This window comes from Watersipora subatra, chromosome 1, assembly GCF_963576615.1.
Source record: "Watersipora subatra chromosome 1, tzWatSuba1.1, whole genome shotgun sequence".
Taxonomy (NCBI): Eukaryota; Metazoa; Bryozoa; class Gymnolaemata; order Cheilostomatida; family Watersiporidae; genus Watersipora; species Watersipora subatra.
The window spans coordinates 3,358,951-3,503,129 of NC_088708.1; the positions used below are offsets into that span (position 1 = coordinate 3,358,951).

The 144,179-nt window shown below is 37.7% G+C and overlaps 6 protein-coding genes across 10 annotated transcripts; 2 read left to right on the forward strand and 4 right to left on the reverse strand.

Annotated features, from left to right (window-relative positions):
• Positions 1 to 893: 893 nt before the first annotated feature.
• LOC137408053 (prefoldin subunit 4-like) lies at positions 894 to 6,520 on the reverse strand. 2 transcript variants are annotated; one of them, XM_068094452.1, is made up of 5 exons: positions 6,374 to 6,520; positions 3,550 to 3,646; positions 2,857 to 2,961; positions 2,074 to 2,151; positions 894 to 1,225 (listed from the first exon to the last, which is right to left on the reverse strand). In XM_068094452.1, exons 2-5 carry the CDS (start codon positions 3,577 to 3,579, stop codon positions 1,025 to 1,027), a joined length of 414 nt encoding a protein of 137 aa, XP_067950553.1. In that variant the 5' UTR covers positions 3,580 to 3,646; positions 6,374 to 6,520; the 3' UTR covers positions 894 to 1,024. The 2 variants fall into 2 exon arrangements, with proteins under 2 accessions (XP_067950553.1, XP_067950546.1); XM_068094445.1 differs by having other exon boundaries at positions 6,366 to 6,511.
• Positions 6,521 to 6,625: 105 nt separating this feature from the next.
• LOC137385279 (INO80 complex subunit D-like) lies at positions 6,626 to 27,471 on the forward strand. The gene is made up of 9 exons (XM_068071719.1): positions 6,626 to 6,744; positions 16,312 to 16,544; positions 17,595 to 18,194; positions 18,919 to 19,128; positions 22,100 to 22,224; positions 23,669 to 23,817; positions 23,946 to 24,081; positions 24,840 to 25,073; positions 26,256 to 27,471. Exons 2-9 carry the CDS (start codon positions 16,330 to 16,332, stop codon positions 27,110 to 27,112), a joined length of 2,526 nt encoding a protein of 841 aa, XP_067927820.1. The 5' UTR covers positions 6,626 to 6,744; positions 16,312 to 16,329; the 3' UTR covers positions 27,113 to 27,471.
• Positions 27,472 to 27,664: 193 nt separating this feature from the next.
• Positions 27,665 to 45,374, forward strand: LOC137385653 (uncharacterized). Of its 4 annotated transcripts, none has more exons than XM_068072162.1 (5): positions 27,665 to 27,767; positions 38,057 to 38,348; positions 38,738 to 40,328; positions 42,487 to 42,519; positions 44,384 to 45,374. In XM_068072162.1, the coding sequence occupies exons 2-5, from the start codon at positions 38,091 to 38,093 to the stop codon at positions 44,428 to 44,430; spliced, it is 1,929 nt and encodes a 642-aa protein (XP_067928263.1). In that variant the 5' UTR covers positions 27,665 to 27,767; positions 38,057 to 38,090; the 3' UTR covers positions 44,431 to 45,374. The 4 variants fall into 4 exon arrangements, with proteins under 4 accessions (XP_067928263.1, XP_067928266.1, XP_067928264.1 ...); XM_068072165.1 differs by having other exon boundaries at positions 38,741 to 40,328; XM_068072163.1 differs by having other exon boundaries at positions 27,666 to 27,757.
• LOC137385652 (MAM and LDL-receptor class A domain-containing protein 1-like) lies at positions 45,043 to 88,753 on the reverse strand. The gene is made up of 42 exons (XM_068072161.1): positions 88,566 to 88,753; positions 88,402 to 88,455; positions 85,398 to 85,522; positions 85,143 to 85,213; positions 84,655 to 84,800; positions 83,865 to 84,143; positions 83,334 to 83,518; positions 83,052 to 83,238; positions 81,981 to 82,100; positions 80,126 to 80,290; positions 79,862 to 80,019; positions 79,382 to 79,574; positions 78,875 to 78,994; positions 77,645 to 77,761; positions 75,599 to 75,725; positions 74,891 to 75,026; positions 74,485 to 74,675; positions 73,384 to 73,772; positions 69,762 to 69,953; positions 68,130 to 69,205; positions 67,182 to 67,446; positions 64,430 to 64,786; positions 63,766 to 63,876; positions 63,202 to 63,369; positions 59,053 to 59,168; positions 58,683 to 58,875; positions 56,533 to 56,646; positions 56,309 to 56,425; positions 54,658 to 54,771; positions 53,054 to 53,173; positions 52,905 to 52,946; positions 52,023 to 52,136; positions 51,795 to 51,905; positions 51,227 to 51,334; positions 50,645 to 50,769; positions 50,318 to 50,417; positions 49,929 to 50,033; positions 48,616 to 48,900; positions 48,257 to 48,467; positions 47,718 to 47,962; positions 47,178 to 47,326; positions 45,043 to 45,488 (listed from the first exon to the last, which is right to left on the reverse strand). The coding sequence occupies exons 4-42, from the start codon at positions 85,199 to 85,201 to the stop codon at positions 45,312 to 45,314; spliced, it is 7,287 nt and encodes a 2,428-aa protein (XP_067928262.1). The 5' UTR covers positions 85,202 to 85,213; positions 85,398 to 85,522; positions 88,402 to 88,455; positions 88,566 to 88,753; the 3' UTR covers positions 45,043 to 45,311.
• Positions 88,754 to 89,907: 1,154 nt separating this feature from the next.
• LOC137385889 (coiled-coil domain-containing protein 40-like) lies at positions 89,908 to 112,955 on the reverse strand. The gene is made up of 19 exons (XM_068072486.1): positions 112,830 to 112,955; positions 112,588 to 112,732; positions 112,436 to 112,466; positions 111,877 to 111,946; positions 111,180 to 111,263; positions 110,504 to 110,723; positions 110,039 to 110,196; positions 109,771 to 109,911; positions 107,338 to 107,441; positions 104,704 to 104,947; positions 101,748 to 101,930; positions 101,225 to 101,470; positions 94,125 to 94,338; positions 93,074 to 93,178; positions 92,126 to 92,282; positions 91,308 to 91,499; positions 90,973 to 91,093; positions 90,638 to 90,796; positions 89,908 to 90,159 (listed from the first exon to the last, which is right to left on the reverse strand). The coding sequence occupies exons 2-19, from the start codon at positions 112,700 to 112,702 to the stop codon at positions 89,908 to 89,910; spliced, it is 2,796 nt and encodes a 931-aa protein (XP_067928587.1). The 5' UTR covers positions 112,703 to 112,732; positions 112,830 to 112,955.
• A 2,687-nt stretch (positions 112,956 to 115,642) lies between these two features.
• Positions 115,643 to 143,648, reverse strand: LOC137385891 (DNA polymerase delta subunit 2-like). Its single transcript, XM_068072488.1, has 8 exons — positions 143,468 to 143,648; positions 136,178 to 136,423; positions 135,499 to 135,616; positions 134,176 to 134,359; positions 133,142 to 133,374; positions 128,238 to 128,365; positions 127,663 to 127,767; positions 115,643 to 115,877 (listed from the first exon to the last, which is right to left on the reverse strand). Exons 1-8 carry the CDS (start codon positions 143,646 to 143,648, stop codon positions 115,756 to 115,758), a joined length of 1,317 nt encoding a protein of 438 aa, XP_067928589.1. The 3' UTR covers positions 115,643 to 115,755.
• Between the last annotated feature and the right edge of the window lie 531 nt (positions 143,649 to 144,179).

Here is a 144,179-nt window from a genome sequence, read left to right on the forward strand (position 1 = left end):
TCATTTTTACTTTACATCTGTGTACTTTGAACCAGACTCAAGTCACTGATACAGAATCACAGAATTAAGGTAAAACCAATGTCTTTTTCTTGCTATCACATGATTATCTCGTGCTCAAAGAGCTGTTACTTTATTAGTTTGTTTTACCTCAAAATTTTATTTAAACGTCGCCTCTGTGAGAGCTCTAGCTTTGAGAGAAATAAAACTGCTGCTATACAGCATCACACCACCTATTAGCTGAAAGGAAACATCGTTGAAGTTTATCCTGCTAATGACAAAGAGAACGGTGATAAAAATTCGATATGATAACTCTTCAGATGCAAGGTATAACCTTAGAAGCCAAAATCATTAATTTAATCAAAGTACCAGTCATTATAATACGGTGCATTACACCACGCTGAGTTGTTAACAAGACGATTCCATGAATGTGATATGAAACATAGACAAACAGATATAAGTCAATGCTGTTATTAAGTCAACTGCCTGCTGCCACACCAATCTATAAACAACTGCCTGCTGCCACACTGATCTATAAAGAACTGCCTGCTGCCACACTGATCTATAAAGAACTGCCTGCTGTCACACCAATCTATAAATAACTGCCTGCTGTCACACCAATCTATAAACAACTGCCTGCTGCCACACCAATCTATGAACAACTGCCTGCTGCCACACTGATCTATAAAGAACTGCCTACGGCCACACCAATCTATAAATAACTGCTTGCTGCCACACCAATCTATAAACAACTGCCTGCTGCCATACCCATCTATGAACAACTGCCTGCTGCCACACCAATCTATCAACAACTGCCTGCTGCCACACCAATCTATGAACAACTGCCAAATCATTCTCAGACTCGCTATTAGTAAACAGAGCTGAAGGAGTTGATGAAATCTTATACATGTATTTTAAAGAAACAACACGCTAGCATACACTCGGTATAAACAGTCGTAGACAGAGCAGAGCACCTGTACCAAGCATCAAATTACTACAAGTTCTAGAATGCTCCAGCAGATTAGTCTTAGACTGGCTTCTCTTCATTTTCCAAGTTTATATTATTACCAAATTTCGCATAGAGCTGCACTTTGAGGTCAGAGAGAATGTTCTTAATTTCCTCAGCACGGGTGTTTAAAGCATCAATTTCTGCATCAATTTCTTTTTGTGCTTTCTCTAGATGCTCAGTGGCTGCTTCCGCTGACTTCGAGAAAAAAGCTTCACCAATCTGTCAAAACAATAAACCTGACAGTGTGTCAGCGATGCTCAGAAACTATAATGACTAAAAACTAAAACTCATGTTATTGAAACTTTCAAAAGCATCAGGGCGATTCAAACCAGACCAGCTATAGTAAACCTTCACAAACTAGTTTTGGGAATTTTGACGCAATAACACTCAAACTCGTATACATACTACATAAAGACCCGTATGTAAGCCCCGTCCACATGTAAGACCCGTCCACATGTAAGACCCGCCCACATATAAGACCCGCCCACATATAAGACCCGTCCACATGTAAGCCCCGTCCACATGTAAGCCCCATCCACATGTAAGCCCCGTCCACATGTAAGCCCCGTCCACATGTAAGCCCCGTCCACATGTAAGCCCCGTCCACATGTAAGCCCCGTTCACATGTAAGCCCCGTCCACATGTAAGACCCGTCCACATGTAAGACCCGTCCACATGTAAGCCCCGTCCACATGTAAGCCCCGTCCACATGTAAGACCCGCCCACATGTAAGCCCCGTCCACATGTAAGACCCGTCCACATGTAAGACCCGTCCACATGTAAGACCCGCCCACATGTAAGCCCCGTCCACATGTAAGACCCGTCCACATGTAAGACCCGTCCACATGTAAGACCCGCCCACATGTAAGCCCCGTCCACATGTAAGACCCGTCCACATGTAAGACCCGCCCACATGTAAGCCCCGTCTACATGTAAGCCCCGTCCACATGTAAGACCCGTCCACATGTAAAATACCATATATTAGAAATTAGATTTAAAAGTTCAACAACATCTAAACAAAATCATTTGTTCCAAAAATTCTTCATAAACATAATTTAAACAGCTACCTGATATGGCACCATCTCATCATCCCCTTCTAGCATCATAATCTCATCTACAGCATCTCTGTAGTTTTCTTGTTCCTTCTGTAATAATCATCGAACAGAAGTTACCAAAACAAAACTACAAAAACCACAATGTGACACAATATGACACTATGTACACAGGAGTAACGATGTCCGTAGACAAGAGACTGAAAAGAGAAATAGGAGGTAGAGAAAGAGAGATGATTATGTTGTATCAATACTCTGTATAAGTCAGGGTTATCTCCTCACAGCTGTGCTCCCCAAAGAGTAGACTGACTGTCCATTAATAAACACATTAAACAATGGTTTTGATTGAAATAGAGGATTTCCAACGCAATACAAAAAACTTAGCGAATTCAAACCATTCTTTTATAGTTTCGGAGATAGAGCATGGCGGCAGTAGGTCAACCTTGTTTTTGGAAATTACGCAAGGTCTTTCACCCCACAGAGCTTAAATTTTAGGCAGATAATCTTTTTAGAGAGTGAAGAAGATGGTTCAGACTATTTGAGGATCATCTGTTAGTTTTTTTTGGTATAATTTTGGCTGCCTCAAATGAAGTTGTATAGAAATAAAAGGCCCTGTTTGACATGTAAGAGATGAAGGTGATAGGCAAGTGTATCCACAGCTTCAATTCCTTTCAACTCCCTATAAAAATTGGCTGACAAAAGTTAGAAAATTGATCCAAGCCATTCTCCCCATACTCGCGACACCGCAGATGCTTATCCAATAAACTTTGTGTTGAAATGATAATTGAACACACATACTTTTCTCATTTCTATCTCATCATTAATGTCTCCAAGTTTTAGATTGTTTCTTGCAAAACAATTGATTTGCTGCTGATCTTCAAATGTGATGTGTATCTCGTTGTCCTACAACAAAACACCAGGCATAACTGAAACGATCCGCATTAACTTTCTCACGAATTTTAATGCTGGTGGTAAGATTTGTTATATCCTTAAAACTGAAGATTTGGTAAAACTTTTACTAAAATCGTTTATATGAACTCCCAAGTTCAGCAACATCACGAATATATTAATAAGGCACTTTATGTTTACACTAGAGTTTCAATGGCAGTGCAATTTCCTTTGAGATCCCAAAGATGAATGTAAGCTAGGCAATCTTTGATAGTAAGCATTTACTGGTTGCTGGCAACAATTTAAACAGATATTAGAATGCAAATGGGAAGATTTAGAGGTAAATCAACCAACATTCTGAGGTCCGCAATATTTTAATTAGTGACTACGAAAATGCACCGATATAGATATCACAGAAGCATGTATAAAAGCATTAAGCGCACTTCTGACAAATTTATGACTTTATCACCGAAACAATACAAATAGTACGAAATAATACCTGTCAGTCACAAGCACAAACTATGCTTACTATGACAGATGATAACAAGGATGTACCTAGTCTTCATTAAATGATAGACTTCTCAGAAATACAAAGTTACCCACCTTGACTGATTGTCCAACAACACTAGCCATTATGTCCAGCTATTACTCCACTGCCTCCGAGGTTTCAATACCAAAAGTTATTTATGTTAAGAGGAAACTAAAACAAAATAAAATGCTGAGATATAGTGAGCCACAAGACTGAATACATTGGCTCTCCAATTATACCGTGTACCAAAACTTTGCACCAAATCTTTTACTAATTTACTGTTCAATGTTTGCCAATTTAATATTTCTTTACATGTTATTTTGAGAGGTTTTAGGCAAAGAAGGACAATATACTATTTTGGAGATTCAATAATACTATATCAGACTGATATTCTTTATTGTACAAGTAAGAATGCTATATTTGGCTAAAATTCTCTATCACCTTGCTAAGAATACCGTACCGAACTTGTTTTTACCATCTCACCAAGAGACTTGCACATGAAAATTTAAATCTAACCAGACTACTATGACTGACACTCCCACAATGATAAGTAAAATCTAAAACAATGATCTCGTGACCATCCATTCTGTTGCAGGCCTCAGAGAGCTGGAATCTAAATAGTAGGATTGTTATGTCACAAAATTAGAAAATCAACTCTACACAAAAACGAATTTCCAAAATAAACTCAGAAATTATAGCTTGCATTCCTGATATCTAATGAATGTAGTAGAACAGGGCAAACGAAATTTATAAATTTCAACAACAAACAATGCTTTATTGTTTTCTTTTCATTTGAGCTAAAACCAAATCGCATTTGCCTTATTGCTATACCCCTTGATAAATGAATGATGCATTGAACATACTGATTGACCACACTCATAGCTGCCTTTGCAATAGCTTATTGAACATATGAAATGAAAATTTAAAAATATGATTGTTTTCATAATTGTAAATTATGTAACAATAATCAAGTATACATTTTCTGGGTATGTAATGTTTAACCATGAGCAATCGCAATTAATAAGGTTTTGCTGACTTAAAATGCTATGTTACCAATAAAACATGTCTTGGGTGATCACGGCAGGCACAACAGACCATAGTGTTGGCAGAATGTAGTTAACAGAATTGGAGATAACAACAAAGGAATGATACTTAAATCAGCACCAAAAGTTTATAACTTACTGAGATTTAGCAAGCATTACATGAGAGATTACTTATTCTAACAATAAAATCTTATTGTGTGAGCAAATGGTAAGAAGTGCTAACTTGGTCACCTATGAGATTGCCCGACATTCGATATCATTTAGTAACATTAGGCATCCAATTCCTCTATGATTGTATCAGGAGATTTATTTATTAAATTGTGACTCGAATCGTAATCCTTACCTGAAGTTATGCAATTTTAACTCAATCTATTTTAGTTTCAAATCAACCCCAAATTTAGTCGCACCCACTGTGTCTAGGATCGATTAGTTGTTATTACATGTTACAGAGTTAAATGAAAATTAATTTGCAAATTTAAATCAACTAGTAGGTTACACCTACTGACCGGTAAGGCTGGCTTGACTGATTACGATTCGGGAAAACTGTGCGGTTTGTTTGTATCTGAATGGCCAAAACCTTCGAAACAGGCTTTTATCTTCAGCATACCAAGTTTCAAACTTATCTGATAGAAACCTTCTTAAGTTTTTACCGAACTTAACAAAACCCTTAATGCTTAAATGTTCGAAAACTATTCTTCAAAATGGTAGCCTTACTGATAGGATAAACAATGAGCTTACTTATCATGGAACATATGTCAGCACCCAGTTCAAATGAAAACGGCAAAGGGATAGTACATAAAAGAACACAGAAAAATGATCACAGACCGGTTATGACATCAAAAATTAATAAGTAAAGAGAAAAAAGGAATACAAAAGCGAGACAGACGGTAGCGACTAACGGTGATGTGAGAGAGAGGTTTGCTAGCAACACGCTTGGTACGCTACACTTTTGTGACACTACGTGGCATGAACTTTAAAGTCAACTTAAATAAATTTAGCTTATTATGTGCACGCTTAAAAACAGGTTTTAACCTTACATCAAACTTAATTCAAATTTTGTTTTTTTTTTTTAATTTTCTTCTTTGGCTTGGCTCTTCTTGCTTTACTGACAAGAAAAATTGAGCAATTTCTCGTATGTTAAGACACTCATATCTCAAGGTATTATGTATATAAAATTGCGGATACTTGCTGTAGTTCTACGCAAAAATTGATGATAAGGAAACAGTGGTAATATTAAGATGTGTATATCATGCAGTATGCTACATCAACCAGTCATTTATTAGAAAAAATCTAAGCTCTATGTAACTATTTTATACTAACTCGGTGAGCTCTTCTGCCAACTTTCAAAATCGTTCAAATGAATATTGCATGCATAGCCCACAGAGATGGTTGTTATCGGACAATGCGAGTTACCTCATTAAATTTTACTAGTGCTGTTCTGAAACCTCACAGCTATAATTCCACGATAGTAGTCTATTAGTTTCCTTTTACCAGCAACCGTCTATTAAAACTGCTATGACCATAGTAAAAGTTGGCTGGCATTAAGTAGTGCTTATGCAATATATTGTTTACTGTTGTTTCTAGTATATGCACACTTGTTACATTAAAAGAAAAAAAACAACAAAATTGTGAGTCATAACAAAAAATAGCCTGACTAAAACAAACAGAGCATGAATCTACAAAGTAATACAAACAGTAATAATATATAACAGTCCTTACTCCAAGATCGCAATGTATTCTATATGTTTATTCATTCATTCACGACCCATTCAAACAATCACTAATGCAAAATACGAAAACAGAAAAAAATTCTCCATGGATAAAATTAGACGGTTAATGACACGTACAACAGTACCTGCGAAAGTTTTTTTAATGTGCTACTAGCTAATCTACGCTCAATTTAGATAGCTTGCCAAGCAAACAAACTCGTTCTAGTTTCCGAATGAAGAATAAATGAACGCATTTCATAACTTCGTTCGCTGCAATAGCTTTCGCTAAAATGTACCATATAGGCCGCGAATGTGATAATTGAGAAGAAGACATCGTCCTTGAATATAAATACGAGGCTATGCACTATGCGCAAAACCGGATATCCCTCTATTTACATCGGCGCCATCTTACATTCGATAAAATTTCCAAATAAATGCATGTGACTATGTAAATGCTTGGCTAATGCTAAACTTCTGATTTTATGTGCAATTATCTAACTGGAATATGACGAAAGAGGTAGATATTTAACATTATCTATTATGTTGCAAATGTTTCTCTGCGTTTATCTATCTAAAAATACACTCTGAAACGCTAACATCGCTAAATAAAATTTTAAGAGACAGTCAATTATCAACGATTTCATAAGATATAGTATTATTAATATGACAAGTTTGCCATGATGCCAACACAAAATATAATTGTTGGAAGTTTTAATGTCGATTTCGTAAATATCTGCGTAAAGCAAGAACAGTATGTATTTGGCCAATGTCTACATGTAGCGGTTATAAAAAGTTTTTTGCATGGCGAGTTTCTCAAAAATCTTCTTAGATTTAACTAAGGCAAATCTTTTTTGTGTGTATAACCTCTCATTAAAATCAAATGCGTAGGCAAGTAATGTAATTAATTCCAGATTTCTCCTGTCTACAAAGGACTTCATCTTTGTCAAAATCACTACTGTAACAAATGATTATGACATTATATGCCTCACTGAAACTCACATTGACTCAAACATAGATAATGGACGCATAATAGAAATACTGGGTTACGATTTTTTCAGATGTGATAGAAATACTCATGGTTTGGGTACACTGATAACCAATCAACCAATACCTCTGTGCAGCAACAATGTGCATAGAAATATGTGATTTGGATATTGTCGTGATAATTCTGCCTTAGAACACTGTTTAATGTTTGAATTACAGCCAGCATGTATCACTACATGATGTAGGTGATTTAAGTTATGCTCTCTCACAAATCTACCAGAAATTTCCTAATCACAGTATTGTGATTGTCGGTTACTTGAACCATTCTCACATAAATTGAGAAGAAAACTCCGTACTAATGCATTTTACCCACAACTATAAAAGAGTTTCTAAGCTTTTCTTTGAAAAAGGTCTTGTGCAATGGAAATATTTTCAATGTAGTGATGGACAATGATACAGAGATTATCGACTCTCTGACATATTTCTCAGTTTTAGTGATCACTGCATAGTTACAACTGATTCAAAACCAAGTGTCTCTCTCGGTCTATCAACTTCTAACAAAAAAACTATAAACATTTTCATCCACAGAGAAGTAGATCAAGTCGTATTTCGTAATCATTTTTGATACGAAATATGACTTACGACATTTTTGATGAATGGTGAAAAATGAATAATGTACAACAAATGTGAGATATATTATCGAATAACTTTCAGAAAGCTCTTGACCTAACAGCATCAACGGAGAAAATGAAGCTTAGATGCAAAGGTCAACCAATCTGATTTGGTAGATGCACAGATTAGCTGCATGCTAGGCAGAAAAACTACACAAAGTACAAATCAATGGGTAATATTTACTTATCACACGAGTTGAAAGAGCAGAAACGTACAAAAAAAATTATGTAAGATTGAAAAAGAAGTATATTGTAAACAAACTCTACAAACATTTTGAGAAGGCAATGGTAAACCCTTCCTTAAGCTCCTCTGAAAAAACAGCATCAACATCCTGTATCTAGGTTAAAGCTTATTGATGGCAACTTAATCAGTTAGTCTGCATTGTGACAAATTGTTAAATTAAACTTTATATGGTCAGTTTTGTAACAATGAAAATATAAACAATGTACCATTCCTTTTATTAAAAGTAGCACCATCAAAATCAAGCCAGTTGGTATCATTAAACTCATACATGACATCAAACGGAATAAATCTGGACCAGATCAAATAAGAAAGCATGAGTTCCTAGTAGACTCCGATCAGATAGCTAAATGCTTATACATCTGCCTGTTTCAATACTCACCGGAATCTAATCTAACCAATGGAGATCTGCATACAATATAGTTGCTCCTATTCAAAAAAAGAAATCAGAAAAAATAAATATAACTATAAACCTAGACCATGTTCTAGACCCTGTTCTGCACCCTCTTAATCAACCTTTGTTTACTATCCTTTACAATAGACAACATGGCTTTAAAAGCCATCTTAGTTATAAAACCCAGCTGTACTCCACCTACCGTAACAAAAGGAATAAAAAAGGCTTGTTCATTCACTGGGTCATTCTTGAAATGAAGAAGGCCTTCAACAAAGTTTCACATGAGCTACTTATCCAAAAAATCAGACATCGATGGTACAGAACATACAATTAGATACAGCGTTTTTTAACACATGCAACCCAAAAAGTTGTTATCAGAGGGACATTGTCTAATAGTACCCCAGTGACTTTTGGAGTTCCACAAAGCTCGGTACTAGTCCCACCATTATTTCTTATTTACATAATTGACCTTGATGCTGTGTCATGTAAAGTCAGCTTATATGCATCTGATTGTATTTCTATATTCGGAAGTCAACAATAGCAGAAAATCAAAATGCTTTTAAAACTTTATCGATCAGCTCCATGACCGGTCAGTTGAGTGGAAAATACCTTTCCGTGTTGATCAGTGCCAAGTTATGGTTTTCTGCTAGGATCAAACAAATCAGCCAGCGCTAACATTTGGCGTGTCTACATTACGTGTAGTGATAGAGGCCAAATATCATTGCAACCAAATCTGTAATTTGACAATCTCATAGACTAAAAGGTTGGCATTGCATTCACAGCTCTGGGCTGCATCAAATACTTCCTACATGCAGCATCTAAAAAGTACAAACTCTTAGCATACACCAGCCTATGTAGACTTTTCTGGAGCATGGCAATACTCTATGGGTTCCTCCAGACAAAACCACTTCTGGCTTGTATGATTCAAGACGAAACTAAGCAGTATGCTTCATCAGAAACATTAAAGGCTTTTACGGATTGACAGAAGCGCAAGCTCAACTTAAGTTTAGTGACTAAATGGTAGACGTGAATCACACCAAACATCCTTACCGATAAGAATACTCTCAGATAAAGATAGATATGATACCCTCTCCTCAGTTTATGATGAACGTGTTAATGACAAAAGCAATGCAACCATGACCGCATGTTCAGCTACAAAGGGGGAATCAAAATATGCATCCAGCCATATATATATATATATATATATACACTCATGCTACAGACAGTACTGTTTCGGCTATTGAAGCCTCATCAGTGCAGCTCTGAGCTTAGGCAAGGGACACAAATCCCATTACCAATGAGAGTTGACTTCCTGCCACGAAACAACTAAGTTGCCTCGCAGACTTGCCTCGTATATATATATATATATATATATATACATACACATACTATAACAGCTTTCTCCCAACTAGTGTAAGAGATATAATGATTGAGCCCGCAAACAAATGAAAATCAGCTCAGCAACATGCTGTATCACTGTTTTACACTGGCTTCAAATTACAAACCATATGAGGTACTTTTTCCTTTAAACCATCAATGTTTTTATTTGATTGTTTTATGATCCACGAGTAAAAAAATTATGATACTTAGCTCTGCTCATGTGTATTATTTATTTGGTATGACTATATATCATAACGATTTTTAAAACTGATTCTAGTCACGGCTTTGTGACAAAATGAGTACACTTACAAGTTTGTTTATGGATTTAATTAAATCATTTTTAATTCAATCTCTGTATATATATTTGTCAAAGTTTGTGTGTATGTCCAGCTATAGCTTTAAAAAATCTTGGAATTAAAAATTCCACAATATGATGGATTTGAATTCACGGAGATTGCCACCACAAGTTAAAATTCCGCACGCTCTACCACTGATCTATACAAGGTGCATTGATTAAATGCACTATCATATACTGTATAGTGTATGCACACGCTAAATGATGTAGTATTTAAAACAATGAATTCTATTAACTCCATGAAACACGATGTTTTTTTTGTGTTTTCTTGAACTTCTATTTTCAGTTTGTCGTAAGGTTCAATTACTATATCCGCGATCAAGGTCAATTCTTTTCGCAAGGACCATTGTATTATCCTCGTAGGAAGAGCCTCGACATTCTCTATCCGTTCGGTCAGACAAAGTCAATACAATGTCTCATTTTTACATTTGTACCAGTATCGAGAGGTACCAGTATCGTCTTATTCAAAGTTTTGATGGATAGCTTCTGGTGGACCAGTAACCTTTTTCATACACACTTCTATGCAAGAATTTTCATTATTAATTCAGCATATTCAGAATTTTTATCTTGTTTTCTCAGTTCGTATTAATTGTTTCATTACCGAATCATCTTTTATTGTAATCGTAGCAAAACAGACTCAATTTAGCCATTACTTGCTAATTATTTCACATTTACATTTAAACCTTTTTATAGTTGTTTTATTTTGTTTAAATTTATTTGACCTGCACAAAACATTTTTTTCATGATGTGAAGTTTGAAAGTTACAGCTGTTTGACAAAGTTTGAAAATCTTTACACATGTTTTTATTTTCTCTCTCAATTTATTTCAACTACACAAAACACTTTTCTCATGATATGTAGTTTGAAAGTTAGAATGGCAAATGTTGTGATATGTAAAATACAAATCAATTTTCTGTTCAAAGACTTTTTTACTACCTGGGCAATGCCGGGTAGCGCAGCTAGTAAAATATATAAATCATTTTTGTAATTTTTACTCTCAAATTTTTTCTAGTCTGACAACAAACCGATGAAACCTAATTTATAAATTGGTCAACATAGCACTACTTTTGTAAAACGCTCCATCAGACAAAACTACTTGCTCTTGTTGATCATATCAAGTCAAACATTATATTGAAATTCTCAAAAGTCAATTCAGTAACAAGTATCAGTGCTGTGCAATTCTTAGAAGATCAACTCTGTATTAGGTCATGACTTTGAAATGCGTGGTATGCATTAAAAAATGAGAACTGTTTTAGACACCGAAGGATATGATATGCATAAAATTGATTTACGACAGTGACACATGATTTAGCTTGCCTTGAAGCTGCTCACAAGTAAATGAATATAAAGATAAGCAGTAAAATTGTAGCTAAAGAGCCAATTATACAGGATGAAATGTGTTTTGGTAGCCCACATGAAAGCATACCCTGTTGGATGCATGCTAGTAGTTTTGACGTGATTGTAACAAATAGGATTGTTGCAGTAACCGCCTAGCAAAACATGTTACCAAGTTTCATATTACTAGAGCACATCCACCAAAGCCAACTATTCTACTGCAACCATTCTACTTGCTACAAGTACCTCGAACTAATAAAGCGCGTCTAACACGGTATGCGTTCATGTAAATTACCAAAACACATTTCATTCTGTATAATTAGAGCCTTTTTCAAACTGGTAAATTGTGTATTGCCAGCTTACTCAGTTCATCTAATTTTAATTACTCATGAGCAGTTTCAATATCTATATAAAATCCCCTTATGATTGAAAAGTTTTAGTTGTGAATTCATACCACTGATTTTTAGGCATATGTTTTGTTACATAAATTAGCTGCTTTACAATGTATTTGAAATGACATGTCTGGCCAAAATAATTTTGATGACGATATAAAATACACCAACTTAAGAAATGTTGGACCAAATTATACCAGATAATTTCAAAACAAATGTTCAGCCTGAAGTAAAATTATTTTCTAAAAGAGTGCAGATGACTTTTATTGATAGTTCTCTAAGTTAATATTAAAACAAAATTATAATAAATCTATAGCTGCTTCATAATTCGCGCAAAGAAAAGTGGTTTAGTATTTTTCCTGTTTGTCACTTACAGAATACCCATCTGCATCTAAATTTAGTATTTTTGTTATTGTCGGTGCAGCTAGTACTACTAGACTGTTACTAGGCAACACTTGATCCACCAATAAAAACTTTCAGTTGTACTATCGGTTATATAGTCTTATATTTTCTTATTTGCACAAGGCACTGTCATATATTTAATATATTATAACAGTAAGAATATTTAGTCTGTCTGCTTTCAGAAGTACCACAACAAACAGATAAAGACAGATAATAATAAAAATTATTGTCAAATTTACCAAAATTATCCGAGGTAAATGCTTAACTGACGTCTTATCCTAGTCATAATGACTAACATGAATCTTTCACGGTATTAATGCTTATTTTTGTCAGATTTCATTTTAGTATACTTTGTTCCAAAATTCAAATGGTTACAGAAAAAAGATATTGTGACTTTTTGTATTAATAGCTGCTGAAGTTCAGTTGGTGAAAAATATCAACTCGTGTAAATCTGTTCATTAGACGTGAAATTAGCAGATAACAATTTCTACATAGTTTTTTCAGGTATGTTGGAGTATTAAAGATTATAAAATGATATAGCTGGCTACCTTTCACTTTCGAAAAGGTTATTCTCCATTTTGTGTAGTTTTATTATTGTAAGCAAGCTTTAGCTCACAAATTGCGCGCAATTCTGTCACGATATAAGAAAGCATGAAGAAATTACAGTAATCTTTTTTAGAATGCGCTTAAAAAGCTGATTATAAAATATTTGTGTAACAAGTTTTCATTTATTTGACAAGTGCATTAACTGCCTTCCTGCGAATCAATTAGTCCCCTGACTAAACTCTTAAAGGCCAGACTTTCTTTATTTTTGCTCTTACTTTACTCGTTACTTTTCTCCATTTTTTGCTCACTGCTGTTCTAAAAAACCGTAGCAATTTTTTTGCCTTCTCTGAATGTACAATTGGTCTACATCGTGATGGATTTAATTTACACCATAAGTTAAATTTGCGATAGGATATTGGATTTTGTTGACAAAACATCCTATCACAAAGGTTATAGTGAACTTTTTCAACCTTCAAGCAGTGCAAATCTGATGCGAGCGAGTGCTCAGTACTCAACTTTTTAAAATTTTAGTAATGTGATTTTGTACAACGGATTCTATGGTCCCTGATGCTAACTTTAGTGCTTTGCGTATCGCTAAGGAAGGTCACTGTAAAATATTTGGCAGCCCATTTGGTTTTGCTAGAAACAAATTATCCTTATATTAATTTTAAAATAAAATAAAACGTTGAACATTATTCTTAAATCATTTCATATTTGTTGGTTTCGGCGTCCATGGTCATTATGTTCTGAGGCCTTTTCACATTATTTTACCATATTATCAAGCTTACAAAAAATATAATTTACATATTCCAATTTCTTAATATATCTAATTTTGTATAAACAGATCCTTTTGTACTTATTTTGAAGGTAATGTGATAAATTGGTTCTTGTTTTCATGTACTACAGCTGATTAACAAATTCATACACAAACTTTATGCTATAAAAAATCTATTTAAGCACTGTGTGACTAGAAGTAACCAGTGTATTAGAAATCTTCCTTCACAAATTTAACATCACCGTGTTTGATTTACTGATTATGCCATTTGTCTGGAATGCTTTATATGGATACGTTTCGCATAAGGGCTTATATGTAGTTTAAGGAATGACTGTATTTAAATTTCTTTTAAACTTCTTTAACAGTTATGTTTTAATCTTTTGTAGTATGTTTTACCTTATGATGGTATTGTGGTTTAACTAAAGTTTGACACTATATTTTATTTGAAGTTCTCAACAATGAAAATGGTTCGATCAGTTCAACTTAGCATAAAACCTTCATTTGAGTGGCATGGCGCTCTATTTTTCAACCTATCCCTTGAAGATTGGCGCTTTATTTAAGGTGGAGCTAAAATAAAGAGTGTCGTTCAAATAAAGAGTGGCGTTGTATTTTTTTAAATGCCTCATCACAATATTGAGAAAACAAATTTAACCCTTTCATGGACGAATCGAATGTCGCCTATATTTTGCACTCTCCTTCAGGCGGCGCGACATTAAACCTTTGAGTGGAGGAAATCTGTTAACTCACCTTCAAATTGTTGTATATCTGTAAATAAATATGCAGAAGCTGATACATATCTCTACCAGATGATATCTATTGCTCGCAATTAACCTAAGAGAATCTTACAGCCTGCGTTGCAAATTGTTGGTCCTTTTAAGTTTTTTATTTCATTTTAAATATGAGGACATATTTTTATTTTATAACTACATTGGACAAGGTTGCATAAAAGCTCATTGCACTCATTAATATGTTTGCTACAGTTTGCACTAAACTGGCTTTTTACGTGCAATAGATAAAGGGTTACAAGCATTGATCTATTGTAAGCCGAGTTCGTATTAAAGCGATAATGCTATCAAATAATATGCTATGAATCTGCAAATTTCTAGGTTATGTAATAATAGTTATCTATCAACTGCTACAAACATATATTCAAGAACAAGTGACATAAACAAACTATATTTATAATACATTCAGAAACAAAAATTAACATTTCAAAACCAAAGTTACTATTTTTAAAACAAAAAATATGAACATCGTTTGCTCAGCCAGTTGTGTTTTGAATGTTGTTTTCGTTTGGAACCATTCCATATTCTTCTGGCTGTTTCATACCCTCCACAGTGTCTTCTGACCTCAACTCTTCTTTTGCACAGCTGAGCTAGTCGATATTAGCGTTCAAACAAATTTTTAGCAGAGCAAAACTTTTATCTGATGCACTTCAGTATACGCATTTGGCGCAAATAAAGAGAAATATAAATAATAAAAATGTAATAAAAATAGCCTCAAAATGTGTAGTACCACAGATTCCATTGTAAATGTGAAAACTGTTGTCACATACGTAGAAGTATCAGGACAGCGTTAAAGAATAACTATTATCCTTATACAATTACTCATTATTTCTATGGTGCTGCTTTCAAAGTTTTAACGAGACAACTGTAAAGATTTAGAGTTGAAAAACGGACTTCGGTACAAACAGAAACAACGAACCAATTAATTGTTATTGAGGTAATCGAGTCATTATTAGTATGGCTTGTGGACACTTTCTACCAGTCACTTGCTATTACGGGTTCGTAAAGTTCAAGAATGTCAAATAGTGGCGGGCAAATAGAAAAGCATTCAAATAGAAGTGACTTTCAATTAAAGGGTGGCATTCAAATACAGGTTTTACGATAATCATTTTAGTGCTATACAATACTGGTTTTACAAGAATAAGTTTGGGATTCGCCAGTCAGGCCAATAAAAGTTTGTATCCTTCTATAGAGACCCATACATTCTTGGACCTTGGTTATTATTGAGTCGGAGTGATCTTGTAGCATAAATCAAATCGCAAATACATTTTTGGTTACTATTGAGTCAGAGTGATCTTGTAGCATATATCAAATCCCAAAAGTTAGAAAAAACAACAATTGAATATGATATTAAATAAGAAAACCCTAATCAACACGAAGGGTCTTTCCAAATCCAATCATTCATCTCCTTTAAAACCTTTTTATACAAAAAGTAGTGTTGTCTGTCATAAACATTCAGATATAATGTAAACTCAGCTAGCTACATTTGTGTGGATATGGTGTTAGGAGAGTTGACAGCCCACCATTGTCAAAACCCTTTCATGTCAGCTGAAGGATTGAATTTCATTAGATGGTTATCGAGGAGTGTTTATTGAATTGTTATTCATGTCTGATGGATACTTGCAAGCGTTTATTGTGAAATGGTGGGAGGTGGGAGCTAAAAGGAATAGAAATTTTTGATGAACTCACAAAGTTTCTTCATACATTTTTTACATCTATCCTTAGCCTGTAATTCCTTATAGAGTTGAGATGCTGCATATACTATGCTGACTTCACTGGTCTGATTCGCATGTTATTGCATTAACTGTTGAATTGTGTGTTGTAGATCCAGCTCTGACCTACAATGTATGAAGGACGAAATGTACATTTCACTACAAATAACAAGCCTCTATGTTCATTCAGTGGTAAATTGTGCAATTTGCGACGTTTGCATGGCTTTGCATTCTGTGTGCGACACATACTTGAGGATTCATCCGCACCATTTAAACAGTGTGTATTCGTAGTAAAGGCGAGTGGACAGAGATGCACAAGTGCAATACCATCTTCCAAAGACAGAGAGTGAGTATACTTACCATCTCACGCCTCACCCTTAATAACTTCACCTAGTCGCCATCAGACTGCCCAAACCTGCTTATGTATCATTTTTTTCTGTCAAATTTCAATTGATTGAATTATTACATCTCTGAGAGAAATTGTTTCTCATAAATCACGTGTTTGTCCATGTTCTAGTAAAGAAAGTCTGTTAACACCATGTTGTTGTTGAGAATATTTTTTTATGTAGAATCATCCAATTTCTGACTAGAACAACTACCATCTTCAACCGTAGCTTGATGACATGTAAAAGAATTATGCCTCGTTGCTTTTGCTTCAAAAGACTTGAAATCTGGTGATTCAACATAAACTGCTCTATCTAACAACATGTTGTTATCAGATTATTTTACCTGAATATTGCCCGATAGGACCATTTAAAGTTATTGTTAGCCATCTTAAACCTTTACAAAAGTCTAATTGGAACGACTATCCCGTCAAGGTAAAAAAGCAACCAACATGATTAGACGGTAAAACTTGTGCTGACTGAACCGAAACGGAATAGAGTAAACTTCTGCATACTTCTTTGTGGCGTCCTTTTTTTATGTAGAAAATATTTCACAGATTTATTGTAAAGCTACACGTGATGAAACGAAAAACTTGTAGCTTTCAATTCTTATGGAGATTCACAGCTGTTGGTGCAGGAACATGCTGTAACTTTCAATGTTATTCAATTGAAACGCATTAGTCTCACCGGTTATAACTTTGTTAAAACATGGTAAGGTATAAAAATTATTCTAAATTAAACTTTATTCCAAATGCTGCTGTGTGCTGCTGCCATGAGTGTGCTGAGCAGTGGGAGGGATTAACCAATTGGAAATCCTCAATTAGGTCTGGTTGTAAATTTTCATTAAAATTTGTTTTGTAACAGTTTCATTGTTATCCTTACAGTTATTATTGATATCATTGATATCTTAGCGTTACTCAATATCCAGTATTTACAGGTACTGCAATGCACACATGCAGGTGATGGGCATCATCATTGATATCTTAGTGTTACTCAGTATCCATTATTTACAGGTACTGCAATGCACACATGCAGGTGATGGGCATCATTCCGAAAAAAGAACGCAAGAAAAAGCCCGAGTCATCGCTACTGCCTGATAGCCATGGGTTCCTACAACTAGACTCTCTGAAGCCCCCAAATGGCTACCATTCTGATGAGCAGTCTAACAATCATAGGTTCAGTGCTTCAAAAATGTTTCCAGAACTCGCTGAAAAACTATCTCTTGACAATCAAAAGAATTGTGATTTGACTTCAGACGAGACTGCCAGTAACTCGATAGGCAAGACAGCATCGAAGAGTTCTGGTGTCATCAACAGTCTCTCCGCTAAGCGTGTCAGGCGGCCGACTAGGAAGTACGCATCGATGCAAAAGAGGAAACAGCTCGGTCTGCTCACAGAGGAGGAGGGCAAGTCATCGCTGACAGTTCATGGATATAAGGCGTATGATGAGTATGCCCGGGATAAGATGGCTAACTCTATTTTACTAACTCCAGTCATAGATAGCAGTGATGACGATTCACCGAGTTTATCTTTATCATCCCTCCTCCCGTGTAGCCTTGGGGCTCCCTGCTCACCTCTCTCTCACACATCGGATCTCAGTGATACATTGTCAGAGTGAGTAGCTCAGTCTATTTGTCAAAAAATAAGCTTATGACAGCCAAGATCATTGAATATTGTTTTTCAGGTTTTTACCAGTTAGATTGTTGCATCAGACAGTTTCTAAATGTGGAGTTGTCTGTGCTATTGAAGGACATGTTTGTCACATTTGTGCGTGTGGTCTCTGGATGCTACAATAGTATCACCTCATAATTCTATCAAATAGTGTCTGATGTTGACTAATTAATGCTCTTTCTTAATCTGTAAATTTATTGCCAGATTCTTTATGTTTTCACTTATTTTTAAAGTAATGGATTATTTCCATTTAAAATGCCTTAAAATATTGTATTCCTTTGGGTTATGTCTACCTTTTATTTAATTATTTTTGGCTCATAAAACGTTAGTAAATCTCTATTTCATTTAGCTATCATTGTCTGTAACAGTATTGCTGCCACTTTATTTGTAAAGGAACAATACAACTAATATAGGTGTTGTTGGGTATGAATATTTACTGGGTCTGTAACATATTGGACATTCATTTCTCCACTCTTCTAGCCTATCTCTACAATATATTTCTAGATTTTATGCTACTAAAAGTTTCGTTATACAATTTTCTCATGGTGTTGGCTTACCTAATCTTAAAGTAAACCCGTTATCTTGTGAATTGCACTTTCTTGACTTCTTCCTGTTTGTAGCACTGTTAGCTATCCTACCTCGTCTCACATCAGAATATTCTTTGCAGCTCTGACTCCAACAGCGACAGCTTGCTAAAACTCAAGCGAGCCTGTATTCAACTGAGTCGTGCGAAGCATCTCAATCAGGAAGTTGCTGACCATACCAAACATTTTACCAACTATTTCCTAGACACGATTAGGGGAGACCTTGATTGCGCTAGTCTTGTGGTGCAGCACATAAGAGCACGAAAGACGCCTAGCAGAGTCGTGACTAATCAGTAAGTTAAACTGTTTCCTTTTTAATTTATTGACGTCACTTAATCATCAACTTACAGCTTCAATGTGACACATTTCCTCCTATGACCAGTTCACATTTATCGACACAATCAGTTTTATATCCATACTAAATGAATGTCTGACGTTGCCCGGGTAATGAAAGAGTCTTTGCACAGAAAACTTTTTATTTAACATATGCATCATTTACCATTCTACTTCTAAACTTCATATCATGATAAAGATGTTTTTGTGCAGTTCAAATAAATTAAGAGAAAAAATAAACAATGAGTATACGGAAGTTTGTGTACAGCTCCTTGTATTCAAAGTTTTGATGGACGATACTGGCACCTCTCGATACTGATACAAACAAAAAAATGAGATATTGAACTTTTTTGTCTGATACTTTCTCTGACCGAACGGAGAGAGAATGTAGAGGCAATTTCTACACCAGATAATACAATTGTCTACATGAAAAGCATTTAGATTTTACAGATTTACCAAACCGGAAATATGAGTGTAACGGCACATTTGAAATTAAAATGGCTCATTTGAATTTACAAATAAAAAATAGGTAATGGTATAAAAATTTGATTTTAAAAACAATTAAAAAAAACAAATGGAAAAGGTAATAATAATTAATAATAAAAAGGGCACATTTGCGGTAAGAGCGAAAGAAATGATAGAGCGAAGAAAATGATAAGGCTTAGCCTTAGGGTTATGCACACTTGTTAGTAGACTTGTTAGTAGACTTGTTAGTAGTCTTGTTAGTAGACTTGTTAGTAGACTTGTTAGTAGACTTGCGATATGAATGTTGCGAGTTAAGATCCACTCCCAAGGCGATTTTTCATTGCTAAAACTTTATTGCTATAACTGGACAGACCAACGACTGACAAACATTTAAGATATATATAGATTATTCTATTTAGATCATTAGTAACATGACTTGCAAGGTAGTTTCTGATCATGCAACGATAGTTGGGCACAGAGAACAGAAATTTGTCAACTAGGCAGTATGCATGGACGGTTAGAGACTATTGCTGCACTTTTAGGCATTTCTGTGTGATTTATCTCGACATGTGTTATCTGTCTCGAACTAGCTTCTGGGTTTAGCAACCAGTGTCCTGTATTTTACATACTTATAGTGATCATTTATCTCCTGTTTTAATTGGTGTTGAAATTGTTCCTTTAGCAAGAAATATTTGTTTCCATTTTTACCAGTTTAAATTGTTGCAATGTGGAAGTGTTTAGTGAATGGAAGTGTTTAGTAACAACAGGGATGACTGGGTTTTCTGTTTAAACATAAAACATTGAAACCTTATCGTTGTTAGATTCGTGTATAGTTTGCAATAGATAGAGTTAGACCCCAACTCACAATTTAGTGTAAATTTATGTTTCATAGAGTTATGTTATAGCTCATCCGCTAGTGTGTTTATGTTTCATAGAGTTATGTTATAGCTCATCCTCTAGTGTGTTTATGTTTCATAGAGTTATGTTATAGCTCATAATCTAGTGTATTTATGTTTCAGAGTTATGTTATAGCTCATAATCTAGTGTATTTATGTTTAAGGAGTTATGTTATAGCTCATCCGCTAGTGTGTTTATGTTTCATAGAGTTATGTTATAGCTCATAATCTAGTGTATTTATGTTTAAGGAGTTATGTTATAGCTCATCCGCTAGTGTGTTTATGTTTCATAGAGTTATGTTATAGCTCATCCGCTAGTGTGTTTATGTTTCATAGAGTTATGTTATAGCTCATAAGCTAGTGTATTTATGTTTCAGAGTTATGTTATAGCTCATAATCTAGTGTATTTACTGTAAAACCTCTATTTGAATGTTGTCATCATTTGAATGCCACCTGTATTTGGTTGCTTATATGACATTCTTTAACATTTACATTTTACATATCCGTTGTTTTCAGATTTGTCCGTGATGTGGTTTACAATCTGATCTGAAGACTTTAAAGTGTTTTCGTGATGTGGTTTACAATCTGATCTGAAGACTTTAAAGTGTTTTGATGAACGATGAGAATACTCTTCAGGAACATTGTATGACGTAATAACGGCCATTGTTATGGCGTATCGAAGTGCATTTTTTAACTTCAAAGTTTTACAGTTTAAAAAAAAAACTTTGATAGCGACACTATTGAAATAATTAATAACTGTATCCGGCTAATGTTTTATATTCATAGTAGTTCTGTGTTCAACTCGGTCTCATACTTCGGCGTATATAAAACCAGTTTAGCAATAATGCAGAGGTCGATGGCATAAATGTCGTTTCACCCGAAGGAGCGTACAAAATACAGGCGACTTTGGCATCACTTCGCCCGTAAAAGGATTAAATTTATCTTCCCAAAATTCTGAGCTAGTCGGAAAATACGACGCCACCCTTTATTCAAACATCACATCTAGTAAAACGCTACCGTAGCGGAAGGGTTGAAAAATACAGCGCCATGGCATTCAAATAAAGGTTTTTACGGTATGTTTCGTAGAGTTTTGTTGTAGCTCGTAATATACTTATATTTTATGGAATTATGCTATAGCTCACTCTCTACTGTATTTGTTTCATAGTGTTACGTCATTGCTCATAATCTAGTGTATTTGTTTTACAGATAATCTGGTTCACAATTGAGATTTATCAGCACTCATTTTTGTTTAATTTATTTAGTGAGACATCTACATTTATTCGAGCTATAAAATATGCATTATTTTGCTGTTAACATGAAATTTTATACCTTAACTAACCGCTACATAGACTCATTTGCAAGGGTTTGCAACAAACGGTGGTGATAATATGATAATTTTCTGATAATTGAACAATTTTTAGGATGTTCTGAAAGTTCTCTGGAGTGAGAATGTTAGCGATGTTAGCATCCGATCTTATTAAATTCTTTCACAATATTAGTAAGCATTAGATGGATGACCTGAAAAGCTGTATTTCCGTGTCGTCTGTATAACTTTGATTGTTTATTTCAGTACGGAAAGTCGATCATTTGTCAAAGGCTCGGTTACAGATAGTGTGAGCCATTGCACTCACATTGATGAAGTCGATAAACCATGCCATCGTCGGCCTATTCCAATGACTAATCTTTGTAGTAGACGTATCCTTTTACAAGCCAGTGTTAACACTCAGTTATACTGGTCGTATTGTTGGTAACTGCAGGTGGATTAGTTAGCGATACCCCAATTGGCAGATGGTGCTATAGTTAAATTTAATGAGTGACTGGTGGAATGTTTCGTATGTATGTAATGATCTGCCTCATGAACTAATTGAAGCGGCTACATATGATATACTATACTTATATTATATAGGCCCAAGGCCAGCACTATTCAAGGAGTTAGTTTTCTGCTTCATTAGTATTGTTAAAGGCAGCAACGTCAAGAGTTTATCTTGCTAGAGTTCATCATGGTCTAAGGGCGTGTTTATACCTTAACTAGTTCGTTCGTGGTACAATGAGGGCAATAATTTCTCGGTCACATGCCAAAATTCCACATTGGCGAGAAAATAGAGCGATTTATGATTTCTCCGAGCTACAATAGATAGCGAAGGAACTTACAGAACAAAAGTTTATATGAGATCGTGAAAGAACTAGGAATGGTAGTGTGATAGTACCACAAGTGAGACTGGAAAATAATAAACATGAAATTGAAAAAACAGTTTCGCAAAAATATAATTATTTCTTGTTCTTTCAAGCCGGAGTATAAATGTTCATAAAATTAAATCCGAATTTAATCTTTTCCACATGCATCCGTTGACGTATAAACATGCCCTTGAGGTGCTGCTTCATGAGTTTTTTAATCAATTGAAGACAATCATGACATGAGGAACCCGCTTAAAGCGGATTACTACTAACTGAATGTACTGCTAATGCAACATTCTACATATATTCAATTTCAGAACTTAGTTTATATTGCTTCAGCTAGATAAATTAAAAAGTTATAAAAATCCAAATGGTCTGGTTTTAGTACAGAGAAAAACAGAGAAAACTGCACCATGTTGTTTTTATCTGTATTCAGAGCATATATGTATAACATATCAGAATGTCTTATTTTTTGCAATAATTAGAGAAGTGATTTTATTGCATCTCTAAAAGGCGAATAGTTGTGTTGAGAAATATTTGAGTGGTTGTGATTAAAGCTGTAAGCATATAATTAAGTATTCTTTTTTTGTGTGTTGAGTCGCTGTTTATTCACATTTTATGGTTTTGTATGGGCCAGCAATAATGCGATGTTTGTTCACATTGTTAAAGTGGTGCATCGCATGACAAGCTTCATCTTGAAAATGATCTAAAACAGCCCAGACACCATTGAAACTAGCTTCTACAGGTTTACATTTTATGGTCATGTTTGTGTCAGCTTGGGTTGCGGCAACAGCTGCAGGTACCTTGTGCCTGACTCTAAACATTTGGAAGCTCCAAAACTGCGCTATAACTCCGGTATCTCCTCCCTTTGTTTACCTCAATCTCTACATTGTAATGCTTTTGCTTTGTTCTTTTTTAACGAATTGATTTCATGAACTTTGCAAGTTCCTTAACCATTTAATAGACTTGCTCAACTCTTCTCAACAAAAGTTGTTTCTAAGCTGCACCTACTCCAGTTGTGGTAAGCTGACAGATGAGTCAAAGACCTGTGGTCTTCCAGCCCTTGATACGGGGCAAGGGGCTCCTCTCTGCCAGTCACACTTACCTAAAATTGTAAGTAGAAGTCTGGGTGAGAAAACAAAAAAATAATTAAACTTTCATATTTTGTTTAATAGTAATTTACTTGAGCACTCGCTAATTATCGCGGTTGTCGTCATTCACTGTAATTGTTCATTATGTAGCCTGACCCATTTGTTCTCGAACAAGAGATGAATCTCAAAAAGAAGAAAAAGAAATCAAAACCATTTGCATCTCGGCGAAGCAAAAAGCGAAAAAAGATGTCAAAGCTACAGAAGCCAATGTCAGCGACTGATGCCGGTGAGACATACTTGCTTAGTTCTTACCTTGACACTCTTATTTAGAGAGGGTTGAATCAGTGTGCTCAGTAACACCCTCTGACACTCTTATTTAGAGAGGGTTGAATCAGTGTGCTCAGTAACACCCTCTGACACTCTTATTTAGAGAGGGTTGAATCAGTGTGCTCAGTAACACCCTCTGACACTCTTATTTAGAGAGGGTTGAATCAGTGTGCTCAGTAACACCCTCTGACACTCTTATTTAGAGAGGGTTGAATCAGTGTGCTCAGTAACACCCTCTGACACTCTTATTTAGAGAGGGTTGAATCAGTGTGCTCAGTAACACCCTCTGACACTCTTATTTAGAGAGGGTTGAATCAGTGTGCTCAGTAACACCCTCTGACACTCTTATTTAGAGAGGGTTGAATCAGTGTGCTCAGTAACACCCTCTGACACTCTTATTTAGAGAGGGTTGAATCAGTGTGCTCAGTAACACCCTCTGACACTCTTATTTAGAGAGGGTTGAATCAGTGTGCTCAGTAACACCCTCTGACAGTATTTGATCTTGGAGGCGCATTTATAAAATAGTAATCTCACTTATGACAGTCAAACTGTAACATCGGGCTGTAGTGGGCAAGAAACTCTCGTTGGAAGCTTTCGGTGTAGATACAATGTCTAAGCTCAGTTAAAGCTTATTCGTGGCATCACCCAGTTCTGTCGGGTTGGTCCAACGCTAGTTGTAACACTTGTCTAACTGTTGTGAGTTATTCTATCCTCCAGGAAGTGCAGCATTGTCTTCAAGTTCTGAAGTAAGTACAAGCAATCCGGCAGATGCACCCAAATCCAGTTCATCTCCGATGAGAGTTGAAGATGATGATTTAGATAGCGATACTGACAACATCCTTTCACCGCTTGACAAATCGCTCCTGCCTCTCGGAAATGATGAAAGCAAGATTTTGGATGACAATGAAATTGACGAAGTGCTGAATGAAGAAGACTTGAACCTGTTTCCTGGTAAGCCAGTCTTTGTCTAGACCTAACATTTCAGTAAGGCTTAGTAGGTGAAAAAAGTTTAAATGTTTTAGCCCTGGTTTTGCTGTTGGCTAATCCCATCTTTTGTTTCTGGCTATCATGGGTGTGCGACATAAGGAATGGGTGCTAGTTACTCTTCTGAAACATCTAAGACTCGCTAATTGTTGGTTTGATGTATGAGTAGTTTGCTAGTCGTTGCCCTTGAATATCTTCGCTTCCCTTGAATATCTGACTATGTCTTGCTAGTAGGTATGTTGCAATATGGAAGGCTTGTTAGTTGTACGTTATGGATGTCTTGCTATTTGATGTTAAATTGTCTAAGGCTTCTTAGTTATGTTATTATTAAGGTTTATGAAAAGGTAAGATATTCGATTAAATGACTTGACCAGCAACCAGAACAACAAAAATGACATGGCAAGAGAGACTTGCTGTTGCGGGCAGTTTGAAGCTATAACTACTCCATGTTATAGGGATCGCTTTGCGCTACTTGACTGTAATGCTTCATTTCATTGCTAAAATGGTGGTAATTGCTGATATTTGGTATTTTACTAAAGTAATAATACGTGAAAAAGTGCACAATATTGCTCATTACAGGGCGATTGGTAACTGGCCAACTTGGGTGTCATCTGTTGGTTGTATGCATTCTACAACTATCTGGGAAATAATCCATAGCTCATTTCGTTTAAAGTTTCAGCTCATGCATTACAAACCTAGTGACACACTACTACATGGCTAACAACAACAAAGTTTCAGCTCATGCATTACAAACCTAGTGACACCCTACTATGTGGCTAACAACAGCAAAGTTTCAGCTCATGCATTACAAACTTAGTGACACACTACTATGTGGATAACAACAGCAAAGTTTCAGCTCGTGCATTACAAACTTAGTGACACACTACTATGTGGCTAACAACAGCAAAGTTTCAGCTCAGGCATTACAAACTTAGTGACACACTACTATGTGGCTAACAACAGCAAAGTTTCAGCTCATGCATTACAAACCTAGTGACCCACTACTATGTGGTTAACAATAGCAAAGCTCTGCTTTGTAATTTTGGGAAACTTTGTCTTTCAGTTCTAGAGTGCAAGAGAATGTTTATTGTATGTAGTTGCAACATGACTATGCAGTTGTCATCTGGAAACCTATTGTTATGTTTTCAGAGTCGGTCAAGAATGAGGTAGGGATGGGATTAACTGATGCTGAAGCTGATCTCATATTTAGTCAAAACAGTGATGAGTTATTGAACAATTTGAAAGGAGAGCTGCCTGATGACATTACAGACGCTATTTTGCATGTTGAGTATGAAGCTGAGATGGAAAAGCAAAAACAGCAGCAGTTATCTCACACGCAAACCATTCCTCAGGCAGCAGCACAGCATCAGCAGCATCCACCACCCCCTCATCGCCTCATGCAGCAACCTGTTAACGCATATGACGTGGGTGGCAGCATGGATGGCTATACAGACGATTATGGCTCTGTCCATCAGTCATATGGCCAAGGGCCTCCCCCTGACTATCCCGGTGCTACAAAATTTATGCCTAATCATCTCAATGTTCACGCTAATCTCAATTACATGCATGAGCAGGGTAACAGGTATACTCATCATCAGATACATCCGAAGGTACCCACGTCTCTTAACAATGCACCGATGCTACATAGACAGTCCAGTTATCACTTACCTCCCTCTAGCCCTTTGTCACTTTCAGCTTCGTCCACTCAACTTAACTCTAACTCAATGTCTATAAATAGAATGGGTCGCCTTCCTCCTGTATCAACAATAACCATGCAGCAATGGCCTGGCTCTGAGTCAACGCCATACCAAAATGGTTTTCATAGCCCCACGGAGCAGCACCATATGTATCAACACAACGGACTGCCCTCTCCTCCGCACTATCAGCCCCCAAGGGAACATAGACTTATGTATTCTACACAGTTGTATAACAACGGTGCCTATAGCCTTAATAGATCACTGAGGCCTCCTCATCCACAATGTGTAAACATGCCAATGCAGCAATGAGCTAACTTATAAACATGCTCCATCGACCGATTCTTTCCTTGTGCCAAACATTTTCCTCTTTTTTTACTAATTTTGCTAGATCTTTTCAAACTAAAGATGTTTTCTTTTGTATTGCTATTTTTTTAATCAAATGGTAAACTGTTGCAATGTAATACATTATTCAAGTGACAATAAAGTTATTGTTAACAAAATTTTTTTAATAGAAACAACTATTCTGTTGTCATACAAAAAGGAAATGTCAGATAGAAATTTGTTGATAATTTATACATAGCTGCTTCTGGGCAACTGCATTAAATTTACTTCGAATTTATTTTTTGTACAGCAATTGGGTTCACACACGGTAAAATATAAAATACAAACAATTATGGCAATACTCGCAGGTGTATTCTTAGAATCTGTTCATTTTAAAGATTTTATTACAACGGGTTGTTGTCTCTTGCTAACTGCGACAGCTCGCGCTATTGGTCAGTTCAAACACTAAACTTAGCGGAACGTGTAACATTCGACAACTATTCGGATATTACATTCTTGCACGCATGCTATCCGGAAGCGACGAAACCGGAACGTGAGCGGCAGGTTGATTAACGCAGCGTAGCAAATAGATTAGAGTTTACGTAAATATGCATTTAAAAACGGTTCTGCAATGTAAGTAATGGTAGGTTCTAAAATAATTGTGCAACAAAATTCATTTTTTACTGAAGGCAAAATGTGTAATAGTTGGCTCATTATTAACAGCCGTGCATTTGGTCGTGTTTCAAACGCAACCTGCATCGTTTCCATTGCCCTCACAATTTCTTCTTTGTTTCCATTTAGAGTAGCACGCTGCAAATCGTTGTTTTTTAATACTGCAGTGATAATGAATTAGTTGTGTGGGTTAATGGCAGTATAGTTGTTTCTAAAGTGCGTCCACGTCAGCACATCTATTGCAGCAGGTATGATGTTAATGGACCTGAAAATTAATAGATTACTTTGGGTTTGCAATTCACATCGGTTTGGTGATTTTAACCAAATTTACACTTGTAAACAAACTAAATGTTTATGTTGTCATATTGTACTAATCATAACTCTGGGTGTTTGCTAGTCTTTATTCCAGATCTTTAGTAGAAACAACTAATACGCAAGGAGAATATTTCTACGCCTGTTTTTGTCGTACACAAAATCTTACAAAGAATTTGTGCTGAGTAAAATTAGTTAAATAATTTCAACAATTATCAATGAATTACTCTTAAAGCGAAGCTGCAAAACGCACCACTATTGTTTTAGTAAAATTGTAGTTTGTAACGTTTTACTGTTTATTTTGAACGTAATGGTTTCTATGCTCGGCTTGCTATTTAGCAATTGAAACAATAGACTGCGAATACCAATGTTTATTATCTTTCTAACTTTGAAATTTTTATTAAAGCTGTAACCAGTCGGATCTTAGTTATGTGTGACGTGTTCTGAACGAAAAAAGTTTCATCTAGCCGTTTCAAGTTTATAGCAAACTATTTTTGTTATTGTCAAAATTCTAGGCATGACTAGAATTATCATGCAAAGTTATACCTGCATGCATCTGTATAACTTTTTTTGCAAATAAAATACTACAGTTAACATAGAGATCAAGAATGTTTCCGATTTGTCTGTCGTGTAGCTACATTTCTTTGCTTTGTCTATTAAATACAGCAAATATTTGTTAGTAACTAAAATTTCATAATTACCGCTTTGGTTACAAATTTCCATACAAAGTTGTTGTTTTTTTAGTTGTATTCACACATAATGTGCACACCTCTATAGATATAATAGATTTGCATGATGCTTTATTTGTAACAACCACACTCATGTTGAAACCTAGCCAGTGTCTTTGGTCATTTATGCTGTTCATTTAAGGCTCAATTTCTTTTGAGACTTCTGATATATTACTATTTAAAGAGAGCAATATGCACTAAACTTTTTAATGCATCACAGATATTTGGAAATTGTCATTTATATGTATATTATGATAACAAAATGTAGAGAATTTTTTCTAGTGTACACACTGCTGCACTGAGCTGGGCATTGGATTCGTTAGCCTCCATCAAAAAGTGAAATATAATTGCATGTTTAATAATACAGTCTGTCCTTAGCCAAGATGACCGGATCACACCTGTAATAACAATTTGGTGGTCCTTGATGCTCTGGGTTGGTTAGCATTGCTGGGCTATTTCATTGGCTGATGGCGGCGGGTAGTGGCTCGATTGGTGTTACTCTGTAGCTGAGCTTTCTTGGTCAGTCTTTTTAGAACCTTACAGTGTGTCACAACTTATTACTCTGTATTAGCACTTTTTATGTTACAAGTTATATCAGCAAGCTGGAATGGCAAACCAAAGACTTCACGGTAGTTTGGAGAATAAATAAATGTCATTAAACAACAATCTACACGTACATCTGTTTATTACCACTATCAGTGAATCTACTCACAACATTCTTGCTTGCTTGGGTTGCTGGCAGATCCGAAAACTGCCATACAAAAGATGACACACACATCACATTATGGTTTCAATAAATTTAATATTCGTCATTGAGTTGAGTAAGAGAAAAACGAAAGAGTATTGCTATGTATTTTAATGAATATATGCTGATAGTCATTTACCATAAAAATGGTGCAGTAAACAATAGGTACTGCCAGAAGAAATAGTTTGGTTAAAAGTCCTTTACATGCTATTGCTAAAGCATTTCATTATATCAGTATGATGTGCAGGGTTTGGCTATAGGTGTTCAGATAGGAGCTACTTTGTCCAGTTTATCATATTTAGACTAGTAAATTCTTTTGCTGACTGGTGGATTCTAGTCACATGGTTTTGATAAGATAAGAAGAAGATTTGTGGCTGATTACTTAAACAAATTGGTTTGCTAACCAAATATAATGACCTACACCAAACTATCTGGTTAGCAACCTATCTATCTGATTACCAAAGTCGATCTATCAAAGACACCAGCAAATTGTATAAATTTTATAATAGGTAATACGCCTCAAAAACAAGATTTAGTATGGCAGTGTTTCACTCCTCCAGGAGAGAAAAAATTCCAAAGCCAAATGCATCATGTGTAGTTTTTTTATAAAAGGTCATCTGGCACAGCTAAACAGATATTTTGAATTATGAACAAGTGTTGAGATGGAAGCCATCCGAGCGGACTAGTAACCTTCTCTAATCAAACTGAAACCAGCCCGTCACCAGCCAGTCAGTAGCACCATCCACCAGTGTAGTTAATCACTATGTTTCCATGATGCGCAGTGCTTCGATGCAGCCCCCTCCGAAGTCGAGGGGATTGTACATTTACATGCTGCGCAGTGGTTTTCAGCAAATTAGCCAGAAAAGAGAAATTGTATAAATCGAATCGCTGGATGGATACATGGAAACGATCATGGATACCGAATGTCAGAAACGGTATTTTTATGCTTTTCTCATCATTATACTTTAATTTACAATACACATTCACAATGTTTTACAAACCTTAACACAATTTTTAAAAATAATATATTTTTAATAAATATTTATTTAAGTAATAGATTATTTAAATGTTACTTTAGAACTTGCCACCTATTTTTCGAAAAGTGTTGGTATCGATAACAAAGTCCAGGAAAGTAATCACTTCATCATCCTCGTAGGAGCAGACCATAATTAAATTTAAGTGAAAAAATATCGGAATAATAGCAAAAACAAGATAAGCAGGATAACTTTTGTACTAGTTTATGGCGCTCGAAGAATCTGTCTCCACGGCATGAGAGCTATGCGCAGCGATTGCGCAATTGCTGTTTCCTTGCTGCGAATTTGCACTGGCTTCGCACTGATCAGCGCGTAGTGATTTCAGTGCGAAGATGCCGTTTCCATGATTCGGAAAGAGCGCAACTCCGAAGTACTGCGCATCATGGAAACATAGTGAATGTAGTTCCAACAACTAATCATGGTATCGAACTAACAAAAAAATGACTCACAACCAACACTGCACTGAAAGGGTTTTTAACAGACTATGGTACCACAACAGAACTTATAGGACTTATCTGATAAGGCAATGAAAAATATTGTGGTGATGTTGACAAAGACATAGGACAATGTTAGTGATTTGAGTCTTAAAGGTTGACTTGCAACAAAATTTACATTACAGTTATTTTATATCAAAATATTCACCACGTTTTACTCTGCTAAGTTGTAGGTGCAAAATATGTGACAATGTGATTACAAGCTCAAAAATGAACAGTTAATCGCAGCCATCACGAAAGCGCCGTAGTTTGAATCCCTTTCCAAAATGGTTCAAATGGGACGTAGTTGAACATGATGGCTTCTGTTTACACTTTCATGCAACCTCAATCGTCAAAATATTTTCACAAATGTACTTCACCCATTCAATAAAACCATGTATATTGTCCTTACGCATCTATTTCATCATCATCGAAATGCTGTCACTTGTAGCACTGATATTTCAACACCTACCATAAAATGTGTTTAATTTTTTAACCTTAGCACGGAGAAGTGCATATTATCCTCTGATAAAATGAATGGCCTGTTGGTCACTGGTAATAGTCGAAAAACGCTGTAGAAATTGTCCACACCATATGGCAAAAAGTATGGGCCACATGATCAGATTACGACTAGATGATTAGACCAAGCTGAAACGAAACTGTTATGTAGCGAGCATCTATATTTAATATGGGCTTTCCGGTAGAACCCGAAGTGTTTGTCATAAACTAGTGCTACGAGATGTTTTATATTGTGCCTTTTATTGGCTTTCTATTTCACGTGACAACATCACATGTCAAAACAATAACCACTTTGAGTTGAGTACGTCAACGCGACTCCAACCTACAGCATTTTCGTGATGGCTGCAATTAACTGTTCGTTTTTTAGCTTTCAAGAGCTTGTAATCACATTTCCACATATCTTGCACCTATATCGCAGCAGTGTAAAACATGGTGAATCTTTTGATACCAAATACCGTAAAACCTCTAATTAAATGCCACCTCTATTTGAACGTCACCTCCGATTGACCGCCACCCTGAGAGAAGAGTTGAAAAATAGACCACCACTCTCCAATGGAGCGCCACCTCCATTTGACTGCCACTTGGACATTATTTGATATTTACGAGCCTATAATATCAACTGATCAGTATAAAAGTGTCCACAAAATCGTATTAATAATGAATTGTTTATATCAATACCAGTTAATTCTTTTGTTGGCCAATTCCAAAGCTTTTCGTTTTTTTCGTTAAAACTTTGAAAGCAACACCGTACCAATAATCAATAATGGTTTCTGGCTAGTAGTAGCTCTCTGTTTAACGCGGTCTTTCTACTTCAAAGTAGGATACGTTTATCCAAAAAAATAAACAGTTTAAATTTACGATGGTGGATGAACTTTCACAGCAACGCTATAGAAATAATTACTGTCTCGGGCTAATAGTGGTTCCTTGTACTAATAGTGGTCCTGATACTTCGAAGTAACCTTATAAAAAGTTTTTAAAAAAAACCGTTTAAATTTACGATGGAAGATGGAACTTTGAAAGCAACGCCATAGAAATAACTACTAACTGTCTCGGGCTAATAGTAGTTTTTTGTTTAACCTGGCCCTAATACTTCGAAGGACTTGCATATAAAAACCTGTTCGCAAGTTTTGGACCAAAGATTACGTTTATTGTGAGTAAAACTTCTAGCAACATTAGTGCTAAATGCAGCGCGTGAACATTTTGCTCTCCCAAAAATTGTTTGGATGCTAATATCGATTAGTTCAGCAGTGCAGAAAAGAGTGGAGACCAGAAGATATTGTGGAAGGTATTGGACAACTAAAAGATGTTCGTTTCATCGAAAGCAACAGTCAGAACGCAGCTATCCGAGCAAACAATGAAAATATTTCTGTTTTAAAAACGTTAATTTTTATTTCTGCATGTAGTATAAGTATGGTTCGTTTATGTCACTTGTTCATAAATATATATTTGTATCATTTGATAGATTATTGTTGTATACCTTATAAATATGCAGATTTATAGCATGTTATTTAATGGCATCCTTGCCGCTATTTAACACGATTTACAAAGGATTGATGCTCATAACTCCACTTCTGTTGCACATAACATGCTAGTTTTGGCTGCAAACTGTAGCAAACATATCAGTGAGTGCAATGAGCTTTTATTCAACAATGTTAAACATATATATAAAATAAAAATATGTTTTCAAATTTAGAATAAACTAAATTCTGAAAATGCCAACAAATTGCAAAGAAGGACACAGGCTATAATATCGTTGCTAGTAAATTGCAAGCAATATGTATCATCTGGTATAGATATTTCTCCGTTTTTGATGCACGTTTATTAAGAGGTCTTTGACAAGTTGGAGGTAAGTTAGCAGATTTATTGCATTCAAAATGTTTAATATCAGTCTATCGGAAGAGTGGGCAAAATATGGGGGATATTCGCCTCGCCGATAATAGGGCTACATATATCTTGCGAAAATTATGACGAGCTAGTTGAAAAATAGACCGCCGGCCTCTATTTGAACGCCGCCTCCAATTGACCTCCACTATAGAAGAAAGGTTAAAAAATAGAGCGTCATGGTGTTCAATTAGAGGTTTTACGGTAACTGTAATATGAATTTTGTTGCAAGTCAACCTTTAAAAGAAGTTGTGGAAATAATGTTAACAAATTACAATATCAAACGCACTAAATCAAATGCAGAAAGCAATTCGTACAACCATCAATGCTGTATAATGTTAAAATTTTTTTAAAGAACTTCGTGTGAATTGTCACCAAATCAGGTGAATATGTTTTATTTGACACTGTATTCCTATCTGTGAGTTGATGAGTTGGAGCAGCTATTGAAATCTGAAAATTTTCTCTCAAGACTGGCCTATAACATCGAGTACCAAACCATAAGTAATCAAATCAAATCACATGTTTTTGTACCACAATGTTAAAGCATCTTCGTTGTGCTAGTGAAAATCATTAAGTGTTCCCAGTCCTACTTAAGATATTTCTTACAGCTGTGAACTCTAGTGGGTGTTAAAATGGAAATAATTTTTTTGTTCAATTTGTGTCAAAATAAAAAACAGGCTTGGCACACAAGATGCTGCAAAGATAGTTGGACTTAACTATCTTTATGAACTAACCAACATGGATACATGCAATGCTTGGCGTTAATCAAGCTTTCAATATACAAAAACTAATAGAAGTATTTCATACTCTAGATGTTTTAAAAAATAATTATTAACAGCAGCTTATTTGCTGTATAAAGTGAAAAATAACTGATAATTTTTTATCCTTGTTTGTGAGTCTTTTACACAGCACAAAATAGGTATTATGTGGTATTATGAAAGGTCAATTTAGTAATGCGAAAGCATTGAGAAAATTTTCAACTAATCAAGTAAATTAATATACAAAATATGTGAGATATAAATGATGCTTATGTATAGATGGTTTGCCTATTGTTCATTCGTTACGCCATTTCTCAACAAATCTGCTATTGCATATTTGATGCAAAAGCAGATTTGCATCATGCATCATTCGATCATATTCTTCATCATGCCTTATTGGATCATTTGCAATTAAATTAGTTTGGTGGTATCAGGATGTTGGGTCATATCAAATTGTTGTGGTCCAGATTTAGCATCAATGTTTTTTGTGGTTGTTTGAATGATGGTGTGCAAATTTTATTTTCTAACAATGTTAAGCAGGATTTCATTACACAGCTAATATAAGTCATTCATAAGGAGTTATTACATGCAGTATACTTTTGGTATCACATCATCTATATTGTATGCCATCTATTTTTTTTGCCAATACAGTATTTATTTCTTAGTTTTAGCATATTTTTAAACAACAGATCACCTGGTCTAATTAGTTTTATCAACTGTTATCGCAATAGGGTTTGAAACCAATTAATTGCAAATTGTTTCAATCATCATCTTGAGAAAAACAAAGTAAGTCTTCAATATTCTAAGAAGCATCAAGGTTTTTTAAATTAACCTCAACTATTTAATCTCAACATAGTAAACTTCAACTTTCAATGCGACAAGAGTCTTGCCGCAAGACTACAATATCTCAAGCAATTGATTGATATGCCAATATAGGGTCTCTGAGGCATAAAATATATACCGTAGGCGCTCCTATAACGTAAATAATCTATTTTAGGAAAGTTTGCATTATAAAACAGTAAAATACATGTAAATTGCCTAATCTGTTCCAAAATCTTTCCAAACTCACCCCTTTGACCATGCAAAGAGGGAAAACTTGATTTAACTCTCAATTTGTGGGCTGTATTTTAATTGCAGTATTATTGGTTTACATCAACAACTTTTCTCCTTTTCATGATTAATCTCAATGGGTTTATAGACCATGATTGTGGTAGTTTTACAAGTTGATGGGGAGCGTACTTCTTCGATGTTCTTTTGCAACGATTTGCTTATTTTTGTGAACAGCAAAGTTTATTGTGCAAAGTTAAACTAATAACAAATATTTTGTATGTCTACAATAAGGCAAAACAACAAAATCTTTATTCTATAAAAAGAGGTTCTACCTGTTTGTCGTCTATCTGTATCCAGGGGTTAAGGTTATGGTAAAAGATAACTTTCGGCGATACTCCAACTCGCGACATTCAGACTCGTATCACCTTCACCAATCGATCACCTTTAAGTATTTATGAACAATTGTGCAGCTATCCTATTATCTGTTTTTTCGACACATTTGACGATCTATTGCGGTGAGCTAGAATTTCCTGAAAGTTATATATCATAGATACAATGGTATACGCACGTCGTTTTTTCTTCCGCAAGTGCGGCGAGATAAGCTAACATTGAAATCGATTTTGAAAACTTGACACTTTACGTTATATAGGGATTTTTTACGTAGTATTAAGCAAAAACTTCACATAAATTTTTTATGTTATCTGGAATTTGTGTTATAGAATGTATACATCATAGGAGCGTCTAATGTGCTGGTTTACATGAGATGTAAGCTGCCACAGTGATACGGTTCTAAAACGCATACAGTGTGGTTCTCCTACAAGCCCATTTTAAACTGAATGCACAAATTATGATTACCTTCTATCAAAATGTCAGCTAGTACAATAATGCAAAGTCAGTGTTGTTATGTATTTGTAACATTGCAAAAAATAGGTTTAAAGCTACTAAACCAAATTTCAACGAGCACTTTAGTTTATTTTGCTAATATTCTCTTAGATGTTTGCGAATGACTATTCTATATTTAGCACAAGTGGAGTGCAACATCAGTAATGAAACACTTGCGCACATTTGTCAAACTGGTGCTTTGACACCAGTTTGACAAATGTGCACAAGTGTTAATAAATAAACTTATTTATGTTTGGTGTTTTTTTGGTGCTTTAAACCAATAAAGCACCAAAAAACACCAAACTGTTTTTTGGTGCTTTATTGGTTTTCGTTTTGATTCCTATATGATGATAAATTCAAACTTTCTCAACTAATTTTGGCCCATTTTGCCATTATTGGGACAATAACACCACTTTTGCTTCAAGCGTGCAATTTAAAAGTTTATGCTTGTTTAAGATATGATTGAAGTATGAGCTTAGAGATATTGGTACTGCTGGATTTATATCGTCTTTTCGTATGAGTTCTACCAGGTAAAACCATTTTTGCTTTCTAAGAAACATGTGTTTGCAATTTAATTTTCATTACAACTATTATAATTTGCCTTACCAAAATTATTTAATGTGTATGGTTAAATGATGCAGTTATAATCGATGTTGTTGTTCTAAGCTTTAACAGCATAAAAAAAGCTTTTAGATAAGCTCGCACTAGTTATCCAAAGTAAAAAAGCAAAATTTCTTTTAGATAAAAAAGGCACACGCATTATACTGACAATATGAAAACAAGCTTTAACCAATGATTTGCAAAACGATAGTTTTATGTAATGCAAAATGGCTTGCGATGTGGTAATGCACTGCCCATGGCTAACCATTTGCGCTGAAGTATCCTGTATCAATAACCTCATCAAAATGTTTTATGATTGTTATAAGAATTTATGGATAGTAAAAATGGTGATAAAATATGGACTTTTGTAGCATAAAAAAACTTCCTTAGTTTTGTTAACGAGTTCCCTAACACATCTATGATATACAATGGTTTTTAAAGGTTTTATAATTCTTTCGCTTCTGAAAATGAATACATAAGATATAATGGAAAGGCTATTCACCAACAACACTCCGTGCTTGTTTTTTTGTTTATGTCCATTAGCAGCTGATGACAAAGTTTGTATTGTATTTCATATGCATGCTGATATTATTTTATACAGTATGCTAGAATTTACATTCAACCTAGGTAAAATACTGGTAGGCTTTTTTACCTGCTCTGTCTGCAGGTAATATAGACCATACCGAGTGCAGGATATTATTACCTAAAATCGGCTGTAAAATGCTTTCTGTCGCAGAGTTCTTCGCTTTGTTCTATCATTAGTTGTTTTTAGTTGTCATTTTAGTTAATAGTACTTGAAAATATATTGAAAAACGGTGTGCTGTTATCGACATGTATGCGTGTTTGCAATGTTATCTCTGGTAATTGTTTTCAAAAGTACATGTAAATTTGTTGATTTGCAATCCATGTTAATAATTGCTTTATTCTAGTTTGTAGCTAGCATCTCAAATAACAAATCATCTTGCCAGCTTTTCACACCTTTTTGCGCCAGTAGGTAGTGCAGTATTTGACAAAATAATAAGATTTGTTTAATGCTTGTATTTGCTCATATGATACCTAATGATCTGAATTGGCTTATCCAACAGTTACACCTAGTAGCACTGATTTCTTCTAGAACATCTTACCATGGCTTGAGGTAAAGAGATGTTCTTTTGAATGTAATACTATTGCTATACACAATTTGCATTTCTAGGATTTATTTTACACACGCAGTTTAGTGCTCTAGTGTATCGCATTGCGTTTAATGTGTGTTTGAAACCTTTCCTGTGTTCACTTTAGCCAACTTTAAGCTAGAACCAATATCCCAAGCTTAATGAGAATGGAAGATGATGATCATAATATCGGAGCATATGGCAATCAGGCAATGCTTTCTGATGAGGAGCCTGCTGTCTCTAATAATCGTGAAGATGTAGCGTGTCATGTTGGCGGCAAGGCGGCACCAGACACACGAGGTCAAATAAAGGGAAGGCCCGACACTCCTGGAGACCGTGTAAACAGAGTTCAATCACTGCAGCGCTTCCCTGGCTTCAAATTTGGTGATGCTGAAGGGATCCGTGGCTTCTTGAACGAGGTTGGCATTTAATTTCTTCCTTGCTCAATGAATTGATGATGACTCCTGAACTAATGGTTAAAAGGCTCGTAATTATTTGGGTAGTTGGCTAATTGGGCATATTTATTAGGAAGCCTTTGGCAGCTCTCATTCACATTCCTTTGTTCCCAAGCATCTTATATCTTCTTTTGGAGACGACTAGGTGCTCTCCCCATTATCTATCTGTATTGTGGAATTACTGAGCCTATTTGAGCTGGTAATCACAGCGTAATCTATTATCACTAATTCATTATCAGCTATAGTCAACCACAGCGCTGAGAATCTTTCACAACGCTGACTAGCTTGCTAGTAACAAGTGCCACATTTATTCACACTGCTTCATTGTCAACTGGATAGTTTGTTCTATCAAGCAGGGTAGCTTGAAGGCCCGTCGCAAAGTGGAGAAAATGAAACAGAGGAAAGCTGCCGGCTGGACAAAGTCAGATAACCTGGAGGGGTACAAGGAATTCGCTGAGGTTGGTGATGTATTAGACTTTCTCGGAGAAGGAGAGGAGAGCGAAAATCCTCTATCCGCTCAACAACAAAAGAAAAAGATGAAGAAGAAGGTGAAACACAAATGTAGCTCTAAGTTAGAATCTAGAAATGGTAGATCATCTGCAACATCAAGCACGGCTAGTGATAGTGACCATGAAAATATCGCCAATCCTAGTAGTGGCATAAACAGATCTAGTGCAACCCAAACCCCTAGCATGAATGGCTGTTTATCCTCGGCCTCTCGGCCCTCTCTAGCCAAAGATGGTCTAAATAGTCTAACGCTCTCCATAGATAGTTGCATCCAAAGTACTTCTTTGTCAGACATAGGTGCTATAGAAAATGGACTGAATTCTCAATCAGCTGAAGATGATGAATTTAAAGAGGTGCAGCGAAAGAAGAAGGGCGTTCATAAACAAATGGAAAAAGGAAAACCTTTAATGCCTGCCGCAGTATTTCGACAATCTAATAAAAATGACTGTCGTTCGCATTCCGCCGCTGCAGCCAATCAGACGAAAGCTTTTCCCTCCGTCGAGTCAGCGCCAAGCATGGATTCAAGCCTCAACTCCTTTCCAATGCTTTCGAGTGTGAGAGGCTCTGCTTATCTTGAACCAACACCTGGTGTACCTGTCGAGTCTGCTGCGGATGAGGATAGAGAGTCCATCGGGTCTCAATCAGCAAGCTGCAACAAGAAGACATGGGCAAAGATAGCCGCCAAACCAAGTTCCTTTAATAGTAATCTATCTTCTGTCACCAAGTCTCATGCGTTAAACACACCCTTATTAGAATCTGCTGCTGGTTCATCTTCTCAGCATAATAGAACCTCAAATGAACAACTTCCATGCTCCTCATGGAATGGTGGACCACCTGTGAAGACGCATTTACGTAATGGTTGTACAGAGATCGAATTCGGGACAGTTACAAGCAGTAACGATATTGGAGCCAATCGGCTTGTGCACGATATTCTTTCTCAAAGCCGTACTGAAGGACAAACTCGGTTTCCCTTGCGTAGCCATAAAAACGTTCCAAACAACACAAAAATCACTTCGACTGATAATCGTAAGAAATTGCGACACCAAAAAAAACCTGTTGTGTTTTTAGATAGGCATCCAGGTCAACCACTTAGCAACAACAGCATAGTATTTTGTTTTGGCAACAATGACCATCTTGATCAAGAAAACCATATGTTATCATTAAAGTCCCAAACCATCGAGCACTGCCTTCCCACAATTACTGCACAGGACACCGTCTCTGGCTGCACAGGCTATGCTAGTAGCCCTTCATGTAGCAACATCTCTGCACAGTCTGAATGTCTAGAGAATACTCTACTACCTCAAGCTGGAGATGTGCTTCCTCATATTCTCTCAGCCTCATTTGATGAAAGCTCTTATGACAAACACCGCTTCAGGTCCAGTCATAATATAAATGGCAGTTTCAACCTTTCCGATGCCGTTTCAATGCTCAAAAAAGGTAAGTCATCGGAGAGATTGCTGTGTCATTCTTGAAGTGTTTTTTCGCAGTAATAAACCCTTATAGTTTACAGTTGCCATGCTGTATTCTACGTCAGCTGCTCATGTTTGCCATATGCCCCATATGCCAGTGTTTAGCAAGCGGCATAAATGCTGGCTATATTCCGTGCCTCAGACTAGTTCTAATGCTCACTGAGGGAAATTAATTGTCACACTTTATGAATCATGCACACTTTTGCTAGCAGTGTCACGCCACACAGTGTCACATTAGGTAGATGAATGATTGACATGGCACCTGTGTTAAACTGATAGGAGTTCCGTATCTACTAGATGTATGATGCTTGTTGCGAGGCGCTAGCAGGCGCTAGCAGGCGCTAGCAGGCGCTAGCAGGCGCTAGCAGGCGCTAGCAGGCGCTAGCAGGCGCTAGCGGTTCATCGGACCAACGTAATCCTTGTTGTGTCAAACAGTTTCCCTGTATATTCGCCGATATAAAATGAATTGTGCTAAAGTGCTGAACCATCAATAAATAATTTATAATAATTAATTTTCTCAAAAGTTTTGTAGTCTATCAAAACTCAACTGATTGTAGAAACACTGAAACGCATTTCATTCATCAACACGCATATCTATGTCGCAAATGTACTTTGAAAAACTCCCCGATATGAAGTCTTTCTAGCTGGGTCCAATTAGCCTTCACTGTTTTATGCCTCATGAAGGCTAATGACACATTTTGTTAGCCTACAGACTGCTTAGTTTAAAAACTAGATTAGGGAAACAAGCAATGCTGGACTAGCTTGTTATTTCTTTAAAACTTCGAGGGGGAGGATCATTCGCAACAGGTCTTTGACTGCATGATCTCCCCACATAAGCTTCCTGTCTGTTGAAAAAGTAAACAAGCAAGCTATTTTAGATCATTGTTTTCATGTTAAACTAAATATACGGGTTATATATTCATCTGTCTACCCATTTGCCACACCAAACATCTATACAATGTAAATCTTCGTTGTAGTCGCGAAAAGTATGGTTCATTTGAAAAATAAATGACTCGTGATAACCTTGACCTTCATGAACTTTGCACCGAACTCGTCATTTTAGTTGAAGATTAGATTAGTACTTGGACTAAGAAGTCTTGATGAAACTCCGCTTTCCTAGCATATGTACACAGGAAAATGTCGCACTTTAAATGACGTTTGAATGGTCTCCTGTGAATTATGATTTACCGAGAGCTGTTTCCTTTATAGAACCCAATTGAAGCTTCGTGTCTACGATATGCAACACATGATTTGACTCAAAAAATCTTGCATGTGATGTGGAAAGACTTTAATGTAATCTTGCTGATTCCGTATCTTTTTTTTCACGAGTATGCAATTCCTGCTAATGACTATTGCAAGCAACATTACATGGCACAGTTCACTCCGTGTTGTAACTTCCCACTGGACTTCAGTCCCCCATAGAACTGGTGCCTGTTCTGTCGTGCAAATTGGCATGTTTTTCTCCCTTCCATGACAGGATTTGACACCACTAGGAGTTACATTGTATTTGCTAATTAAAAATGAATGTTGAACTTTCTAGATGTTTTAGCTCGTTAAAACGTGCTGTTAAAGGCTGAGTCTATATTAGCTCGCGTGTAATCATAACTTCTCAAATGTATCGACTGCAATGGAATTTGAACTGGGTTAAATTCACCAGATATAAGTCTGTGATCACTTGAGCAGATGATCTTGATATCATCTTATACTAATTGTTCAAGTATGGTCAATAATGTGGTGTTGAAATCTTTGCCCATTTCTATGTGTATATATATTTTCTACATATATACATAATGAAAATAGCATGTTCAAACTGGTATATATGTGAAGCTAGACATGTTGTCATATTTAATATTTGCAAAATAAGCATTACTAATTGCCAAAATTAACCTATGCTTGATTGCCAGTTGTAGCCATTATTTTTCTTGTGAATCTTTTGCATTTCAAGAGAATACGAAGGTGCATGCTGGTGGATTATCAATGGAAATGGATCATTTATTTATCTGTAACAAACGGAAGTTAACTAACCTCCCATTCTCCATTTTACCTTTTTTCCTTATCCACACTCTTGCCAATTTTATCATAGCTCTTTGAGAGAAAATACTAATATATGGTGGTTTTCATTGTAGAATGGAATTGTGTGTTGGAGATGCGCAAGAGATGTGAGTACTTGCTATTCTACTCAGCTCCTGAAATTTCATTCTGCTGCACTGTACATCATTCTGTTGCACTGTACATCATTCCGCTGCACTGTACATCATTCTGTTGCACTGTACATCATTCCGCTGCACTGTATATCATTCTGCTATACTGCACATCATTACGCTGAGCTATACATCATTCTGCTGCACTATACATTATTCTGCTATTAGTACATCATTCTGTTGGAATGTACATCATTGCGCTGCGCTGTACATCATTTTGGTTTACTATGCATCATTCTGTTGCGCCGTACATCATTCTGCTGAACTGTACATCATTCTGCTAAACTGTATATCATTCTGCTAAACTGTACATCATTCTGCTAAACTGTACATCATTCTGCTGAACTGTACATCATTCTGCTAAACTGTACATCATTCTGCTAAACTGTACATCATTCTGCTAAACTGTACATCATTCTGCTGAACTGTACATTATTCTACTGAACTGTGCATTATTCTGCTGAACTGTACATCATTCTGCTGAACTGTACATCATTCTGCTGAACTGTACATCTTTCTGCCTCACTGTACATCATTTTGTTACATTGCATAACATTCTGCTGCATTCATTGTATAATATATATTCTCTATTGCTCATCTGACAAGTATGTAAGTGTTGTATAATAAATATACTCTACTCTTCATCTGATGAGTATGCAAGTGTTATATAATAAATATACTCTCCTGTTCATCTGACGAGTATGCAAGTGTTATATAATAGATATACTCTACTGTTCATCTGACGAGTATGCAAGTGTTATATAATAGATATACTCTACTGTTCATCTGCCGAGTATGCAAGTGTTATATAATAAATATACTCTCCTGTTCATCTGACGAGTATGCAAGTGTTATATAATAGATATACTCTACTGTTCATCTGACGAGTATGCAAGTGTTATATAATAAATATACTCTCCTGTTCATCTGACGAGTATGCAAGTGTTATATAATAGATATACTCTACTGTTCATCTGACGAGTATGCAAGTGTTATATAATAGATATACTCTACTGTTCATCTGCCGAGTATGCAAGTGTTATATAATAAATATACTCTCCTGTTCATCTGACGAGTATGCAAGTGTTATATAATAGATATACTCTACTGTTCATCTGACGAGTATGCAAGTGTTATATAATAAATATACTCTCCTGTTCATCTGACGAGTATGCAAGTGTTATATAATAGATATACTCTACTGTTCATCTGACGAGTATGCAAGTGTTATATAATAAATATAATCTACTGTTCATCTGAAGAGTATGTAAGTGTTATATAATAAATATACTCTACTGTTCATCTGAAGAGTATGTAAGTGTTATATAATAAATATACTCTACTGTTCATCTGAAGAGTATGTAAGTGTTATATAATAAATATACTCTCCTGTTCATCTGACGAGTATGCAAGTGTTATATAATAGATATACTCTACTGTTCATCTGACGAGTATGCAAGTGTTATATAATAAATATAATCTACTGTTCATCTGAAGAGTATGTAAGTGTTATATAATAAATATACTCTACTGTTCATCTGAAGAGTATGTAAGTGTTATATAATAAATATACTCTACTGTTCATCTGAAGAGTATGTAAGTGTTATATAATAAATATACTCTCCTGTTCATCTGACGAGTATGCAAGTGGTATATAATAAATATAATCTACTGTTCATCTGACGAGTAAATAAGTGTTATATAATAAATATACTCTCCTGTTCATCTGACAAGTATGCAAGTGTTATACCTATAAGAAATATACTCCATTGTTCATCTGACGAGTATGTAAGTGTTATAAAAACTATACTCTCCTTTCTAGATGGTAATGGAGCTGTCAAATTCTCAGCAGAGTTGCTCTCTAACTAGAGTAAGATGATTATTAATATCAAGACCTCAATGCAAGATTTCTCTCTATCCATGCAGATATCACCTGATTATACATGCAGATATCTCCTCTATTGATAATTAAGGACCTTAGCTAGAATTTGTTTACATCTTTTTGAATTCTTTTGTGACAGACAATGTCATGGTATGTTCGACTTTTTTTCGTTTCGTTAGGTATACACTATTTTTGTAGAGTCTGCTTTGTAAGACGTTAATATTTTTCTGTCAATTTTTGGTGGTTCCTCCATTTCACATTGACTTAGTTCATAGTTGCGTCAGCAGTTATGCAAACTTTTGATAGCCCCTACCTTGAATAATTGGTAAAGCAGTTTTGTACATGATAGAACTGAGATAGCATACCTCGCCCATCAAGTATCACAGGTGATAAATTGATGATTGGTAGCTTGGTTGGCAGGTCAATTGAAGCTAGTCAAATTGTGCAATTCATTATTTATGCTTCTATCCTAAAGCCTTTACAAAAATAATGTATTGCGTAACACTATGTTTCCACGCTTGCATAGCCAAAAGTCAGCGACGGCTGCACTTCGCAAGTCTGAACAAGGCCTTGAGATAAGTGAATTGCTTTTGTACTAGATCATTCCATTAAATACTTTTATTTAGCGGTACAAATTTGTAACAGTATTTAATGACAAGCATTGGTCCTATCCAGGCACTAGTCCAAAAGGGCACAATTAGGTGTGCAATATTTGTTTGAAATAAAAATAAAAACAAATCAATTAGTTGGTGTAAATGGCGTAAAAATCTATGAGCAAGTATGGAATGTTTTAAAAATACATAAATAAGAAGGAGCTGGTTACATGTGTAAACAATAATAAATACTAAAGATTATCTTGCATTGTTGACTATGTCAAGTCTGAAATTCTAATTTCTTCAATCCAGTTCAAATAAAATATGACCTCTGTGAATACATTGGGCTTCTCTAGTGATAGACATTCATTTTCTCCAAAACTCACAATACCTCTGAGAAACCATGAGCCAGTTGAGACGTCTGCACACATTAGTGGTCCACCGCTATCTCCCTGAAAGTAGAGATTATTTTACTACGGCAATTAGTGTTTAAATTATATTCGCATTTGCTTGTCAAATCTTGCTACCATTTGTGCGTCAGATGAAATTGTTCATTATGCAGGACTCGACACGGATGTGATGCATGGAACCTATAATTGTTCATGCCTTCATTGTGAATGCTTACTGGATAAACCTTACAAATGATCCAATTGCTGTTAATCGGCATGAGTTTGACACTATTATATATGCTATCCTTTAACAGACAACTGGTAACTAAAATCGGCCCAACTAAATTCACAAATCATGTTTAGGTTTTTACATGATCTCATGAAAAATTGTTAAAAATATAGACATTGAAATACTTGTAGGATATTCTGACACCAAACTTTAAATAGTTTGACCTTGACCAGAACGTTTTTCAGTGAAAGATGAAGCTAGACAAAATTTTGAACCAGCAGAATAATGGAAAGGTGTTAATAGACCCTTTCGACACAGCCTTGGCATCTCCTCTTTTGATGAGCAAAATCATACAACTTTTGGTGCTGTTCCTCTTGCATGTCTTCATTGAGATCAAAGTGCAGAACCGCACTAACCGTTGAAACCAAGGTGCAACTACACACTCTAACAGTTGAGACCAAGATGCAACTACACACTATAACCGTTAATACCAAGGTGCAAAGACACACTTTAACCATTGGGATGAAACTATGCTCTAACCATAAAAACCAAAGTGCAAAGACACACTCTAACCGTTGAGACCAAGGTGCTAAGACACGATATAACTGTTGAGACCAAGGCGCAAAGACATGATATAACTGTTGAGACCAAGGTGTAAAGACATGATATAACTGTTGAGACCAAGGTGCTAAGACACGATATAACTGTTGAGACCAAGGCGCAAAGACATGATATAACTGTTGAGACCAAGGTGTAAAGACATGATATAACCGTTGAGACCAAGGTGCAAAGACATGATATAACTGTTGAGACCAAGGTGTAAAGACATGATATAACCGTTGAGACCAAGGTGCAAAGACATGATATAACTGTTGAGACCAAGGTGTAAAGACATGATATAACTGTTGAGACCAAGGTGCAAAGACATGATATAACCGTTGAGATCAAGGTGCAAAGACATGATATAACTGTTGAGACCAAGGTGTAAAGACATGCTATAACCGTTGAGACCAAGGTGCAAAGACATGATATAACCGTTGAGACCCAGGTGCAAAGACATGATATAACTGTTGAGACCAAGGTGCAAAGACATGATATAACTGTTGAGACCAAGGTGCAAAGACATGATATAACTGTTGAGACCAAGGTGTAAAGACATGATATAACTGTTGAGACCAAGGTGCAAAGACATGATATAACTGTTGAGACCAAGGTGTAAAGACATGATATAACCGTTGAGACCAAGGTGCAAAGACATGATATAACTGTTGAGACCAAGATGCAAAGACATGATGTAACTGTTGAGACCAAGGTGTAAAGGCATGCTATAACCGTTGAGACCAAGGTGTAAAGACATGATATAACTGTTGAGACCAAGGTGTAAAGACATGCTATAACTGTTCAGACCAAGGTGCAAAACCATGCTCTAACTGCTGAGACCAATGCAAAGATACCCTCTAAAAATTGAGACCAAGAGGCACTCTTAACCTAAGAATATTGTAACTAATGCTGATAAAACTCACGAAGCATGTTGATGGCTGACCATCTCCTCCGGCGCAAAGCATTGTGCTTGGGTAAAATATGGAGAATCCCCCAGAATTCCACTCAGCGACACATCGACTATCCTTTAAAAGTTCCACACGAGTATCCCTCAGGCTCTTCACCGCTGTATCTATTGTACACATTAGATTAACATAAGTACTCAGAGGCAGCGACGAAAGTAATGATCAAAATATAAATTATAAAGGTAACATTTTGACTTGGAGAGTGGTTTACTGCTGAATATTCACTTAACCTACATGTAACAGTCTCATGTGACAGTCTCATGTAGCAACCTCATGTAACAGTCTCATGTAGCAGTCTCATGTAGCAGCCTCATGTAGCAGCCTCATGTAGCAGTCACTTGTAACAGTCTCATGTAACTGTCATATGTAACAGTCTCATGTAACAGTCACATGTAACAGTCTCATGTAACAGTCTCTGTAAAGCCTGTAGCATAAGCTCTCATGAGTTACAATGCAGCTATTTCCAAATTTTTACAGAGTTTGCGCGGTATTCTATACCTTTTCCATCTACTGAGCCCCAACCAGCTGTGTAGCATAATCCTTCTATATGCTCTTCTGAGAATAAACATACGCTTGGGTATTCTACATGAGCAGCCAACTTGATGAGAGCGAGGTCATTCTTCAGTGTTGGCACGTTCGAGAAGCCTGAGTGAATGATCACCTTGCTGATGTTTCGACGACTTGAGGAAGTGCGTAGGAGAGAAGTTAGTTCCACACTGACCATATGCGGATTCTTGTCTCGTCTTTATGAAAATATGACGGGATAAGGTAAGACGATAAGGACCTTAACTGATATATTTTACATGTACACAATGTACATCAAAACATTAAACAATGTACATATATATCATTCGAGGCCAACATCAATTGACCAACTAAAGGCTACTTATGATGACCTTAGTTAGTGTATGAGGCTATAAGAGAACCTAACAAACATCTGTTTACAACTTGCTTTTTTTAACTCATAAAATTATTTAAAGTTTCCTATTGAAATCATGAAAAAATAGTACTAGAAATAAAATAACTAATGTTTATACCTCTCATTGGACCAACTACCATTTTGATAGCGCCTCACACAGAACAGGTGTGCCGCAGTAAGCAGCCATCCATCTCCTATGTGTACGCCTGCTCCCACATATTCTCCAGCAAAATAAATGGCCACCATCCATGGCCAGTCCGATTCTGTCTCGACGATGTTTCCTCCGACAATATATGATTTGACATGAAGCTTCGAGCTTTCACCGCAATCTACCAAAACATAAATATATGAGGTTGAATATGGTAGCTGGCTGTACCAGATGATGTTTAATCCGTTTTAGAGGTCAAGGAGAGTCCAAATGACTGTTGATATTTAGTTGACCGAAGACTCGGGCATGCAGTGATTATTAAAGCTTACCTTTAGCTTTACATTCTAAGGCCAAAGCATACTGGGAATCACACTGTGAAACATGTTTGAAGTTTGACAACTCCAAATTTCCAGCTGTTGAGTTCATCTTTAGCCAGGGACCTAACAAGCCATTAACTGGTACAATACGAGTAGTCAGTATCCCTTTGTAGCCCAGCTTTATGCACATGTTAGTACTCCAGTCCGCATTCCAACCATCATAGCAAAGAGTGTAGTTTTTGGTAGACTGTCCATCACTCCTTTGAATGTTTATCAGCATGTTGGCTGATTGAGAGACTAAAAGAAGCCCCAGCATGTTAGGCATTTTGTAACACTAGAAGTTCTCAAAAACTGCTGATGGTAAAAGATCAGCAATAGTTTAGTGCATGAGCAAGGCATGGGCTAAGTTGACACTCTTTTAAACGCATGAAATAAATCGGCTGAAAATATTTGACATATTTATCTTATTAAAAGCAATATACAAGAACTATATATAGAACTCTAATTCACTTAAAGAGACCTATAAAACCACACAACGCTTATAAGTATATAATGATACTCTGCCATATATTGGTACTAGCAGTGCTACCTGGCGTTGCCCGGGAAATAGAAAAAATCTTTGGACAGAAAATTGATTTGTATTTAATTTATAACAACATTTGCCATTCTAACTTTCAAATTACTGTACATATCATGAGAAAAGTGTTTTGTCTTATAAACAATGGGAAGTGGTGAGAGTTGCTCGCTATTAGCCTGCGTGCTATTAGCCAGTACGTTTAATAATGTGAGCGAACAGCTTCTCGTGACGTTATGCGATGACCTGCATCGTGTGCAAAGTCGTTAGGTATTTGCTCTAATATAATGACTTATATTGGCAAGCTAGCAATTCAGTTTCTGTAGTCTAGTGGGTAGGGTGTCAGACTGGTGAAAGGCAGAGTCCGAGATCAAACCTTCTTCATTACGGACTCTTTATTCCAAGATTTTGATATCTATAGCCGGAATGCGTACCAACATACGGACATATTTTGAGAAATATATATATAGATGCTATACCTAAAGGGTTAGGTACTACAGCTATATATACAGTAGGTAGACATGTAGGTATACTATACCTAAAGGTGCCAGGTACTCAGCTATATACAGGTTTGCTATACCCACAGGTGTCGGGTACTCAGCTATATACAGGTAAGCTATACCTAAAGGTGTCAGGTACTCAGCTATATACAGGTATGCTATACCTAAAGGTGTCAGGTACTCAGCTATATACAGGACCTGATTGTGTTGAGAATGAATGTGGGTCTTTTCAAGAAGAGAAATGTACTTACAACATTCACTTTCATCCCTTCCGTCTGCACAATGGATGACACCATCACAGACAGAAGAATAGTTGATACACTGATAATCTGTGCACGAATACTCTGGACAAGTGCCTACAAAGAAAAACAAATGATCAGCACAAGGTCTTACAAAAAGAGAAAAAAGAAAAAGGCAAAGTAGAGGAAATGGGGAAAGAGATGACAAAAAAATAAGAGAAAGCGGAGAGAAAAAGGAGTAATGATGAGTGAGAAGGCGAAAGAAAGAGGGAGAGGGTTGGAGGAAAAGCAAGATTAAAACTAGATATATTTATTTGGAGAGTATTTATAGAGATATATTTATCTGTATGAATGACACTGAGCTATTGCAAGGTTAGCCAACTTTCAAAGCAAGTACTAACCACAATTTATCTCGTCTGAGCCACTTGTACAGTCCAAGAAACCGTCACATTTCCAATGCTGAGGTATACATTGACTGTTGGAGACGGGCTCACACCTCACCTGTAATCAAATGTATGTACCTAACCATAGCAGCAACAAGTGAGGACTCAGTAATAAATAGTTTAGTAGCAGCCTATAAGAAAGTGTTTCATTAGGAACAAATCTAATAGATGTACACACACATACATGTATATGGTATGTAAATTTCTCACCTAAATAATGCTGAAATGAAAAAAAAAATTTGTTCAGATTCAAACAAAACTGTTAGAATAAAGATGTCAGCTAACCTCGTTTGAAGAGCATGCACAACCGCGCTCATCGGAGTTGTCTAGGCAATCATCCCTGCCATTGCACTTCAAACTGGCCTCCAAACACCGACCATTGTCACAGGAGAACTCTTCCGTACTGCAACCTGAATAGACAAGTGTGTGGGAGATAAAGAGTGTATAACAAATACAAGTACAATATACATGTACAGAGTGTTAGTTAAAGACTGTAACAAGTACAATATACATGTACAGAGTGTGAGATAAAGACTGTAACAAATACAATATACATGTACAGAGTGTGAGATAAAGAGTATAACAAATACAATGTACATGTACAGAGTGTGAGATAAAGACTGTAACAAGTACAATATACATGTACAGAGTGTGAGATAAAGACTGTAACAAATACAATATACATGTACAGAGTGTGAGTTAAAGACTGTAACAAGTACAATATACATGTACAGAGTGTGAGATAAAGAGTGTAACAAGTACAATATACATGTACAGAGTGTGAGATAAAGAGTGTAAAAAATACAAGTACAATACTAGTTTATGAAACACGACTCAGCAGCCATATTTAGTTGTTAGTCTCCTTACTACATGTGATTTCATCTGACCAATCATGACAGTCTACTGAGCCATCACAGACTTGCCGTGCATCTAAACACAACCCAGCGTCACAACGGAACTCAGTTGCACTGCAATCTACAAATAAAGATGTAAGTGCTGCAATAATAGTACCGATGAAGAGACCAATCTGCTCGTTTGGACATGAATACGAGTACCTAATATAACATGCCAGAGTAGCTGAAATTCTTCTGCCGGTGCCTTTAGTAACCAATTCAACAATTTCTAAACAGTTTGGAAGCATATACACCGCCAAATATTCCACTGGCTTGCGATATGGAATTTGCTACTGTTATGAAATCTTTCAAATTAAACATATCCTTAACAGATCTGAGAATTTAGTCACTGACTTAGGATCTGTAGACTAGTTCTGCATCTTAGTTCATGCTGGCAGGATTGTTAGACGACTCCCATTGCTTAGGATTAACATCATAGAGATAAAGTAATATAGAAATCTAGATCTCTAGCCAATCTAAAGATCTTATATGTAAGGAAGGTGGGCGGGTGTTTGGTAGGATGTTCAGAACGTCATACTTACTGCAGAGAACTTCATCAGACATGTCTGGGCAGTCATACACCCCATCACATTGAGAACTCTCATCCAAGCATAGATCTCCAGAGAGACACGCAAACTCTCCAGAGCAGCATTCTATAATGGCGGCACAATGACCATAGTTGCTTAGTTACTCAGAGGTACTTGAGAATTTGTATTTTGAATTTCATGTAGCTAGTGATGACTCAAGCTTGCTGGGCATTAAACACTCACCGCATTGCAGCGGTTCATCAGAGCCGTCTGCACAATCTATTTGTTGGTCACAATAACTTGACCTCGACAAGACTTGACTTAGGTCATGACATATAAAATTGTTTCCATGGCAATCTGTAAAAAACATTTTGACTCTTTACTACTTATTAATAACAGTCTTGGAACAAACCATGTTTAATGTTTGTACTGTGACCTTGAGCTTCAATGTTATTTTAGAGGAATGTAATAACAAGCTAGCGGAGAGATGATATTCATTACATAATAGTGCAAGCAAATTGGATTGATAAACCACCAAGTAAATGTTTGCAGATTATGTATTTTTAATGAAAAATAAAAAATGTGATCTATTCCATAATTAGTGTATAAATTAGTAACAACAAGAATAATTGCCAGCTAGTGGATGAGTAGTCTATAAAGAAGAGAGACGACTACGATGTCCGCGAGCAAATGCAAAGTACTTGTTCAAATGCCCAAATCAGACAAACTACATGTATACATTCTCAAAATGTGTAACAAAATGAGACAAGCTTTTCTAATGGAATGTAACCAAAAGAGATAGTTTTATCAGTTGTTAAGTATTCTTAAATAAAAAACACTTGCATAATAATTAACACCATGAAAATAGCACAAATATATTTTCTGAGCAAGTAGAGAGTTGAAAAATATAAAATATTGGGAATAAAATGAGCGGACTGAAAAAAATATAGACCAAAGTTGTGCTGCTTGAGGAGGGCCTAGCGCAGCAACTAAACAGGAGACTAGAGAAGCCTATCGCTCTGCAAGAACATGGCATTGATGAAACACGGCTCTTCATGGAAGCACAAATGGCAGAAGAAGTCTAATGAGCTAGGCTTGATGAGCTGATAGTAATATTCTATCTACCTTGTACACCCGGACCTCCTGAACCTCCTGCCACGACCGGCACTAAAACAAATGAGACTCGGATAAGGCTGGTGAAAATTCAAGAAAAAGTTCATGAATTGAGATTAAGAACTTGATCAATGTTTGGTTAGAAAAGTGAACTGACTCACCACAGCCTGGCAGCTCATCGCTGCCGTCGGGACAATCTGGATAATCATCACACCAAAAGTCATTAAGGATGCAGTGAGTCTTGTCTCCACAAGCGACAGTACCTACCAGGCAGTTTTCGGCTACAAAGCATAACATTCAGATTACTCAGTTCAGACCTTAACATGTAGAAGACAAGCGCGTGTTATAACAACAGGAATAAATGATGACATCAAATCTTCTTGAGGTATTTGAACAATGTTGTGTAAAGATGGCAGCATGTTAGTGTGTGAGTACATGGTCAGCATGTCAGTATGTGGGCACCTGGTCAGCATGTCAGTATGTGGGCACCTGGTCAGCATGTCAGTGTGTGGGCACCTGGTCATCATGTCAGTGTGTGGCTACCTGGTCAGCATGTCAGTGTGTGGGTACCTGGTCATCATGGCAGTGTGTAGGTAACTGGTCAGCATGTCAGTGGGTGGGTACCTGGTCAGCATGTCAGTGTGTGGGCACCTGGTCCGCATGTCAGTGTGTGGGCACCTGGTCATCATGTCAGTATGTGGATACCTGGTCAGCATGTCAGTGTGTGGGTACCTGGTCAGCATGTCAGTGTGTGGGTACCTGGTCAGCATGTCAGTGTGTGGCTACCTGGTCAGCATGTCAGTGTGTGGGTACCTGGTCATCATGGCAGTGTGTAGGTAACTGGTCAGCATGTCAGTGGGTGGGTACCTGGTCAGCATGTCAGTGTGTGGGCACCTGGTCCGCATGTCAGTGTGTGGGCACCTGGTCATCATGTCAGTATGTGGATACCTGGTCAGCATGTCAGTGTGTGGGTACCTGGTCAGCATGTCAGTTTGTGGGTACCTGTTCATCATGGCAGTGTGTGGGTACCTGGTCAGCATGTCAGTGTGTGGGTACCTGGTTAGCATGTCAGTGGGTGGGTACCTGGTCATCATGGTAGTGTGTGGGTACCTGGTCAGCATGTCAGTGTGTGGGTACCTAGTCAGCATGTCAGTGTGTGGGTACCCGGTCATCATGTCAGTGTGTGGGTACCTGGTCAGCATGTCAGTGTGTGGATACCTGGTCATCATGTCAGTGTGTGGGTACCTGGTCAGCATGTCAAGTATGGCGATCTCACAAGTTGATGCCTATTAATGTTTTAATGAATCATAATATCAGTGCTTCAATGCTTCAGTGTATCAGTATGTCAGTATATCAGTGTATGGGTGTATCAGTATGTCAGTATATCAGTGTATGAGTGCATCAGTATGTCAGTATATCAGTGTATGAGTGTATCAGTATGTCAGTATATCAGTGTATGAGTGTATCAGTATGTCAACATATCAGTGTATGAGTGTATCAGCTCAGTCATGGCAACATATCATTGTATGAGTGTACCAGCTCAGTCATGGCAACATACCAGTGTATGAGTGTATCAGTATGTCAACATATCAGTGTATGAGTGTATCAGCTCAGTCATGGCAACAGACCAATATTTTTGGACCCCTCTTATCCATATTGCTAAAGACAATTTGCAAGTCTATAAAAGTTGATTTCGCACAAAGTTTATAATTGGTTTTACAGAAAAGTGTAATATTGTTTTATGAAGGCGTTGGTTTTAACTCACCACATCCAGAAGGTTCATCGCTGCTATCATCACAATCTGGGTGTCCATTGCAAAAGGTGTCCTTGTGATAACAGAAACCTTGATCACAAGTAAACTGATATGTTGAGTTGCAATCTGTGAAGACAAAATGTTTGTTAAGAAAACATTAAATAGGAGAAACCAAGCAAAAAAGAAGTAAACAAAAAAGCAGGTAGTTAAAAATGTGCCAGGCACTTTTCATTTACATAAGAGAAGGCATGATGCTGAAGAGAAGGCATAAGAGAAGGCATGATGCTGAAGAGAAGGCATAAGAGAAGGTATGATGCTGAAGAGAAGGCATGAGAGAAGGCATGATGCTGAAGAGGAGGCATGAGAGAAGGCATGATGCTGAAGAGAAGGCATGAGAGAAGGTATGATGCTAAAGAGAAGGTCTAAGAGAAGGCATGATGCTGAAGAGAAGGCATAAGAGAAGGCATGATGCTGAAGAGAAGGCATAAGAAAAGGTATGATGCTGAAGAGAAGGCATAAGAGAAGGTATGATGCTGAAGAGAAGGCATAAGAGAAGGCATGATGCCGAAGAGAAGGCATAAGAGAAGGCATGATGCTGAAGAGAAGGCATGAGAGAAGGTATGATGCTGAAGAGAAGGCATAAGAGAAGGTATGATGCTGAAGAGAAGGCATAAAAGAAGGCATGATGCTGAAGAGAAGGCATAAGAGAAGGCATGATGCTGAAGAGAAGGCATAAGAGAAGGCATGATGCTGAAGAGAAGGCATAAGAGAAGGTATGATGCTGAAGAGAAGGCATAAGAGAAGGCATGATGCTGAAGAGAAGGCATAAGAGAAGGCATGATGCTGAAGAGAAGGCATAAGAGAAGGCATGATGCTGAAGAGAAGGTATAAGAGAAGGTATGATGCTGAAGAGAAGGCATAAGAGAAGGCATGATGCTGAAGAGAAGGCATAAGAGAAGGTATGATGCTGAAGAGAAGGCATAAGAGAAGGCATGATAAGATACTGTAATAAAAATGCAAGAAAAACGAAATACCGGTATATAAGCTCAGGTTTAACTGCAGTAACTACAAACACACTGCTCTCAGCACCATATACTTCCACACTACTCTCAGTACCCTATACTCACACACTGCTGGTAGTACCCTATACTCCTAGACTGCTGGTAGTACCCTATACTCCCACACTGCTGGTAGTACCCTATACTCCCACACTGCTGGTAGTACCCTATACTCCTAGACTGCTGGTAGTACCCTATACTCCCACACTGCTGGTTATACCCTATACTCCCACACTGCTGGTAGTACCCTATACTCCCACACTGCTGGCAGTACCCTACACTCGCACACTACTGGTAGTACCCTATACTCCCACACTGCTGGTAGTACCCTATACTCCCAGACTGCTGGTAGTACCCTATACTCGCATATTGCTGGTAATACCCTATACTCACACACATCAACTAACCGTTAGTTTGATCTACTAAATTAACCCTTGATAATTCCCTCAGTTCCACAAGTTAGATGCAAAACATAAGTTACACGAATTATAACATTCATTGGTTGTTAGTGAACGGCGAGGGTTAAAACTGTATTAATCAGTTTTCTATCAATTTTAGAGATACGTACAGATGAGGTGTGGTTGATGAAACTAGTGAGTACTTACTGCAGTCTAGCACCACATCTGGCTCTATGCACTTCTGCAGTGGGGTGCTTTTACAAATTTCCTCTTTTGGGTAACAATCTCCGTCAGTTTTGCACCTGATCCCATCACCAGGACAAACTGAAATTATCAAAATAATGCAATTTGATATTTTTGGTGTCGTTTAATATTCGGTTGATAGTATAAGGTAAAATAAAAGCAAGGAAACTGATATTAAAGATACTTACCGTCTCCGCAGTTTGTCTCATCGGAGTTGTCTATACACTGAAACCTGAAGTCACATTTAACGACGCTGTCAAAGCATTCTCTAGACTCAGCGCACTGGTAGTCTCCGGTGCAATCTACAAGGAAAGCAGTACACAATTCCCTATATAAAGTAATATCCAAAACTAAGGTTTAGGTTATGATACATTCTATACACTGTTTAGAGTGTATAGAATAAAGAGAAGTAATATACACACAAGAGTACAGGTCAGGATATTAAAATGCAGATGAAGCATAGTGGTGGAGAAAACCTGATTTAATAAAACAAACCTATATACATGTAAATATATATTTCTCAAAATTTGTCTGTCTGTGTGTATGTCCAGCTATATCTATTACTAGAAATTCCCCTGTCATACAGCCCACGACCAAAGTGATATTGAAAAAAATAAAGGGTACTGATGGTTGAGAAATGCAATATTAGCAGTCAAATGGCACTGCAGTGCAATAGGATAACTGCAATGGTAGCTGTAATGTACTGGGTGTGGGTGTTATTATATACAACAAACAGCAATAATGAAAAGAAAATATTATATGTTTATATCTCTCCCCCTGCAATAGGAGAAATGCAACATTGGCCAATATTAGAAGTAAAATGCACTGATATTATTAGAATAACCAATATTACTAATATAGTAATAATAGAAAACAAATGCACAATTTTCTTTACAATTCCAAACGTCATAGCTAACAATATCAAGAAGTTGTGATATTTATATAGAATTTTAGAAAATCTATTTAAAAAGTGTTTGGTCATGACAAACAGCAATAATGAAAAAAAAAGATTATATGTTTATATCTCTCCCCCTGCAATAGGAGAAATGCAATATTAGAAGTAAAATGCACTGATATTATTAGAATAACCAATATTATTAATATAGTAATATAGTAATACAGTAATAATAGAAAACCAATGCACAATTTTGACAAATTGGCAAAAAAGAAACGGTTTCTGCACTTCTACGTTAATTATAGAAACCTTCGGCAATTCGACAATGCTATAGACTGGTGAAATGTGCACATTATTTTTTCGTGAAATGCGCACGACTTAATGGTTTTATTCTCTGTCGCTCGGCGTTTAGTTTGCCGGTCTTCATTTTGATAAAAGTAAGGCTTGGCCAGTTTTAATAAATATTTTTGGCCGAATTAATCTGTCTATCTATGTATAATCCGATCAGATGGGTTAGTTTTAAGATATTTCGGTAACCTTTCAAAGACTTGGTAACATATTTGAATAGGTTTATATATGTTTTGTATCGTTATTATACTTTAACGACTCTACAAAAGATGGTTAAATTTGACAATGAGATTTCGATCCAAGGGTTTGCGACGTTGTTGATGAATAATTTTCGTAAGTTGTGTGCATATGCATTTATCATAAAAACTCTCAAACTTCGCTCCGCTCGTTTGATCGTGGAAAAATCTTGAAATTACAATTCCGCATTATGATGTATTTGAACCCACGGAGATTGCCACCACAAGTTAAAATTCCGCACGCTCTACCACTGATCTATACAAGATCAGTGGTAGAGCTATACAAGATCTATCAAGAGCTATACAATATCAAGATCTATACAAGATCTATACTGATCTATCCGTTCGGTCAGACTAAGACAGTACGATATCTTATTTTTGCATTTGTACCAGTATCGAGAGGTACCGATATCGTCGTATTCAACGTTTTGATGAATAGCTTCTGGTGAAACAGTAATTTTTTTATACACATATTTCTATGTATTCGTTGTTATTATTAATTCAACATATTCAGGATTTTTATTTTGTTTTCTCAGTTCGTATTAATTGTGTAATTACCAAATCATCTTTTATTGTAATCGTAGCGAAACAGACTTAATTTAGCTATTACTTGCTAATTATTTCACATTCATATCTATCTATCCCTATCACATCTATCTATTCCTTTTATGGTTGTTTTATTTTTTTTAATTCATTCAACTTGCACAAAACACTTTTCTCGTGATATGAAGTTTGAAAGTTAGAATGGCAAATAATGTTATATGTTAGATACAAATAAATTTCTGTACAAAGACTTTTTTATTACCGGTCGGGGCAACGCCGGGTAGCACAGCTAGTGATAAGATAAAAATGAACTTACTGCAAGCACCAGCCCGCAGAGTGATGTCATCTATTGACGAATGAGCATAACGGCCAGTGGAGGTAAATATGAACCGGAGCACAAGTTCATCAGCTGCACTAAGAGTCACCTTTACTTTGTGCCAGATGGGGCTGCTCTGAGGTCCGTCAATGTTAACCAGTGATCTAGTGCCAGAAGTGTCTGAACTGGTTAGCTATAACACGAACAGCAGAGAAACGTGTTAATAGCTCAAGTCTAGTAGTTTCACTCTAGAGGCATTTCATATGGCATGCAGACTGATGAGCAGACACTGACTCAACTAAGAAGTCTAGCGGTCGCTGTCGCTGCTCAGTGCTGTGTTAGGGCCTCAAAATTCAAAAGAGATACTTACATTAAGGATGCCAATGTTGGCTCCAGCCATGTAATAGTAAAATGATAGACAGTGATCGGAAGTGAGCTGGAGGGACGGAGAGGTCAAATGGGCTGTGCCAGGATTTTCTGTAGAGCCTACAAGATAAAAAATGTAGACATATTTTAACATAGAGATGTGATGCTTCTCTATTGATATTAGTTATTGTCAGTTTGCTGTCTATTTCTACTGTCTATCGCAACTATCTATTGCTATCTCTTTGGAATCATAATGACATGAATGAGCACATTGAGTTTACACTAAAACAGAACAGTATTTTGTAGTCTGTGAAGCAGTGTGATTTACTGAGGTAGATGATGAGACTTACTAAGGTAGATGGTGAGACTTACTGAGGTAGATGGTGAGACTTACTGAGGTAGAGGGTGAGACTTATTGAGGTAGATGGTGAGACTTACTAAGGGTAGATGGTGAGACTTACTGAGGTAGATGGTGAGACTTACTGAGGTAGATGGTGAGACTTACTAAGGTAGGTGGTGAGACTTACTGAGGTAGATGGTGAGACTTACTGAAGTAGATGGTGAGACTTACTAAGGTAGGTGGTGAGACTTACTGAGGTAGATGGTGAGACTTACTGAAGTAGATGGTGAGACTTACTGAGGTAGATGGTGAGACTTACTGAGATAGATTATGAGACTTACTGAGGTAGATGGTGAGACTAACTGAGGTAGATGGTGAGACTTACTGAGGTAGATGGTGAGACTTACTAAGGTAGGTGGTGAGACTTACTGAGGTAGATGGTGAGACTTACTGAGGTAGATGGTGAGACTTACTGAGATGGATTATGAGACTTACTGAGGTAGATGGTGAGACTTACTGAAGTAGATGGTGAGACTTACTGAGGTAGATGGTGAGACTTACTGAGATAGATTATGAGACTTACTGAGGTAGATGGTGAGACTAACTGAGGTAGATGGTGAGACTTACTGAGGTAGATGGTGAGACTTACTAAGGTAGATGGTGAGACTTACTGAGGTAGATGGTGAGACTTACTGAAGTAGATGGTGAGACTTACTAAGGTAGGTGGTGAGACTTACTGAGGTAGATGGTGAGACTTACTGAAGTAGATGGTGAGACTTACTGAGGTAGATGGTGAGACTTACTGAGATAGATTATGAGACTTACTGAGGTAGATGGTGAGACTAACTGAGGTAGATGGTGAGACTTACTGAGGTAGATGGTGAGACTTACTAAGGTAGGTGGTGAGACTTACTGAGGTAGATGGTGAGACTTACTGAGGTAGATGGTGAGACTTACTGAGATGGATTATGAGACTTACTGAGGTAGATGGTGAGACTTACTGAAGTAGATGGTGAGACTTACTGAGGTAGATGGTGAGACTTACTGAGATAGATTATGAGACTTACTGAGGTAGATGGTGAGACTAACTGAGGTAGATGGTGAGACTTACTGAGGTAGATGGTGAGACTTACTAAGGTAGATGGTGAGACTTACTGAGGTAGATGGTGAGACTTACTGAGGTAGATGGTGAGACTTACTAAGGTAGGTGGTGAGACTTACTGAGGTAGATGGTGAGACTTACTGAGGTAGATGGTGAGACTTACTAAGGTAGGTGGTGAGACTTACTGAGGTAGATGGTGAGACTTACTGAGGTAGATGGTGAGACTTACTGAGATAGATGGTGAGACTTACTGAGATAGATGGTGAGACTTACTAAGGTAGATGGTGAGACTTACTAAGGTAGATGGTGAGACTTGCTAAGGTAGATGGTGAGACTTACTGAAGTCGAAGGTGAGACTTGCTAAGGTAGATGGTGAGACTTACTGAGGTAGATGGTGAGACTTACTAAGGTAGATGGTGAGACTTACTGAGGTAGATTATGAGACTTACTAAGGTAGATGGTGATACTTACTGAAGTAGATGGTGAGACTTGCTAAGGTAGATGGTGAGACTTACTGAGGTAGATGGTGAGACTTACTGAGATGGATTATGAGACTTACTAAGGTAGATGGTGATACTGAAGTAGATGGTGAGACTTGCTAAGGTAGATGGTGAGACTTACTGAGGTAGATGGTGAGATTTGCTAAGGTAGATGGTGAGACTTACTGAGGTAGATGGTGAGACTTACTAAGGTAGATGGTGAGACTTGCTAAGGTAGATGGTGAGACTTATTGAGGTGGATGGTGAGACTTACTGAGATAGATGGTGAGACTTACTGAGGTAGATGGTGAGATTTACTGAGGTAGATGGTGAGACTAACTGAGGTAGATGGTGAGACTTACTAAGGTAGATGGTGAGACTTACTAAGGTAGATGGTGAGACTTGCTAAGGTAGATGGTGAGACTTACTGAGGTAGATGGTGAGACTTACTAAGGTAGATGGTGAGACTTACTGAGATAGATTATGAGACTTACTAAGGTAGATGGTGAGACTTACTGAGGTAGATAGTGAGACTTACTGAGGTAAATAGTGAGACTTATTGAGGTGGATGGTGAGACTTACTGAGATAGATGGTGAGACTTACTGAGGTAGATGGTGAGATTTACTGAGGTAGATGGTGAGACTAACTGAGGTAGATGGTGAGACTTACTAAGGTAGATGGTGAGACTTACTAAGGTAGATGGTGAGACTTGCTAAGGTAGATGGTGAGACTTACTGAGGTAGATGGTGAGACTTACTAAGGTAGATGGTGAGACTTACTGAGATAGATTATGAGACTTACTAAGGTAGATGGTGAGACTTACTGAGGTAAATAGTGAGACTTATTGAGGTGGATGGTGAGACTTACTGAGATAGATGGTGAGACTTACTGAGGTAGATGGTGAGACTTACTGAGGTAGATGGTGAGACTAACTGAGGTAGATGGTGAGACTTACTAAGGTAGATGGTGAGACTTGCTAAGGTAGATGGTGAGACTTACTGAGGTAGATGGTGAGACTTACTAAGGTAGATGGTGAGACTTACTGAGGTGGATGGTGAGACTTACTGAGATAGATAGTGAGACTTACTGAGGTAGATGGTGAGACTTACTAAGGTAGATGGTGAGACTTGCTAAGGTAGATGGTGAGACTTACTGAGGTAGATAGTGAGACTTACTGAGGTAGATGGTGAGACTAACTGAGGTAGATGGTGAGACTTACTAAGGTAGATGGTGAGACTTGCTAAGGTAGATGGTGAGACTTACTGAAGTAGAAGGTGAGACTTGCTAAGGTAGATGGTGAGACTTACTGAGGTAGATGGTGAGACTTACTGAGATAGATTATGAGACTTACTAAGGTAGATGGTGAGACTTACTGAAGTAGATGGTGAGACTTGCTAAGGTAGATGGTGAGACTTACTGAGGTTGATGGTGAGACTTACTGAGGTAGATAGTGAGACTTACTGAGGTGGATAGTGAGACTTACTGAGATAGATAGTGAGACTTACTGAGGTAGATGGTGAGACTTACTAAGGTAGATGGTGAGACTTGCTAAGGTAGATGGTGAGACTTACTGAGGTAGATGGCGAGACTTGATGAGGTAGATGGTGAGACTTACTGAGGTAGATGAAGAGACTTACTGAAGTAGCTGGTGAGACTTACTGAGGTAGATAGTGAGATTTACTGAGGTAGATGAAGAGACTTACTGAGGTAGATAGTGAGACTTACTGAGGTAGATGGTGAGACTAACTGAGGTAGATGGTGAGACTTACTAAGGTAGATGGTGAGACTTGCTAAGGTAGATGGTGAGACTTACTGAGGTAGATGGTGAGACTTACTGAGGTAGGTGGTGAGACTTACTGAGGTAGATGGTGAGACTTACTAAGGTAGATGGTGAGACTTACTAAGGTAGATGGTGAGACTTACTAAGGTAGATGGTGAGACTAACTGAGGTAGATGGTGAGACTTACTAAGGTAGATGGTGAGACTTACTGAGGCGGATGGCGAGACTTAATGAGGTAGATGGTGAGACTTACTGAGGTAGATGGCGAGACTTAATGAGGTAGATGGTGAGACTTACTGAGGTAGATGGTGAGACTTACTAAGGTAGATGGCGAGACTTAATGAGGTAGATGGTGAGACTTACTGAGGTAGATGGTGAGACTTACTGAGGTAGATGGTGAGACTTATTGAGGTAGATGGTGAGACTTACTGAGGTAGATGGTGAGACTTACTAAGGTAGATGTAAAAACCAAGCCAATTGTTTTGTGTGTGATCATTTGAGGGTCCAGTATTTGGCAAGGGAGTGGATCCAGCAGTTCGCAGCAATGATAGATCTTCTCTAGATACTTTCCACTGACAGAAATCGTCATCAAAATCACAGTCAATCTTGTCAGCAAGGTCTGTAATGATCAAAAAAGTAGCTGAAAAGAATGGAATGCTTCACGAACGCAAATATAAGTACAACCTGCAAAATACATCTACAATAACTGATATATTTACAAAATGCTAAATATTTCTAGCTGCATTCTCGACAAATAAGAAAAAAGTTTGATGGAAACTCAATATGCTAGATGACAGAAATCAATAAAGATGTTGAACAAGATTATATATCATGAGTACTTGGTCTAGAAGGATGGATGATTGAGTTGTAAGTACGGTGTGCATTGATGCCTCGACTTTTGCCGATCAGCTTTCAAAAAATTATTACTTTTTACCTATTTATAGGAACCTGTCCTTAAATAATAAGAGAATACAAAGATTTTATAGTTGCAGATAAAGTGATTCACAGCACATACCTCCACAGTTCCTCTCATCAAAAGAGCCTGAACAGTGCACTACTCCATCACACTGTTCACCTGCTGCAATGCACTTCTCTTCATACGGACACAGGAAACCTCCAGGACACGCTGTATGACAAATGTAGTAATGCATTATTGTAATGCACGCATTACAATAATTTAATAAATGCTTGAACTTAATAATTTTTAGAATATTATTTTAGACAAGCATTAATACAGGCTTTGAAAACTTGGATAAAATATTACTGTACAGTATCAAGAGTTGTCTGCTCTTTCTTTTGCAGCTCCAAAATAAAAAAGACAATCCTATATTTTATTGTTTCAGGTAGTGATAGAAAATTGTTTGTGATCTTTGTTTGTACACTTGTAATACTTTTAACAAAATAATACTGAAATTTTCTAAAAAAAGGTTAGGGTGTTACTTAAGTTAGTTAGGCAATTAAACGAGTGATTTTATGAATGCAATTCACAATGCATCAAGTAACGAGCTAATGAAAAACTAAAGAGCTACAGATAAAAGCCTACACTACATAGACTAAGTACCTTGATAATATTCTAACTAAATAGTTCTCAGCAATTAACATAGACTAAGTACCTTGATAATATTCTAACTAAATAGTTCTCAACAATTAACTGTCAAGTGAAACTTTCTGGTTCCTACCTGGTAAACTACATGAGCCTGGAATTAGTGCTATTTCATCCAAGGACAAGGTCGTACCATCATTACCACCATAAAGGGCTTTGAAGCTAACAGTAACCAATGGTTGATCGACTGGTGAGAGAGTTACGTGTCCTGTTGTCCAAAGTGTGGCACTGGAAGATCGACGCCAAAGTACCGATTCTCTTTTTATTACAGGCTCTATTAAAAGCACGCGCAGCTCTGAATTTCCACTTGAGATTCCCTCTAGCTGATACTTGAAGGTGAGGCACGAGAGCTGCGTGAGAGAGAAGGGAGCAGACGTCAAGTCTGTATAAGCTCCCCAGTCTCCTTCCGGCATAGGAACACTCAAGTACTTATCTGCAATGCGCAGAGGGATAGAGTAAGACCGAAGGAAGCTAGCAATGGTTTACAATTCCTGACAATTGTGACACCAGACAAGCACCGCTACAGGGGTGACAATTGTGACACCAGAAAAGTACCGCTACAGGGGTGACAATTGTGACACCAGAAAAGCACCGCTACAGGGGTGACAATTGTGACACCAGAAAAGCACCACTACAGGGGTGACAATTGTGACACCAGAAAAGCACCGCTACAGGGGCGGCTAGGAGAGCTACTAGGGTGCTAAAAAGGGAACCGGCAAGCTACATGTAGTATATAAACTAGAAAAATGTAGAGCTATGAGAAGAATATGATATAAACTACAAAAGTGGCTATCAAACCTTCTATTCTAGTTACATGATAGAATACAAGTACTAACAAAATCCCTGCATTAAGAAATGAACACCAAACTGATTGGGCTCACTACTCTCGCCTCACAGAATGGTTGTGACATTAAGAGCAACATTTATATTTAAGCACTATTCACCACAATAAATTATTATCTGTATTGTAACTATTATCTAAAACATTTCAAAAGCATTTTGTATTACTTGAATGCGACTTATGGTACTGTACATGCTCTCACATCAGGCACATCTGATCAGACTTATGGTACTGTGCATACTCTCACATCAGGCACACCTGATCAGACTTATGGTACTGTACATACTCTCACATCAGGCACACCTGATCAGACTTATGGTACTGTACATGCTCTCACATGAGATACACCTGATCAGACTTATGGTACTGTGCATACTCTCACATCAGGCACACCTGATCAGACTTATGGTACTGTACATACTCTCCCATGAGGTACACCTGATCAGACGTATGGCACTGTACATGCTCTCACATCAGGCATACCTGATCAGACTTATGGTACTGTGCATACTCTCACATGAGGTACACCTGATTAGACTTATGGTACTGTATATGCTCTCACATCAGGCATACCTGATCAGACTTATGGTACTGTACACACTCTCCCATGAGGTACACCTGATCAGACGTATGGCACTGTACATGCTCTCACATCAGGCATACCTGATCAGACTTATGGTACTGTACATACTCTCACATCAGGCACACCTGATCAGACTTATGATACTGTACATACTCTCCCATGAGGTACACCTGATCAGACTTATGATACTTTACATGCTCTCACATCAGGCATACCTGATCAGACTTATGGTACTGTACATACTCTCACATCAGGCACACCTGATCAGACTTATGATACTGTACATACTCTCCCATGAGGTACACCTGATCAGACTTATGATACTTTACATGCTCTCACATCAGGCACACCTGATCAGACTTACGGTACTGTACATGCTCCCACATGAGGTACACCTGATCAGACTTACGGTACTGTACATGCTCTCACATCAGGCATACCTGATCAGACTTATGGTACTGTACATACTCTCACATCAGGCACACCTGATCAGACTTATGATACTGTACATACTCTCCCATGAGGTACACCTGATCAGACTTATGATACTTTACATGCTCTCACATCAGGCACACCTGATCAGACTTACGGTACTGTACATGCTCTCACATGAGGTACACCTGATCAGACTTACAGTACTGTACATGCTCTCACATCAGGCATACCTGATCAGACTTATGATACTTTACATACTCTCACATCAGTGCGTATTACCCATCATAAGCTTGCATAAATTATAGCATTATCAAAACATATATAGATTATTATCTTGGAACTTTTCACATGCAATAACTTCAAACAGAAAAATTAACTAAACCCTTTTTATTGAGTGCTAACACAAGCATCCTTTTGGGAAACTGCCAATTTATCACCAACTAAGAGATTTTTAAATGCGTGAAACTTTGAAGGGTTACTAGAGTGAACATCAATTCATATTCATTACAACGGTTTCAGTTGCCATGGTAACAGGCGCATCTCTAATTTTTTGTTTACACATTTTTTTAGCGTTTTCAGGATTGTTTAGCACCTTTCGAGATGCTAAAGCTGATCGAGCACTAAAATGTGACAAAACTACTGACCTCATCAAGATTCAGCAAGATATGCAGCACTGACTAGTTGAAGTAACACAACAACTTGTGAGAACCGATCAGTGCACAGTCTAAATAGTGGCGAGTATGTTTGCTTTCATTTATAAAAACATGCAAATATGTATATTAATTTACACAATTGCCGTTAACTGCTACACAAAACTGCTAGTTCTACGGTTCTAAACTACGTTCTATAGGTTCGCACTCAACAGTTATGTGTGAACCCATTCGATTTCCCAATACTGAGCAAATCATGGACTTTCCAACACGATATGCTGGCTAGTTTAGTATCCCTCAGTTCCCTCAATTCACTCACCGATGCTTCTCCATTCCCATATGTACCCGCCAAATGCCTTGGTGATTTGGTAGCTGCTACAGAGAGCGTCGAAGTTGCAATCGATCTCCCAGCCACATCCTGTTTCGTCGGACAAGTCAAAACAGTCGACAGCTCGGTTACACCGTGTGCTGGAGTTTAAACATCGATCATAGCACTGGATCTCAGAAATGGTGTCACACCGAGACCGAGCTGGGCAAGACCCCTCAACAACCACGACATCATCAACAGTTATGAAACCGGATAGCTGTAATAGAAGTATACATATTTGTGGAACTAATGAGTCGTGCAGAGAATAAAGATTGAGCACATGCAAAGCCATGCAATTTACATGCTTTACCCGTGGTGATATGACTTTCGCAAAGCAGACTCTAATGCGTAATCGGAGCTCACGCAACAAGCCAAAACATTACAATAGAAGCAACAGGTTAACTATTTCTACAATGTTACCACGACCTTGGTTAGTCCGACTGTTGGAAGAATTCAGCTGCAAACATTAGATAGAAAGCTGTATGGCTGTGCAGTGCTGCTTTAACTTGTTCACCATTTAGTCTAGGGCTTAAGCACTTTGTGTCAGACACTTTCTGGACTCCATTGACAAAAATCATAAGTTTCAAAAGACTAAGACAGATAGAGCTCAAGCCCAAAGACTATAATGTTGTGTTATGCCTTTGTGTTACAAATAGCAAATGAAAAAAACTTTTGGCCAATATTTAAAACCGTACCGCGTCATCATTCTGAAAGATAAACATTACAAAATAATGAGTATGTAAATAATGAGTATTATTGTATGCAATCATATTATATATATATTATATATATGTAACATACAATGTATATAATAGCGAGAAAGAGAGGGAGAGAGATGTTCTAAAAACATGCAAGTGTGTATAGAAGGAGCAGGTGGTTCCCCAGCGAGATAAGACTTACTGTTGATGATGCTTGAGCTATAAAATCTACCCCTTCTCCGGCGTCGAGGGGCACCCGCACCTGCATCCACTCCTGCCCGTGACTCCCAAACTGCTGCCAGATGAGGTTCTCCCTACTGTAAACTTGCAAAGAGCCAACATCAGTGCCATCCATGTAATACCAGAATGCCATGCAGGATGGAACAGCCATTTTTACGGGCCAACTAATTCGAGCGAGAGCGTGGGCCTCGGGAGGGTTGAAAATTAAATAACTGAAGTCATTCTCAATATCGCTGTCCCCGTGTCCTGCAGATGGTCCGGGCTGCATTCCATTCACTAGATATCTGATATCCCAGTTACTATTGTCATTGTCGCGCTGTCTCAAGCCGCACCCATACGCTTCATCAAATGAGCAGCTCACCTCATCAGCGGATGAACAGTCATCCTCATCACTGGCGTCAGCGCATTGCGACAGTCCATCACAGACGCCTTTAAGGTGAATACACACCGAGCTAGAATGACACTTGAACATGTCAGAGGGACAGGGACCACTGCAAGGGCCCAAATTTGTTGTCACATCATCTATGGCGACGTAAGACTCTTCAAATATCTCAGCTCTAAACGAAACTGAGTAATCTCCCACGGGTAACTCTACCTGAGCCACCTGCCAGCCTTCTGCGGAGCCACTCACTACCTGTATAGGCTCTCCAGATGACTTGATTACGTGTATATTGCTGCCATAAGATAGGTAGTAGAAAAACTGAAGGCAAGATGTGCTAGGATTGCCATAAGGTGGTGAAGTCAAGATAGAGTCATTACTATCTGTGTACGCGTATTTGTGCTTGCCATCAGCCAAACCTGATGTCTGGTCAAAGCTCGGGCCCGTATTAACCAAACCTCCGACTGAGCTTGCAAGCCCGCTTGCAATCTTCCAGTTTCCAAGCCTGTATCCACAGAAATTTCGTGCCTCAAAGCTGCACTCGACTGATCTCAAACAGGATTCTACTTCATCCGAGTTGTCACCGCAGTCATCAGCGCCATCGCAGAGCCTATCCTCATCGTTTATCACATTACCATTTTGACATGTGAATTGAAAATCTGCAAATAGTAGCAATAGTAACTAGCAACATAGTAACTAGCAACATAGTAACTAGCAACATAGTAACTAGCAACATAGCAACTAGCAACATAGCAACTAGCAACATAGTAACTAGCAACATAGTAACTAGCAACATAGTAACTAGCAACATAGTAACTAGCAACATAGTAACTAGCAACATAGTAACTAGCAACATAGTAACTAGCAACATAGTAACTAGCAACATAGTAACTAGCAACATAGTAACTAGCAACATAGTAACTAGCAACATAGTAACTAGCAACATAGTAACTAGCAACATAGTAACTAGCAACATAGTAACTAGCAACATAGTAACTAGCAACATAGTAACTAGCAACATAGTAACTAGCAACATAGTAACTAGCAACATAGTAACTAGCAACATAGTAACTAGCAACATAGTAACTAGCAACATAGTAACTAGCAAAGTGAAACAGGAAATGGAAAAGCAAAAATATCAATAAGAGGTGCACTTACTGTTATTTACAAAACCAGCGTACTTACAGATGTTGTCACTTATGTTTGAGCACTTACTAATGATGTCATTGATCCATTGGATGAAATGGGACACTCTAGTGAACACATCATCTTGGAAATTCTCCACGAGACACCCAGAAGGACCAAAGCTTGTAATTCCAACAAGACTCCATCTCTGATATTTGTCTAAACAAACGAGCGGCCCACCACTGTCTCCTTGACATGACCTAATTGATCCTGTCTGGTATCCTGCAAGAAATTGTATTTTCATGAAATATGGCGGGCAAGCAAAGTACTGTAACAAAAATTTACTAAAAATCAAAAGCTAAAAACTGTGAGATACAAAGTGACCCCTGTACTGCTTTATATGCACATATATGCATTATATATATATATAAATATATATATAAATATTTATATCTATATAATGCAGATATCTGTATTATATACATTATATGAAAATATATACATAAATAGACAGATTAATTTGGCCTAAAATCGCTATAAAAACTTGACAATCCTTTTTTAATCAAAATTAAGACCGGCCAACGAAACGCCGATAAGGCTGTGCGATAGAGAGTAGAACCATTAAGTCATGCGCATATCACAAGAAAAACGTGCACATTTCACCAGTCTATGGCATTATCCAATTGCCAAAGGTTTCTGTAATTAACGTAGAAGTACTGAAAAGTAATCATTTCGTTTTTGCCGATTCTAACGGACTCTGACATTCTGGACACTTATAATGAGTACTTTGGTATTCCAACTGATGTCCAAAGCAGTGAAAGTAAAGGAAATGATGGTGATATTTTTCTAACGATTCTTATAAGATTATTACAATATTTAATTGTATGAACAATTATTCGATTTTACAAGATTATTATAAAATTTAGTTATAAGAATAATCATTCAAGTTTACAAGATCAAAGTATATAGTGACCAATGGTGTGCAAAGGTTACTGTTATTATTTTTCTAAAAGATTCTGTTGATGATATTACGGCAGTGCCCAATATCGCGGTACTGCCAAGCCGTTTTTAATATCTGCAAAATTAAGTAATAGGCTTACATTTTCTTATAGATACACAGCTATTTCTATGACAACCAACTAAAACCTGTTTAGATTTTTAAGAGCTTCCCCTAGAAATTCCCCTGTCATACAGCCCATGACCAAAGTGATAATGGAAAAAAAAGGGTACTACCGGTTGAGAAATGCAATATTAGCAGTCAAATGGCACTGCAGTGCAATAGGAGAACTGCAATGGTAGCTGTAATGTACATGTACAGGGAGTTATTATGTACAACAAACAGCGATAATGAAAGGAAAAATTTATATGTTTATATCTCTGACCTGCAATAGGAGAAATGCAATATTAGAAGTAAAATGGCAAGCTGCTGTGTAATATACACAAGCTGGGTGGCTGTATATCATCGGTCATACATGTAGCAACCAATATCAAAAAGTTGTGATATTTATCTAGATTTCTGTAATTATATCTAAAAAAATTATGCTGAATTTAAAAATCTAAACAGATTCTAGCTGGTTGTCATAGAAATAGATGTATATCTACAAGAAAATGTAGGCCTATTACTTAATTTTGCAGATATTAAAAACGGCTTGGCAGTACCGCGATATTGGGCACAGCCACAGTATCATCAACAAAATCTTTAGAAAAATAATAATAGTACCATATTGTACACCATCGGTCAGTATATACTTCGATCTTGTAAATTCCAATGATTATTCTTACAACTAAATCTTATAATAATCTTATAAAATCGAATAATTATTCTTACAATTAAATATTGTAATAATCTTATAAGAACCGTTAGAAAAATATCATCATCATTTCCTTTACTTTCACTGCTTTGGACATCAGTTGGAATACCAAAGTACTCATTATAAGTGTCCAAAATGTCAGTTATCTTTAAAATCAGCAAAAAAGAAGCGATTACTTTTCAGTACTTCTATGATAATTACAGAAACCTTTTGCAATGGGACAACACCATAGACTGGTGAAATGTGCACATTTTTCTCATGAAATGCGCACGGCTTAATGGTTTTACTCTCTGTCGCCCGGCCTTATCGGCGTTTCATTGACCGGTCTTAATTTTGATTAAAAAAGGCTTGTCAAGTTTTTATAGCGATTTTAGGCCAAATTAATCTGTCTATTTATGTATAATCCGATTAGATGGGTTAGTTTTAGGATATTGTGTCAACTTTTCAAAGACTTGGTAACATATTTAAATACGTTTATATGTGTTTTGTATCATTATTATACTTAAACGACTCTACACAAGAATGGTTAAATTTTTTGATGGGATTTTGGTACAAGGGTTTGGTAACGACCGTTGACGGATAATTTTTCGGGAGTTGTGTGCGCATATGCATTTATTATTAAGCTCCCAAACAATCGGTTCGCTCGTGTTTGGTCGTGGGATTATATAAATGTATCTGTATATTATATACACTATATAAACATGTCTGTATTTTATATAGATATAAATATATCTGCATTATATAGTTTATATGCACATACTTGTATTATATATCATATGCACATACTTGTATTATATATCATATGCACATATTTGTATTATATACATCATGCGACATCTCTGTATTGACATCTCTGTATTGCGTTTGTTATAGCTAAAATTGGTGTTTTCTTTTAACAATTAGCCAACAATTTATAGAACATCACCAGCGCAAACACATATATTATCATGTGATGACAACTCACTCACCAGCGCAAACATATTATCATGTGATGACAACTCACTCACCAGCGCAAACATATTATCATGTGATGACAACTCACTCACCAGCGCAAACATATTATCATGTGATGACAACTCACTCACCAGCGCAAACATATTATCATGTGATGACAACTCGCTCACCAGCGCAAACATATTATCATGTGATGACAACTCACTCACCAGCGCAAACATATTATCATGTGATGACAACTCGCTCACCAGCGCAAACATATTATCATGTGATGACAACTCACTCACCAGCGCAAACATATTATCATGTGATGACAACTCGCTCACCAGCGCAAACATATTATCATGTGATGACAACTCGCTCACCAGCGCAAACATATTATCATGTGATGACAACTCACTCACCAGCGCAAACATATTATCATGTGATGACAACTCACTCACCAGCGCAAACATATTATCATGTGATGACAACTCACTCACCAGCGCAAACATATTATCATGTGATGACAACTCACTCACCAGCGCAAACATATTATCATGTGATGACAACTCGCTCACCAGCGCAAACATATTATCATGTGATGACAACTCACTCACCAGCGCAAACATATTATCATGTGATGACAACTCGCTCACCAGCGCAAACATATTATCATGTGATGACAACTCGCTCACCAGCGCAAACATATTATCATGTGATGACAACTCACTCACCAGCGCAAACATATTATCATGTGATGACAACTCACTCACCAGCGCAAACATATTATCATGTGATGACAACTCACTCACCAGCGCAAACATATTATCATGTGATGACAACTCACTCACCAGCGCAAACATATTATCATGTGATGACAACTTACACACTAGCGCAAACTTATTATCATGTGATGACAACTCACTCACCAGCGCAAACATATCATGTGATGACAACTCACTCACCAGCACAAACCATATTGTCCTTAATAACTCCACTCCATGTTTTGTTACACGACTGTGAGTCACGTAATTTAAACTTGGCCTCCTGCAAGACGTTAGGGAATAGGTTTGAGCCCTCAGTTTCAGTCTTGCCCCAGCCAGTTAAGTAGCAGTAGGACCTTGGGCTGTACTCATCTTCTGGATTAGCTAGACAAGCTGGCATGATGATGTCTGTGTAGTTGATTGGCTGTTGAATGAAGAGCAGAGCCATGTCGCTGCCGTTATAAACATGCATATAGCCAGGATGTAAGACGACTCGCTTCACCTCTCTCTCTATAGAATTCACTTGCCCTGGTGCAACCTCTGTGGTGCCCAGACTTACTGTCAGCAAGTGTGGAACATTTTCTCTCCCCCTTGAAAAAAAGAACACATCACCTGATGACTTATGGTGGGCTAATGACATCGTGGTGCTCTAAGGATATCAGGGTGCGCTAATGGCATCACGGTGTGCTTATGACACAAATTCGATGCTGTCTTATTTAAAGGCAATACTTAGCACAGATCTTTTTTTCAAGCAATTATTATAATTTTATAATTCATCTCTGAGCATTGAACACACAAATTAATAGATTTAAACTGTTTAGCTGGACGTAATACTAGAATTGAAGCCTTGCAAGTTATGCCTGTTAGGTTTTAACAGAACAAAAGATTTTTACTTTTCTGATTATCAGAGGAGAAAATAAAAATGAATTTAAAATTTTACATCAACTAAATCCTGAATTCCTCCCCATCTTTCACAGAACGCCTGCACTACTTTGACTGAATACTTCCACAACTTTGAACACCTCCCCAACTTTGAACAGATACCTACCCAACTTTGAGCAGATACCTCCCTGACTTTGAACAGGTACCTCCCTGACTTTGATCGAATGAATACTTTTCCGGCTTTGACCGAATACCTCCTAACTTTGAAAGAATGTTTTTGCAGGTTTGAGAGAATGCAGCCAGTCTTGGCTTTCACTCAATATCCCTTCAGTTATGATCGTATATTCTCATAGCTTAAGACTTGCTTAGTGTTTGCGGAGGTGAAGGGCAACCCTTTTCTTGCATCAATAAAATACCAACCTGTTGACACAGTGGGCAGCTGTGACGAGCCAGTTTGGTGAGAGAAGTGTAGCTCCACAGATGTGAATTCCTTGAAATTTGAGCTCTGCAAGCCATGGCCATCTACCTTGTTCACTAGTCTCGGTGCCACCAATTATATAAGATGCAAGAGTAGGGTGTCGTCTGCCACACACAGGACTTGCGCATGATACCTGTGATATACTTTGACGTTTAAAAATGACTCAGATTTTATAAATATAAATTGAGTAGCAACTGTAACAATTGCGGCATCTCAGCATCTCACTACATCCTAACAGCAAAATCTCTCTACATCTCGCTACATCCTAATAGCAAACTATCAAAAGAAGGCCGCATATGTACACTACACATAGTAAAGCTTTAAATATAAATGCTGTAGCCTTTGAACCTTGATAACGGAATTCCCCGGACAACTTGAAGTTTTGCTAAAGCGAGTGATAAAACCTTGATCTGATTCAGGGTTCAGGGTGAGAAACTCGTTGGATGTGGGTGCTGCTTGAGTAGATCCATGACTGATGGCTGGGCTGTGAGAATAAAATCAACTGTGGTCACAGAAAGAATAATCCAGATTTAATATGCATGAACCTCGACAAATGTGCTGAGAATTTTACTTGACAATAACATTCGAGTTATCATTGGTTTCCCCCTTTTACATGCCCGCCTCATGATCATACTACCAGTTATCTATCCCTTGACATGCCCCCCAGTGACCATACTAGCCCTTGACATGCTCCCCAGTGATCATACTAGCCCTCGACATGCCCCCAGTGATCACACTACCAGTGTTCTATCTCTTGACATGCCTCCCATGATCATACTACCAGTATTCCACCCATTGACATGCTTCCCAGTGATCATACTAGCCCTTGACATGCCCCATGATCATACTACCAGTATTCCACCCATTGACATGCTCCCCAGTGATCATACTAGCCCTTGACATGCCCCATGATCATACTACCAGTATTCCACCCCTTGACATGCCCTATCACGGTTATCTCACTGACACTCACCCTCCAACAAGCCCCTTTCACACTCACTCGCCCATCGTTCACCTTACTTCAAAGTCTGTGCAAGCCACTCTTCCTCCACTCACCCTTTATATAGATACGTGCAGATCTTGTCATTAAGAGAGTTGCTCCAGCCGGATGAACAAACTTCGAATAGACCGTCAGGATGTTTTAGCTTTACACAATCTTCAGTGGCGCAAGTGTCTATGACAGCTGTAATGAGATAACTCTATGCTGCTTGATTGACATATTTACTACAAGTCAAAGTTTAAAACTATATTATTGCTTATTTTAATTATTAATAATTTACACATAATTTAATATATAGTGTATGATGAGGAGTTAGTAGTGAGGAGTGAGTAGTACATAGTGTATGATGAGGAGTTAGTAGTGAGTAGTGAGTAGTACATAGTATATGATGAGGAGTTAGTAGTGAGGGGTGAGTAATATATAGTGTATGATGAGGAGTTAGTAGTGAGGAATGAGCAATGCAGAGTGTATGATGAGGAGTTAGTAGTTAGGAGTGAGTAATACATAGTATATGATGAGGAGTTAGTAGTGAGGAGTGCGTAATATATAGTGTATGATGAGGAGTTAGTAGTGAGGAGTGAGTAATACATAGTGTATGATGAGGAGTTAGTAGTAAGGAGTGAGTAATACATAGTGTATGATGAGGAGTTAGTAGTGAGGGGTGAGTAATACATAGTATATGATGAGGAGTTAGTAGTGAGGAGTGAGTAATGCATAGTATAGGATGAGGAGTTAGTAGTGAGGAGTGCGTAATATATAGTGTATGATGAGGAGTTAGTAGTAAGGAGTGAGTAATACATAGTGTATGATGAGGAGTTAGTAGTGAGGGGTGAGTAATACATAGTATATGATGAGGAGTTAGTAGTGAGGAGTGAGTAATACATAGTGTATGATGAGTTAGTAGTAAGGGGTGAGTAATACATAGTGTATGATGAGGAGTTAGTAGTGAGGAATGAGTAATACATAGTATATGATGAGGAGTTAGTAGTGAGGAGTGAGTAATACATAGTATATGATGAGGAGTTAGTAGTGAGGAGTGAGTAATCCATAGTATATGATGAAGAGTTAGTAGTGAGGAATGAGTAATACATAGTGTATGATGAGGAGTTAGTAGTGAGGAGTGAGTAATGTATAGTGTATGATGAGGAGTTAGTAGTGAGGGGTGAGTAATACATAGTATATGATGAGGAGTTAGTAGTAAGGAGTGAGTAATACATAGTGTATGATGAGGAGTTAGTAGTGAGGGGTGAGTAATGCATAGTGTATGATGAGGAGTTAGTAGTTAGGAGTGAGTAATACATCGTGTATGATGAGGAGTTAGTAGTGAGGAGTGAGTAATGTATAGTGTATGATGAGGAGTTAGTAGTGAGGTGTGAGTAATACATAGTATATGATGAGGAGTTAGTAGTGAGGAGTGAGTAATACATCGTGTATGATGAGTTAGTAGTGAGGGGTGAGTAATACATAGTATATGATGAAGAGTTAGTAGTGAGGAATGAGTAATACATAGTGTATGATGAGGAGTTAGTAGTGAGGAGTGAGTAATACATAGTGTATGATGAGGAGTTAGTAGTGAGGAGTGAGTAATGTATAGTGTATGATGAGGAGTTAGTAGTGAGGGGTGAGTAATACATAGTATATGATGAGGAGTTAGTAGTGAGGAGTGAGTAATACATCGTGTATGATGAGTTAGTAGTGAGGGGTGAGTAATACATAGTATATGATGAAGAGTTAGTAGTGAGGAATGAGTAATACATAGTGTATGATGAGGAGTTAGTAGTGAGGAGTGAGTAATACATAGTGTATGATGAGGAGTTAGTAGTAAGGAGTGAGTAATACATAGTGTATGATGAGGAGTTAGTAGTGAGGGGTGAGTAATGCATAGTATATGATGAGGAGTTAGTAGTAAGGAGTGAGTAATACATAGTGTATGATGAGGAGTTAGTAGTGAGGGGTGAGTAATGCATAGTGTATGATGAGGAGTTAGTAGTTAGGAGTGAGTAATACATAGTGTAGTTAGTAGTAATTATTTTTAATTGATTATTAACTATATATTACATATTATTATAAATCACTCCGCTTTTTGAACCAGTAAACTTTACCACATGATTCTTCATCAAATCCGTCTGCGCAGTCATAAGTTCCATCACACACTATGGAATCGCCTCCCCTTACGCATGACTTGTCCTTGCATTGGAAGTCTCCAACCATACAAGCGGCTAAAAATATTTAAACAAGATAGAAGCTGAGGAAAGAGCAGCTAATAGTTCAACATGAGGGATAAAAATACAAGGAAAAATGATAAACAAACAACACCTACGACCTCATGACCCTTGTACAACTTGTGAATCATTTATGTACAAAGTCAATAGAAGTCTTGCTCAAGGACACATCTTACGGTATTGAAAAGTTGCATAAGAGAATCGCCAAGTTGGCTATTATATTATATTGAGAATTGCTAGAGTGTTGGCTATTATATTATATTGAGAATTGCTAGAGTGTTTTTAAAGTTTTACAAAGCTTCATCTCATGGTTACTGAATTGCAGAAAACAATCTTACTAGAAACTTATTCATGGAGCATTTGATAAACAAAAATTTGGCGTGTCTTAAATTATTTACGGAGGCTTGACTTGAAGCTTCCAAGTGTGTAGCATTCGCGTTGAGTTTCATAAGAATCATCATCCCCTGACAGTAAAAACTGGAGAGAAAAAAATCTCGAGCAAGTGCTGAATACAGTGCCTCATCAGTGACAGACCATATTCTGTATCCTGTGCGAAAGTCTTCTCTCAGCTTGTACAGATTTATAAATTTGTCTCTCTGCAGAATTAAGGAAATGAAAATACAAAATCTCAAGAGATGAGTTCCGATTGTTTTGACAGTTTTTCCATGCTTTTTGATTTTTGTAAGCTTTTCCATAAGAATGAACAGACAGTGTGTTGTTTCCTGTTCAAAATCTCATGACACGGCTACCGCATACGCAGGAAAGAAGAGTGCGCGTCACTCAATCAACTGTCAATGTAAATGATTTGTTAACCCTCATGATGGACAGACATGCAGGTTGACAGACTTTGAAGTTTGCCAGCTGGGTACTAGTTGGGCAACCAATTATCATGAAAGGATACATAAAATAAATGAGTTATCAAAAGTTTTTCCTTCTGCGCTTGGATGTTTTTAGTAATAGTAATGGCTTTCACATGATTAACCAATGAGCGATTATTTTTAGTACTAGAGCGTTACATCCTTAATGCCAGAAGATTCTATTACTAGAGACATTGTCTTACTAGAGATTGTGTCACTAGAGGGTTGTGTCATTGGAGATAGAGGAACTTACGACAATGCATCTCATCAGCCCCTGATACGCAATCTTCCTCGCCATCACAAAACCACTCGTTGGGAATGCATGTTCGGTCTGGGCATTGCCGCCGCCCCGGATCAGCGCAAGGGCAGAGACCTGAATGTATGAGGAAGAGCATTCAATATAAATAAGAATATAAATAAGAATATAAATTCTATGTTAAGACATGCCGTTGAACAATCGAGACAAAGTTGCTCCTGAGCTTTCTTTCTTTTCTCAATCATGTATTCATTATAAGTGGATAATAATGATAAGATTATGGAGGATAGGAGAAGACAACCAACCACAGCAGCACTGGGCTGGCTAGTCAAGTTAAGCAGAAAGGAATGAAGTTTTACTGAGAATCTGAAAGATAATATGATGGACATGCAGCTAACAGTGCATCTTTTTAAAGATTCTTATTGGGGTAAAACTTAAAACTTATTGTGGTAAAAAGAACAACACTTAAGCATATATATGAATAAATAGCCACATTTGACAGACCTTCCATCAATGTAATATCGTCGAGTGACACGACGATCCCTTCTCCAGCTCCTCTCACAGCCACAAATTCTATTTGATAAGCGGAATCGCCTAAAGGCATGCTGTATGACTCATGCAGCCAATCTCTACCGGCATTACCCTCGTGGGACCAAAGCAAAGTCGGGTTTCCGCCAGCCACCAGCCGTGTCTGCACCTGGATTAATGAATGAAGTAAAGCGGTCGTACCTTTTGTTAGCAAGTGCGAAAGGCTGTGGCTAAATCATCCCAGACCAAACACAGACTGGTTGGCTAATTCAGGAACGACTTTGCTCATCAATCACTCAGGGCCATGGGACAAGTTTTAAAGACTCATTGGTATGCAGCTATTAAGCTAAACATGACGCACGCTGGCCACAGTTGGTCTTACAAAACCACAATCGATAGATATGACAAGATTATCAAGGGTTTTATAAGGAAAACGTTTTTTCAAGTCAATGGTACCTTGATGGTGCTGCTTGAGCCTGCAACAGATCCCTCATAGTTCATTTGATACGCAAACTGAAGGCAAACATACTCATTGGCTTCTATTATCCTTTCTATAGACAGAGTTGCTTCTGTAGTCTCTAATACTCCGATAGGCAGCGCCGTGGCATAGTGACCTGTAATGATCGCTGTATGTAGGCTGTGCTCTGAGTTACTGCAAAGCAAATATCACACAGTTCTATGACATCCTTAGACAAGGGAATATCATAACTAAACGCATACCTAGCTCATTCCCGAACGTATTGTCAAAATAGGTGCCTTTTGGTGATATTGGCGTTTTACCATCTATAATATTCCAGTGGTAAAACTTGCTGCCAGAGGAGGCAGAGCTGAGCGAATAACTGCTGAGATTGCTGCCAGCCTCAAATGTAGAAGAGTAGAGCATCCCTAAAATACAGATACAAACATTCCAGTCTATGTAGCTCTACAGTACATCTACTTATACCAGGCCAGCACTACAGTACATCTGCTTATACCAGACCAGCTCTACAGGACATCTGCTTATACCAGACCAGCTCTACAGTACATCTACTTATACCAGACCAGTTCTACAGTACATCTGCTTATACCAGGCCAGCTCTACAGTACATCTACTTATACCAGGCCAGCTCTACATCTGCTTGCTATGGTGCAACTGCAGACGCTGCTGATTCTAGTTTCCAGCTGGTTTCAGAGCAATAAGTCTGATGAATTTAACTTCACTAGGACTTGACAAAACCATATAGAATTTATAGAATCAGTCAAGCAACTAGTTTGCCATCTTGCTCGGCCATACGGCCGGCCGACTCACAGTTCAAGCTTACAAATAACAAAAGGCTAAGTTACTATTATACTAACTCTTAACATTCATCAACTTTATTAGTCAGGAGGCATTCAGCCAATCAAAGACTTGCGTGAATGAGCGTAAGAAGGAAGATATTTGAGATTGCATCATCAAACAATATAGTAAACAGCTCATTGCACAAAACTGTCGCATAAGGCTCAGAGATGGGAAATTCACAATGATGATATTTCGTGTTGTCAAAAACTGTGATCATGCGATGGTGAAATCATAATTTATGACAGCTTTTGCCTTCTGATCATGCTAATAGGGCACGGGCCGGACAATGTGAGCCGACAACTCTCTATTCTCTCTACCCTCTACCCTACTCTCTATTCTCTCTACCCTACTCTCTATTCTCTCTACCCTCAACACGGCCGGTCAATGTGAGCCTACTCTCTATTCTCTCTACCCTCAATACGGCCGGTCAATACGACTAGTCAATACGGCCGGTCAATACGACTGGTCAATCCGACCAGCGAATACGACCAGTGATTACGACTGATAGATATGACTGATGGATATGACTGACGAATGTATTGAAAAAAACATTAAAGGTTGACTTGCAACAAAATTCACCTTACAGTTATTTGGTATCAGAAGATTCACTATGCCTCTGTTGTGTTGTAGGTGCAAAACATGTGGAAATGTGATTACAAGCTCTTAAAAGCTCAAAAACGAACAGTTAATCGCAGCTACACGAAACCGCCGTAGTTTGGATTCTCTTTCCAAAACGGCTCAAATGGGACGTAGTTGTACAAGAGTTTGTATTGGCCTTTCAATTCACGTGAGAACATACGTGACAGGACGATAACCAAATTTCGTGATTACGTCATCGAAATAAAGAGATTCCAACCTACGGCGGCTTTTCGTTTTTGAGCTTTTAAGAGCTTGTAATCACACTTCCACGTATTTGGCACCTACAACACAACAGAGTAAGACATGGTGAATCTTTTGATATCAAATAACTGTAATGTGAATTTTGTTGCAAGTCAACCTTTAAGTTTTATGCTTTTCATTCCTCCAATGAAAACACATTTCACTGAAAAATGAATTGCATAAAACCTGCCTTATTTCAGGCTTGTGTGTTCGTGCTTGTACCAAAAATGTTTCTCATCGGTACCGAAACCTTTGAGACAAACTACACAAATTTTTCAGTAGGACATGTAAAAAGGCATAGAGGACCAGCTAGGAGTGTATTCAGCCAGTAAAAGGAATGTAATATGTGATGAGGTGCAAAAGGCAACTAAACCGAACCTGGGCAATTCCGTTCATCCACTTCATCAGGACAGTCAAACCTGCCATTGCAGAGAGGCTTGCGTACGCTGTCTAGACATTCTCCTTGGGCTGCGCAGTAGATGCTCTCCTCGTCACACACTGGTAAACAGAGCAGACAATTTCCACACACTCTCAGCTTCCATAAGAAATGTGTGACAGAGTAAAGAATTCCTACTAACTTTTCCTTCACAAAAAATCAAAAAGGTTCATTGATATATAGAGAGATGGTTTATATACTGTACTTTTATATACCGTACAAATATTTAGGAACCAACAACCAGGTAATTTGTTCAGATGACTACCGTACTTTTCACACTATTAACCGCTACTTTTTTCTGATGTTTTGAGCCATGCGGCTTATATAAGGGTGAGGCTATTCTGTGGCTTTTTCTTTCACCGCTAGGGCGCATTAACCAGAATCTCCGGTTAGTGCGCCTCTAGCGGTGAAAAAAAAACGAAACAATGCCTAATGGTACTGCTCCGTTAGACTGTAGGTTAAAAAGCGTCGGTTAATACGAAACAGCGCCGTTAGGCACTGTTCCATTTTAAACAGCAAAGTTGCTGCCATATTAAAAAGCATCGTCCTGAGTTCTGCGGCATATATAAAGGTGCGGCCTATGTATTGTTTTATTATCGTCTTTTGGAAAATAAAGCAGATGCGGCTTATATAGGGGTGCTGTTTATAGTCCGAAAAGTACGGTAGCTGATAGGACAATGTTGATGCACTAAGTCGAGTCAAATTCCTTATGAGATCAAAGCGCCGATTGAAGACCTGCTGATATCCTCCTCCGGAGCAACAGACTAGGAATAATAAAACTATTAACGCAGAGATAAAAGCTTTAGTTATGTGAGTAACCAGGCTCTATCAGTAGGCAGCTGAAACAAAAGAGGAGTGAGCTATGTACATATTGTGTCATAGATTAAACATAGCGTAAGCAATATTTGGAAATTCCAAATATTTCCAAGTAACAGCAGTGACCAGGCAGTGCTAGAGCAAAGGTGTGTGACCAGGCAGCACTTGAGCAAAGGTGTGGAGAAAACATGTCTCACCTGGCAAGCCAGTACAGGTTCCCTCCTCAACTAGTATATCATCTATTGCTTTATCGCCCAGCTCTGATTCGTCATTGAGAAAGCTTGCAAAAAAGAATTGATAGCTGCCAGGTTCGATGTCCAACAGGACTTGTCTCCACTCGCCTGTTCTGTCCACAGAATCCGGATTTTCTCTGGTCCACAGCAGCTAAGTGAATGAGTGACCATACTGTGACATTCACGTTGTCAAATAAAATGAAAAAATGAAACACACTTTTACGAGTCAGTAGGCGGCATACTCACTGTCTCCTGTTTAAGATGATCCAAAGAGTAGAGGTAAAGAGACCCCATCTCTGTAGGATGCCCATTCATACTGTAGTAGAAGGAGAGACAGGCTTGCGTCCTCGTTACATAATATGGGGAAATAATTCTAGTGATAGTTCCATGTTTGCAAGAAGAACTACACCATTCAGTATAGTAGTAATGCCCTGCAACACATATACTTCTGCCCTGATGCTACACAAAATGAGACTAGAGATACACTTGTATGTAGGAAGACAGCATCTATTCTAACTGTCAGTGGTACGGCAAATGATCACACAGGTGTAAATCACTTTTAATATTGGTGCTGTTCACATTGGCGCGAGAAATAACATTTGCTGAGGTCAAAAGCTGGAACATTCCCATAAAATGTTTCAAATGGCAACTAATCTGGATGAATATTCTCAGCACTACTTTCATTCCTCCACAAAGAGTAATCATGGAAACTAATACTTCGACAAACAATGACTCAAATAGGGTAAATAAGCACTTGAATAAAGAAATGGAACCTACCGGAAGAGTTCATGTAGGTATGATCGTACGAAGGGCCAGTCCCTTCTGTTAGCGTGTTTCCTGAGTTAAGAACCCACTGGTAACCGCTGTCACTTGTGGATAACTCATAACCGCATGGTTGCTCAAAGCTGCAGCTCACTGACTTGCCAGGACAATTTGACTCATCGTAGTAGTCTGAGCAGTCAGGGACATCATTGCAGGCAATTTCCTGCGTAGGCTGACACGTTCCATCGCATAGCATAAGCTCCTCTGTTCCACACGCTTTCTCCTCGACATAAACTGTTGTTATAAATTAAATAATAATCTACTTTGAAAAGATATTATCTAATTCCACAGCTGCCCAGTTCTTGGATACAATAGAGCACCATATAGCATTTGTAGGCACATTTCAATTTTTACAGTACTATTCAATAATACTGCTACTAATCGGTAATACTAATACACTAACACTATGCTATTGCTATGGTTTGTATCAGCTAAAACAGCTCGTATCCACCAAATAACTAGGGTGACTCATCAACCAACTCGTAAGAGATAGTCCAGTCTATAAGGAACTTATCTTATCTATAACAGGTCATTGAAAAATATATCTGATTTGACAGTTGAACAGCAAAGCAAAGAAGCCTAAAGTGAATGATATTCGTAAGCCACAGTGACATTCATGAAAGTTATTATAGTGAGCTTGAACAATTAGCATCTATAGATTGAACATAAAAGATGATAAGCGTTTATTGTGAGTAGAAAAGTCAGACAACAATGAGTCACCGATAAGCAATGCGCTCACACTAACCTCCGATGACCAGACTATTCGCGATTATGGGGAGGCCTGAGCTGTCGCTCTTCTCATTGATTATCTGGCTCACCACATCCATGACCCGCTGCCTTATTATAGACTCAGTGAATTCCATCCTAAAGACGATCTTGACACTGCCATTCCTGCCAACAAGGGCTTATTAGAGAACTACACTGTATATTCTCTAATTGATTGCCCACCTGCTCATGGATTGGGAGGAAAGAATCTGCGGCAGATGTCGATGTTTAAAATATGTATAATAAACAGTTATGACACACGCATGAATCGCGGCCAACAGCAGAGCTCGATCCCATTGGAACCCTATTAAACTATGTCCAAGCATAAATAACCTGCTTTACATGAAACCTCAAGGAAATGAAGATGAAATTCCTCGCTTCTTTTGTACATTGAAAAGATGGTTAAAAGCACAAAACGCGTATAAGTTGCTATAATCATTTGCACTTTGCACAAATATGAGTACATACAGGAGGCTGAGAACGTCTGTTCTACTGTAGATAGCGCCAAGCAAACCATTGGATTGCATTCCATCATCTATCTACAAAGAAAATGTCTATCAACTAACAATCTTCCAGTCTGCTCCGTACGGAACAGACTTCATAGTTTATCTCAAAGAACTTGGTTTCACTGGAAAAAGATTGGTGTTTGTTAGCATTAATCTAGCAGCCTGCAGATGGTGCTATAAACAGGAGATAAGAGGGAAGTCAACAGCAACTACCTACCAAACTGAGGAACAGTTGAGAGACATTCTGGAAGGCAACCGAAGAAGAATTCACCAAGTCAGTAGTCCAAATCTGATTGAGAGTTAATTGACCAGAAAATGTGTCACTTTCTGGTAAGGCAGGTGCTACAAGAGGAGGAACTGACATGTCTTAAACATTATGTTTTGTATCGGCAAACCTTTGCTTACAATTGCCTTATCATAGGGCCTATAGGTTTTCCAGCATTTGATAAACAATTTAAGCGCCTACTTGACACGACACACAAAGTGATTTTCAACACATAACATTTGCAGTTTCAACAATACAAGTACATAAGTAAAAGTGGCTGGTGAGAAATAAACACAAAAATATAAAAATAACAAAAGCATATAAACAAGTTAGTTTAAATATTACCCTAGTTTAGAATAAGTTACACCGCGTATCACCTAGTCTAATTTAGAATAAGTTACACCGCATATCACCTAGTTTAGAATAAGTTACACCGCGTATCACCTAGTTTAGAATAAGTTACACCGCGTATCACCTAGTCTAATTTAGAATAAGTTACACCGCATATCACCTAGTTTAGAATAAGTTACACCGCGTATCACCTAGTTTAGAATAAGTTACACCGCGTATCACCTAGTCTAATTTAGAATAAGTTACACCGCGTATCACCTAGTCTAATTTAGAATAAGTTACACCGCGTATCACCTAGTCTAATTTAGAATAAGTTACACCGCGTATCACCTAGTCTAATTTAGAATAAGTTACACCGCGTATCACCTAGTCTAATTTAGAATAAGTTACACCGCGTATCACCTAGTCTAATTTAGAATAAGTTACACCGCGTATCACCTAGTCTAATTTAGAATAAGTTACACCGCGTATCACCTAGTTTAGTTTAGAATAAGTTACACCGCGTATCACCTAGTCTAATTTAGAATAAGTTACACCGCGTATCACCTAGTCTAGTTTAGAATAAGTTACACCGCGTATCACCTAGTCTAATTTAGAATAAGTTACACCGCGTATCACCTAGTCTAATTTAGAATAAGTTACACCGCGTATCACCTAGTTTAGTTTAGAATAAGTTACACCGCGTATCACCTAGTCTAATTTAGAATAAGTTACACCGCGTATCACCTAGTTTAGTTTAGAATAAGTTACACTGCGTATCACCTAGTCTAATTTAGAATAAGTTACACCGCGTATCACCTAGTCTAATTTAGAATAAGTTACACCGCGTATCACCTAGTCTAATTTAGAATAAGTTACACCGCGTATCACCTAGTCTAATTTAGAATAAGTTACACCGCGTATCACCTAGTCTAATTTAGAATAAGTTACACCGCGTATCACCTAGTTTAGAATAAGTTACACCGCGTATCACCTAGTCTAATTTAGAATAAGTTACACCGCGTATCACCTAGTCTAATTTAGAATAAGTTACACCGCGTATCACCTAGTCTAATTTAGAATAAGTTACACCGCGTATCACCTAGTTTAGTTTAGAATAAGTTACACCGCGTATCACCTAGTTTAGTTTAGAATAAGTTACACCGCGTATCACCTAGTCTAATTTAGAATAAGTTACACCGCGTATCACCTAGTCTAGTTTAGAATAAGTTACACCGCGTATCACCTAGTCTAATTTAGAATAAGTTACACCGCGTATCACCTAGTCTAATTTAGAATAAGTTACACCGCGTATCACCTAGTCTAATTTAGAATAAGTTACACTGTGTACATTACATCTCCAATTTCAGCCAATGCATCAAAAAGTAACAATAAAAATCTCTTTCTCCCAATTATTGCGTTATTGATATTGTTTTTTACATTTGATTTTTTATAAAATAAATATCTGTTAATGATATACAGTATATATCAGGTTATCGAAAATTTTATGTTGTAAAACAAAAGAAGTGAATTGCAATGTATAGAAAAAATGTTTCCAGCATGCGACAGTTTTAACTTGATATGTAGAGGTTTGGCTGCAGTATGGATTGCAAGCGCATAAATCTAGTTCCAAACGCATTCTTATATTTATAGGCTGCTATAAGATAGCAATGTGCTTAGGAATTGCAAAAAAAGTTATTCCATCCAACAAAAGGATCCACGAAACACAAGAGAAGCATTCAATAGCAGAGTGGTCCTGAAAGGTCATTACGGACATGGGCATTGATAAACAGGCTGTGTGAGCGGAAGGAAAGAGGCGTGGATTTACAATGAATATGTTACCCTGCTAAGCGCTTCCCATAAGGGAAATGAACGCTTTGCAGAACTATACCCGTGGACAGCCATTGTCAGAAATAGGTTTTCTATACCTGAGCGTGAAAATGATGTGACACAGCAGTAACAATAATGTAACAATGGTCAAGCAACAGATTGATGGCACGCGCTCTGGTTTGGCATAGCAAACTAACTGATAATCTGGTTCACTTCAATGGCTGTTATTCAAACAAAACTCTAGTGCATTCAGAAGCATCTCAACTGAATGCTGCAGAGTGACTAGCTATTCACGCAGGCGGTTAGTCAGGTGTACGCTTGAAGTGAAAGGGAATATGCAAAGAAATAAATAGAACGCGAATAGAAAGGGTGAAGTTAATAAATAGGTTAGAGGCAGGTTGGTTAAGGGAGTAGAACGATTAATGTCATTAATAGCCAGCATCACCATGGAAATAAAGTCAGGCTAGCGTTCGAGTCGTTAGACCGTTGTACCTTGGGATGTTAAGGGAGTCTTTGAGTTCAACTCAGTTTTACTAGATGAAGTGTTCAACTCCCAAGTAGTGGGAAACAGCTCTAGAAAGGTTCGATATAGAGTAAGACTCTAAGGTAACAAACAAGTAAATGGTGCTACAACCAGGTGGTTCTTAGTCTAGCGAGCAGCTTCATAGCATTAAACTATGTTAAAAGTTCCAGTTTTAAGATTTGTTAGACAGAGGATACACCCAGGAAAAGGAAAACACAAGTACCCACCCACAAAAAGTTAAAAATTTCTGCTAGTGTTTGGCTGTGTACTTACCTGTAGTAGATGTTGGAATGGGAGAAGTACTTCTAGACTGTATCACATCTGTTGCTGTAATAAGAATTCTAGCCAATTAGATTGTGGAGTATTCGCAGCAACATCTATGGCGGCGCTCATATAGCTGTTCCAATAAGTCAAATGACATTAACAACATAGCTTACCAAAAAACAGGATGAGGAATACTACCAATCCAAGAAGAATGGCGCCTATAATTATAGTGATGATGGTACAACAGCGCCGCGACACACAACACTTCTGTTGCGATTCCTCTGTCGTACCAGTTTGCTCATTGGTATAAGTATCAGGATTGCGTCTATCCTTTAAAGAAATGTCTGTGAATTGTGCTTGAGAGTTATTGTTTGTTGGCGTCGCATACGGGTGATCTACTCTGTCAGATATGAATGATATATACCCTTGATTGTCATGACCACCGCGGCCGCCTGCAACTCTCATGTTTGGTTCTGCGCTAGGCTCATCCACCACATATGCATGATTGGTGATACCATAGGGGGGCATTGAATGGGGGATTGACTGAAGCTCTACATTCCCATTCATGCCATTAGCCTCCCTCAACGAACGCTACAACAAACTACATCTGTCAGCATGCATCTTGTCTGCTAATAATATTTAATAATAATAATTGTAATGCGCAAGTAGTACTCACCATTCTGAAGGAAAATGACTGAGTGTGGAAAAGACAATCACTTTCTATGACTTACGACTATATCTATGACATATAAAGATTATAACTTATGGACATGACGATACCAAGATCCCATAGAAAACTTTGATAAGGCATAACAGAACCTCAAAGTCTTTTGACCACAACAATGACTATTACAGGGCTATCAGTGAGTTATCCCATGTCAGTACAATGAGACACTTCACATGGTATTTCTTGAAACCATATGTTACATGGTTTATCCACCTCAAAAGCATTCCCTCACACATACGGAAAATGACTACATGTGTAGAGGGGAGAGCTTCGGATGAGAAAGAGGGACTAAGAATGGCTGCCTCACCTGTTTGTGTTGAGTACTTAATGAATATTGTCCAAAGGTACTCATTCCTGCTTAGATATACTGGTCGAGTGAGCTAGTGGAACCATATGAGTAGCGGAGAAGGAATTATATATTAGCAAGTTAAGTAGTTTTAATAGAGATAGAATATTATACTACAACCGACACTGACTACCTGCTGAACTAAACTGTTTCACTACGCAGTCAGGCATTGAAAGAACCTAGCCTAAGAACCTGAGCCAGACACCGCGCCATGACTAGGGCAGGTACCCCGCCTCTTGGATATTTCTATAATCTCATCAGCTCTCATAGAGTAAGCTAACGCGTTCATTGTATATGGAAGAAAAAACTTCAATAGGTGAATAATAGCGCTTATTCAGGTGGCACTCCGCTAGTCAACTTGAAGACATTGTCGTGAATATTCCTTGGTGTGACGCATGCGATGAATCATGAAAGGTGTACAGACAGGTTGTTTATTGCAATATCAATTATCAGACTGAACATTGTCAAATATGAAACCGTAGCAGGCAGTCACACGATCGAGAGAAAAGGCAGCCGATGAAAATTCAGCTTTCAGTTTTTCAACAATGCTGCCGAGCTGTTCCATCACTCTTTGCTCGCCGCTCAGTTCTGCTGCCAATCTTGACTGGCTGCTGTACAGTGGTTTGTACTTTCCCTTCTGTATGTCACCATTGTGTCCCATCCTTTTCTGTCTTCGCAACAGCTCAATCAGATTCTGTGAAAAACATGAAAAAGATGAGGAGCCATGCAAATATTAATTTGTTTATCTTTTAAACAAAATAGGAGATAACTTAAAATTCAGCTTGACAAGGAAGCTCACAGTCATACCAAGCAAGCATAATCTCCTACATTCTTCATGAGCCAAACAATGCAGAATGCGTATATGAAACTTTTGGGTCGCCAGAGTTACAAATATAGATTAACATTTATTTTTCTGTTACCTTACTCAGATGTTAAACTAGAAGGTGTGCAATCATTAAGGATTGATCCACTACCTATCATACACAGATAACTCCAAATCACTCAACACCAGTTTGCATAGACAGCTGGAATACTTAGCAGTGTTTTAAGGAAGACAAGAACAAAAGGTTACTATTTAAGTGAGACAGTTCAATGGTGGTTGTTATTCTACTATGAAACCATTAGTCCGAGTGTAAAAATATTACTTCAAGTAATGAAAAAAGATCAGTTGCCTTGTGCTTTATGTTGGAAGACTGTTTGATAGTTAACTCGACAGACGATATCTCGTCCTTGCAAGCAGCTATTGAATGTTTCTTTCCATCCAGATGAGAAGCGACACCAGACATCTGTATCTGTAGCTGTTTCCTTTCTCCGTCCAGCCGCTCCATCTCCTGACCATTTAGAGCATTTCATAGAATAGATTTTGACTTACAAAACAAATGCGATAAATACTGAAGGGTACTGCAAGCGTCACCTCAGAAAATTAACACCACGCGGTTATAAATTCAAATAGCGATTTCATAATGTCTGATAGATATAGTCATTCTTTCAAACTGACAGTTGATACCTTCTTAAATTTCAGAATGTTCCCTTTAGTTTCGTTAATCTGTCTGTGACACTTGGACTTGGTTAGCACCTGTGGATCCCGCCTAACTCTCGCATTATACCCGCTGACAACATACTCTCGTCTGTACCAATAAAGTATTCACTGTTACAAGGTAATATTAGATGTACACCTACTGAAACTTGAATCAACCTGAACACAACGCTGTATTAAACCGATGAAAGATAAAACTGGAAGTTGCACAGAATGGAGAATCAATGGCCTAACTGGCGAATACAGACTGGATGCAAGCTGACACAAAAGGCAGGTGTTGTGTAGGTCCAGAAGGAAGAGATTACCTGGTAACAGAGTCTTCCATACTTCGTATTAGTCGCTCTTGCTCCTTCATCAGGGACTCATAACGCATGGTCATGCGGTGGATCTCACACTTCATTGGGGTCAAGTCAGCATTACTATTTCTCTTTGGGTCAATTGTCTCTTTGATCTCTGTGCCTAGCTGAATTTTACGCTGCCACCAACTCACCTGCGATCTAGAAACCATACCATGCACCACACGAAATCCACCAAACCACGACCATTCAATGCGCCATATGAAATACAAAATGATTGGCTGTTCTATTATGAGCAACATATTGAGTAGCAATGCGTTAAGACGTAGTGCATAGTGAGTAATACATAGTGTATGACGAGGAAATAGTAGTGAGGATTGAGTAGTACATAGTGTATGATGAGGAGTTAGTAGTAAGGAGTGAGTGATACATAGTATATGATGAGGAGTTAGTAGTGAGGAGTGAGTAATCCATAGTGTATGATGAGGAGTTAGTAGTAAGGAGTGAGTGATACATAGTATATGATGAGGAGTTAGTAGTGAGGAGCGAGTAATCCATAGTGTATGATGAGGAGTTAGTAGTGAGGAGTGAGTAATACATAGTGTAGGATGAGGAGTTAGTAGTGAGGAGTGAGTAATACATAGTGTAGGATGAGGAGTTAGTAGTGAGGAGTGAGTAATGTATAGTGTATGATGAGGAGTTAGTAGTGAGGAGTGAGTAATCCATAGTGTATGATGAGGAGTTAGTAGTGAGGAGTGAGTAATGTATAGTGTATGATGAGGAGTTAGTAGTGAGGAATGAGCAATGCTAATTGTTTCTATACCAACTCGAGGTGGACAAGCTGGTTAAGGAGAGACTCTTTCTCAGCCTGTATCGAAGCGACTGTATCCTTCATACTGAACATGCTGAGCTCAAGCTCTTTGAGTTCTCGCATAAAATCTGTTTCAACGAAGCAACTCGATGCCTCCATCTGCTCTTTTCTCTCTATAGTCAAGGACACACAACTGACTTTTCAGGTTCCAAATTGGAGAAAAATAATCACTCACTAATTAAATGTCACAAGTCGATGGAACATTTAAAAATAAAATAATAGCTCTCAAAATATATACATGATAATCTTGTATGTCACACTGACGAGCCGAGCACGCCTGTCAGCTATCCTATACTGGGCAGTCTATCATTCATTAACTATTATTATCATTACTAATGAATGATAATAATAGTTATAAGCCTAGGTATAATAATAAACAATAACGAATGACAATCATAGTTGTAAGTGGCTGGTAATCTATATATATATATTTAAATAGAATAATCTATATATATTTCAGTGTTTGTCTGTCCAGTTATAGCGATAAAGTTTTAGCAATGAAGAATCCGTTTTGCACTGGATTTGAACCTGGAACCTCTAGTTTTGCAGGCCGGTGAGCTAACCCAATACACCACGCTGTCCATACCATTCTATGGGTTAATATGGCACATAATTGTGCACCGCTTGCGAACATACTATTGGCCAGCGTGTCGATATGCATAACACCATTACGATATGCATAATAACATTACGTGTAACTTCAAGCTGGCTTCACAGCTATTATTACTGTAAAAATTTAGACTAGCTTAAGGTACTAGCTTAACACTTAACAGGTAAGTTACTTAAATTTATTAGGTAATTATTTTATCACCCATGCAATGCTGACATTCATCGAGTACTATAAATAGATCAACTGATGTAATTGCGGAAAGCCAACGCTAGAGGATTTGCTAAGGATGCTCACCCTTTTGATCGTAAACCTTAGAGGCCAACTTTTCCATTTCCACACGCAATTGCCTCATGTCAATGTCGTAGCAGTGTTTTTCCTTCTTCACCTTCTCTATGCTTCCTGCAATCGATGAGCATGTGAGCTCAAAGTTACAATGATAGACCTGTCATTACTATTATTAACATCATTTCCTCTGAACAGACATTATAGTAAGGCTAGTACACAACAATACTTAGCCTACCATGCACTACACGCACAATTTGGTTACACAGAGTTGAGTGAGATCATACTGACTCAAATTTGACTGCCGTTTGACTCTTGGTTGCTCTCTCTCTTTGGGAAAGAGAGAGAAAGAGAGGGGAGGAAAAGAGGGGAAGAAAGAGAAAGGGAGAGAGAGGGAGAAGGAGAGAGCGGAGGGAAAGAAAAGAGGGAGAGAGCGAGAGAAGGAAAGAGGGAAGGAGAGAGAAAGGTAAGGTGACAGCAGCTGAGTACAAGGTGACAGCAGCAAAGTACAAGGTGACAGCACTGGTACAAGGTGACAGCAACTGAGTGTAGGGTGACAGCAACTGAGTGTAGAGTGACAGCAACTGAGTACAGCAACTGAGTGTAGGGTGACAGCAACTGAGTACAAGGTGACAGCAACTGGTACAAGGTGACAGCAACTGAGTGTAGGGTGACAGCAACTGAGTGTAGAGTGACAGCAACTGAGTACAGCAACTGAGTGTAGGGTGACAGCAACTGAGTACAAGGTGACAGCAACTGAGTACAAAGTGACAGCAACTGAGTGTAGAGTGACAGCAACTGAGTACAAGGTGACAGCAACTGAGTACAAGGTGACAGCAACTGGTACAAGGTGACAGCAACTGAGTGTAGGGTGACAGCAACTGAGTGTAGAGTGACAGCAACTGAGTACAGCAACTGAGTGTAGGGTGACAGCAACTGAGTACAAGGTGACAGCAACTGAGTACAAAGTGACAGCAACTGAGTGTATGGTGACAGCAACTGAGTGTAGAGTGACAGCAGCTGAGTGGATGAGTTGGAAAAATTAAAAAAATTGCTGACATACTGTCTAGCTTGCTCTTGCGGCCATTCAGAACAAGAATTGCCTGGTTCTGTCGTTTGATGCTGACAGCCAGCTCATGCTTCTCTGTGATGAGGTTCATAAACTCCTGTTGCTTTTCCACCCACATAGTCTGCGCATCCAGCATGTTGTGGCTCTGCTTGCGCAGTGTTTTGGCAAGATTCAAGGTCACATTCTCCAGAGGAGAAACTTCATTCCCCTGACGGAGGAGAGATGGTATTCAATTATTTAAAATCAAGTTTAAACAAAGTTTATTTCGGTCTAAAAACTATCATTTTATTGGACTCTTGTAAATCAAGCGCTTTACTTTGTATAGCCTATTGGTGTCAAACCAGTAGAACTCATGGGTGAACATAAACAGAGCTGTAGCGTCTGGTCTCAAGGGTAGACTTTGAAATATAAGATACTATAAACCTGTATTTGAATGCCACCTCTATTTTAGCGCCACTATTTGACATTCTTGATCTTTACAATGTACAAATACAAATATTACAAAATTACAAATACAAACCCATGATAGCGAGTGATCGGTAAAAAAGTATCCACAAAAATGTGCTAATAATGACCCGAGTACATCAACAACAATTAATTCATTTGTTGCTTTTGTTCGACTCGAAGTCGGTTTTCTAACTCAAAGTCTATTGTTTTTCCGTTAAAAACTTTGATTGCAACACCATAGAAAACTGTAACGGTATCAGGCTAATAGCCGCTCTTTCTTTAAAGTGGTCTTGATACTTCGACATATGTTGAAAGCGTTTTAGTACTTACAATGTTTTGGATAACTTGTGCCAAGCGCACATCCAGCTAAAAGTTTATCATTATTTTTGCGAAAATTTTCTCAAATAACAAGTCATTAAAAGTTTTGCTCTGCTAAAAAAATGGTTTGTTTGCTAATATCGACTAATTCAGCAGTGCACAAAAAGACTTCAGTCCAGCAGACACTGTGGAAGGTATTGAACAGCTAGAAGATGATGAAACGGTTCCATAAAAAAACAGCAATCAGAATGCAACCTGCCGAGCAAACGATGCAAATATTGCTGTTTCAAAAATGTTAATTTTTGTTTCCGCATGTATTATAGTTATAATTAAGGCTTGTTTATGTTACTTGTTCTTAAATATATTTGTAGCATTTGATAGATTACTATTATAAAACTTACAAATTTGCAGATTTATAGCATATTATTTGATAGCATGATTGCGGTAATCTGAACTCAACTTACAATGGATCAACGCTCACAACTCCTGTTATATTGCACATAAAAAGCCAGTTTGGCTGCAAACTGTAGCAAACATATCGATGAGTAAAATGAGATTTTATGCAACCTTGTTAAATAAAATTTTATAATGAAAACCTGCCTTCAAATTTAAAACGAAACAAAAAACTTTAAAGCTTCAACATCAACTGATAGAGACATGTATCAGCTTCCTCGTGCATATTTATTTAGAGATCTATGACAACTTGGAGACAAGTTAACGAATTTCTTGCATCCAAAAGCGTTAATGCCATTTCGCCTGAAGGAGAGTGCAAAATTTAGGTGACATTCGATTCACCCATGAAAGGGTTAAATATATCTTCTCAACAATCTGACGAGATGTTCGAAAAATGTAACGCCACCCTGTATTTGAACGTCACCTCTAATAAAGCGGCACTCTAAGGGAAGAGTTGAAAAATAGTGCCATGGTGTTCAAATAAAGGTTTTACAGTGACTGGTCATGTTTGTGAACCAGCCAGAATTGTTACACTTAGACATAATTAGATCAACCGATGAAATTCCAGTTCAAGAGTTCAGGTACAAAATAGTTATAATTTGCTACTAGCCTAACAAGAATTACCTCTACAGTAGACGCGCCTATAACGTAGATTCCAGACAACGTAAAAACTTATGTGAAGTTTTTGCTTCCTTCTACGTAAAAAATTCCATATAACGTAAAGTGTCAAGCCCGGCAAGTTTTCAAAATCGATTTGAATGTTAGTTTATTTCGTCGCACTTGCGGAAGAAAGAACACTGCGATAAGCGTACTATTTATTATACATTATATATAACTTTCACGACATTCTAGTTTGTCGTAATAGATCATTAAATGTGTCAACAAAAAGGCAAATAGGATAGCTGCGCAATTGTTCATAAATGCAAGGGCGACCGGTAAGTGTTACAGCGTCGGTCTACAGGTCTTATTGTCACGAGTTGGAGTATCATCAAAAATTATAGTTATCCAAGCCTTGTCCCCTGGATAGCAATAGACGACGAACAGGCAGTACCACTTTATATAATAACTAGCTGCATTACCCGTGTTCGGGAACAGATTTACGTAAAGCAATAGTTTTATTGTGAGTTGTCTTTCATACCGTAAAACAACTCCAAATATGCACTCTACTGAAATTTTTGTGCTGATCTGACTGCATACACATATGCAGTTGTACATGTCAATAATGTTGGAGAGCCCATTGGAGATATGCAATGCGTTTTACAGCTAGCTAAATTCAATAGCTAGCTGTAAACAGCTAGCTGCATTACCCGTGTTCGGGAACAGATTTATGTAAAGCAATAGTTTTATTGTGAGTTGTCTTTCATACCGTAAAACAACTCCAAATATGCAATCTACTGAAATTTTTGTGCTGATCTGACTGCATACACATATGCAGTTGTACATGTCAATAATGTTGGAGAGCCCATTGGAGATATGCAATGCGTTTTACAGCTAGTCTACAATGCATGTCTCGAACTACTCAAATCGGCATTGTCCTAATTTTGTACACAGAACTGATAATGAAATTGACATTGCTAGGCAAACTGACGCTCTTCAAACTGGCAGTATGGAAAAGTTTTACATATTTTAAGAAATTCTAGAAAATATTTTGCTGTTGCACTGCTTAGCTATCGCCAGCTTTTATTGAATTGAGACTTCTGCATGCTTGAAACACTAATCATGACTCACCAGTTCTTCATCTATAGCCTGTGTTTTGACATGGTATATACAAACTGTGCAGCAGTAATGCGGTTGTTGATAAAATTTATTATCAATAAAATCTACTATATAAACTACGTACATACATGGCCTCTCGCCTTTTCAACGTAAGGCGTTACATCTGGAGCATTTTTGGACATTCGTCCCATAAAAAAAATTCAACCCTATGCTGTGTTGCATGACTGTAGTCAAGCGCGAAGTTTTCTGTCCATACACGGCGCCTGGTAGCAGCTGCTGTAGTTAGTGCATCTCGCTGTTGTCGCCGTTTCATCCGCTCCAAAAATTCAGCTCGGTGAGCAGCTGTTGTAGCTAGTGCATCATGTTCTTGTCGCCGCTGCATCCGCTCGGAGGTTTCTGCACGCCTGGCCGATGTAGCGGCTGCTCTGAGCCGTTTGAGTTACTGCTGGTTATATGCAGTTGTCGGTTTAGTAGTCTCTGCACTTCTAGCGGCTGCAGCAGCTGCTCTGAGCCGTTTGAGTTACTGCTGGTTATATGCAGTTGTCGGTTTAGTAGTCTCTGCACTTCTAGCGGCTGCAGCATCTATTCTGGCCTGCTCTCGATGTACCCGTGTTTGTTCGGCGGTTTCTGCTCTTCTAGCAGCTGCAACAGCAGTTCCGTTTCGTTGTGGGCGTAGCTGCGTTTGCTCTGCAGTTTCTGCTCGTCTTGCTGCTGCTTCGCAAATTCGATCTCTATCTACGGAAATCAATCTGTTATTGCGTTTGTTCAGTAGGCTTTTTGGAAGGCATTGTACTGCTTCAAGCATTTCTAAAATTGAATGAGATGGTGTGCTTTTTTGTAAGATACGCTGCTCGCTTTCTTCTCACCGTCGCCTATCGCCAGACTCGGAGTGCCCATGCAAGTTCCATAGTAGCTGTAGTTCTGTAGTACTTGTAGCTGAAAAAAAAGTAAAAGCAACTCGGCTGCGGAAGGAAATGAACATGTTTATTATCACCAACAGTGGCAAATCCAACGTTTTCAACCCTTTCACTGAAGTAGACTCATTCATGCGTTTTCTATGGTCGACTGCCATAGACACATTTTTGCGACTTTCCCAGCAATTGCTAGTAACTGAATTTTATTATTCGTTGATAACATAACCAACGATCTTTAAGACTTGTATGAAGTGACAGTGTTGTCCAAAGATTTCTTTATAAAATTAGCCTAAAATTTAATTTTAAATCTTTGTTTGAGAATTTCCAACTTAACCCCTTCGGGTGCATGCATCACTATACCGGCTTCGAGTATATTCTTCTCAAGTTCATCAGCCAGTTTTTAGGCTTTGCGTAGTTGCATTACTCATCCATCTATATTTAGAGCCTGCTGACAGTTACACTATATCTACAAAGCTAAGCATGACCTTCAGACATGTTTGCAGACATTGGACTGGTCAAACAGCTATGGTCAAATGAAAGAATTTCGAGTAATTTGCGTTCAAAGTTCAACATCTCAATCAGTTAGTAACAACGCGCAGTAGCTAGTAGTTGAAGCGTATAGGCTTCGATTCAGCGATAGAAATGGCAGACTTCCAGTAGAGTGGTGACGAAGATAAGTTAACAGCTATGGAAGAGACTGTAGATTGCATTGTACACACAGTATAATGTTTTAATTGTTTGTTATTATATATACTTTTATACGTTTTCATGCTACCCTTATTAGTCAAATATGTTCGTAGAACACGAATTTTAATAAAACCGCTATTTCATGCTACTTTCAATATTTATTAGTTTTAATTTTTGAAATAAAGATAATACGATCGGATACAGAATTTTCTCTGCTTTCCAAAAAGTATAGGTGTTCTATGTAAAAATGGGAGTGCTTTTACGGCTAAAATGACTTTTGTTGACCCATGTCATAATCTGTAGAGCATGATTTAATTGTACCTGAACGCGAAATTGGATTATGCAATTGTACCCGAAGTGGTTAAAAACAACCATTTTTGTGTAAGTTGTGAAAATGCCACCGAGTTAAAAAACAATTACTTATGTTGATGACATAAACGATTCAGATTTGTGTGATAACACATATAATTAAAATAGCAATAGCAATAACATAGTAAATAGCAATAACATACAACAATACTAACCTTTTTGAGGTAGAAATTTAGTAGGTAAAACACAGTAGCAGCACCCGTGCAAGTTCTGTAGTAGCTGTAGTACTCGTAGCTGGAAAATAAGTAAAAGTAACTCAGCTGCGAAAGGAAATGAACATGTTTACAATCACAAACAGTGGCAAATCCAATGTTTTTAACCCTTTCACCGAAGTAGACTCATGCGTTTTCTATGGTCGACCGCCGTAGACGCAATATTTGCGACTTTCCCAGCAATTGCTAGCAACTGAATTTTATTATTCGTTGATAACACAACCAACGATCTTTAAGACTTTTATAGTAGTGACAGTGTTGTCCAAAGATTTCTCTATAAAATTAGCCTGAAATTTAACTTTAAATCTCCGTTTGAGAATTTCCAACTTAAAAACGAAGATTTTTTTGTGCGAGCTCATTAAATGCGTCCGAGTTGAAAAACAAATAACTACTTAGGTTGATGAAATTATAGCCATATCAAATTTTTGTGATTACACAGATAATTAAAATGCACAAATTATAGACACAACGAATTTTTTGTATAACAGTGCTTGTTAACATGTTGGCAAAATGAAGTATATAACCAAAACAAACGTTCTAGATCGAGATTGAAATTGAAAAAATAATGTATACATATTAAGCAATATCGGCAAAATGGCTGGCAGTAGGCCGATAGCTAAATTTGTACACGGACGCGAGTGAAAGGGTTATGTAGTGGAAGTGTGGCAATTCATATACAATACAACATTGATTAAGAAATACTTACCTTTTTTATTTGGAAATTTAGTAGGAGAGAACTGCGTTTTCCAGTGACCGCAAGAAACCAACGTTCGCGTGACCTTCTCGGTACACGTTGGCAGTAAAAATTAATCGCATGTAAATTACTACTCATTAACTTATTTTATTTAATGATTAGTACATTTGTATAGCTGTATAGGCAGCCGAACTCAGGCTCAAACGCGCCAGTGTCGTTGGGTGCCGTAAGAGGCACGCGCTAACCGAAGGGGACGTGATTTTGTGTAAAACCGATGAATAGGTAGGTTATGTATAATAGTGCGTGTATAGGCGTGTACTAACCGGAGAATCCCGTTAACGCGCCCTAGATACCTAGTAGCGGCTAATAGTCAGAAAAGTACGGTACTCTATAAGGCGGACAATCAATCAATCACACACACAGACAACGATTGCCGTTTATATAGTAGAAAATATTTTGTTGTTTTGCTTTATTATAGACGTACAAAATATTTGTTATTAGTTTTACTTTGCAGAATAGACTTTGCCGTTTAGAAAAATACGCAAATCGTCGTAAATGAACGTCAAAGATGTGCAGTTCCTATCAACTTGTTGTAAAATTACTGCAATCATGGTCTATAAAACCAGTGAGATTGATCATAAAAAGGAAAAAGTTGTTGATGCAAACCAATAATTCTGCAGTTACGGTACAGCCCACAAATTAAAAGAGTGCAGTAAAGTTTTTCGTTTTTTGTATGACCAAAGGTGTGAGTTTGGAAAGATCTTGGAACGGATTAGGCAATTTACATGTATTTTAATGTTCTTATAACATAAATTCCCTATAACGTAAACGTTCCTGGAACGGATTATTTACATTTTAGGAGTGTCTACTGTACTAAGCACTCTCAAGAGTAACTAGCAACCATGACTCATTAGTAACTAACTACAAGATCTGGTCTTGTAGTTCTTTACTCCTAGTCTACTTCTCTCACTATTTCCTAGTAAATATTTATTAATATCAGTGCTGCATCTTAGACCCATTAGCTTAAGCTTATCAGAAATAGGATATGAATAGCACTGAAGTTGCACCCTCGTCATGAATGTGAATGAAAAGACAATGTTTAAACTTTTGCCAATATTCAACCGCAATCAAGACATATGTATCTTACAGAAAAAGATTGTCAAGCATGTCCAATACATACGAAAACAGATGTGCAGACAACATAGCCATGCAGCACATAAAATGCGTGGCATTGGTGAACAATAACCAGAATTTTAAAAACCAGTGTAGAAAAGGGTAATCGACCTCTCGTTGCTCAAGAAGTGCAGCCAGTCTTCTGTTGCTCTCATCCATGAAGTTCTGTTTGCGCTCGATTGTGATGTGATTCCTGTTGAAGGATACCTCGTAGCTGGTGCACAGTTCGTTCTTGCTCCTCACCTCCGTCTGAACGGCAGCTATGAGCTCTTTGTTGGCACTCAGCTTGACATCATAGGCTATAAGTTCCTGCTCGAGCCGAGCGAGTTCATTCTCATCTGAGGAGATTTGAGCCTCCTGTAAACAAGATATGAAACTGCCCTGTCAGCAAGGATTGTCACCGATGCCTGCATCCACACAACACACGAACTCTTTAAGACTGAGGTCTGACAAACTTGGTAGGCGTGCAGCAACGTGTGAGCGACAACAAACCAAATAATTATACATATTACAGAATCAATTAGAACGAAATCTACCCCAATAAGAATACCAATAGGTGTGAGAGTAACGCCGAAACTTTTCAACATTCCAACAAGCCTTCTGAAGTATATGAAAAATGTGTTTATCAACTTACAATCTTGCCAATATGTTCAATTACAGCCATTGCTTTCTTCCTAGCATAGCCAGCAGCCTTGTTACACGCAGTGTGCTCCTGTAGGACGTCTACCAACTGTTCCTTTATGGTGCTCTTTTCTCGCATCACCTGCTCAAACTCCTTCTGAATGATGGCTCGCTCACACTCTTTAGCTGTTTTTTCCTGCAAGAGCATGCGGTATTGAGTATGGGAGTGTTGAGTATGGGAGTATTGAGTACGGGAGTATTGAGTACGGGAGTATTGAATACGGGAGTATTGAGTACGGGAGTATTGAGTACGGGAGTATTGAGTACGGGAGTATTGAGTACGGGAGTATTGAGTACGGGAGTATTGAGTACGGGAGTATTGAGTACGGGAGTATTGAGTACGGGAGTATTGAGTACGGGAGTATTGAGTACGGGAGTATTGAGTACGGGAGTATTGAGTACGGGAGTATTGAGTACGGGAGTATTGAGTACGGGAGTATTGAGTACGGGAGTATTGAGTACGGGAGTATTGAGTACGGGAGTATTGAGTACGGGAGTATTGAGTACGGGAGCATTGAGTATGGGAGTATTGAGTATGGGAGTATTGAGTATGGGAGTATTGAGTATGGGAGTATTGAGTATGGGAGCATTGAGTATGGGAGTATTGAGTATGGGAGTATTGAGTATGGGAGTATTGAGTATGGGAGTATTGAGTATGGGAGTATTGAGTATGGGAGCATTGAGTATGGGAGTATTGAGTATGGGAGTATTGAGTATGGGAGTATTGAGTATGGGAGTATTGAGTATGGGAGCATTGAGTATGGGAGTATTGAGTATGGGAGTATTGAGTATGGGAGTATTGAGTATGGGAGTATTGAGTATGGGAGTACTGAGTATGGGAGTATTGAGTATGGGAGTATTGAGTATGGGAGTATTGAGTATGGGAGTATTGAGTATGGGAGTATTGAGTATGGGAGTACTGAGTATGGGAGTATTGAGTATGGGAGTATTGCGTATGGGAGTATTGAGTATGGGAGTATTGAGTATGGGAGTATTGAGTATGGGAGTATTGAGTATGGGAGTATTGAGTATGGGAGTATTGAGTATGGGAGTATTGAGTATGGGAGTATTGAGTATGGGAGTATTGAGTATGGGAGTATTGAGTATGGGAGTATTGAGTATGGGAGTATTGAGTATGGGAGTATTGAGTATGGGAGTATTGAGTATGGGAGTATTGAGTATGGGAGTATTGAGTATGGGAGTATTGAGTATGGGAGTATTGAGTATGGGAGTATTGAGTATGGGAGTATTGAGTATGGGAGTATTGAGTATGGGAGCATTGAGTATGGGAGTATTGAGTATGGGAGTATTGAGTATGGGAGTATTGAGTATGGGAGTATTGAGTATGGGAGTATTGAGTATGGGAGTACTGAGTATGGGAGTATTGAGTATGGGAGTATTGAGGGAACTAAGAGCCTCTGCTATAGAATATCAATGCGGTTCATGAGCTTTATGAGATGAAAACCATATATGGGTGTAAGTTGCCTTAAAAATAAGGGACCACTCATTAAGATCAAACACAGGTGAGTTGAACAAAATGCCTACACATTTTGTGAAACTTGCTAAGAAACAGGCAATGTTATTTTAATCAGGAAAAATCTCCTCGTGTACAATTTATAATTGCGTATCATGATTGTGCGTGAACAGTAGTGTAGGTCAATGACAAGCTACTTGACTACTAAAGCAACGTACTGCTATGAGCAAAGCATTACTACTACCAAGTTTTTTTGGTTGAGGATTTGGCAAAGGTTTGTCTAAAATAGACTCACATTAATAAAGAATACAGATCCCACTTTAAAAATAGTTATGAGCGCGTCGCTATCAGACCTAAAATAGTTATGGGTGCATTTCTAGTGAGCCTAAAATTGTTATGGGTGCATTACTATCGCAGCTAAAATAGTTATGGGTGCGTTGCTGTCGGACATATCTTTTCAGGAATGTGACGCTAAAAAACTTAGGTCTATCGTGTGCCTATCAATATGAGTAAAACTATTTAATAAATTGCAATATCTCGGATGTCTGCAAAGTCTGGAAGTGGGCAACATTTAAGTGTAGACATAGAGAGGCAAATCTAAAACTTGTGTTGAGACGAATTTAAATATGGAGAGGGTTATTATTTTGATATTTTATAACCTCTTCTATGTACCATTATAGCCAGTGATTTCTTGATGTCCTAACAGTAGATCCAGATACTAACAGAGATGCTAATAGGTCCCTTAAGGAGAGTTAACAAGATACTAACAGAGGTGCTAATAGGTCACCTAACAAAAGTTAACAGGATACTAACAGAAGTGCTAATATGTCACTTAAGGAGAGTTAACAAGATACTAACAGTGTTGCTAATAGGTCACTTACGGAGAGTTAACAAGATACTAACAGAGGGGCTAATAGATCACTTAATGAGAGTTAACAAGATACTAACAGAGGTGCTAAAAGGTCACTTAAAGAGAGTTAACAAGATACTAACAGTGGTGCTAATAGGTCACTTAATGAGAGTTAACAAGAAACTAACAGAGGTGCTAATAGGTCACTTAAGGAGAGTTAACAAGATACTAACAGAGGTGTTAATATGTCACTTAAGGAGAGTTAACAAGACACTAACAGATGTGCTAATAGGTCACTTAAGGAGAGTTAAAAAGATACTAACAGAGGTGCTAATAGGTCCCGTAAGGAGAGTTAACAAGATACTAACAGAGGTGCTAATAGGTCACTTAAGGAGAGTTAACAAGATACTAACAGAGGTGCTAATAGGTCACTTAAGGAGAGTTAACAAGATACTAACAGAGGTGTTAATAGGTCACTTAATGAGAGTTAAGGAGATACTAACAGAGGTGTTAACAGAGTGTTTTCTTAAATTAATATTCTAGTTTTAAATGTGATAAAAATAGCAAACATTTTAAATTACTAACCGCATTGATCTGAAAGCATGACGTTTCAATCGACTGCAGGATTCGCGCCTTCTGGGAAAATTCTATCTTCAGCTCATCAAACCTCTTGCGAGTCTTGACAAGAGCCTTCCGGCTGACGGAGAGGTCGTTGTTGACACGAGTGAGGGTGTAGCTCAATCGCTCATGTCGTTCTTCCGAATCTGATATGCTTCTCTGAAATGCATCAACTTCTCGCTGCTTGGACAGCAGCAACTTCTCCGCTTCGCTGTATACCAAACATGCAATAAGAATTACAAACGTCTCATGACTCGAAAACAAAATCTAAAAATGAGATTATTTAAATTTTAGAAGGACCTAACTTACAGAATTAAATATGAAAACTATATACCGTACCGTAATTTAAAAAGATTACATCTAGCAGTTTTGTACAATGTATCTATTATGTTTTATCAACCCTCACAGAAGATGAACAAATAGTCTTTCCTTAGTAACACGTCTATGCTTGGCCACATTTGTACAAAAAATGAGGAGTTGTTTCCTTCCTTTTTTTATAAATTGCATAGAAATAGTAAAATGTTGCTGATCAGTTACTGTCCCAATAAGTGTCTGTCAAAAGTAAACAGAGATTTGCTGTGTTTACATATTCAGCTATATAAAGCTATATAACAATCATAACAACTTGCTATGACACACCGCATGAACTATCCCATGAGCAGAAAAAATATATATAAACACATATACTGTATGTATATAGTTCTATGTTTTACGTAACCAAATCAAAACGAGCACTCCATATACTACATATAGAGCCAACTATACAAAAAGTAAAAACAGATTTTACTAAAATGGATAGGAACTCATGCTAAAGTTATTTCTTGCGCATGCTCTCATTAGGGGTTAGATTAAAATTGCATTTTTATAGTCTAGATGTTTTACGTGAATGTGTGTGCAGGCTGATGTTTAGTGTCCCTGAGCAGGTAATTCCATCAATGCCTGGACTTTAATGTCAACTGTTATTATCAAGAGAGCACAAAACTGGTTTGCAAATCATATGGAATTTCTGGGTATGCGCAGGTTGTATCTTTTAGTATAGATGGTATATGATTTGCATTTCTTTAGTATTCTCCAGTCTATGACACAATCAAGTGTTTTTCCCAGAGTTTCGACAAGTTCTGTGTTTTGCAAGCTTATGCTAGCCATGTTAAATGAAAATGTTGTAGTTGTTAGAGATGGTAGAGTTGCTGCTTCTGTAACTGCACTTTTCTGAAGAGCGAATAGCTATTTTTAGTGTTTGGCATTTAAAGGTGTTATGTAGTTAGTGGTCATTTGTAAAACTGTTTTTTTATGTGTTATAAGTTTATGTATATAAGTTTTGTTTACAATCGTTTTTATGTTAGGGCATAGATTTCTATGTTTCTAAATAAAATCAGGCATATAATCAGGTTATGCGTTTTTCATGCATTGGCTTGATAGTTGAGCTTGTCTTGTATATATGGAGTTATGTCTTCTGTATAGGGCTTGTCTTGTATATATGCAGTTGTCTTCTGTATAGAGCTTGTCTTGTATATATGCAGTTATGTCTTCTGTATAGAGCTTGTCTTGTATATATGCAGTTATGTCTTCTGTATAGGGCTTGTCTTGTATATATGCAGTTGTCTTCTGTATAGGGCTTGTCTTGTATATATGCAGTTATCTTCTGTATAGAGCTTGTCTTGTATATATGCAGTTATCTTCTGTATAGAGCTTGTCTTGTATATATGCAGTTATGTCTTCTGTATAGGGCTTGTCTTGTATATATGCAGTTGTCTTCTGTATAGGGCTTGTCTTGTATATATGCAGTTATCTTCTGTATAGAGCTTGTCTTGTATATATGCAGTTATGTCTTCCGTATAGGGCTTGTCTTGTATATATGCAGTTATGTCTTCCGTATAGGGCTTGTCTTGTATATATGCAGTTATCTTCTGTATAGAGCTTGTCTTGTATATATGCAGTTATGTCTTCTGTATAGAACTTGTCTTGTATATATGCAGTTATGTCTTCCGTATAGGGCTTGTCTTGTATATATGCAGTTGTCTTCTGTATAGAGCTTGTCTTGTATATATGCAGTTATGTCTTCTGTATAGAGCTTTTCTTGTATATATGCAGTTATGTCTTCCGTATAGGGCTTGTCTTGTATATATGCAGTTGTCTTCTGTATAGAGCTTGTCTTGTATATATGCAGTTATGTCTTCCATATAGAGCCTGTCTTGTATATATGCAGTTATGTCTTCCGTATAGGGCTTGCTGGTATAGTTTAATAGTACTGTCAATTTCATTTTTGCTAGTTCAAATATCAGATGGATATTTTAAACTTTTGACCAAGTCTAAAATACACAAATACCTAAAGCCCAGAACTATAATACCACAAGCTGACAGCAAGAGCAACCATACGCCAAGCATGCTTAAAAACCTACCTGTTAACATACACAGAAAATGATCTGATAAGTGATTGTCAGAAAATAACCAAACAAGCGTAAGGCAAGTGATATTTGAGACCACACAGGAGTAGATAAATAAATCAGCTTTACAACTGTTCAAATGCTTTTAGAGAGATGCTGTAGGTTGTAATGAATACCGTTACAGAGACAACCAATATCTACCTACGCCATTACTTACCGCAGGCTATTCGTTTTATGAGACAATGCCTCATCTCTCCTCTTCATCCCTAATAGCGTTGCTCTCCAGTTGCTATGTATCTGCTTCATGTCCGCTCGAAGAACCTGCGAGGAATAACAATGCAACAGGAAATACTTTACACCAGCAAGTGCCACTCGCAATCAGTAGCAGTAATTTGTAGCAGTAACTTGTAACAGTAACATGCTATAAGTCTACCTCCTACGAACATGCTATAAGTCTACCTCCTACAAACATGCTATAAGTCTACCTCCTACGTACATGCTATGTCTACCTCCTACAAACATGCTATAAGTCTACCTCCTACAAACATGCTATAAGTCTACCTCCTACAAACATGCTATAAGTCTACCTCCTACAAACATGCTATAAGTCTACCTCCTACATACATGCTATAAGTCTACCTCCTACGTACATGCTATAAGTCTACCTCCTACGAACATGCTGTAAGTCTACCTCCTACGTACATGCTATAAGTCTACCTCCTACAAACATGCTATAAGTCTACCTCCTACATACATGCTATAAGTCTACCTCCTACGTACATGCTATGTCTACCTCCTACGAACATGCTGTAAGTCTACCTCCTACGTACATGCTATAAGTCTACCTCCTACGTACATGCTATGTCTACTTCCTACAAACATGCTATAAGTCTACCTCCTACGTACATGCTTAAGTCTACCTCCTACATACATGCTATAAGTCTACCTCCTACGTACATGCTATGTCTACCTCCTACGAACATGCTGTAAGTCTACCTCCTACGTACATGCTATAAGTCTACCTCCTACGTACATGCTATGTCTACCTCCTACGAACATGCTGTAAGTCTACCTCCTACGTACATGCTATAAGTCTACCTCCTACGTACATGCTATGTCTACTTCCTACAAACATGCTATGTCTACCTCCTACGTACATGCTATAAGTCTGCCTCCTACGAACATGCTATAAGTCTACCTCCTACAAACATGCTGTAAGTCTACCTCCTACGAACATGCTATAAGTCTACCTCCTACAAACATGCTATAAGTCTACCTCCTACGTACATGTTGTAAGTCTACCTCCTACATACATGCTATAAGTCTACCTCCTACATACATGCTATAAGTCTACCTCCTACATACATGCTATAAGTCTACCTCCTACATACATGCTATAAGTCTACCTCCTACGTACATGCTATGTCTACCTCCTACGAACATGCTATAAGTCTACCTCCTACAAACATGCTGTAAGTCTACCTCCTACGAACATGCTATAAGTCTACCTCCTACAAACATGCTATAAGTCTACCTCCTACGTACATGTTGTAAGTCTACCTCCTACGTACATGCTATAAGTCTACCTCCTACGAACATGCTATAAGTCTACCTCCTACATACATGCTATAAGTCTACCTCCTACGAACATGCTGTAAGTCTACCTCCTACGTACATGCTATAAGTCTACCTCCTACAAACATGCTATAAGTCTGCCTCCTACGAACATGCTATAAGTCTACCTCCTACGAACATGCTATAAGTCTACCTCCTACGAACATGCTGTAAGTCTACCTCCTACGTACATGTTGTAAGTCTACCTCCTACAAACATGCTATAAGTCTACCTCCTACGTACATGCTATAAGTCTACCTCCTACGAACATGCTGTAAGTCTACCTCCTACGAACATGCTATAAGTCTACCTCCTACAAACATGCTATAAGTCTGCCTCATACGAACATGCTATAAGTCTACCTCCTACATACATGCTATAAGTCTACCTCCTACATACATGCTATAAGTCTACCTCCTACATACATGCTATAAGTCTACCTCCTACATACATGCTATAAGTCTACCTCCTACGTACATGCTATGTCTACCTCCTACGAACATGCTATAAGTCTACCTCCTACAAACATGCTGTAAGTCTACCTCCTACGAACATGCTATAAGTCTACCTCCTACAAACATGCTATAAGTCTACCTCCTACGTACATGTTGTAAGTCTACCTCCTACGTACATGCTATAAGTCTACCTCCTACGAACATGCTATAAGTCTACCTCCTACATACATGCTATAAGTCTACCTCCTACGAACATGCTGTAAGTCTACCTCCTACGTACATGCTATAAGTCTACCTCCTACAAACATGCTATAAGTCTGCCTCCTACGTACATGCTGTAAGTCTACCTCCTACGTACATGCTATAAGTCTACCTCCTACATACATGCTATAAGTCTACCTCCTACGAACATGCTATAAGTCTACCTCCTACAAACATGCTATAAGTCTACCTCCTACGAACATGCTATAGGTCTACCTCCTATGTACATGCTGTAAGTCTACCTCCTACAAACATGCTGTAAGTCTACCTCCTACGAACATGCTATAAGTCTACCTCCTACAAACATGCTATAAGTCTACCTCCAATTCCATGTCGGCTTCTGACAGCAGCTTCTTGAACTTAAGGGTCTCAGCAGCTTGGCTCATAGTCTGGGCTTCTGACATGCCTATCTCCTCTTGCTTTCGGTCTATCAGCTCCGCTAGAAGGTCGACTTGGTAGTCCTGCAGTAGCATCGTCACTCGTGCATTAGCTTTACTATGCTAGTCAACTAGTACAAAGCTGTCAGTGCTACTACTAGCGTTATGGCAGCATCGCCAGATTCTATTTATGGCCTGAGACCGCACCCACCTGCATTTGTTTCTTTTGCTCCTGCTCAGTAAGGTCTTGCTTAGTCTTCAATGCTGCTCGTTTCATGACCTTGACATCACTGCGTACATCGCTCTGACTGTTCATCAGGCAGAAGAGACGGATGTTGATATTGTCAAGCTCTTTCTGCATGACGGAGGCTGCCCAGCAAATCATACTCAAGGTAATAATAGCCAATGCAAACTATTGTAAGAAAGTTGTAAGACCTAAACAGTAACATCTGGCTACTTGGGTTAATTTGGGGTCAAATCTCTAGGAATCAGTTATTTAATTAACCAAAATGACCTTCATAAAAACTTTAACAGAAATAATATAATTTATAAACCGCATTTTCAAACAGAACATGAATTTTACAGAACACTGGACTCAACCCGCAAATATCATTACAAAAATTGAAAATAGCAGCTGTGTAAATTATTCTCTATCACCAAAGGTTATATAAACAACCTTGAGAGCGGCTAGCATCAACCTCTCTAACAACTGTCTTGTAAAATTTCCTCAAGCAGTCCATTTCCGCCTCTCTAGTCAGTCTGGTGGCCGTGTGTGTCTGCAAGTTCTCATTGATGGACTCCAGCTTGGCCTGCACTAGTGCCAGGTCCTGTTGCTCCGAATACAGAATCATACCAAGCTCTTCACGTTCTCGCGCAGTTTCTGCCAGCTTCGCATTCTAAAACATTGAGACATAAAACGTTGAGGCAGCGCTGATTGTCTAGGCAGCAGCAATGAAATGGACTGTCTAGAAGATGTGAGACTGCAGCTTCACACCCCAAAGTGAGAAACAATAAACTACAAAACCTTGGCGTATGAGAATATGGAAGCTTGTCAGTGGCAGCAGACTCAAGACCTGATATTCGTAATCCAATTCACCTAACACATACTCAACAATATCGATAGTCTCGCAGATACGCTGAACATTCACCTGTCCAGATTAACTCGGGGTACAATGGCTAAGATATAATTCTATAGTAATAATGCTATGGTATAAATGCAGTATGTATAAATCCGCTGTCAACGAGGCTACAACTACCACGGGTTACCAATAAACATGGAATGTTTAAATGATGCTTGTAGGCTATTCTGACCTTTAGGTAAGCAAAGGTCACACAAATGACCAATTACTCACTAGTTCTTTTTGCTCGGTGTCCAGCTCAGCTACTCGTTTCTTGAGGTGAGTTCCGAGGGCGGTTTGAAATCTAACCATTAGCGGCTGAAAATAAACCAACCAACTTGGTTCATCTCCAAAACACCCTTATCTGTGTGCACAACAGCGCCAGGAATAGTTTCCAAGACGGATAATGAGAAGACGAATGACTATAAGGAATAATGCTGCCAACAGTTTATTGGTTGGTTTATTGGTTGCTCTCATGCATCTCTACTTGAAAGACCTGATTTTAACTTGATTCTTAGCAAAACCAACGAGAGTTGAAGGTGAAGCAATTCATTAGAACTATGGACGAGGGGAATTGGTATGCTGAGAAAAAAAACTAGTGGATTAGAAAACTTTGGTGGTTTCAGTAAAAGAAGCGTTCAAAGCTAAAAATACACTGAAACAGCTTTGCCAATCTTATAAATTTGAGACTAAATTGGCTCCTAGTTGCAGATCTCTCTTTTAACGAAAAGCCTTCTTCATGAGTAGGAGTTGCAAACAAAGCTTCCGTAAAATGCTGACAGAACATTCCACAGAAATAATGTTACAAAATCTCTCAGGGTCTGAGCAATAGTGGAGCAAACAGCCATCTGTGTTGCATCCGAAAGTAAACTTGTTGACATTTGCTTATCTTGAAGAGAGGTAGTGGTGATAGACCCTGCAGCCTACTCACATGCTCTGGGTCAAGCAGAACCTGCTCGCTGTCTGAATCATCTTCTTCCGTCACGTGTCCGTCACCCGACCTACAGTGCAACTTCCTACTGTATTGTTCACATAAAATAGTTTCCAACGAATCACATGACAGTGAATACAAAATTCTGTCATGATGAATACGAATAACCAATCAGTTGCAAGTGAAGCATTTTAACAGTGGAACATATCTCGAGGGCTTTCACTTTGCCGGTGTTTGCCAGATGCTAGTTTTATCGTATCTAATACCCTTTACAACCGCAGCTGTAAAATATAAAGGAATATCTTTATATTTTAGGGTGAAGGTTATGTATGACATCCTCTCACCAAATACCCGGTATAGCCAATGAATGACCTCAAAGTTCTCCGCTAAGGTTACAAGAAACAGCCAACCATACAATAGCTAGCTAAAATCCTGAATGTTTCAATGTTTTGAGAATGATGATAAACAATGGTAATCAAGTGCTTCCACTGCCAACAGCTCATTCAGACTTGCTCTTAATGAACTTACTTGATGAATGACTTGGCCTGTAGTTACTTACCACATCTGATTGAAGACAGGGTCCGTGGCATCTACAACACAAAAATAATTCGTACTATTATTATTATTATTCGGGTATTATATAATATGGGATGACTAAGCTAAAACATTCGAGTGGACAGTAATTAAAAGTGCAGCAAAGAAGGCACGTACTGTATTGTTGAGCCGAGGTCGCCTGCTCTCTGGATATTTCAAAAGCATGTTCTATGTCTATGCCAGAAGTCTTGGATAACTGACTGCTTTGAGTAGAATCTCCTTGGTCAGCCATTGATCGAGCAGCGGTGTCAATTTGGGATGTCTGCGAATGGCAGCTGATCTGATTATGAATGAGCCTCACCAGACTGCATATCATCTTCACACAGGAATATAACGAAATGAAAGACAATAGTACTTACCTTTTAGGCTTGAATAGTGCATCTTGGGCGCAGAGGTGCTATTCATTCTTAAAGCGAGAATGCTCAAATTGCATCCCGCAGCGCTTTACATCATGCATAACTGGACGATGAAAAGGAATTTAAATCATAGCATCAAGTGATGTTTAAACGCAGAGCAGTGCGATGCTACCTTATAAAGACGCCGATGTAGCAAGCCTGCAGGAGTACATAAAAATATCTAAAAAAACACAACATAAGCAGCCATTGACAAAGAAATATGGAACAAAATAACTAGCGTGTGAAATAGCATTTGTAACTCAACAACCAATCGCATGCATTTTTGCAGCTGGGCGCATTTTTCATTGGCCAATTAGCAGGTATATGCAAAGTTTGTTATTGATTGCTGCGACTTGTTACAGTCTAGCATTTAGCACTTGAGACTGAAAGGACGTTCCGCTCGCTCGAAGAGCAAGAGGGAGTGCGACAACTGATAAAGGTAACTTAATAAACTGCACTCAGTCTATTCGCTTGGATTAAAACGAATAACATCTTTCAAGTTTTTTGAAATCAAGCCCACTCTCATATGATTGTTGTTTTAGACGATATTTTGAGATGATCATTTTATGTTAGACCTCGGTGCTTTTTAGGATGCTTTTAGAAGAATTGCAACTACAGAGTTAACACAAAGGTATTTACGTATTTAAATTTATAAATTTGAATTTCTCTTGCATCTGAGTTGTTTTTATGAAAATGGTTTGGACTATTGTTTGATAAGCTGTAGACTCTGCCTATCACTCCCATAGCTGCATTAAAAAGAAAAATGCAGACAAATCGATTGCTTTTAATGAATTGCATTCAAACGCTGGGCAAACATTTCAATATTGATTCGGCAAGAACAAGGAAACATATAAAGAAAAACTTTAAAGTATAGGTGAGGCTATAAAGATCTTGAGGGTCCTCCAAACCTGAGAGTGTGATGATCATCAGCCTCTCAGGACAATATATGATCCACTCCAATGTAGGTTTCTATTTTCACGCCATGCTAACCGACACAGGAGTTGGAGAGCATATTTAGCCAAGTCAACCAGCATATCTGCTATTAGACAAAGTATATGCTGGTCTTATTTTCTGGTGGTAAATGGTTACATAGCGTTGCCGGTAGACTGGCATTCTTTGTTACAGGATAGGTAAGGATAATTGACATTTGAAATAAGATATAAAAATGTCTTCTATTGGACAAACAAGCTGTCAGCGTATGTGTGCATGTCGTAATCATGAACTGACGTGGCTGAATGCCAATGAGATGTTATAATCTCTTCACACATCAGAAAATTAAAAAATATTGACGTAAAGATATGGATTGAACACGGCCATTCTTCTGAACAGTCACGTCACAAGATTACATCAAATTAAGCCTGTTCATTTATAAAAAGGTTACACTTAGTGTTAAGATAGGGATGTATATCCTTCAAACAGGCTACGGCAGTTACTCTACCCGCAACCAACATATGATGTTATAGCCTAACTTTATGGCATCAGTTATTCCTGTCCAGCGTTTTCTGACACGCTGTGGCTAGTCAAATCATGTATTTTCACTTTGACAGCAAGTCTTCTGACTATCTAGTTGTAGGGCGACAAAGACATGCTCAGGACAGACATGGCAGTCGAATTAGAATGGGTCAAGGCAAAGCATGCTGCCCTTGAATCACTAGAGTCGAACAGCGCCAGTTCGTCAAATGGGGAAACTGAAGACAGCATAAACATATGCAGAGCTAGTCAAACCAGAAAGTCATCAGTCTCTAGACGAGTGGGCAGAAAAAAGAAGGGCGTAAGTGCGAGAGAACGAAACATCAGACGGTTGGAAAGCAATGAAAGGGAACGCCTACGCATGCACAACCTGAACGAAGCCTTCCAAGAGTTGAGAGTTGTCATACCTCATGTCGAGGCACAACAGAAATTGAGCAAGATAGAAACATTAAGTCTGGCAAGAAATTATATAATGGCTCTCACTAACACAATCTGTGACATGCGACAAGAGGAGCGTGTGTACAAGCTGGACAAGGACGAGATAGGCGAAGAACGGCTGCCGGGCAGCAACATTCACCTTTATCCACCGCTAAGCGACTAGCCAAGTAGCTGATGAGCACTGGAAAGTGGAAAGTGATTATCAAGACAATTAGGCCGGTGAATGAACCAATGTACATATATATAATATTGATCAACGGAAATCACGATACGACACTCACGAATAGCGAGGTGTGGGTAGAACTTTGCGTGGTAGCATGAGGGTTGTGCATTAGGAAGCGTTGATGTATGCCTTTGGATGTGTTAAAAACAGACAACAGTGAGAGTCAGCATCTTATATGTCATCCGATAACATTCTCATTGATTATAGTCCAGGAAGGCAGCGGCAGCAGTGTCTCCCATTTGAATGCGCTATAGAGCTATTGAGCTCACACAGGTATAAAGATGCAATACTGTGTGAATAGCTGGCTGGGTTGACATATTCCGTAAGCTATTATACTTTGTCAGCATTGACCTTGTGCCTAGGCGTGTTTGATAATTTTATAGCAACAAGTCTACCGAATATATCTCCATGCTAATGCAGTACCCGCACCTCACCACTACTACTGAATCTTTAGTTCAAAGGCTAGTTAACAGTTTCTAGCTTCCCTGTCTGATCTCCTCTCGTCCATAGTATAACAGCTACATTTGGGTAAGCTGCAGTTTGCGTTGAGCAAGGACATAGCTACCTGCCTACATAGTTATTTGCTGATAATAGAAATGCTATATTTGAAATGTGGATGCCTGTTACAGCAGTGTCAACATCACTATCTTTATAGCCACTCTTTATTGTTCAATATTTTATGTAAACGTCCAATCTAAAGCATCATGTAATAAATAAAGAAATGTGCGCAAGACTGACATTACGCAAGCCATAGAATAGTCACTCACAATCTCCAGACAACAATACAGGCTCCCAAGTTAATGTCCTGAGATTCACCCTAACGCATAGGCCTGTCTCCGAGAACTTTGGGACAGAGATGCAGAGACAGTGCTTGCCATCACCTAACGAATGAAAGAAAAATGCTGAACCTTCCCAGAGAGTACGTCTTATTAAAATTGCAATCTCCCAGCAGCTGAAAGTAGGAGTAATTAAAAATAGGCAGGAATGCAGCTGACATATAATTGGGCAAGACAGTCATGCAAATATAAACAGTACATTCTTAAAGTGGTTGGTTAACACTCAGAAGTTTAGAGATACGTATTCTATAATCAAATCTTTTGAGTGAATCCCAATAGAAGTTAGCGATTGAATCGCCTGTTCCAAAGACAACAGGCAATTAATTTCCTTTTAAAATGTTGGTAAAGCTCGAAAGTTCCATTTAGACCTAGAAATAGTCAGAAAAGCTAATAAATATGAAAACTAAATGTGGACGTTGAGCAGAGCGAGCATGTCAAAGGTCAGTCCAGCTCAACACATGGAACCCTATCAATAGCCAACCGCAAATGCCAATACAACCGGACGCCAATACAACTAATTTCTTACCAATGCGAACAAGTTCCCATTTATTAATATATCGACCTTATTTTGGCATTGAGCAACATTTTCAAGTAATTAGCTCCATCTATACTTGCTTGATTTAGATTAATGATTTCGCCCGTTTTTACAGATCAAACTTCCACATTTTTAGTTCAGGTCAAAGGTAAGAACCCGATAACTGTCTATACCGCATAAACACAAATGAACCAAAATGTTAGGCTCAGTTTATACCAGCCCGGAGTTGCCTAGGGGGGTTCCAAACTAAACCCGTGGCCACACGGCTGCAGAAGCTTCTGAAGCCCACAAATCTTGGCTGAAGGCAAGCAAAGTTTGTAACGAGCTGTGAAAATTAAAAATAGTTTTAGCTATTTCTTGTTTTATTGTAGCTTGTGAGCATGCAGATCATGGATGACGATATAGCACACGTCGTTTGCTACTCTACGACGGAAATAAAGTCAATCAAACTGTGTATGCCCATAGCCATTCATTTGAATGTTTTTAATTAAGGTGCTTGTTTCAACCGAAACATCTCGAACCAAAAAGAATTTTTAGATTAGCATTTGCCAAAGATTTGAGAGATGCTTAGTCCTAGAAAATATTTTAGACTGTGATCTACAAGTGTAATATATCACCGAGATGAGTTTTCTCAAGTTTGAAACAAGTTTGCTAGCAAGTCAATTTGTTAAAACGTTTATAGTGAGCTGAGAAAGCTATTGCAGCTGTCAACAACTCAATGAGAACCAAACTTGAGATAAAACACCTGTGAGAGGCTTCATAACATGCGTGAAGATAGGACTGGAAGACAATAGAATCTGTTCTCCGTCAATAAAGAGTTGCAGGTGGGAAATACAACAGCTTTATATGCTGTAACTTGCTTTAGTTTTAAACAATATATACCAGAAGCAATAGCTGACAAGGGTGTGGGAGCTGTTGATGCTCATACAACGCAGGCAGGTCCTTGGAGACCTGTTAAATGGGCTAGCCTAGCAATCAACATAGGTAAATGCATTAGTTAAGGGAAGAGACATGATTGGCAACAAAAGCAAATGTTACAGAGCTGCAGGGAAATAACAAAGTGCAGGGAGGAAAAATCAAACTCCTGTGTTAAAATTTAGTCACTTAGCAAAGGAGAATTTAATGAGCTTGAGAGTCGGTGACGCAGAGAGACGACCCACAGAGGAATGCAGATTGAGGTTTGCTATGCACCTTTATTGCTTTTATGAATGAATGTATTTATTGCCAATAGCCACCTGGGATGCTTACTAAAAGAATTCCCAACACTGCGCAACTATACGTAACAAGTGACATATATGTAACAAGAAACACAGAAAACTACATAAAACTATATTCACTCTACTTGTGTTAGCTCTATCTTCACTCTACTAGTGTTAGCTCTATCTTCACTCTACTAGTGTTAGCTCTATATTCACTGTACTAGTGTTAGCTCTATCTTCACTCTACTAGTGTTAGCTCTATCTTCACTCTACTAGTGTTAGCTCTATATTCAATCTACTAGTGTTAGCTCTATCTTCACTCTACTAGCTAGTATTAGCTCTATATTCACTCTACTAGTGTTAGCTCTATATTCACTCTACTAGCTAGTATTAGCTCTATATTCACTCTACTAGTGTTAGCTCTATATTCACTCTACTTGTGTTAGCTCTATCTTCACTCTACTAGTGTTAGCTCTATCTTCAATCTACTAGTGTTAGCTTTATACTCACTCTACTAGTGTTAGCTCTATCTTCACTCTATTTGTGTTAGCTCTATCTTCACTCTACTAATGTTAGCTCTATCTTCACTCTACTAGTGTTAGCTCTATTTTCACTCTACTAGTGTTAGCTCTATCTTCACTCTACTAGCGTTAGCTCTATTTTCACTCTACTTGTGTTAGCTCTATATTCACTATACTAGTGTTAGCTCTATATTCACTCTACTTGTGTTAGCTCAATCTTCACTCTATTTCTGAAAACTGCAGTTAATTTGCTGTCATTAACTCTGGTTTACTGTTAGGGTCGCCCAAGGCAAACAACAAAGATCACTCTTAGTTTTTTATGAAATTAGCATGGAAGGAAATTAACAATCATAAAAATACCTTGAAGGAAACTTCCGGTAATCAAGTTGAGAATATGTGAACGAATGCATGAGCTTGAGCGTAGGAGCTGTCGGAACACTGCGTGTTGACCATTTAGCAAGAACTGTTATTAAATTTGTGTGTTTATGTATGCTCAAGGCACGCTGTCATCTGTAGAGTACAAGCATTGGAAACACTAATTACAAGATTCTTCAGATCGAAACCTCAGTGACTGCAGTGTCCATATTCCAAGTTTCCAATTTATAGGACTTGAAAGGTCCGATTTGTTGAAGCAGTAAAATTGAATTGTGTGGTGCTTCCATTTGCAGAATATTCTTATGGTTTGACTAATTTTGTTTAAACATGAGCTTAAGGAAACATCTACACCCAGGCGTCAGCTTACAATCAACTCAATATGCAATTTTTTCAACATACAGCATAAAATTTGAACAAATAATGGTCTCGACATACAAAAAATATTTGTTGAAAATTAACAGTTTTGTAAATCAGGACAAATGTACATAATTCTCCTTCACATAGTGTCAGGCTACAGTACTCAAATAATATTAAACGATGCATCATTCCTTCCTTTTGCAGGTTAAAACGATGAATCTCAAGGAGATTAGGGTAAAAATTAAGTGGCAGTAAAAATAGTAAGGCAACTCTTTTCTTGAAATTCAAACAAACTGAATAGAGAAACACGAGCAAACACCTTCGAATCAACTTTTTAAGAAATCTTTGAAGTCTGCGAATAGTTATCATGAAGGAAATAAATATGATGCTCAAAAACAAAACTCCTGAATTACAGTTGAAATGTGAAAAACAATCGATATAAAAGGAAAAAATATAAAACAGTTACATTGGGCTCAAGGTCATATAGTCCAAGATAGACTACTTCCGTGGCTCTATCACCATCTCTACCTAAGCACGGTCTGTCTCTATCAGCGAAACCACACCTCAATTTGTCCCTAATGTTGAGGGAGAGTGACAATAAAACCTTTTATATTGATCACTATGTTATTAATTTAGTTTTTTACACACGATCTTGTTTTTACATTGAATTTTCAATATAGTTTTATAAAATGGAATATTTAATGCTGTATGTAATTACCATAAAACCTCTAACTGAATGCCACCTCTAATTCAACGCCACCTCTATTTGAACACCACCTCCATTTGACCGGCACTATGAGAGAAGGGTTGAAAAATAGATTGCCGACCTCTATTTAAACGCCACCTCCATTTGATCGCCACTTTGACAATCTTTGATTTTTATGAACCCATAATATCCTGTGATCAGTAGAAAAGTGTCCACAAAATCGTATTAATAATGAATCGTTTACATTAATAACAATAGATTCTCTCGTTCAACTCAAAAGCTTTTCGCTTCCTTCTCATTAAAACTCTGAATGCAACATCATAAAAATAATTAATAACTGTCTCAGGCTAATAGTAGTTCCTTGTTTAACGCGGTTTTGATACTCTGAAGTGGTACATGTATGTAAAAATGGTTTACATTTACGATGGTAGATGAACAACAAGCTTTAGGCTAAAGGTTACGTTTAGTGAGCAAAACTTTTATATACGCATTGCATTTGTGTTAAATGCAACGCGTAAAAGTTTTGCTTTGCCAAAAATTGTTTGTATACTAATATCGACTAGTTCAGCAGTGCAAAAGTAGGGTTGAGGTCGGATGACATTGTGGAAGGTATTGGACAACCAGAAGATGTTCGTTCCATTGAAAGCAGCAATCAAAACGCAGCTATCCAAACAAACGATGCAAATATTTTTGTTTTAAAAACGTTAGTTTTTGTTTCGGCATGTAATATAAATATGGTTCGTTTATGTACCTTGTTCATGAATATATATTTGTAGCATTTGATAGATTATTATTATTATATAACTTATAAATTTGCATATTTATAGCATATTATTTGATAGCATCATTGTGGTAATCTGATATTACAATTGATCGACGCTTGTAACTCCTCTTCTATTGCGCATAAAAACTAGTTTTGGCTGCAAACTGTAGCAAACATATCAGTGAGTGCAATGAACTTTATGCAACACTGTTAAATATATATAATAAAAACATGTTTTCAAATTTAGAACGAAATAAAAATTGAAAGCTCCGACAAATTGCAAAGCAGGACACAGGCTATAATATTATCGCAGGTTATTCGCAAGCAATAGATATCAACTGGTAGAGATATTTTGGTGTCTCAATGCACATTTATTAAGAGATCTTTGACAAGTTGGTCGTAAGTTAGCAGATTTTTTGCATCCAAAAGGTTTGATATCACTCCACCAGAAAAAAGGGGCAAAATATAAACGACATTCGCTTTGCCCGTAAAAGGGCTAAATTTATTTTTTCAAAATTCTGACGAGCCATTTAAAAAATACAAGGCCAGCCTTTATTTGAACGCCACTCCCAATTGACCGCCATTATAAAAAGTTAACAAATAGAGCGCTTATTAGAGTGTTCTATTACAGGTTTTACGGTACCTAAAGTACATATCGTAAGTTTTTAGCCACGGAACGAATTAAACCAATGCAATGTATTATTAGAAGAAAATTTGCTCCAACATACGACAGTTTTGAGATAGAAAGCAAGAATCGCAATAGATTAACATCCTACATCGATGTTAAGCTGTACAGTGGAACCTCTATAGATTTACTTCGCATGTTAAAAATGTTGTATGTTGGATCAAAAAATCTCACAAGAATATACTATACTTCATTTAATGATGAACTTACAGTTTACGTAATTTCATCAAAAACTATCAGCATTTTTCTATCATTTGCGATTGTTTTTGATACGTGAGGTGATCTGACTGCCAGAATGCTTCAAAATTAAAATTGACAAAACTTAATCAGGGTTGAAACGGCTCAGAAAAAAATGTGCTGAAATAAATCACCAGTTGCTATGAGCTCTCACGTTCAAGCCGCAGTGTTATGCGTCACTAATCTGTCGGTCTCTTTGCAACTATAGATGCCATAATCGCACTTTTGCTTGATCTGGGTGTTTTAACCGCAATCAAATTTTGTTGATTTTAACCATAAAACATCCTGCCAGTCAAATAACCTGAAACATCAAAAACAATCGCAACTGATAGAAAAATTACTGATACTTTGTGATGCAACTAATTAAAATGTTGTCCAAGTTCATCTCTAATACGTTCCATTAATATGCGCTTACCTGTACACGATGTAACTAATCGACTTACCTGTACACGGTGTAACTAATCGACTTACCTGTACACGATGTAACTAATCGACTTACCTGTACACGGTGTAACTAATCGACTTACCTGTACACGGTGTAACTAATCGACTTACCTGTACACCGTGTAACTAATCGACTTACCTGTACACGGTGTAACTAATCGACTTACCTGTACACCGTGTAACTAATCGACTTACCTGTACACCGTGTAACTAATCGACTTACCTGTACACGGTGTAACTAATCGACTTACCTGTACACGATGTAACTAATCGACTTACCTGTACACGGTGTAACTAATCGACTTACCTGTACACCGTGTAACTAATCGACTTACCTGTACACGGTGTAACTAATCGACTTACCTGTACACGGTGTAACTAATCGACTTACCTGTACACGATGTAACTAATCGACTTACCTGTACACGGTGTAACTAATCGACTTACCTGTACACGGTGTAACTAATCGACTTACCTGTACACCGTGTAACTAATCGACTTACCTGTACACGATGTAACTAATCGACTTACCTGTACACGGTGTAACTAATCGACTTACCTGTACACGGTGTAACTAATCGACTTACCTGTACACCGTGTAACTAATCGACTTACCTGTACACGATGTAACTAATCGACTTACCTGTACACGGTGTAACTAATCGACTTACCTGTACACGGTGTAACTAATCGACTTACCTGTACACCGTGTAACTAATCGACTTACCTGTACACGGTGTAACTAATCGACTTACCTGTACACCGTGTAACTAATCGACTTACCTGTACACCGTGTAACTAATCGACTTACCTGTACACGGTGTAACTAATCGACTTACCTGTACACGATGTAACTAATCGACTTACCTGTACACGGTGTAGCTAATCGACTTACCTGTACACCGTGTAACTAATCGACTTACCTGTACACGGTGTAACTAATCGACTTACCTGTACACGGTGTAACTAATCGACTTACCTGTACACGATGTAACTAATCGACTTACCTGTACACGGTGTAACTAATCGACTTACCTGTACACCGTGTAACTAATCGACTTACCTGTACACGATGTAACTAATCGACTTACCTGTACACGGTGTAACTAATCGACTTACCTGTACACGGTGTAACTAATCGACTTACCTGTACACGATGTAACTAATCGACTTACCTGTACACGGTGTAACTAATCGACTTACCTGTACACGGTGTAACTAATCGACTTACCTGTACACCGTGTAACTAATCGACTTACCTGTACACGATGTAACTAATCGACTTACCTGTACACGGTGTAACTAATCGACTTACCTGTACACGGTGTAACTAATCGACTTACCTGTACACCGTGTAACTAATCGACTTACCTGTACACGATGTAACTAATCGACTTACCTGTACACGGTGTAACTAATCGACTTACCTGTACACGATGTAACTAATCGACTTACCTGTACACGGTGTAACTAATCGACTTACCTGTACACGATGTAACTAATCGACTTACCTGTACACGGTGTAACTAATCGACTTACCTGTACACGGTGTAACTAATCGACTTACCTGTACACGGTGTAACTAATCGACTTACCTGTACACGGTGTAACTAATCGACTTACCTGTACACGATGTAACTAATCGACTTACCTGTACACGGTGTAACTAATCGACTTACCTGTACACCGTGTAACTAATCGACTTACCTGTACACGGTGTAACTAATCGACTTACCTGTACACGGTGTAACTAATCGACTTACCTGTACACCGTGTAACTAATCGACTTACCTGTACACGGTGTAACTAATCGACTTACCTGTACACGGTGTAACTAATCGACTTACCTGTACACGATGTAACTAATCGACTTACCTGTACACGGTGTAACTAATCGACTTACCTGTACACGATGTAACTAATCGACTTACCTGTACACGGTGTAACTAATCGACTTACCTGTACACGGTGTAACTAATCGACTTACCTGTACACCGTGTAACTAATCGACTTACCTGTACACGGTGTAACTAATCGACTTACCTGTACACCGTGTAACTAATCGACTTACCTGTACACCGTGTAACTAATCGACTTACCTGTACACGGTGTAACTAATCGACTTACCTGTACACGATGTAACTAATCGACTTACCTGTACACGGTGTAACTAATCGACTTACCTGTACACCGTGTAACTAATCGACTTACCTGTACACGGTGTAACTAATCGACTTACCTGTACACGGTGTAACTAATCGACTTACCTGTACACGATGTAACTAATCGACTTACCTGTACACGGTGTAACTAATCGACTTACCTGTACACCGTGTAACTAATCGACTTACCTGTACACGATGTAACTAATCGACTTACCTGTACACGGTGTAACTAATCGACTTACCTGTACACGGTGTAACTAATCGACTTACCTGTACACGATGTAACTAATCGACTTACCTGTACACGGTGTAACTAATCGACTTACCTGTACACGGTGTAACTAATCGACTTACCTGTACACCGTGTAACTAATCGACTTACCTGTACACGATGTAACTAATCGACTTACCTGTACACGGTGTAACTAATCGACTTACCTGTACACGGTGTAACTAATCGACTTACCTGTACACCGTGTAACTAATCGACTTACCTGTACACGATGTAACTAATCGACTTACCTGTACACGGTGTAACTAATCGACTTACCTGTACACGATGTAACTAATCGACTTACCTGTACACGGTGTAACTAATCGACTTACCTGTACACGATGTAACTAATCGACTTACCTGTACACGGTGTAACTAATCGACTTACCTGTACACGGTGTAACTAATCGACTTACCTGTACACGGTGTAACTAATCGACTTACCTGTACACCGTGTAACTAATCGACTTACCTGTACACGATGTAACTAATCGACTTACCTGTACACGGTGTAACTAATCGACTTACCTGTACACGATGTAACTAATCGACTTACCTGTACACGATGTAACTAATCGACTTACCTGTACACGGTGTAACTAATCGACTTACCTGTACACGATGTAACTAATCGACTTACCTGTACACGGTGTAACTAATCGACTTACCTGTACACGGTGTAACTAATCGACTTACCTGTACACGGTGTAACTAATCGACTTACCTGTACACGGTGTAACTAATCGACTTACCTGTACACCGTGTAACTAATCGACTTACCTGTACACGGTGTAACTAATCGACTTACCTGTACACCGTGTAACTAATCGACTAGTTTAAAATATTTTTTATTGTTTGTCACATTTTTTTCATCTTCAGCCGCTTCATTTTTACTGTGGAACAACGCTTCACGTGTAGAACCAAGTATTTACTCAAATCTCACATTGTATTTTGTCAACTTTGTATGGTAAGGCACCCATAATACATATTTTAATGTATAGTTAATATCAGTGTATAAACAAAAAATATTCACTACTCTACTTACCACTCAGAAGCAATCAGTTGCTCGCATTTTCATTTAAAATTCTGGTAAATTAAATTTTATTATTTTAAATGGCCCTTTTGGTATGATATGAATGGCCCTTTTGGCAGATATAACTTGAATTCTGCCATAAAAACTAAATAGAAAAGGCGTTAAAATGTTTTATTATTATTAATTATATCTGTAAAATGGCTCTTCATTAGACCCATTCTTCACAGAACTATTGCAAAAAACCTTGCTTGAAAAATAAAAACTTGGCATTTCTGCATGGAAGAATTCTTCAAAAGACCAACATTTGAACCAAGGAAACAATGAGTAGGAAGAGTATGGCTAAATATAGACTGGATCTAGAAACTCCTTCAACTCTCTTGATACTGGGAATGTAAGTGTGCAAAACTGTTTAACCAGCATCTTTTTAAAGAAAATTAAAAAGAAATGAGAGAGTTGACGAAAGCGACGAGAGTAAGAGCACACTGCTTAATGCACCCTGCTAAAGACAATGGCAGCCACCTGGGGTACTGTAACAGCTTGGCCAGCTAACAGAAGGCACTCGATGCCCAGTTTCAGTACACTTGACAAGAGCACTATTCCTGAGCGGCAACTTAACGGATGAATAGTAGTCTAGCAAGAAAATGTACTTAACTTATTGTATAATTTCCGATTATGAATGATAAAACGAGTGAAAGTGATAAGAAAAAGGAGAAAAGTTGTTGCTGCAAACCAATAATACTGCAGTTATGGTACAGCCAACAACTTAAAAAGTTGTCTAGTTTTTTTTGTATGGCCAAAAGGGTGAGTTTGGAAATATCTTGGAGCAAATTAGGCAACTCACATGTATTTTACAGTTCATATAACGTAAATTCTCTATAACGTACACATGAATCCTATAACGTATTCTTTACGTTGTAAGTGGGTCTACTGTATTTACTTAGTTGCTCTATACCAAAAGAAGGTCAATATATTAACATATGGCAATTTGTTCGCATTGGTATGAAATTAGTTGTGCTGCCATTAGGTCGAGCGGCAGCATTTGCCGTTGGCTATTTACAGGGTTCCATGTGTTAAGCTGGACTGACCTTTGACACGCTCGCTCTGCTCGATGTCTATATACCGTAAAACCTTTATTTGAATGCCATGCCGCTCTATTTTTCAACCTTTCCGCTAAAGTGACGTTCAAATAAAGGGTAGCGGTTGTATTTTTCAAACACTTCATTCGGAATGCTGAGAAGGTAAATTTAACTCTTTTATGGGCGAATCGAATGCCACCTATATTTTGTACTTTCCTTCGGGTGGTGTGACATTAACCCTTTCGGATGCAGGAAATTTGCTAACTTACCTCCAACTTGTCATAGACCTTCAAATAAATATACACGAGGAAGCTGATACACGCATCTACCAGTTGATATTTCTTGCTTGCAATTAACCTACGATGATCTTATAGCCTGTGTTGCAATTTGTTGGAGTTTTCAAGCTTTTTATCTCATTTTAAATTTGAAGGCATATTTTCATTTTATGACTATTTAACAAGGTTGCATAAAGCTCATCGCGCTCATCAATATGTTTCTTACAGTTCACAACCAAAATTGGCTTTTTATGTGTAATAGAACAGGAGTTATGAGCATCGCTCCACTGTAAGCCGAGTTTACATAACTGCAATGATGCTATCAAATAATATGCAATAATTTGCAAATTTATGTTTTAAAATATTAATAATCTATCAAATGCTAAAAATGTATATTCAAGAACAAGTGACATAAACTATGATTATAATACATGCAGCAACAAAAATTAACATTTTAAAACTAATACTAACATTTTTAAAACAAAACTATTAGCTTCGTTTGCTCAGCCAGTTGCGTTCTGATAATTGCTTCTGTTTGAAACCATTTCATGTTCCTCTTACTGTTCAATACCTTCAACCAATGTCTTCTGAGCTCAACCCATCTGCTGCACAGCTGAGCTAGTCGATATTAGCGCCCAAAGAATTTTTAGCAGAGCAAACTTTTACGCGATGCCATCTTGAATAGAAACTTCTAACGCAAATGAAAAGAAACCATGTGAATCAAAACAGCCTCAAAATACGTAGTAGCATATTTTCCATTATAAATTCGAAAACCTTTTCTCACATTGAAGTACCAAGACTGCGTTAAAAAAGAAACTACTATCAGCCTGATACAGTTACTCATTATTATTTCTATCGTGTTGCAATCTAAGTTTCTAATGAGAAAACCTAAAGATTTTGAGTTGGAAAATGGTCTTCGATACGAACAGAAACAATGAACAAATTAATTGTTATTGAAATAATCAAGTCATTATTTGTTAAGCAGTTAAGGCAGCCATGATGTCTTTTTGTTTCATCAAGTCTTCTTCATTATTCCAACTTACCAACTTATTAGGAATGACTTGCTATGAGCCAGCTGCCTATACAATATCCTAGCTAGAGTACACTCCCACTCTTACGATTTAATAAAACTTATCTCAGTCCTAGTAGAAGGCAACTCAGCTAACCTAAAAATCTTTTCCATACCTGAGCTGTAGTAATCCCCTTCTAGCGTATTTTGATTCCCGGCAAAGAAGAGGTGAGGACAATTCTTAATGATAAATGGATCATTGTCTGTGTAAGGATAGCATGCTGCAACACATAGAAGGCAAATGAGTAACGGCCTTGGCAATATGCTGACAAATCAACAATCGCAGTGACCTAAACACACTGTGGATAGCGTAGCATGAGGCCAATAAAATAGCTGAAAAATGCAGTTCAACGGTTATGAATGTAGTAGACGAGAGGAGGAGCCAATACAAGATTTTCAATCATTGTTAAAGTGATTTAAAATTTTCTTTAGTTTCAGCGCATATTTTGAGACAAAATAGGAATGCTCAGGTTTCCTGCTGAATACAATGATGAGACGTTTCATTCACAGCCCCAGGGAACAAGGGTAAGACAACTGCTGAGCTCTCCATAATGTTAAATCAGGCCAGTGGCAGAACAGTGTAACATTGTTTTCACGCTAGTAAGCTCACTACTGCATCCACAAGAGCCTACTTTGGTAAGCAGAAAGTCGAAGGAGAGAAATTTATAATACTGTGAGAGACAGGACCCACCCATGGTGTCAGGAGCGGTAGGTGCCATGTGGGCCCAGTCTAAGCAGCGCTTCATAATATCTACGCTGTTCTCTAGCTTGCTGTACATCTTAATGTTATTACACGGCTGACCACTATGACCAAGTATCCTAAAAACCCAAAGGAACATTCTAGAACATAAAAGATTGCGAGGAGCATAAATGTTAGGTCTCTGTCAAGTAAAAGACCTTCACTGTTGAGTTAGTCACAATACTAAATGTAATGCTTGACTACTCCGACAATAGCTTTAAGAACACTGACACCTTTGTAACAGCAACTTCCAATTTCTTATCTGTATGTGAAGGTGGACCAGAACTCAAGCAGTTGCAAAATCTCTTCCTAGCGTTGTTAATATGACAAAACCTGGTCTTTTTTGGACTAAATGATTGTTTAAAAATAATATACTAAAACAACAAACTAAAATTTTAGAAGATGATCTATAGAAATACAGAGATGCAGAGTTAATACACTGTATTAGAAAGGTACCAACAATATAAAGAGATTCCAAACTACGGCGTTTTCGTGATGGTTGCGATTAACTGTTCGTTTTTGAGCTTTTAAGAGCTTGTAATCACATTTCCCCATATTTTGCGCCTACAATGCAGCAGAGTAAGACATGGCGAACCTTTTGATACCAAATAACTGTAAAGTGAATTTTGTTGCGAGTAAACCTTTAATAGAGGCTCGTATAACAGTGGCAACAAATTCTACTGATTATGTTGTCTACTCCTATAAAATATCACCACATGCATGTTCTTGGCTTTACTAAGAAGTTCAGGTAACATATTTGTGCCAGAAGCTTGCTAAGGTGTTAATCCCATCTTGTTCCAAACTGTTAATACTGACAACTAAGGGTTGCCAATATTGTTTGGCACATGCCTGTGCATGTAATGCTACTCATTGATTGGTTTCTGGTTTGTTAGCCCCTTGCACCATACATCTGTACATTCTAGGAAATAATAGAAATACATGTAACAATAAGAGTTATATTGTTGTTATTTCTCCCATACTACTTAGATGGGGCCATAATAACATGTTGCCCAATTTAGTAAATTTGTTAGTAAGCCGAGTAGATGGTGAACTGTGAAGATGGCTACAATGAGAAGACTTCACATTTGTCATTAATCTATGTTACAAGATCAGTGCTCGTGTACAAGCATGCCAGACAATTATAAATTGCTCAAAGGTGAAACTATTTTTGAAAGAAGTAAAGTTGTCTGCTCAACTATTTTCATAAAAGGTATAGATTTGTTTCTTTTCACCTCTCCTTTAAAGCGTGAACAGGTTGGTTCTACCTCAGCTTTCTGCCGGTCTTATTACTGAATATCACAGACTATTAATACTAATCCATACATGTAGTTCTCCTACTCAACTGTTTTGTTTATTTGCATTTTTACTAAATAATTCTGACTTATTTTCTTAGTTGTTAAAGTTGAAAATCATGTTACCCTAGGACACTTATATTTCGCTAGTATTTAGTTTCGTGAGTAGCTCACAGAGTAAAATTTCGAAGCAACTTAATTTCGCAGCTCTGATGAGTGCGAAAATATAGTGATGTGAAAATAAATGCAGTGGAACAAACATAATTATATTCCTCAAGTTCGGTTCACCGATAAAAAAATTCAATTTGCGACTAGTTTGTAATTGTGAACCGCAGGTAGAATGATGTGGGCAAGGTCAATAATGCAATTTGATCGCTTGCTGCCATTTGTTTCTTGGACTATCAACAGGCCAGTTTTCACTGGGGCAGCTGGCCGGCTGAGCCACCTTAACTTTTTGGGAATTTTTTACGGTAAGTACAGTCCAACTCAAAAAACTCGCCCTCAGATAAAATGTAACATTTCATCTCAAACACAAGGTCAACTCAAACGGATTTGTTTGGTCAGTTCCAACGCAATGATAAATTCCTTCAGATAACTCGACCTCAACATCCTTTATTCGAAAAGTAATTTGCCCAACGGCAATGGACGCGGTTTTTATCGCTGTAGAATGTCACTTCATTCCAAGCCATAGAGACAAACATCAACTTCTAGTAGTTCTTAGGCATCATTATTATCATCATCAGAGGCAAAATATTTTTTGTTAACGACTTTTATAAAGGTTTGCAAAAGATTCAGTTTTATCGATCACCCGCTTGGCCGTGTCCCATCGAAAGCGTAAAAGCCTCCGAATGAACTTAAAATAAAATCCGCAAAATTGATCTTTGTTAAAACGCTCAAAAGGAAAAGATGTTTTTTTCTTAGCGTATCAACTGCGGTCATGTTTTGCCTATTTTAATTTAAAAACATCTCGTCAGTCACATCACTTAAAACAAAACAAATCTAAAAAAATTACAAGTTATTGAAGAGGTGTCAGTTGTGAATCCAAACCTTTCCAGAGCCATGCTGCTTGTGTAGTACTGCGAGTGTCAGTGCATGTGTCTTATTTTCTTTCAACACACAGTGCTCACTGCATTGATTGACGTCCCCAGCAAACGATAACGCTAACTAATGCATGTGCATTGACATCAAATTCCTATCATTATAAACCATTCCTAATGGGAAAATAATCCTAAATAATTGCAAAATAATAACGTAATAAATTTTGACTGTCAAATTATTTTGTCGGTTTATATTTTAACGATGCTATAGTGGTCGTTAAAAACGTTAAAATAAATGTCGTTATAAAATTCAATTATACAGTATCAATGAACAAAGCTATTTAGTTTCGCTTTTTCGCTCATTTGTTATGATAGTTTAGTTTCGCACATGAAACTTTCGCGAGAGGATGACACCGCGAAAACGCGAAAGTTAGATGCCGCGAATACATAAGTGTCCTAGGGTATGCTGGTATTGCAGCATTTCTGAAGACGCAAAAGAATCAGCAACAATTTAACGAGAGCAAATTAAATTTTTATAAGCATTCAGTTAAATATGCAGCATCTGAATGTACTATGGAATAGTACGCCGAGGGAGACTAATACAAGTGTTATTTTATATCTAAATCAACAGAGTTCTTGCTTCATAAGTGAAAACCTTCTGCGGGTCTACATAAGCATGACATGCACTTTACAGCAACTTATGGTGTGTAACACCCGCTGGAATCAACAGAACAGTTAGCACAGGCGCAAGACTAGGCGTCCCCAGCAGCGACTATCAGGCAGAGATAGGCTGTCCAAAGCTATTATACCAGCCCCATGGGTATGCCTGAACCCATGGACCTCGGACCGTCTAGACTTGACTAATTACGACGATGCACTTGGTATATAGCGATACCTCACAAAGGGAGCAGTGTCGATCTTAGACAGGAACTGGAAGCTATATAGCTGTGTACATCTAGCAAATGGTTCTATGCTCTCTCACCTCAAAACTCACATTTTAGGAAGAGCTGCCGCCCATAGCCTAGAGGCTTGGTTTTAAATACTTAGCCGCTTTATAGACCTGTGACTACGTTTCTTTTCTATTAATTGGACAATATCTGCCACTTCTGTGAAGGACTGCTAAATTTACTGGATGCAGACAATTATTAGTGGAACCAATAGTAAATAAAATCATATTTGATATTGTAAAATAGAGACAAGCGACTGAAACCATTTTTCAACTCAAACAAAAGTAACACCGAATCAGATTAAATTGCTCTAGATTGGCTGCAATTATCTTTGATAAATTATCAATTATCTTTGGCTCAGAAGTTGCTGACTGAAAGTCAGCAACTGTTCTTGACAAATTGATGGCCGCCCTTTATAAATTGATCTTCACCAGAATGCTTTCATCAATCAAACATAGAAAACGTATTGCGCAGTTCTGACCAAATGTTGAAACATTTACAATAGCAAGTTCTTTTCACTGAAATGTTAGGATTTGAAGCAGCAGTGCTAACCTATCGTCAGCTAGAAACGGTTTGTGAATTTAGAAGTATTTGCTTGTATTACTCAGCGGCTTCGGATGAGGGACTCGAATAGCTGACATACAATTAAGGAGCTGTGTGTCATTGTTCACTATTAACTTCTCTTGTACAGTAGTTCTATCAGCACAGTCAGCTACATACTACAGCATATCACATACTACAGCATATCACATACTACGGTATATCACATACTACGGTATGTCACATACTACGGTATGTCACATAACACTCATCGCACATTAACCTTTGTACAAATTTGGATTTGTCCCCCCTGTGCCATAAATAGCTATAGTTGTATTTAGGAAAACACAATAAAAGTAACCTTTTCCATCATACAGCAAATAATCTAGCAACTCTAACCTTTCAACTTTGCTTTAAATTAGAACAGCACACTCTTATTGACTGAAAAATATTTTTCTAATGAGTTACCGCTATCATTCAGCTTGTAATATGATTAAAATGCATATATAGTAATTATTTATATATTATATATATATATATATGTTTATAACTTTTTGCAGCCCAAGATAATAATTTCAAATGTAAACTACAAGGAGATATTAGAGTGAACATAGAGAAGAGGCCACAGAGACAGGAACATGTAGGTTTATATTAAAGTTGCCGTGAACTTGCTCTGTAAATGTTCACACATCTACTTTAACCAGGAGCTAAAGAGAGACAATAACTACTAAACTATCAGCTAAAATAACTAGCTTAAAGGCGTGACAGCAGACAAATCTAAGCAGTTTGTAAAAAGAGTTACAACACTGGCAAATATTATTGAAAAAAACAATTTTATAAAATTATTTGTTTATATTTACATTTCAACGAGAACTCATGTTTTGTGAAAGCCGAAATGTTTAAAGTGTGTATCGGGTTAACAGAGGTTTCCATCAATTGAAAGTATTTATGATGACAACAATATCAATATTAATACATAATTAATAATAGCAATAATAATTTTTTCGCCTTATCCCAGTGAATTGGTAAGAGAGGCCTACCTCACTCCTGCGATGTCACACTCGTAAGGGTTGGTAGATGACTCTAAACATTCATTCTCATCTGCAAACATGCAGGGATGCAAAGGTTGCTGCGGCAGCGTAGCATTGCTCGGGTCACTCTCGCCAGGCATTATGGTGACCGGCACGGTGCGAGTTAAGAGATTCAGCCAACTGCTCACATCCTTCACAGCATCCACTGTACCGGCCACGGCACTTTTCATCAGGTACTTGGCCTGAGACAGAACTCTTACACTACGACTGATGAAAATACCGTTACTAGCAGACATCTGAGAGGGTGACACAGAGCGGCAGTGATGTCATTACTGATTGTAACTAGCGGGTGATGCAATGCTTATAATAAAATGATGCCGGAACTAAGACTTGATCCCTAATACAACTAATTGTATTTTATAATTTGACAAGACAAATTGTCTGCGCCATTTTACTGTACTTGTATCTTCATCAGCGGCTGCTACGAACAGTCCAACCTCTGCTTATAATTACACAAAATACGAATTGCTCAAAATATGACATCAGATTAAAGAAAATATTTGACCCTTTGATTGCTGTATGACCATCTTGTTAGGCTTACTGCTATTTGGATAGAAATGTTCTTTTTTAATGGATGCATTCCATTTAAACTCACTGGTTTTGATGCACTCAGATCTAGCCTTGCATGTAGCCGCTTGAATAGGTCTAAACTCTTGTCATTTTACTAGTTTTGTCATACTCTAAGCTGTCTCTAAATTAAAATAACTGGTTATTAAATTGCTGGATTTACTGTATGTCAAGGCAGTAGCCTTAGAAAGACTCCAAATAAAACGAAATTGAATAAATGACCTTGACCTGTCACATGATCAGGTGTTAATTACCCAAACCTGGGAATGCAACGATACAATTTCTTGCTAAAAGGCCTTCACTGTAGCTGAATATTAATTCATAAACTATGTAAACTGCATCAAGTAGAGGAACCATCAGATGTTCCAGAGTCGAGGGAAAGCAATGGAGTAGAAGAGCCAGTAAGAGATAATGACCTTATAGTGTTGCTCCTTGTCATGCACCTCAGGACTGACGAGATTACCAGCAACAATCACTCTACAAATCCTTCTCGCTTCCTCATTTCCAAGAGAGCCACTCACGAAGTCGACAAGGAGTTGTGCGGCCATCGGGCTATGCTTAGAGCCACCAAACTCCAGACCTGATACAAACAGTACCTCCCTAAAACAGAAAGAGAGAGAGTAAAGGGGTGGTCACACGAGAGCCGAAACGAACTAAACGACGTCGGTGTCAGTTGTAAACTGTTCGGCCGAAGACATTTTTGGCCGAAATGAATCATTTCGGTCCTGCTCGAAATTTCGTCGCCGAACCCCTGCTCTTATTGGCCGGCTCAAATTCCAGCGAGCACGCGTCACATTTTTCCTTACATGTGTGAGCAAAGTTAAAAAAGAAATGAGACGATCTTTTCATTTCGTTAATTAAACAACATGGCCACAACATGAAGCAATTTACGACAAGGCTAACTCGGACTTGTGATTGTGTTGCATAAATGTGAGATGTTGCACTTGAGTTTTGCATAAATTTAAGAGAATGTTTGTGATTTTCTTTCGTGTAGAATAGAAGTAATGTGTCATATTCATCGTGATGAAGAATCATTGACTGATTTATTTATGTAAAACCACAGTACTATGATAAATACTGTTTTTGTTTGTTATGTACTCAGCATGGAAAAACATTCATATGTTAACAAAAAATATAATTTTGTTGATGGGAAGGGTTGGAAAAATCTTTGTACGAGTGATTTGCTTTGACCAGCTGAACGATCTTCTGATAAATCTGCTGCGTAATTATAATTAATAATTGTTCCCCAAAGTTTTTTGTTTACAATAGAAATATTTAGCTCAAATACATAAAAACTACCAATGAAACAAACAGTGTCCTGTATCCATGCATATGGTATCTAAGAAGTGAAGTGACTTCGGATGCCGTGTGACATGTGGCTTAGCCGAACCGAAGTAAAACAACCTCCGAACCAAGCACTTCAACCGGAATGGAAAATAATAAACACAAGTGCTTAGCAAGTATCTTTATCAACAGTAGCCATGATTTCAAAAATTTTAACCGTTTCACCTTCAACTTACTAGAACTTTCCAAGGGTAAATGGCCAAGTAAAAAAGCTCACGAAAATTGAGCTCGAGGTAATGTTAGCAATGTCTCGTTGGTTATTTCTAGGTCGCGGGAGAAACAAGTTTTAATTTTGAAGCTGTCTGCTCTATAATAATGTTGTCACGCCTTTAATAAGCCTATAGGAAACTAACACAGAATTGACAAAGCTCAAGGTAAGAATAAATGTAACTAACGCATCATCTTGACAGGCGGGAGGCGGAGAAGGTCGGAGTTGGGGGTAGCAAACTTCTTCCACGTTGAAATACCCTGGTTTTCTCTCATCCTCCCTGCCTTTAACAGCTACACACACTCCTGCCAGAAAGACACGAGATGTCTAACAATACTTAAAATACTCTAGAAAACAATATATGTAACTAATTTTGTGGAAACTGCAAACAGAGGCAATAAAATAATATAAATCGCAAACAGTCGATGTCAGTGGATAAATTAATAACATTAAAAATGATGTCCAGACAAATCATCTATAGAACATTCTTTCAATTTTTTTAATGCTGGTAAAGGTTAATTTTTGTAAATGATTGTCATAACTTGGAAAATGGAATATTGGAACAACAGGTTGTGCTGAGTGTTTTAGTAGGGCAGTTCTAGTACTACTAGTTCTCCAGTATTATTTTCTTACTAACGATGTTCATGTGTACTGAGTTGGAAATGAGGCTTGCCTCAGGTTGCTTTTGCATGCAACGACATCGTCTCATATTCTAAGTTTCAGTATTTATGTTTCAGTGTTGCATAGTGACTATCTCGTGTTACCAGATAGTCAGTATTCTATCAGAAACCATAGATTCCTCAATCAGCCTTAATGTCAACTTATAATGCAATTATAAGTGTTAGTTGATGTAAGAAGAGGGGTACCTGTAACAAAATTATCAGCTTTGATGTCGCCTATGAGCACAATGCGTTGCAGCATGTCCTCCAGAATGAGTACATCTTCGTCAGAAGTAAAATTATCCATTACGGGCTGTGTCGGAATGTTCAGCTCCTCCCCCAATTCCTTTAATATGCTCGGCTGCAGTGGCATCTGTTTGAATATTGTTCCGAGAAGCACACACCGTTCTCCAAGCACCACATCACAGATTTGTCGAATAGGAACATCAGAGCCTGCTTACAGCAACATTGTTCCATGTAACGGCGTGACAGTTTTGAGTGAATTGTGCAGTGAATGATTGTGCGTGTAGTGAATGATGTAGAATGCAGTAAATGGTCTTGCTAACTGTGCAATAGCACAGTTAGCAAGACCATGTTACAAAGATCTTTAAAAAATGACATAGGCTTGATTAGCGGTGGTCAGTTTGGCAAAATATAACATACCTTTACAAATCCTGCAACAGAATTTTAGAATATAAACACATGGTGGATGCGCAAGAATGATAGAAAAGCAGGCTTGTTTTCTACCAAGAATCTCTGAAACATCAAAAGGCTAATGTAGGCTAATACCATTTACAAGATATTATAGGAGGGCAATGACTCTAGCTAGTAACTAATTAGTTAATGAAACGTGAGGTTCTGGTTAATTATATCAAGTGTCACAAGACTTTATTTATAGATCTGTCCTTCTCAAATACTCTGATTAGATTGTTTGTGTCCTGCTTATATTAGTTACAGAAGTAAAGCATTAAGAGTACCTCTGAAGTTCACATAGATTTGATGGAAAAGTATGCAGTAATCATGATACCGACATTGCAGTTGTACAGAGAACTTGCTTTTCATACCCTCCAGTTTTGTGCAATTTTTTTGGCTTGGCTAGAATAAATGTAGCAGGAGGCCCAAATGATTGAGTACTGCATGCTGTACTCAAGGTGTTTAGTACAAATGAATGCTGTACACTGTACAGTGTTCCACTATCATCATAATATGAGAATATGTGGATTGATAAAAGAAGTCATGAAAGCAAAGGGTTTGAATCAGTTAATAGTTATTTGAATACAATCATTTATTTAGATAACCAAAGATGAATACCATATCATTGATATACTGGTTTTGTATGATGTCTTTGCTGTCCAAGTGGTTCATTGTAAAGAATGAGACTATTTTTTACGGAACAAGAGATCAATAATTTGCTTAATGATAGAAGTTTGCTGCAACCTTTTCGACATCCTGTACATTTATTTATATAGGAAAATGGCAATGTGACATACTAATGATTTTCTCATATGCGCAAGCGTATGAGAGCCTCTAAATAAATTGCAAACAAAATAAGTTTATCAATCTGACTATATGCTGCAAATACTAAGGTCTTCGCATTTGCCTCAACAAATCGTAGAATCTAAAACAACAGATAACAAAAAAATTACTATAGACATAAAAATTAAAAAATAAGGAATTATCTCCACTACGAGGAGCTATGAATTTTTTTTAATCCTAATGGTTTTAACTGTTGTCCATTGCATCCAGCTGTATAGTTGAAGTTATTGATATAGCAGCTTCTTTGCTACTGCTCATAACATAAAAATACTCTAAAATGATACTACAAGTACAATTGAAATAAATTTGATGGCAGAGGCATCGTAACAAAGGGGCAGCATTTATTTCCAATTTTTCCAAAGGCTTTCTTACAAACAAATACACAATACACAAATGTTCACATGAATACTAAAAACATGCTATATCTAAAAATCAGATGATTTTGTAAAACAGGATCTATCATTTCATTGAGAGGTATCCATCAGTAAGCACAATGCAACTAGATATGAATGATAAAATAATTTCTGATACAACCAGTATGCTGAACAACGATTTGAAGAGATAACTCCAATTCTAGCAGCATTTAAATAGTTTATTGGCTATCTAAATAGACTTGTTTCTTCCTTACCACAGTGACATGTTTAAAACTGGAAGCACAAATACAATTCCCATCTTTTATGCTGCTATTTCCAAGTTGTGAATGCTACTTCTATGCACTATCATGAATGGATTAAAGGATATTAGCACTTCAATCTACATCTATAAACAACGAGTGAATTTGCGTACTGTTTGTTTTGGACATTTAGTATAAGTCATGTATATTTCATGTGAATGCCATGCAGCAGTGTGTTAATGCTATGCTCTAAATATCAACAATTAAATTTTTAAATCTGAATTTGGCCCACATATATATTTGTGAACGCAATAACCTGATGTAGATCTTGATGCTATGAACTTGACTACAGTGAATCTCTGCTGTATCAAACTCCTACTGTGTTTCTACATAATCTTTCTGTACTTTTCTGTTCTCAAAGTATTTACCTGATTGTCTAATTTGCTTATTAGTTGCTTGCTCTTGAGAAATTGTTAGAAAAGAAAACACAAACATATTCTGAAGGTATGCCAAACTCACAAGAAAAACTTCCATCCAGATTTAGCAATAAACTTGTCTAGATGGGCCCAAACATGGTTAGTTACACACTGAATGTAAAACAAGAAAAGCAGACGTTAATAAAAATATTTAATCTCATCTTAAATGCAAAAAGAATCCGTCACATGGAGGTAAGATCTATCCCATTTTATTTTTGCCACACTTGAATATTAACAAACAGTGGTAGCGATATGTATCCTGATAATGATTTTTTTGAGATGTTAACATTAATGGACATATTGAAAATTTAAAATGCAGTTTTACCCCAAATTTTGATGTGAGATGTACTTGAATTGATGGATGTTGAGTTCGAAAATCCAGGAATATTATCCTTTGGGATGCAGCTTGGGCGAACGTTTATTCTACACTGACAACACTATAAATTTTTACAAAAAAATATTATCAGGGATGCGTGATTACTGAAGTAAATTATAATCATTATAATAGTTTTATGCCACTATTGCAGGTGTTTCCAAGATACTTTTGTATTACAATGAGTGTCGATATATTTTTTCACTACTGCTGCTTCATTTTGGGAGCTTAAAGAATAGAGAAAGCATAATATTATTATGCTTCATTAGTTATCTTGAGGTGTTGACTGATGTTCTAAAAAAAGAATCAAGGAGATTGACCCCCTAGAAGCTGATATATAGACAGCCAAACACAGGTTTATCTAATAAAGAATCAGAGGAAAACCCTTCGAAAATCCCGAAAAATGTGACGTATAAAATCGACTTAATGGTCATGTGCCGGAGTTGCGCACACTTACCACCGTTACTTACAATGATTGTTTTGGCTACGAGATGTGAAACGCTTCTCGCGATAGTAAATAATTTACATACTAGCTCTGGTTTCTCAGGAAAATCATCCAAACATTGTGTGGTAAAGGCATTTGCCCACAACCCCTCGCCATGATTTTTTAAAGCAGAAGAGCAGATTTTGACTATTGTGCTTCAAATTTTAACTCGATCTCCACGGATATGCTCCGAAGATCATCTGTTCAACGAACGGCGCGTGTATAGTCTATATGCGATATCCGCGATTGCAGTTTGTTTAGAATAAGAAATAGGAATGGGACTTTTTGTTCCTTCATCATTTTTCTACTGTGTATCTACTGCAGCATTCAGTTGATTTTCATGATTATCGTCACTATTAACAGACTGGAAGTTCACTACAGCCATAATCTTAAAAAGACTAACTTGACCGTGCTGCTCTTGCTATAAGAAAAGAAAACGATAACTTTTGCTTTGATTTTTCTATTGATCTATTATCTTATCTATGATTATTTTTTATGATTTATATAATATTCATAATGCATATTATACAAAATAATAATATAACTGCGTATAGAATAAATGATGTAACTAATATAATTTGTAGAAAATTCCAAATGATAACCGAGATTGATGATTGATTTAATTGATTCCATTTATTAGCTATAGTTAAAAAATCTGAACAACGCTAAAGATGAGTCTGAATAGGGAAGCTAAGTAGGAGAACAACAAAACTGAGCTGAACTAGCAAGATAGCGAAATGTTGCGAAATAATAGATGCGTGTAATTATTTTATGCTAAAACTAATCTACACGTCAGAGGGACTGGTTCGGAATTCTAGGAGCGATGATTGTTAGGCCCAATTTGATTGTTCTATACTTCCAGGAATTAAACCAATTAAAACGCCGTGATTGTTATAGGAGAGCGCATTAGTTGGCTTAATTGACCAATGACACACAAGTCGATTTCATACGTCATATATTGATGATTACCGAAACACTTTTGTTTTTTGGTAGACCTGTGTTTGGCTGGCTATATCTCAGCTTCTGGTTGGTCAATCTCCTTGATTCTTTTTTTAGAACATCAGTCAACACCTCAAGATGAATAATAAAGCATAATAATATTATGCTTTCTCTATTCTTTAAACCTGCCCAAAATACCCTTCCTAACTTTGACGCTGCTACTTCCAAATTGTAAATGCTACCTACATCTATGAACTATAGATTAAAGTATTTTAGTACTACAATTAAATAAATAACTACAATTTTGTCTGAAGGATATTGAATTGTAATATCTATGAAATACATTTATTACCTTGGGCACTCTAATAAGGCTTTGGCCAACCCTTACGGCCGCTCTACTGACTGTTGCGCCAACTTATTTTTACCATTACATACTAGTACCCTTGGCAGTCTGACGCACCGTGATAGGTCCTAATGACTAATCGCTAGGTGCATGATTAATTCATGAAGTCCAAGGCGTCGGAGTGGTGTAGTAGTTAACAAAGTGGTTGGTAAATCAGAGTATCTGAGTTCAATGCTTGTGTGAGGCACCTTTTTCCGAACACTCTTAGCATTGCTTCAGATAGACGCTGCTCTCATTATTGTGAATATTAATTTAGCTATGCTAAAGGTAGTAACAAACATGTATTTACAAGGCTGCCATCTACCACTCCAGTTTGGTATGTGCGAATGGTCGCAATGGTCATTGCAATCATTGCGAATGGTCGCAATGGCTAATGGCCATAAAACCCATATTCAGTATGAATCAAGTGGCTTTGCATTCAAAGTCAATAGATTTTCAATTGGACGTGCACTTGGCAAAGTCCATGTTGAAAAATAGGGCAATATTAGATTGACACGTTATTCGGGGAGACATTGCCTTTAGACAAAAAACAGAAGGCTGTAAAACTATAAGCTTTCCACTTGAGTTAGTTTTGAATTGAAAAAAATGTTGTGAAGATATATGCAAAACTAAAATATCATGCGAGCAAAATGTGAACTAAATGTGTACAGGAGTGTCAATAAAAATTCAAAAACCATGTGCTGTATGAGAAGACAACTATGCATTTGTTTGTGGCGTCAATGACATAAGACCATTTCATGATAATAGTATGAAGATTGTAACTCAACAGCCGCCCTCAATCTGAATGCCAAGATGACAAATGGAATAAGTGAACCAGGATTGGCCTTATGCTTTTGGTCATGCAATCGCCGATATTGTCGTCGCTGGCTATCTATCCGTTTCATATGTTGTTCTGTTCTCGCAAAAAACAATAAGAAACATTTTATTGGTACAAGCATATGAATTTGTATTGCCTTTAATTATCGATATGGCACCTTGGTTGTCAGAATACTGCATTCTATAAACAAGTTGAGTCCCATATAGTTACCTAACAAACAGATAAATAAACTCGTTTACTGTGTCTGCTAGAGCCATATACTCTGCTTCGCACGAAAAAGCGACAATGATTGTTAGTTTACGTAATTTCAAGCTGATAGGTGCTCCGTCTTTTCAAAAATTGAATACATCCAATCGTTGATCTGCAGTCATCAACATCTCCAACATAATCAGATTGACAGTACATTTGCACCACGCTGTTGGCTTGACTGTGAGCTTGCAGTCACTGGTACATCAGATATATTGTAAAACTCGTTTCACAGTTGTTACATGTTATAGAGCTGCCATGTTCAGAAATTGCAAAGGCTTGAATACTATCCAGCTAAGATCGAGTTGGATTGCTGTCATAAGGTACATGAAACTCCATATAATTAAAGGATACAAAAAACCTCGCTCCTAAACTACGCAGTGATCTTCATCAGTGGCTTTGAAATCATAGCTTGTTTGTCGACAGCTGCTTTGCTAAAGTTACACTCATTCGTGTTGAATTTCTTCGACACTACAACATAGTGTATTTGTGTGTATCATGTAACTACCATCTTTGAGACGGGTGAAATCAACTCTTAAGGACCACTTGAGAATGCCTCTGATATACATTCGAAATTCGAATCATGCTTTCCAGCTTGCTCGATAAGCTTTTTAGAGTTGTCACCCCAACAATGATTACATTATCAACGTAGAAGACCGGTTGTAGCACCATTTTTAATAGGTGGATTATTTTATTTGCTTTGAAGCCTGCCGCTTTCAGATGGTATGTTAGTGTATTATTCCAGTTTCGTCTGCTCTGCTTGAGCCTGTACGACTTTCCAGGTGACAGGTAAGTAGCTTTCCATCAAGACCCTTGACTTCAAAGCCCAGCAGTTGTGCCAAATGTACATTCATTTCAATAGGGGCATTGAGGTATGCTCCTTCAACATTCAGCTGGTAGCCTATATCTGCAGTTGCTGACTTGCAGCCATTTGTGGAGCAGATCTGGTGAATGCAAAACTGGTAGTAGCCAAATGTTTAGAAATAATGTACATGTAGTAGTAATATGTAGAGTCAATAAAATAACTTGTTTCGTGATGATAGTATGAAAATCGTAACTCACCAGCCAGGCCTGCCAACCCAAGAGTGGGGCAATGCTTGAGATTTGGTTTTGGGGCAATTGATGTATCAATAATAGTAAATCTAAAATTGTGGAAATTGGGGCAAAAATCTCACAGATTTTCATTTTTCATTTGGTGCGATTGCGTGAGTCTCACGGCTAATGCGTCTGAGTTGGCAGGTATGTCACCAGCCCCCCCCCAGCATGTATTAGATTTGAGCCATTCAGTCTATACAACATGTACTTGCACTCCAACGGTAGCTATAACTGTGGACTGTTGGCTAGCCAACAAAGCTTACACAGAGGGATAAAAACTAGAGCTGCTTTAATGGATGCACAAATTGAGATCGCCAGGATAGCCACGATTTATGATGCATATTATTGTGGATACAATATCAGCTATCAGGTTTTTACGTTTCTGAGTGGAGCTATCGATATTTCGAAATCGATCGATATCAAAATCTGCAATGTGAAGTTGTTTTTCAACAAATGTGTATAAACAAAAGAAAATAACTTGGTGAAAACAACCAATGAATTAGTAAACGACAAACCCCAACTGTGTTGCACTGCTTCGTTCAAGTTATCATTGAATGTGTTGAGGCGTGTCTCATAAAATTTAGCGTACTGTTGAGTAAAAGATTTTGCACCAACATTAAAACGGAACTTTTGCGATTGTGAGGCATCTCTCGTGCACACTGTCCGAACTCTATCCTCTTCTGTATTCAGCACCATTTTTAAAAACGCCTTTACATAACACGCGTGAAGTAACGCGCCAAACTCAAGGTCGAAGTGGGTTATTCCAATTTAATAGGGAAGTGTCGTCATGGTAACAGCTCATCCCCACGGAGATGGAGTCATTGGCGAGTTGGTGAAAACATTAGGCTACATTCAATGAAAATTGACATCACACTGATATAACCTACGAGTATCGATTATGGACTGTATACATTTTGTGTACTTAGCAGAGTAACGATAAAGCAGATCATTCATTTGGCTAGTCGACTGACACAATAAACAGATGAATCGCTTTCCGTCGGTTTTTAAGAATGCCCATCTACATGTAGTACTACGTAGATAAAACATCAATAAAAATTGCTGTTACACCCATACAATCTATATACATTTGCCAATCAGTTACAGTGTATTATGACTGAGTTAGTAGACTAGTACGCAGTGGTAGGTCTTCAAGTTTGGCTATTATTTCGTTCGGAAGAGTGTCTCTGAAATAAAGCCAAAGCTTCCAATCACTTGGATATGAAACTC

Bases quoted from the DNA above. Each gene is read 5' to 3' on its own strand.
- LOC137408053 (XM_068094452.1), bottom strand. From the start codon at position 3,579: ATGGCTAGTGTTGTTGGACAATCAGTCAAG. The intron at 2,962-3,549 runs GTGGGTAACTTT...GTTTTGTTGTAG, and splicing joins TTGTTGGACAATCAGTCAAG to GACAACGAGATACACATCAC. The intron at 2,152-2,856 runs GTATGTGTGTTC...TGATTATTACAG, and splicing joins ATGAGATAGAAATGAGAAAA to AAGGAACAAGAAAACTACAG.
- LOC137385279 (XM_068071719.1), top strand. From the start codon at position 16,330: ATGTATGAAGGACGAAATGTACATTTCACTACAAATAACAAGCCTCTA. The intron at 18,195-18,918 runs GTGAGTAGCTCA...TATTCTTTGCAG, and splicing joins CTCAGTGATACATTGTCAGA to CTCTGACTCCAACAGCGACA. The intron at 24,082-24,839 runs GTGAGACATACT...TCTATCCTCCAG, and splicing joins AATGTCAGCGACTGATGCCG to GAAGTGCAGCATTGTCTTCA.
- LOC137385653 (XM_068072162.1), top strand. From the start codon at position 38,091: ATGAGAATGGAAGATGATGATCATAATATCGGAGCATATGGCAATCAG. The intron at 38,349-38,737 runs GTTGGCATTTAA...TGTTCTATCAAG, and splicing joins TCCGTGGCTTCTTGAACGAG to CAGGGTAGCTTGAAGGCCCG. The intron at 40,329-42,486 runs GTAAGTCATCGG...TTTTCATTGTAG, and splicing joins CGTTTCAATGCTCAAAAAAG to AATGGAATTGTGTGTTGGAG.
- LOC137385652 (XM_068072161.1), bottom strand. From the start codon at position 85,201: ATGCAATCCAATGGTTTGCTTGGCGCTATCTACAGTAGAACAGACGTT. The intron at 67,447-68,129 runs GTAAGTCTTATC...CTTCTATTACAG, and splicing joins TAGCTCAAGCATCATCAACA to CTATCCGGTTTCATAACTGT. The intron at 48,901-49,928 runs GTAAGTACATTT...GGCTTCTTTTAG, and splicing joins AAGGGATGAAAGTGAATGTT to TCTCTCAATCAGCCAACATG.
- LOC137385889 (XM_068072486.1), bottom strand. From the start codon at position 112,702: ATGGCTGACCAAGGAGATTCTACTCAAAGCAGTCAGTTATCCAAGACT. The intron at 111,947-112,435 runs GTAAGTAACTAC...GTTGCACTGTAG, and splicing joins CCTGTCTTCAATCAGATGTG to GTCGGGTGACGGACACGTGA. The intron at 109,912-110,038 runs GTGGGTGCGGTC...ATGCTACTGCAG, and splicing joins AGCAAAAGAAACAAATGCAG to GACTACCAAGTCGACCTTCT.
- LOC137385891 (XM_068072488.1), bottom strand. From the start codon at position 143,648: ATGGTGCTGAATACAGAAGAGGATAGAGTTCGGACAGTGTGCACGAGA. The intron at 128,366-133,141 runs GTAGGCCTCTCT...TTGGGTTTTTAG, and splicing joins TGTGACATCGCAGGAGTGAG to GATACTTGGTCATAGTGGTC. The intron at 115,878-127,662 runs GTATGGAAAAGA...TTCATTCGTTAG, and splicing joins AGGGGATTACTACAGCTCAG to GTGATGGCAAGCACTGTCTC.